The sequence below is a fragment of the Meriones unguiculatus genome, chromosome 3, assembly GCF_030254825.1.
Source record: "Meriones unguiculatus strain TT.TT164.6M chromosome 3, Bangor_MerUng_6.1, whole genome shotgun sequence".
NCBI lineage: Eukaryota > Metazoa > Chordata > Mammalia > Rodentia > Muridae > Meriones > Meriones unguiculatus.
Window position 1 is genome coordinate 182,239,691 of NC_083351.1, and position 144,179 is coordinate 182,383,869.

Consider the following 144,179-nt stretch of genomic DNA (forward strand, 5'->3'; position numbering starts at 1 on the left):
ATCTACTGCCGTCATGCTTACAAGTTCAATCCATCCTTGACCTTAAATCGGGCCACAACCTTCAAATCCTAGGAGGTCTTGATGATCAGAGGATGGCACTTGGAATCCAGTAGCTCTTGGTTCTAATACTCCTGGCCTCACCCTTTCCATCCATAATGGGGAGAATAACACATATGGCAGTTTTGAGGTCCACATGAGCTCATTGTGAAAACTGCTTAGTGTGCTAACTGGAAGCAGACAGCACTCAGAAAGGCTGCGGTTATTCTCATAGCAATCCAATGCACCAGAGATGAGTTATGGGCACTTGCATAACGGTTGAGTCAGACCTTCATCCTGTGGCTTCCCTGCTGGCCCTGTTTCTACGAGTAGCCTTCAGCTCAGTGTATTATCCCTGCGGGTCCTAATTCTTGCCCTGAACCTCAATCAGCTTATCTGAGGACTAGACTTCACCTATCCCTGCTATGGACAGATTCTAGGCTTTTTTCTTCCTCTTCCCTTGTTACCATTCCACCTAAAGTCCTCTCTGCTGAGTGCCTAAGAAGACTCTTCCATGGTGACTTCAGGATGCTGAGGCCTGAAGTCTAAAACTTTTCCAGGGGCTGTTTACTGTGTCGCCCATAGTGGCCTCATTGATTTGATCTCAAGTCTCATATGTTCCAACCACAGTGAGCTTCCTTCGAGCTCATTAGGCTTTAAGGTGAGCCTGAGACCAGGGCCTGGGAGGTGGTCCCAAGATCAGGGTGAGGCAGTGGCTAGAATGAGACAGGGAAGGCAAAAGGGATGGCATGGGTTACACAATCATTTGCTTCCTGTTCTGGGTAGGCTTTACCCCTCCCTCCCCCACTCCCCAGGGTAGGTCGACAACTCCTCTGTATTGTCTTGTTATAGAACAGAGACTTGTGACACCCCTCCATTGTTCCTCCTCTGAACTAAACAAGGGTCCTCATAAGGTTCCCACTTCAGAAATGCCTCTGGCTTAGATCTCAGCAGATTCTCAGGCTCTTGAGAAAGCTCCAAGGCAGAGAACTAGAGGGGCATAGACCCCTGATTGAAGGGAGAGCATGCTCACAGGTGATTCGGGACAAATACAAAAACCATGCCTGCAGATGCTAGCCTGTCAGTGAGCTGTTCCCTACTCCAGCCCTCTTGCAAGAACTGTGCTGTCAATCACACAAGTTTAGACTCAAGTGTCCCAGTTTTAAAGATAGCCCTCTTGACATCCTATCTGATGGAGCCTACCATGGTTCCTCTATCCAATGCCACTTTTTTTTTTCTCTGACCCTTTTCTAGCATCTGGTCAGAGTGGCTAAAATCTACCAGCTCACAGGTCATGGCATAGGTTCAAGCAGTACTGATGTCAGACTTGGCTTGGGTAATTATGTAAAGAGAGAGGTCAGATTCCAGGGTAAGAAGCAGGTGTAATCAGGCATGCTATGGCTCAGATGATTATTAAGTGTGGGGTGGAAGACATCAAGAGGTGAGGGGAGGGAATTCTGCATAGCCAAATATACAAAGCACAGGACCAACTGGAGAGTCAGCGTGGAGCAGGAACAGGAGGCCAAAGACCAGACAGGCCCAGGCTTACATGCACAGGCAGAGGTGGGCTGTCATGGGCCTTTTTAGAACAGCTTGATAGTGTATCTGGGTCCCCTTCTTTAGTGCAGCCATGCACATGATGTCATTGGAGGCTGGGGGAAGTGATTACAACCTTAGGGCCTTAATGTATGTTCCTGTCTGTGTGATTGCAGTCTGGACCCCAAACCTAAACATAATGGGAATTCAGGACCTGAAAAGGGCTTTTTGAGCCTTGGCTCAAAGTAGATTAAGCAGCATCTGTAGACATGTTTATGCAGCCTGGCATTGCTCCTGCTGTTCTGGAGAGTCTGGAATGGAGACTAGCATGAAAATGTCTTCTACCTGCGCTGACTCCCTGGGTTGCAGGCAGATGGCCATGCTTTTGCAGAACGGCCAGCTTTTCTGAATACAGTGTATAGTCTTCCAGGAGCTAAAGATTCAGGTTCCGTTTTACAGTGACCTCATGATCCTTGTCTCAATTCTCCCCTCTGCAGGGGCCCATCTCCACTCTTCAGGGAAGACTACAGAGTGCCGTGCCCACCCTGCAGGCAGAGAAATCATTAAGACATCTTTTTTATTTTTTATTTTTTTGCCTTATGGATTTTTTTCTCCTCCAAGTAGACTTATGACAATAAATAAATAACTTCTTGGTTTGCATTACTGCTGCGTTCAGGTTCTATAGCTCCTTGTAGCATAGGAGATACTAGTAGTTAAAGGAAAGAGACTAGCCCTCTTGTCATTGTACAGGTTGATGCTCTTTCCACCATGAGATGTGTATTAATCACGTTCACAGCCATGGCCACTTCTTGGGTAGTAAGGTTCTAAGTGAGCATATTTCATTTTAATCCTAATTCCATGAAGGAGACCACCACCTCAGTGACACTGACTAACCTGTCTCAGTTTCCAGGTTTGTGGAGGATGGTCATGAAGGTTAAGTTGACATAGAAAGCAGCTATAACAGTAACTGCTGTTAATCAGGCATTGTTTGGTTTTTTAGCACCATCTGTTGTGTCAGGATGGAGAACCTAAGCAAGAAATCCCAAGGAACCTATAAAATATGAGAATATGCACAATTTCATATTTTAAATGTTCTTCTGTCTTTATGGAAGAATTTATAGTGGCTTATAGATATAACAGAGAGCACAATTGTATCATTGGCGTGACAAGGAGAAGAGAGACTGTGGAGGGATCTAGAACCAACGGACCACACTACACACCTGAGCCACAGTGATCGAAATGCACAGGCAGTGACTCTGTTTTTTCTTCCTTGTAGCAAAGGAACCTGGGAACTTGTGGCTGCTTTACAATTGCCATCCTGGGCAGCGCTGAATGTACATCCATCTGCAGGAATATGTTTGTGGAGGGGAGGGGGGAGGGCAGATGCTGTAGGACTCTCTGTGACTCCGGTAAGAACTTTAAGTACGGGTTTTCATTTCAGCTTTGTTATGACAAGCTCTTAGAGGTGGACATCTTATGTGGTTCTCCGGAGGATCTGGGCCTTTGCTTCATGACACTAGAATACCAAATCAGAAGTCATGGTGGAAGTGGAGTGTAGTTTTGGCTGCTTCTCACATTTAGCACAGTTTATTCAGAGTTTTTCTCTCCTGGCTTCATGCTCTTCTGTAAAGCAGCCTCAGAGGCACCGGGCACTTGACCTGCCCTGTCTAGGCTAGCACTTAAATTAACAGAATACATTCACATTAGCTCCACCTATTGACCAACCAGTCAAATGGGTATTGATCACTTTGTGTGAAGGATGGCTGCGGGGAGTAAAGATGAGATGCTGTTTGCAGTTTGCTACAGTGTAACTCTTGGAAGATAGTGCCCGGAATATTGTACATATATTGCTGCATTTATTGTACTCACATGAGATAGTTATTGTTATTTATGATTTATAGAAAAAAACATTTGAGACTCAAAGAAGCTATGTATGATGAACAAATGCATGTGGCTATTTCTGTAGTAGAACAGGATTTGAAACAAGCAAATGGATCCATTCACTCAGGAACACACTGCTACTTTTCTCCTCAGTGATGGCTACCACAAAGACTCTAAGAAATAATTCCTGCTCCCAACATGCTCATGTCTGGCAGGAGAGGCAGTTTCCTAACCCCATAGTCAGGCTCTTATTTTGCCCAAACTCTGGTTTTAGCATTGAAAACATCTGTTATAAGATGCACATTGAGCAACTTAAATTCCACTTGGCTATCCCGTGGATTAGCTGGGGAAAGAAAAAAAATTCTGCAGTGACTTGGGCAGGGAGGAGAGTGGTAAGAGTTTCACAGCAAAGATCTCCTGTACAGGCACAAGGCTCTGATTCCATTCTAAGTTTCTTGCAGCTTCGTAGGTGAGGCTTGGAAAGGCTCATGTAACAGAGACACTGGGCCAAGAGTAATCTCTTGGAGAAGGGATTCCAACCCGGCAGGCAGAGGTGTGCTCCAGTGAGGGATCATGCCTGGGGGTGTCCATTTTTTACTTCCAGTAAATAGCATGTTTGTGGAAACGTGGATTAAATCCAGAAGTGTTAGGGATTTTAGCTTTGTAAGGGTGGCTCCTGCTAATATGGTCCCTGGGGGAAGGGCTCTGTCAGACTTCCTTTGCCCTCAAAAAGAGAACACCTGCCTTTCCAGGTGTCTCTGGTCTTCATGTTTGTCTCTTAGTCCTCTGCACTTGGGGCACAGGCTAGAGTCTGGAAACCTGGAGCAGAAACACCTTCAGCACCTTGTACACAGCTAGCAGGTGAGCTAGAGGCTCATGGAGAGTGTCCAGTGTGGCTGGGGATGAGGGGCATTCCAGTGCCACCTGCTCTGAGTCACCACCAGTACCCAAGGCCCTTGCGGGGGCAGCTGAAGTGCACACTGCTGCTATGAGGATGTTTCTTAGGATGACTTTGGTGCCTCCAAGTCTTCCTCGCTTAATGTAGCTTGTTCTCTTGTGGAATTTGCTACTAGATTCTGTTTCTCTCTGTCACTTAACAAATAAGTCTGCTCCTATGATAGGGGTTGTTTTAAAACAAATATCATATCTCTGCTCATTGTCCCATTGATCTCTTTCTCAAGAGGTAATTTCTAGTCTCCCCAGTCTCCTGGAGGTCTACATATACTTTATTCTAGGATGGTGAATATAAAACTGATTGAATGCAAATCTCTTTTCTATAAGACCTGATATGACCTCTGAATTCCCCCATTCCTCCCAGGTAATGCTATAAATTAATTTCTTAATGAAGACCTTTTAATTGGATGATTGCTACGTCTAACTGTGGATACAGCGTTGATGGTTTGGTACTGGACTGAGGTGCTACAATGGGGAGGGCAATGCTGGAGGTGTGACACTTGAGACCAGACGATGGAAAAGTGCCAGCTCTGGAGATGTGACAGTGATGGGGTGCTGCCGTATGGATCAGAGTGTGGCGAGTGACACATTCCTCAATCTGCTGTCTGCTCAGAGGTCTCATCAGCTACACTGAAGGCTTTGGCACTGACACATCTGTCCACACCCAGATCTCCTGGTCATCTGAAGGGCATCCAGCGGAGGAACACGGTCTTCAGCCTATGTGGAGTTGGCTCTACTCTCTTTCTGACTCCGAAGCTCTTTTCATACACCAACGGCCCCTTCTATCTCTCCTCTACTAGCTACTTATAGAGTGTTAGTGGCAAGCAAATCTATAGAAAGCAAAGATGCCTCCAGGGGCAACCAAGGCCTCCTTTGGTCCTTCTGAGCAGCTCTTGAGAGCATAGCAAAGGCGGATTGGTGATGCTCCCACTGTGCCTGGGAAATTCCCTTCTCTCTCCCCCTATCCTCTTATCTTCCTTTAGCATCAGTTAAAGGTGTGAGAGATCAGTGAATGTGCCTTTTTCCCCCCTCTGGTCCTTGAGAAATGTTGCTTCCCTGCTCTGAAACTGGGAGGGTACTCCTGAGGGACCATGTGGATGGAGAGTCCTGGGAGAGGTCAATTTACTGTGGTTGGGTATGTAATGTACTCTGTCTTATAAAACACAGAAATCCATAGTATTTGCCCCCACCCTTACCCCCAATTTGTTGGTAGATGTGTCCACTGAATGACAATCTAGTTCTCTGTGGGAAAGGCTGTCTCTAGATGCTTTCACAGAGCAATTCTGTGACTATTTCTCTAAATCACACTCTTCTGTTCCTTCTTGTTAAGTTCACGGCATGGGTGAGCATGATCTGAATTCAAATATGTGCTGATTATAGGTGGCGTCAAGATCGATTTCTGTTTGTTTCAGCTGTATAATGATGAACTGGAGATACAGGAAACAGTCAACACTCAACCAGAATAAACAAGTGGGGTTAATAGAACTGCTGAGCTTCTGGGTCTGCTCATGCATTCAGCGACCAAATAAGTAATGTCTAGGAAGGGACAGGACAGCTCTGTACTCACAGCTAGAGACAAGGCAAAGGAAACATGGACAGAGACTGATTTCCAGAGACAATACACATAAATAAGCCAGCAGGTGGAAATACATGCAATGGAAAAAAAGAGAACTGTTTGGATGGTGTGTGTTTGTGTGTGAGAGAGAGAGAGATGAGGGGGGAGGGGAAAGGAGGGGTACTATGGTGGGGGAAAACCTCATTGAGATGGTGACACTAGAATATGCCTCAAAGCTGAAATAAGCCATACCTGTGCCAAAGGAAGAGCATTTTAGGGATAGGAATTTCAAGACACTGTTTCTCTGTGTGGCCCTGGCTGTCCTGGAACTTGTTCTGTAGACCAGGCTGGCCTCAGACCCACAGATATGCCTACCTCCGCTTCCTGAGTTCTGGGATTAAAGGCGTATGACACCACTGAGCATTCTTCATCAAGGCCTTTGAGTAGCTGTGTCTGCTGAGTAGCACAGTGGGAGGCCAGTATGACCAGAGCATCATATGACAGAGAAGTCGGTGTCTTCAAGGTCACTAGTCTGTTGTGATTTTTTGAACCAGCAGACAGGCACCAGAGGGCTTGAACTACAGGGAAGCACAGTGTGACTCCTGGAAGAGAACAGCTTACAGTGATTTCAGGCGGAGACTGGCTCTAGGAAGCAGGTGCTGAGGACTCTGAGCTCTTGATTTCGTGCTGATCACTGCTCACGCTGCTCAAGAAGACGTGTAGGAATCAACCTCTAAACAGGGCTTTACAGGTAGATAGGAAACCACAGCAATAGGCACAGGAGCAATGGGGAAAAGCCAGACCCCTATCTCCCCACACGTTTCTGTGCTACAGCTCAGAGAAAGTGAAGAAGCTCGAAGTCATTAAAAGAGGTCAGAGACAGGCCAGGACAATGGAAAATACCACAGGTTGTCTTTATAACCAACAAGAGGAGACTAGCAAACACGAAACCAGAAATGGGCTTACGGCACAAAGGAGTCAGTTGATCAGCAAAGTTGTAGAGGGTGGTGATCGCTGCCAGGATCCTTGTCAAATCAGAATGAAAACTGGTTACTGGGTCAGAAATACCTCGCTCACCATGCTTCTGTCCCCAACCTAGGATGCACTTGCTGGTACAAAGCAGGTTAGAAATTAGGAATGAAGTGGTGGTCATCCAGACTTCTTACAAATCTCTGGGAAATATTGGAGATGCCTTTGGAGAAGGTTAATGTGAAGGGGAAGAAATTGTTTGCTCAGAGGTGCCTTCAAATCACCAGCTTACTTCCCTTGTCAGAAACCCAACATAGGCGGCAGTCATCTTAGAAGGAACGCCCAGGGTCAGTGCCCTTTTAAGATGGGTGGAGGGTGCCACCTGCTGGTGGCTTTAAGTACTTACCCAACATGCTTGCTTTGTCTTTAAAATTTAGGGAAAGCAGTGGCTGGCTCTTTGAGCACTAAGCATTCTTACCACAGAGGAAGACAATGCAGCCAGTCCTGATGAGTCCTAATAGGCTAGGGTCAGATGGAAGGACAGGCAGACCTCCCCTATCAGGGGACTAGGGAAAGGGCATGGTGGGAGAATAGGGACACGAAAGGAGATGAGGGAGGGAGAGTGGTATTGGGAGGAAACGAGGGAGGTGGCTACAGCTGGGATACAAAGTGAATAAACTGTAATTAATATAAAAATGTATAAAAAAAGGAAATATAGAGAGTTTTCTCCAAGTCTATCACTGTTCATCAGCCCCACTCTCCATTAAGATAGGCATCCTTAATTCATATTTTATAACATTTTCGGAAAAATTAGGTGGGCATTCCAGGATGGCTTGGTATTAGAAAAGCCTGGAATGCAAGCCAGGCCCTCCATGTGACAATCGCCACTTCACAGAGGGCACCATAGCACCAGCTTGAGCTGGGTTTGTAGCCTGTGAACTGAGATGAAGGAATAGGCACATGGCAGGTGTTCTGGGTGTTCAGAACAGTAAAGCGGATAAAGAGATAAGGACGAGCGTGGGCATTCCTTAAGGTCTTTAGGCAGTCACAGATTCCGGCACTTAGCATCTTGGTGAACCTGGGGAAGGTCATTTCACTGCTGAGAGACTCGACGCTCCAACCTGCAGCCCCCAAGCTGGAGCTGCTTAATTTGGAGTCTCCCATCCCACCCTATGTGTTTACAGCAAGTTATTAGGTTTTACTTTCTCGTTCGGGCTCTATTGGGATGAAGTCCAAATGAACCTGACTTGGCTTCCTCGCTAGAGATTAAAGTCATGTGTGAGCTTCCCGGGGAGGTAGGGGACCGACCGGGGAGGTGAGGGAGCCTTCTGCTGGGCTAGACACCAGCTCAAACCCTGGCAACCAGCACCCGCTGGGAGGACCTGCGTGGACGGGACACACAGAAAACAAATGCACTTCTTAGAGAGCAAGGCTAACTGTGCCATGCTTGAGTCCAATATCTTCAGGAGCTCTTAGCGGTAGTCTGTGGACACTAAGTCTTTGAGTCAAGGTCTTACCAGCACCTTCACCTCTGCTCCTCACTGCCTTCACCCTTGTCACCCAGCACAGGCCTCATCTTGACCTCACTCCTGGACTTCGTGCTAATCAGTCATCCAGAGGGAGTTTATTACCTACCCTAGAAGCACAGGTTCTGGCCCTCAGGAACCCACTGCCTCCTTGTTCCCAAGTGAATGAGGCATCTGCTCAGCTTCTCACATTCCTAACTGGGCTGCCCCGATAGAAACTAACAGCTGAGTTCTAAAATATAAATCTCTGGCAATTATTGTAAGTAGCTTGGGATAGGGGTAAAGCATGCAGTAGCTCTCTGCCTGTGGACATCCCTCAGAACCCCCTGAGAGCTGCCTGTGGACACCCCACAGAACTCCCTGCAGCATCTGCACACTCAGCCAGAGCTGTCACTCTTTGCCTGGACTGCTGAAGCAGCCTGCACTCTCTCCTCCATCACACCTCCAGCCCACTTCCAGGCTGCATCAGAACATGGTTTTAGGGTAAAGGGTTTGAGCATAACACCCCTCCTTTGGCAATATATTTTTTTTAATTGAATTCAGAAAAACAGATTTTAAAACTTCTTATTCTGGACCAGCGAGGGCTGTGTGGTGGGTCCTTTCTGCTCAGTGTCTATTGTAAGACCTGGGGTCTCACAGCTCAGGAGTTTAAGATCGCGCCCTTCCCAGAAACTCCCCCAGACCAACACTCGTTGCAAAAGCAAGAGGTTTATTAACCATTGCACAACGGGGTCACCCTTGCCGGTCAGCAAAGAGTGGCACTGGGAGACAAAGGCCTTTAGGTTTTTAAAAGAAAAATTGCTGGAGATTTGAAGTTGCAATTTTGGCAATTTAGGATTGGATGAGGAAGCTATAAAGTAAGATAATTGGTTAGTCTTAGGTGTTCAAGCTTGGCCAGTCCTGGATGCAGCTGCAATTGAAGGTGGGGGTGGTTAGCTCATTCTTGAAGATTAGGGGCTGCGGACTTTTGGCTGCAGGTCAAAAGCTACTCAGAAGAAGTTTGGGTTCGTTGCCAAGAAACGCTATCTCAAAGACAAGGGTCTGGTCCTTCTTTTGCTGAGTGAAGGTCATTGCTTGCTTGCCTGTTTTTTTATATCTGTCCTCACAGATAGGGTCACATTCCTCCATTCTCTGGAAAGGTACTAAGAGGCTTTAGCTTAACCTAGACCTAAAACTCAAAACTATAGGCTTTAGAATACATATAGGTTACAAAGTTAGCCTAACCCTTTCACTATGATGACTAATTTCCATTGTCAACTTGATTGAGTTAAGAAATCCATCAGGGGCCAGGCTTGGTGGCACACTCCTGTAATCCTAGCACCCTGGGAGGCAGAGGCAGGCAGATCTCTGTGAGTTCAAGACCAGCCTGGTCTACAAAGTGAGTGAGTCCGGGACAGACAAGGCTACCCAGAGACACCCTGGGAAGAAAACAAAACCAAACAAAAACAAAAACAAACAAAGAAATCCATCAGGGATTGATGAGATACACCCGTGGGTGTGTCTGTGAGGATGTTTGCAGAGGGTCAACTAAGGGTGTGGGAGGTATCTTGAAAGCATGCAGCCCACCCCCCATGTGCTGGGAGCCTGACCCAATCAAGTAACAACAAGGAGAAAACAAACTGAGCACCGGCCTTCACATCTCTCTGCTCACTTTTGGATGTGCTGCTTTATGGAGACTATTGCTGTCAGTACCACAGCTTCTCTACCCTTGGTGGAGGACCATAATCCCCTTCTGTGAGCCAAAATAATTTTCTTTCCTTAAGTTGCTTCTATGGGGAATTTTGTCACAGACATGCAAAAGTAGCTACTGTTGTGCCTCATCTTGCGCTGGTGCCCCTGACGAACTGTCTGTGCAGCTGGGCAGCCTTGGGTCTGCAGCCATGCTCTGTTCTTACTTCTGCTTTTTTCTTTTGGTAAACTCCTGCTGATTTAGATCTCAGCTGATGTGCTTCTTCCTTGGATGTGTTCACTGCTGAAATAATACTGTAAGACCTGGGGTCTCACAGCTCAGGAGTTTAAGATTGCACCCTTCCCAGAAACTCCCCCAGACCAACACTCGTTGCAAAAGCAAGAGGTTTATTAACCATTGTGCAATGGAGTCACCCCTGCCGATCAGCAAAGAGTGGCACCAGGAGACAAAGGCCTTTAGGTTTTTAGAAGAAAAATTGTGGGAAATTTGAAGCTGCAGTTTTGGCAATTTAGGATTGGATGAGGAAGCTATAAAGTAAAATAATTGGTCAGTCTTGGGTGCTCAAGCTTGGCCAGTCCTGCCAAGTGTGGCTGCAACTGCAATTGAAGGTGGGGGTGGTTAGCTCATCCTTGAAGGCTGGAGGTCAGGAGCTACTCAGAAGAAGGATTGAGGCCATCTGGGTTCGTTGCTAAGAAACACTATCTCAAAGACAAGGGTCTGGTCCTTCTTTTGCTGAGTGAAGGTCATTGCTTGCTTGCCTTTTTTTTATATCTGTCCTCACAGATAGGGTCACATTCCTCCATTCTCTGGAAAGGTACTGAGAGGCTTTAGCTTAACCTGGACCTAAAACTCAAAACTATAGGCTTTAGAAGACATATAGGTTACAAAGTTAGCCTAATCCTTTCAATACCTAAAAGGGACGCTTTAGTGGTGGAAAGACGTAACCAGGCTCACTGCTTTAGAAGTTTCCATTTGTATTATCTTGTTTTCATTGCTGCAACAACACAGCCTGCAAGAAGGGATTCCACAAAAGAAAGGTTTATATTCTTGCTTATAGTTTCGGGGAACACATTCTGTCATGACAGGGAAGGGTTGGCAGCGAGAGGAGGAGGCCATCTGGTCACATTACAACTGTAGTCACTAATCAGAGAGCTAAGAGGAACAGGGATGGATGAGCTATGAAACCACAGGCCTGCCCTCCAGAGAACTGCTTCCTCCAGGGAGAGTTTACTCCCTAGGGTTCCCCAACCTTCTCTAGCAGTGTCACCAACAGTTCAAACTCACAAGCCTATAGAGAACAATTCATATTCAAGCACCTTCCATGGTCTGCCGGTCCATTGTTGCTGGGTCTCTGGTAAGGAAGAACGTCGTGATAGAAGCTCAGAAGAAGAGCGGAATAAGAAGGGGCTAGGGCTAGGATATATCCTCTGAAGGTGTAACCAATGGTTTACTCTCACCTTCCACTGTTGTACTATCTCCTAAAAGTCTGTCCCAAGTCAATGGATCTAATTAGTTATTAGTTAGGACCCTTAGTATCTAGTCTTCTGTAAAATGTCCTCAAAGACTCACTGCCTTATGCCTTATTATTTTTCTGGCTTTTATCAACCCAGTAATGTTTGTCATGGCTGAGTATAGATAGTATGGGGGATTTTTCCTCTTCAGGTCTTCCTGCTCCAGAAGGCAAAGGACAGTGTCTATCTCTAATGGTGATGGTGTCTACCTTCCATATGTGAAAAGTTGTTGGGCCTCCGCTTCAACTCAGCAACTCACCTGGGCATTTGTGGCCCTTCCAGTGGTCACAGACACCCCTCGGGTGACATTGTTGCTTAACGCTATGTGGAAACCGATTTCGGGGCCTTTGTCTTATTAGTCAATAACAAAAGTGCCTCTTTGAGTATCTAAAAATCAGGAGGAGAAGGAGGGTTTTTTTTCTTATAACCTTCATGGTGGGCCCGCTAGAAAGTCTCCTAGATATAAACAGGAATTTGGATGATGGGAATTCGTTAAATGCACAATGGTCACTAGAGAAAAAGAAAAGATATATGAACAAGAATGTACGTGAGAAACTTGGGTTTGGTAGTGGCACCAAGCACCTAGGCAGTCCCAAGCGTAAGCCACCTGTCAGGGTCCCTGAGCAGTCTGAGAAAGTGACTCCTTCCAGAGCTGCCTGCCAGTGGGCAGAACCACAGGGCCAGCAAAGCCCCCGAAGTCTGTGGCTCTTAGCAGCAGCTTTCTAGATCTGAAGGAGTGAGTGTGAGGGTCAACTATCAGAACCTCAGGGAGGGAGAGAGATGTGCAGACAGTCAAGTGGTCATCGCCGAACCAAGGATAGACGCCATGCTACAGGTATGGCACAGAGATGGAGTTGAAAGCTAGGTCTCTCCATCTCCCTTCATTGTGATGCCGGTGCCGCCCACTTATCATACTCTACCACATGCTGGGAGGCATTGGTATTATTTACACTAATAACCTTAGAGTAGGCCGTGGAAGAGGGAGAAAGGAAGAGAATGGATGACATGAGGATCTTAGGGCCCACTGAACACCCTGGAGGTGCTCAGAGGTGATTTTGTTTGCTTCATGTCACTGAGACAAGACCTTGAATGTGGAATGTAGTTTTAAGAGACTTTTTCAGATGGAGGTCATTGAGAGACTGAAGAGCATGTGGAGTTTTGAACATTGTAGCTCGGCCTCTCTGTCACCCAGCCTCCTTTTCAGGCAGCCTCCTTTGCCATCTTCCTAGCGCTGCAAACCTTTAATACAGTTCCTCATGTTGTGGTGACCCCGAACCAAAAAATTATTTTGTAGCTGTAATTTTGCTGCTGTTATGAACCATAATGTAAATATCTGATAGGCAGGATATCTGATAAGCAACCCCAAGGGGCCTGGGACCCACAGCTTGAGAAGTTCTGCTTTAAGGGCATCCCAACTCTCCTCAAGGCGATAATTAAGGATTCTTGTTTGATATGGCCCCTTTACTAATGAGGATTTGATTCTGGCATGGGTTCTAGGAGGCATCTTAGTAGCTAGGCCTATCTACAGTCCTGAAGAGAGATGGGATTTGGGTTTAGGCACTTCCGAGTCAGTGGTCAGTGGAGGGTAAGCCTCCCGATTAAGGCCTGGCTGTTACAGGGAGCCATTTGTTTGTGTTTGTGCAGCCAGGAGCATGTTGCTATGGCTGAGTTGTAGGTTACGGGTCATATGATCTGGAACAGCAAACTGTGTATATAATGTGACAGCATTTGTTTAAGCAAGATAAACTCAGCAGTAGAAGATCTGACTGGAGCCGTGAATTCCTCTCATCCTTGCTTCTGAACCATTACATTCCATTTGAACGAGGCTGCAGCATCCCAAACACTTTCATTAAATAAGTCAGTTTGCTGAGAATCACTAAGACTCTAAGCTAGGGGTTGCCCTGTGTCTGGTTTGAAAGGGAAATGCTGCCCCCCATGACTCGCTGTATTACTGAACAGGCGCAGACCTTCTGGGTTGGGTGGGGAGTACATGGCACAATTGAATGTCTGGGCTGAGTTGTAGCCCTCCTCCTTTTAGGTCCTTTGATGTAGGGGAAGAAGGAGACAATTCAGGCTTATTTTCTAGATTTAAGAATTCAAAAGTGTCTTACACACCAGACTTCAAATTTCCCCAATTCTTTTAATGTGCATCCAGAGCCCCATCACTGCAGCACACCAAGAACCAAAAAGGAGAGGTTCTCGATAGGGGCTAGGGAGGGAGCAAACACATTGAGGTCAAAAGCCCGGGCTCACACAGAGCTCTTTTTACTCACTGGGGAAGTGGCTGCAGCCAAGCCTGTGAGCCGCTCCACAGAAAGTGATAGCTCACACTCCTTGCCTTTGTATATGATGTCAATGCTAGAGTTCCCTCTGGTTGTAGTTTATTTTCCATGAGAATACTACAACTAAGAAGTGGGTGTATCCTTTACAGAATAAGGAAACTGAGGCTCAGAGAAGCCAGGGGACTTGGGAATGGCAGCATTTGGGAAGTCTACCTCTATTATCAATCTTTTTCTTATCACAGAACTTCTAGGCTGCACTGGAAAATGGATACCAAAGAATCTTTAAAATAAAAAAAAATCATCAGGCAAAGGGCTCTAAGCTGAATGTTGGTCGGTGGGACTGGGAGGTGAGGAGGAGGGATGGGGCTATGACCAGGATACAAAGTGAATTAATTAATTAAAAACAAATAATAAAGAAAGAATAAACAATCATCAAAATGACAAGTATGAAGCTGGATCTTAGGGACTAAGTTCTTTCAACCTTGTAAAATTTCTGCTTTATTTCCTTCTCTGCCTATTCTCTCCCATTTCCTCTTCCCTGGACCTGAGCACTGCCCTTCCCCTCTCCCTCCCCTCTCCAACACTCCTCCCTTTGTTCTGATATACTGGTTTTGAGGAAATTCAGACTTGACACTGAAAATCAAAATCACAGACAAACTGAAAAGTACTGTGCTTTTATTAAAAAAAAAAATACAATCAGGTACTGTTCAGACACATTTGTGGAAGGAAGATCTCTTAAAAAGTTCTCAGTTTTCATCATCACCATCACCATTATTATATTAATAATATTAATGTCCTTGGAATTTAAACAGTGTCACTTTTCTGGCTTCAGTTGTATGAAATGTACAAAACAATTGGAGGGGAGCAAGGGGTAACTTCAATGACAAATGTTTTATCTTTGCTACCCCAAACAATAACAATTAATTATACAGCTTTGTGTAAAATATGGCTGGTTCTAAAAATGACTATGTCCATTGTGTAGCCAGCCTACCCCTTTCCCATTCCCAGAACCACCCAAGAGGAGTAAAAATCATTGTGTTGCTGTCACTAGGAGACTTTGCTCAATCAAACAAGAAAGCAGAAACTGGCTGCAGACTGTTGTCTTTGGTGCAAAGGAAGTAACTGCAGAGGGGCCTATGCCAGTGCCTCAGTGATTTGTGGTCTGTTTGGATGCCCACGAATGCCCAGGGATGGCTTCACCACTGGACTGGTTGTGTTGATACTTTGGTAAAAATCCTTTCTTTGCTCTGGGCCCCATTCCTCTCTCACCAAATCGTTTCTGAAATTTATGCCCGTTTACGCCTGCCTTCAAGATTTCGGAAGTTGCTGGGTCTCAGTTTCATCTCTGCAAACTGGATTGAATACTCATGGCCTTTCCAATGGAACCAGTTAACACCCTGCAAAACAAACCAGAGCCCCCTGGGTTAGTTTCCATTTGGAAACATGTTTGTGGATCATCACCATTTAGTTATCAAAACAAAAAGAAGCTCGTTTCAACTTTTAACCACTTGGCATTTCACAAACAGCCACCTCTTTGCTGGACTGTTTTGTGAAAACTTTTAAAAAGACCAGCAGAATCTAAACCGACTCTTTACCCATTTTTTTTGGGTAAAGAGTCATCCAGATTTGTAAAAAGCCTTGGGCAGCCATTTTGAAATAAAATGGTGGCTGACATTAACTTGTTTTTCTAAGGAAAGGGTGTAAGAATTCAGGTAACGATGAGGTTATGGAATGGAGTAGCTAGGTGCAATGTGTGTGTGTGTATGTGTGTTTCTAATTTGTAGCATTCCTCTAGGGGCATCTTATGAGGGTTTTGTATAGAACAGCAAAAATGAATACAGGTGGAACACAAGCTTTTCAAGCTGACATGCAGGTTAGGATTACACGTCAGCATTCCTGTGTGAGGGCTGAGCAGATGGCTCAACAAGTGAAAAAGTTTGGCTCCCAAGCCTGGAGACCTGAGTTATATCCTGAAAAACCACATAAAGGTGAGAGAAGACAGCAGACTCCACAAAGCTGTCTACACATACATCATGCACATTGTACAACATGGACACACACAGGAATATACACCTGAGTGAGAGATGAAGGGTCTTGAACAAGTGATCAGGTCCTGTGGGCTTTAGTTTTACTACATGTAACTTATCTTTTCTCGAGCTTAAAAGTCTGCAATGGTGGGAGTTGTACTTGAGTTATATGGGGTTCAGGGAAAAAGCTAGGCATGCTTCCAAAATCGTTCTTGGACCCTGGGAGGGCATCTGTCACAGTGTGTGGGTACCTTTGTAAAACAAAGGGGATTTGAAGTTCCTACCTTTATCCCAGGTCCTTCCTGGACTACAAAAATGCCTGTGGGACTGAGCCCTGTCATCATCTATATCACTTCTGCTTTCCTTAAATACCACCTATTTTTGTAAGTTTTACAGAGTTTTGGCAGTAATTTTGTCTGCGGGTGGGGAATTCTCAATTTATGACCTATATGGACCTATTTGGGCTCTTCAGGAGTTACTACGCGCTGGTTTTTGTTGTTGTTGTTGTTTGTTTAATCTTAGCTGATCTGCCACGTCACTGATGTTTCTCACTGTGTTGGAAGATAACACGTTTTCTGGTTGGAGCGCCCTTCCCTCGCCCACGGCTGCGTCCCAGCCTTGTCAGACTACTCACCTGGCTGTGGTTATTATCCCCATATCTGCCCATCAGGTTGACACGGTGACAGTTCTTATACCAGAAAGCTCCTTTGTAGGACAGAGCACAGTTGGTGATGGCTGAGTCTGTGTCCTTGTCATAGGTGGAGAAGGATCTGCCATTGTGGTAATTCATGGAGTCACCTGGATGAGAGTAAAAGAGAATAGACAACCCAAAAATCACCGCTAAAGTGTCTCACAAGGTTGTAAAGGGCAGAACCAAAGGTGGCAACTGAAAGATCCTTATATGCTGGCACTGAACCTCAGGCCAAAATGAGGAAGAAAGCGCGGGACATGAATGCCACCCCCATGACTTCTCTTTGACAGAAGCATTGCTTTATGGTAAAGAAAGAAGGCTGCAGGTGGCTCTGGAAGGTTCCATTCAAGTCCCATCTCTTTGACTTTGTAACTGTGACCTGGCACAAACTGAGCCTCCTTTGAACCTTAGTTTTCTCATCTATAAAATGCAGCCATCCCATGGATTCTGCCTCATTCACAGTGCTGTTCTAATACTGGATATGTACTCTTTTTTTTTCTGGACATGGAGAGTAGCACGCAGCCAGGGTTGTTGTTTACGATTTGTCTACATTTCCTTTGCATAAAAGACCTATGAGGATATGGTGATAAATTTGCATTTAATAATAATGTGTGAGTCAGGCCTGGTGGTGACCATCTGTAACCTCAGCATGGGGTGGGAAGGGCTTAGTCGGGAAGTGTACATGTTTGAGGCCAGCATGGGCTACGTAGTGAGACTCTGTGCCAACAAAAGCCTCCAAACTAAGTAGGCATGTCCCTCATATACAAAGATATCCAGTTACAGTCATAATTAAGACCTCCAGTCACTAAATGTTGTCAGATAGCCTGGCTATCACATAATCACTCTTCTATAAGAGTGTTTACCAGGCTGTTGTTGTCTGATTCTTACACATGAGCCTCGATTTTATACAGTGCTACTTGGGAATATTGTCTGGGTCCTCCTTACTTCCAAGCTATAGAGCGATGTACAAGCATTCTAAGACACCAAGGTATCTGATGCTGAGATCAAGCTATCAAAGGACAGCTAATGATGCTACCCAGGACATACTGAGAGCAGGGAGATATTGGTGATGCTTTCCTGTGAGGCACTACCAGCAAGGCATGCAGGAAACTACAACCTGAAAAGGGTAGTCTGAGTGAAAGGAAAGAGCACAGTGTTCTCCTTCATAGAGATATAAAGTGACCACATTCTTGTTGGCTGGTGGATTTTCTTTCCTCCGTTCTTGAAGTGATCTCAACTAAAAAGGTATTTATTGTCGGGTGATAAAGTATCATATTTCTTTGAGGCACATAAGCATTAAAGTAATTTCCACCCCTGGCTATCTCTCTTCCATCATACCAAATTGCCTCTCAAAGGACCTTTGTGTTTCTTTTCCACTGAAGCCTGGCTTTGGCACCCGCTAGCCAAAGGTGAAGACTTTTCCCTTTCTGGAGGAGCTCCCAGAGGAAACACAAATCTTTCTCCTGTTTTCATACGCATAAAACAAGGCCACCCAAAGAGGCCATGGCTTACATAAGGTGGTCTGCATTCCTGACCTGGCCCTTACTTGTTACTGCTGCTCTCTAGACACACACACACACACACACACACACACACACACACACACACACCACTCATGCTACTTCTGTGAGCTGTTGCATCTTGGGCAAATCCCTGAGTTTTCAGGAGCCACTTTTCTCATCTTTTTATCATTTTCCTAAAAGACATTTGTGAGTAATCAATCGGGAGCCCTACAAGGGAGGATGCTACCTCATAGTCTTGATAAGAATGGCTTTCTTATTTGTTGCTCCTCTAATGTAGAGCCAGAAAGGCATACAAAGGCCACTTCAAGTCAAAGACATTTTCAAAACTAGAATTATGCTGTAGGTGAAAGACAAAAAGGTAGCTTGAAAGTCAGTCAAGAGACTAGCTATGCCAGGAATGTGGGCACCACCTGGGAACTTAGAAGAAACACAACAGCTAAACCTCACCCCCTGACATCCCAAAATATCCGAATTCACACAGTAGCAGATTCTCAGAAAGGTCATCTATCTATCTATCACAGAGAAGCACTGAGGAGGCTCTGGTGAAGGTGGAGGCCTTTGAAAGACTATTTTCCTATCACTCAACAACTACTACAAAAGAACAATAAACACATTTTTTTTTTTAATGAGAGCCATCATAACTTAACCCTAGCTGACATGATTCCTGACCTACTCTATATCTCAGAGACCAGATGATAGCTTGTCTGGATTAGCCTCCAGAAGACATTCAGATATCTGGGGATTCAAGTGAGTGGAAGGGTCAGGAGGGAAGAAGTATGGAGTGGGCAATGAAGGACTCTACAGAAGTCTCCTGCGACTCCCGTCTCACAGTGTAGCTCCCCATACCTGCTGTTCCACTGTATCCTTCTACTTTCAGCTTGTAGCGACTCTTGGCATCTCCCACACTGAACCTGTCGTACACCGCATAAGCTGACTCCCCATGGTCTTGTAGGTCCACCCGGAGCTCGTACTGCCCTTGGGCTGTGATTTTGCTCAGGTTATCCAGTCCTGTGGATGACAGGCAAGGGCTGATAAGGAAGCACAGGTGATGGAGGGAACAGAAAAACACTCAACATGGAACATGCCACACAGACTTGGGTTTGAAAACCTGGTATGATGCCAGGCAAACCAAACCTCATGTTTCTGAACCTCGGACAAAAACAATTCCACACCTTTGCTTATCAGCTTCTTATTGTATTGTGAAAAGCAAAGGTGAAAAGCTCAGAGACATGATCTTTACACTCTAAACTTTCTACTCAATGTGAAGCAATGGATAACACTGGGATGGGAAGTCTCAGGCTCAGACATTAGAGCAGAGAACAATGCTCTGTCCATGTAGCTTGCTGGAAAGTGTCTTTGATGGATGATGGCATTGTAAAACTGATGTGGGAAATTTTGAAATACAGTGTATTTGTCCCTTAGCTAGACTACCATAAATAAATCATTCAACCTCCTTGAGGTGCTATTTTCTCATGAGCAAGATGGGAATTCTGTTCTTTCTAGGCATGTTCTGGGTGAGAGATTGTAACCATGAGACCCACCTCAATGTCTGGAGCTAAAGAGGGAACCAGTCAATGACAGCAGTGAAGTTGGTTCCACAGCTAATTTAATGTCTGACTTAATGCAATGTTGATCCATAGACCTGGTTTGATAATACTTTTATCTTTATGACCTGGAGCAATTAATTATCCCAACATTCTGTGTCTCCCACAAAGCTTCTTTCCTTCTAATCCTTTCCTCTCCTCATTGCTCACTACAGTAGGGCAAGTGACCAGGAAGACAGAGCTGCATTACCAAGCCAGAATTCTTCTCTGCGGTCCCCAAACCCAGCGGCATAGGCCTTCCAGTTTCGATAGAAGTCCTCACGTCCATTTTTGCGTCTCAGGAAAACCTACAACAATGTGGATACACTTAGGTGATAGAAGGGAGGAGAAGATGTCTTCCTGGAAGGAAGAAGGACAGCCATTCCGAGCTTTGTTCACTGCTTTTTTGCCTTGTGACTTTGTTCATTGCTTTTTTGCCTTGCACACTTCTTGACTCCCACACCCAGCCCAGTCAAGGTGTTCTGAAAACAGAGACTGGAAATGTGACCCAGTTCTGGTGACAATGATGCATCGCTGCCTCTTAGTCTTCAAGATACATCACACCAAGGTTGACAGTGGAGGAGAGGTTAGAGGGGGAGAAATGACCTATAAACAAAGTTTATTGATAAAATGGCCATGGAATTGAAATAAATGGCCAATATGGCCATGGAATTGAAATAAATCCTGAAGTTCTTAACACAAGCCTGGTAAAGAGTAATTACTCAGCCAGTGCTGCTTAATATAACTAGCAGGTTTGACTGTCATTGTCATTCATATCTGAGTTATTTGAAAGGGACAGAAGAAATAAATTATAAAACTACTATCTCCTATTCTTTTTTTAACCCCCAGGTTGTTTTTCCTCCCTCTCTTCATTCTTCTACCTTCTTTCTCCCTCTTGCTCTGTCAGAATCTCAAATAGCCCAGAATGGCTTCAAACTGATATTTCAGGATGACTTGAACTCCTGATCCTTCTGCCTCTACCTCCCGAGTGCAAGTAGACATTTACCAATCATGCTTGGTTTTCTGCAGTGCTGGGAATTGAACTCAAACCTTGTACATTCCGGGCAAGCGCTCTGCTAACTGAACTACGTCTCCAGCCCTTGCTTTCTATTTGAACAGACAATTATGAAGGGCTTCCATACGACAAGAACTACCTTGCAAAGTCACACTACCTTGCACATGTTTGTCAGAGTGCACAGAGAGGATGACAGTCTCCATTTCCTCTCACCCACGTCCCTGTCCAGGAGCTTTGGCCACTGTGGTACTTACGATCCATCCACCACCATCAGAGGTCATATCACAGTAGACTTCCAGTGCTTGGGTCTTGTCACCATTTATATAGATGGTGTAGAGGCCAGAGGTTGTGTCACCATTCAACATGGCTTGAGAGCAGTCTCTGGGGAATGGGTACAGGAGTCCAACTGCAGGATGAATAGAAAGTGTGCCTCTGAGAGTGAAGGGAGGGCTTAGGTACTTCCATAAGCACAGCTCATCTGTGCAGTGGCAATGTTCCTAGAGGCAAACAGCCCCTGTTTCTCTAAGTCTGTGCACCCTCATGCTGAGGGAGAGGAAGCTTATACTAAACTCAACATATAAGAGCCACACACTGAGCCAGGAATTCAAACATAACACCTCAACTTCTCACATAAGGTTCTTTAGAAGGAGATGTGGATTTTGGCCACATTGTAAAGAAAAAGAAACTAAGGCTCATGGACTATAGATGACTTCTAAGCTGTGTCCAATAAGTGATGGACGTGGGGACTGGATCTAGATGAGCTCCCCTTAGCTCTCCTTCTTTTTCACCAGGATGCCTATAACCCTGTACACACATCCACATTCCTCAGGCTTCCAAGCACTAGTAGGAGACAGGTATTTTTTTTAGTGATTTTTGTTTGAAAAATGTACAATAGAAGTTGAGGGAGAAGCAGATGGGTCAGACATTAAGACTGTGTTCCTTCCTGAATCCCTTACTTGTGGTGAAGATAGTTTGGATCAGCTTGCTCCTCAGGGGCCCACTCAGTGCCTGGATCCTCGCTGTGTAGTGGGTGGATGGGCTCAGGTCTGCCAGGCTGTAGGAGGTGGTGTCCGGCCCCACAATGACTTCCTATGGGCAGGAGAAAGAATGAGTTTAGCTCCAGATAATCTCATGGCAGAGATGCTCTCTTTCACTGGCTCATGCAACCATTTATTCACTTACTCATCAAAAATGCACCCAGTACCTACTGCACGCCACATTCCTTGTATACATCTGGAATGTCTGAGATAGCAAGAATGCTGAATAAGTAAAAGTTCTGGGACCAGAAAAGCAGAGGAAGTTAAAATAACACAGAAGCAATGCTTTGCTTCAACTGTTCTTAATTTCAGATGGGGAGGGGGTAACGGAAATGGCCAACAAGGGATTACAAAACACCTTTAGTGGGATGCTATGCCCTTTGGAGCTGCCAAGAAATTGGGAGGTCTGAGAGGTTTTGGAATAGGCTTAAACTATTGAGGCTTAAGAAGCTTAAGCTGATGGTAAGGTGAATTACACAAGAGGCAAGAGCCATTGAGACTATTTAGGTTAGCAGTTGCTAAAAAGGATTCAGTCTTTATAGTAGCATTTGAAACAGTCTGATAACCTGGTCCTCGGCCCAGACTAACTGAATTATAATGGGGTATGGGGGCAGGAGGGACAGATTTTTGACCCACTGGCACAGGAACTGCCCTTGTGGCTGGTCCCTGGGTTGCTTTCTAAATTGGTGATTGGGCTCAGTTTGTAGAAGATCCATTTTGTCTCACATCCTCGCTAGGTTCCAGTTCTTATTATCAGATGACCTTGGTGATGGAGACTGGAATTCCACCTCCATCCTGGCAGCCGAAACACAACTCTGATCTCTACAACCCATCAGCAAAGTTAATTAGGTTTAGTCAGGATTAAGGCAATGTGGAGGCCACTGGAAGGTTCTCTCACTTTCTAGGAACTGGCGTGTGTCATGCATGTTTTTACAGTGTGGGAACTGGATTTCACAGATGATGAGACACTTGCTATCAATCCATAATTTGTTGATGGCAGAGGATGGTGTCACATCATTGTAGTCTCCTAACACTTTATCCATGATTCATGGGTGTTTACTCAATGCCAGTGACCCAGTGACCTTTGTGTGGCCTTCAGACCTAGTCCCTAGGAAAGGATCAACTCTCTGGAACACAGCAAGGCTTACTGATTTGTCACAGGATAGAGTTTCATTTTGTCCTATGTTGCTGTGTTTATTCATCTAAGTGACAAGGATAACTTGAAATAATTCTTCAATCCAGAGAAGCACAATCCTAGAACTCCAAACCAGGAGAAGACTTTAGGGGTCAGGGAGTGCAATGTACTTATCTTAAAGGTAAGGACATTGACACTATGAAGATAAAGGGCCAGCTTCAGCTCACACTGTAAATTCATTCATTATTTAACAACCCCAGAAAGGCTGTGAGGTAACTAGAAATGTGTCTATGTCTACTTCTGGTTAAACATGGTGAATCAGAAACACCAATATTCCTCTACTTGTATATATATATGCAGGGGTAAGGTTTACTCTAGAGTATCTGAATTAGAGTGGAGGTTCTGGACCCACATTTACTAGGATCAGCTGTGAAGAGGAAGTGTAAATCAAATGAAACCTGTACCCAGTAAGAACCCACATTCTACGGGGTACCCCCACAAACTGCCTTGAACCCCAGCATCAACAAACTGTTGTGTGCAGCTGAACTTCCAATCAGGTTCTTCAGTCTTGGCTCAGGCATTAAAGGATAAGCCAGGACCAAGAGACCCTGGGAAGAAGTTTCTAGCACTAAGAAAGGGGACCAGGCCAAAGCACACCCGATCAGACGACAGCGACAGAAGTATCCGGAAGAAACACAACACAAACTGTGGACTACTATAGCAGTGACACAGTTTTCAGCTAAAGCAAAGCTGACACACAGGACATAAGATGCTGGAGAAAGAGAATAAGTAAGCTGCTTTAGGAATACAGAAAAGTTCACAGGGAAGAGGACTTAGGAATTATTAACAATAGTGTAGCTGGGATTAACAAGTGACATTGCAAGGGTGTGCTGAGACACATTATGTCAGGTGGTGAAACTCCACACAAAAGATGCTTTTGGTGTTTTCTCAACGAAACATTAAATAAGCATGAGCCCAGCTCCTACAATGTCAAGTCTTATAAAACCGCTGCTATTGATCTTGGCTGCCTCTCAGATAACTTGAGTCTGGCTAAAGAGTATGTGACTCACAAGGTCTGGTATTATATCCAGTCTCTACTAGTTTTCCTCTTTTAGGTCCCTAGTTATATTAGAGTGAAGAAACGGCTTCAAGCAATCCTTTCCTACTTTGATGATTATACAGATTTTTGCACAGCAAAATATGATTTTCAGATACCTTGACTGTACCATCCACAGATTCGTAGACCAGGAGGTAACCAGTGACTGATGCCCGGGGAGGTCTCCAGGTGAGGAGGGCAGTTTCTGACTGAACCTCAGTAGCAACCAGTTCTCGTGGGGAATCGAGGTCTGCAGAAGATAGTGTGTAGTGTGTGAGTCAGCAGGTGTAGAGCAAAAATCAAGAAGAGAACTGGGATCAAGTCCTCTCACTAACATAGAACATGACCTTGGACAAGATGAAGATAAGGAAGTTGAGCCAATGGCCAATGATCTCCGAAGTCAAAGTTTATATTTGTCCTATCACCCTGGAAAGACGGCGATGTGAAGATCATTAGTAAGCCATTGTTTTTCACCAAGAGGGCTGAGGAGTGCTAATGTCGACCCTCACCCCAACAGAAGAGGCAATCCTTCCCTTTCCCAAATGGTGACCTTTGTAGAAAGATTTCAATACATGAGACCTCAATGATTGCGTAAGAAGACCAGCCTGAAAAATTCTTAAAAACTATTTCCCTGCCTGGAACATGGGTCATTAAGTGCTGGATTGAGGGCCAGGAGGGAATGTTTTTCCACTTAAAAATATTTCCATTAAATATCCTTTTCTCATCCATTGGGTCATTTCAGTTCAAGAGGAAATGGTGTGCTTCTTTGGGTCTGATGGAGTGGGCACTGGTGAACTCATATGGATGTCATTACATTGCGAGGGCCTGACTTAAAGAGGAAGAGCAGGGGTGGAGATGTGGTTTAAGATGCAGGCTGTGGGTGGGCAGTTTAGAAAGGAGGACTTCCACTCTGGGTGTCTTGATACCTGTGGTAAACTTGGCAGTGATGGCTTTGCTCTTCTGGTGTCCTTTCTCTGCAAAGATCCTCAGGGTGTACTCTGTGGCGGGCTCCAGGTCATGTAGCTCATACTCTACTGTATTCCCAGACACTGTGCGTGTAACTTCTGGCACTAAGCATGAAACACACATGAGTAGCGGTTACTTCTTGGCAAACGGTAGATATACCTCTTTCTAAGACAGCATTTTTTGGCAACCCCACAGCAGAGCAAGTTCAAATTCTGAGATGACACAAACCCCTTTCTCTTTCTTGAGCACTTACATGATAAAAGATGGACCATACAGACACTCAGGCAACAGACTGGAAAGATGGGGAGACGTTTTCCCACAGAGTATGGTATACTGGCTGGAAAAGTGTTGTGCTTAAGACGTGGCATGAGCTACAGGAGAGTTGCAGGTAGCATTTCCAAGCCTTGGGCTACTCAGATTCAAATGATCACTGACTTCCTCAAGGTTGAGAGGTGACAAGAATAGACAGCCAGAGCTTGACAATGGCTTTCAGGTCTATTGAATCCTTCATGTTCAGTGGGGGAGAATTGTATTTTCTTGGCAAAAACATTCATCTTGTAATCATAGGAGACTCTCCCGTTTTGCTATGTTAAGATCATGATTTCCCAGGCATGGGACTTTACACGTTAAAGCTGGGGGAGTCCCTGGCAAACTGCACCATTCTCAGCAAGCTCTGATCTCTTCAGCCAGGTTCTCGATTAGTCCTGATCTGAAATTACCATGATTCCTTCCAACCATATGCTCATGTTTAGAGAAGACGGCACCTTCATCCTTGTCTCAGAAAAACTGCTTCACAGGGAATAACAAAGAGTGGATAAATTGGATTGCCCCCTGTTGTCCCACTTTTGCTGTTCTCATAGAACTTTTTTACAGTGTTGCCAGAGCTAAATCAAGATTTTTCAGAGGCCCCAGGTGTGGGTTATAGTGTCATGTAATATTGTCACTGAAAGCCAAGCAGGCCTGAGCCATAAAATATGAAACGAGGGAAATAAACTAACAGAATCCTTCCTAGAATAGCTCATCATAAATGTATGAGTGGGTTTATCGAAAGGGGCTCTTTTTCCTCTCTGCTATTTGTATTTGATTTACTTTCCGGTGGGTGTGTTTGGCTGATGGTTTCAGCAAGAGTTTAATTTGCGCACTGGGGAAGTTGGTACAGATAGGTTGGAAAGAGAGGGGAAAATCAAATATTTTTTTTCAATCAAATGTGTTTCAGTTAGGCCCTCCAATGGTCTCTGAAGAAGCTAGGCACCCCAGGACCTCTGGTGCCATTTGCTTAAGACATGAGATTCTGGAAACCTTCTTTGTAAAGGAAAAGAACTGCTTCCTTGACAGCCTGCTTCTTACTGATGTACTTTGAATGTGAAATGTTCCCATAGGCTCATGTGAGGTAGCCATTCCATTGGACCTGAGATGGTCATGTGTGTGCAAGTCATGCTGGCTCGCTATTCTTGTTGTTTTCAGCAGACGCCTCCTGTTTTGCTTGGTTAAGCCTCCTGTTTGGCTTGGTTAAGCCTCCTCTTCTGCTTGGTTAAGCCTCCTGTTTGGCTTGGCTATGTTTACTTGGAAAGTCCCTGTGGTTTACCTATATAAGTGCTTTACTCTGTAATAAAGATGGCACCTTGATCAGAGCACTGTCTTGGTGTCACTTCTTTGTGTTCTCTGTCTCTTTTAATTCCCAGACCCTTGTGCAGGCGGTTACTATTGGTGGTCGCAGGCGACTACACTCATGTTGAAAACTTGTTTTCCAGTTGGGAGCCTTGTTTGCAGTACCTTGAGGAGATAGAGCCTGCTGAAGGAAGTGAGACATCTGAGGTAGGCTTAAGGTTTAACTGCCTGCCTCATTTCCTGCTTCCTCACTGAGGACAGTGTGAGCAGCAGGTCCTATTCCTGCTGCCAGGACTTTCTTGCTATGTGGGAATTACCTTCTAGTTAGGAGTCAGAGTAAGTCTTTCCTCCCCTGAGTTACTGTTCTGTCAGAGCTTTGACAAAAGGATCTTAAGAGTCTAGCAGGAGAGGAAGGATGGGTCAGCACAACGTGCAGAAGCAGATGCCCCCGATGTCTTTCTTTGCCCCTGAATGGCACTTCCAACTTTCTTGAGGACGCCATGGAGAGATGCAAGACATCACTGGCTTTCCAGTGTACCACTGAGTTTTGTCGTCCTGCAGCATGTGGAACTGGGAATGGGAGTGTGCAGCGAGGCAAACCCTCACCAGAGTGTAGAGAATATGGGACAGGAGCTTACCTCTCTCCCCTGAGTAGGAGATGACATAACTGTCCACAGTAGCAATGGCTGGCTGCCACAAGGCCAAGGCTTCTGAGTCTGTGATGTTGGCCGTCAGAAGGCCAGATGGACCATCCAGAGCTAGAAATAAATATGGGAGAAGGGTTTATCATGTTGGAAGATAAAATCGAAGGACACTTGCTTGCATGGGTTCAGAGTCAGGCAAGTGGAACAGGATAACCATGACTGGCTAATCATGACTCCTTTCCTTGTTGTATTAGTTTTGGTCTCTATTTCCTTACCTGTAAAATGGATACAATAACACTAGCTTGCTTTTTTCTCAGTGTAATTTTGACTTAGACATGATGTTATGGGTAGGCAGGTACTGAATAGTGTTGAATGTGTAACAAGGGTTATCATCATGATTTATGTCCCTTTTATCCAGGAAAGGAACATAAATAAACATATATAGAGGAGACTAGTACGGTCACTACTGTCTGAGGTTTATCTGGGATCTTATGGGTAATAATCTGGAGGTCTCTGGCCTCATATTCTATTGTGGCTTGTTTGCCTGTGCCTCCACATCCTTGGAGAGGCCGCGTCACTGGTTCCAGTTGCCAGGGATGGCTATTGTAAGTAATGACTGGGAGACGCATGCAAAGCGTGGTAGGGAAGCCCTCGGGATTTCAGTTGTTAATGATAGGCCTGCAACATTTTTATCCTGTAATACCAGTACTTGGGAGGATGAGGCAGGAGGATCATGAGTTGATGGCCAGCCAGGGTTATACGGTAAGAGTGTCTTAAAAAAACTACAGCAAAAGAAGCTATTTGGAAGTTAGGAGTGATTTTTTTTAAGACTTAATTTTTAAATTATGAGTATATCTGTATGGGATGTTTGCATGTGAGTACAGGTGTTCAAGGCTTTGGTTGTGGATTTTAGAAATAAAATTCGAGGCCTATGCAAGGACAGTTTATGATCTCAGAAGATGAACCTCCACTCTGTCCCTTCGGGGTTACTTTCAAATGACCTGTTCCAACAAAGGATATTCTTGAGGTCTTACTCTCTGGCCTCTTGCATGTTTCCTGCTCAGAGTTTCTTCCTTGAAATTTGACCTGAACGTGGCATGTCTCCCTTACTTTTTATACCAATCACCTAATTACTCTCTTAACAGCCTAGGAGATGAAGGCAGCCATCATCACCAGCTCAGCTCACAGACGGTCATCTGAGCCTCAGAGAAATGGTTTAAGAGGCAGGGAGTGTCGGGGAGTCAACACAATCCCCTCCAAAGCATCTCCCTGCATTGTGAAGTGTATACAGACCCTTCTTTAACTGGCGGTGACAAGGAGGCCTTGGGAGGAGACTCAACTGGCTTTTGTGTCATTGCTGTGGAGAATCATGAATGCAAGGTTTCTTAGGGAAAACAGAAGCCTGAGTGGAGAGTAAACAGGACTTTGAGTATGGATGGGATGTTTTAATTGTATACTACCAACTCTTGTATGGAATTAGTATATTTTTGAAATTTTCTGGTATGCCTATTCTTCGGATGGCTGGATGGACTGAATTGGATAATTTGTCACATATCAAAGGATGAATTGTTTACAGATAGAGACTTTTGGAGAGAAAGTTTCCACTTCATCCCCCACAATAAAAGCTACTATTCTTAAATTAGATTTTCATAGGAAAACAACCTCTTTTTAAAAAAAGTAGTGAATAGGGTTGGTCTGAGTGATCTATGCTCAATTCCGTATTCTAATCCTGCTGCTTTGTAATCTCTGCATGACTCAGATGCCTCTTCTATAAACTGGGAATGAAGGCAGCAGTGAGGATGCAATAGAAAGGGTTTGCTAACTGTGCCTTGGATGAAGCCACAGCCAGAGAACAGCTATGTGACAGTTTTCACCATCCTGTATCTGTGGCTGCTCACAGTGCTCACAGGCTCAGAGGGCGAGGAACAAGGTGACAGGTGAAGGAGCTCTCATACTTACTGACCCTTGTAATAATGACGTGGGAACCAGAATTGTACCCATTTTACAGAGAAGTTAATTGGACCTCAGAGAAGTTCACCGACAGCTCATGTGGCTAACACATAGAAGACTTAGAGTTTCAACTCAGCTCAGCATGATACCTACACTTCACCTTTTCCCACATTAGCCGAGGAAATGCAGGCCAGAGGACATTCAGGAAGTCTCAGAGACAACCCAGTTCATCAGAGGCTAAGGGTGAGCCAGAGGGAGGGGCTGGATGCTCTGATTCCAGCTCACTTCTCGCTGGCCCACCGGGAGCAAGCCTTTTGCAAGTCCCAGAGCCAAGCCATCCTGCTGAGGGCAAGGATGAAACCCTGATCACTGCACATACCTGTAGTCAGTGAGCCAGAGACGGGATCACTTTCCTCGAAGCCCTTCATGGCAATAATGCTGACATGGTACTCTACTCCAGGGGTGAGCTTTACCAGCCGTGTCTCAGTATTGGTTCCGTCCACCATCACCATGGAGGGGGCACCTGGAGGTTAGCAGAAGCAAGATCAGGAATGGGGAACCTCTTTCACACTTATTCATCCTGTCCTCCAAAACGGATGCATCCAACGTGGAAATAAAATTATAACTTCATATATTTTTTTTTTAGTTCCTTTCCTTTTTTCCCACATGAAGAAAAAATACCTTACTTTTTGTATAATGCTTTTTCCATTGGTGCATAGGCCAAAAACCCAGTCAGGAAAGGAAAAAATCATGAAGTCACAACATACTAAAAACGGCAAGTTTCCTTTCCGGAAGAGGTTGGCATGTTGCACAAATCTTATTTTCTTTATTTTTTTTTCCCTCAGTGAACTACGTTGGAAGCTCAAATGTAGCACATGTCCGAACTACTTAGTTCATTGGATGCTACAGACCCTCTTACCCAGAGAGATTCTATTCATGAAAAAAAAAAAAAAAGGTCCCTGTTAAATTTGTGCTCTTAAATTTACTAGGAAGCCTGGAATTTATATTTCTTAGAATTTCAGGGCTGGTGAGGAGTTTGCAAACCAGCGGGCCAAAGTCCCAGAGGAGATGATACAGTGCTGCTGTTAAAACCAGCCTGTCTTTGCAAACCTCCAACAAGAGGCAGCTCACTGCCTGCTAGGTTGTGTTTGGACTATACATCCCTGAGGTCTTCATTAAAGTCTGTGTTCCGAGTTCTGACTTTGTTAAGTCTCATTCTCTGTCCTGTAGGGAGACAGATGTGGCCCCCAAGGGCAAAGCCTCACACTATCTCAGACTAGCTTTCCAGACGACTGTGATCAAATGGGAAAGGCACTGTTTATACAAATTCCTCTGTACTAGTGTTCAAACAATGCCAGGGACCCATTTTCTTGAAGATTTTTTTTTTTTTTTTTTTTTTTTTTTACAATTTAAGGCCAGAAAGGGTGTTAATAAAGTTGAATTTACCCAGGAGAGTTTCTTCCAAAATACCTTTATAAAGCATGTCTTTCTAGATAGTCACAGAAAGAGGAAGTTATAGCCGAGATGTTTGGAGGGCGTGTGAGAAGAGCAACCAGGGTCTCATTCACTATTTAACCCTTATCTTGCCTGATATTCCCATCCTCTTTCATCTCCAGGTCCCTTACCTCCTGTCATAGGCACATATGTAATTCGGAAACTCTCCACTTGAGCAGTGGGTGCCTTCCAGCTGACCGTAGCCGCATTTTCAGTGATGTCTGAGAACATGATTTCCTTCGGAGATCCCATGGCTGTCAAGGAGAAAACAAAATAGAAACCCTGAAACATTGCCTGTGCTGTCCATCAGTAGTTACTCCTGGATTCCTTACCCAGGAGCACTTGGTATCTAGAGTTGATGTCGGGACCAAGCCTTGGGAATAGAGGATGTAAACATGGTCACGTTATGACATGAAAGAAAATTCACGGCAGACAGAGTGGCTGTGTAGACCATCGGGGACTGCAGGCTTCATAGTCGTTTGGCTTCAGCTAAGATGGATGTCCGCATGTTGGCTGGAATCCACAGAAGAGACTAGAGGGGATGGGAGAGTATCTTCACAGGTCCAAACAACTTTCTTTGATTTTATTTTTAGTATTTTTTCTGGATTTTTGTTTTTTGTTTCTTTTTAATGCTAAGTCTTAAAGGATATAGTTCTTTTCAAATTATGAGACGCATTCCTCACATAGAAATGCCTGAGATAAAAATTCAGTTGTAGCCCATTATACAGAAGACCAAAGTCTCCTCTAATCAAAATTCTTCTAATGAGAGCTTTCTGGGCCACTGGATTGGGCAGCTGAGCCAAGATTAACCCAACATCCAGACACTAAGCTCACTGGGAAACTAATCTTGACAGCCCAACCCCATATCTTCAAGGAGATCCAAAGCCAAGAAGCAAGGTGAGGTCTTTACTAAACGTACACCTGAGGACATGGGTCCACCTGTGGGAAGCCCATGCCCAGCGGACATTTCTGCTGCCTTCATTTATTCTCCCCTCAACCGGATTCCTTTGGTTTCTCTCTGTGTATTTTTTGGCCTGGGATTATGCCTGCCTCAGCTGACCATGCTAAATCAGGAAACCATTTCCCAGCTCTAGGGAACCTGCTTCCTCATCAATTCCCTGCTTCAGCCCATGCTGATCATTAAGCTTGGAAACACAAAGAGATTTGTGGAGAGAATTTTTCCCCTATCCATTTTTCTCTTATCCAAGACACCTCCTCCTACAGTGTTCTTCTGCGACCTAGAAACTAACCTGAATCTCTGTGGCTCCTCAATCTTTTATTACCCCTGTCCATGGCAAATCTTTTCTTTTTTAAACCACAGAGTCTCAGAAACCTACAAGATCTTAATTGTTCAAATACCAGCGAGAGGCTGGGCAACCTGGGGCAAGTTCCTTCCTTGCTATGAGCTTTAGTTGCTACATCCTTCCAATGGCGAAAGTGGTACCCACAGGAATGTTCTGAGGATTAGTGGATATAATGGATGTAAAACTCTTAGCATAGCCTCTGGCAACAGAGAATTTACTAAATGTAATTGTCTTCTCTATTTTCTTCCTCATGTGACCTTTTCCTGTACAGGCTACCCCAAACCTTAAGATACTCTCAGGAGAGAGCTAGATGAGTCTAGCTGAGAGCAGACCCTGCCGATGTACATGCACTCTGCCTTGGAGGATTTCCCCCTGCTTGCTCAGTTGACTTGTTCTAACCGAAAGCCTTGCTGTCTGATGCAGGTTATGCCACATTTTATGTCATATAGACAAAGCTTTCTTCTCTAGATCCCAGTTTTCTCATTTAGAAAACAGCAAAAATCTATACACTGTCTTGGCTCTGTAAGAATCAGTTGCCTAATCTATTACATACTCTGGGGAATGTGTTTGGTAAAAGAGGCAGTAGAAAGGCACCCAGCATCATCTGCAACAATATCACAACAGTGGTGGAGCTCCAGGAGCAGTTACACTAAAGAACTTCCCAGGTGTCTGTTACTTCAGTGTTTAATTTTCTGCTGGGAATGGGGTCCTCCAGTCCTGGGCTCTATGACAGACAGCTAAGCACAGAACAATGGAGTCACACCTATTACAAGGTTGGTGAGGGGCTGGGGATATGATCTAACAGGTAAAACTATAACTGCAGGGTAAGTTATAAAAGCTGGGTAGACACGGTGACTCACCTATAACCCCAGTTCCCAGGAAGCAGAGGAAAGCGATCTCCTTCCCTTCTATGAGGGTCAGGTGGTTAGATCCACCTCTGGCAAGCTCTGGGCTTTAGAGATCTTGTCTCAGTGGGTAAGGTGGAGGGTGATAGTGGAAGACAGCCCACCTCTGGCTCTATAAGCATGCACACACACACCTGCACCTGCACCTGCACCTCTCAGACATCTATGGTGTCACAAATGTCAACACACATGTAATGCCACACACACACACACATATATGCAAAAAAGTTGGAGAAACCTAGGTAATGTTTTCTTTACTACTAGACCCAACTGAAAGAAAGAACTTTCAGTAGCTAAGTACATGGCTTGATAACATCTCTTAAAGGGCTTCTGCTTGCTCTCCGCATAAAATGCCTGTCAAACTTTGAAATGAAGGCCTTTTGTTACTGCCAATTACAACCATTTTAGCTCCCTTTCTACAAATTTGTATTGATCACTTAACATGCATTAGGTGTAGGCTCAGTTAAGAGAAGAGCTGGTAGGCTTCTGGGCAAGAATTTTGGAGTTGAAATAAGCTTGGTAAGAGTTCCACCTTGGCTTTACCACCTACAAACACCTTAGCACACGGGGACTCAGTATTTATATCTGTGAGACGGTGCTGAACATGGCTCTCCCTTGGTCTGCCACTATGCAGGACGTTTGGTGAAGCACCTGACTGTGGCACGAAACGTGCTTTTCAGTTGGTGGCTTCTGTCTTTATGCTTTTGGAGAAAAGGCTTAGCTCTGAATTGGATGTGTTAAACATGAAGGGCCTGTGTCACAAAGGAGATTTACTGAGCATGTATTTCTACAAATGTGCTGGCCAGAAACAGTGCAATTGCTACTTTGTGTGTGACTTCAAGTCCATCGTGGTTGAAATGTGGCTGAGGAATCTAGAGGGCATTTGACTGGGCAGATTAGAGTAAAGACTTTGTTTTGGAGAATGAGAAAACAGGTGTCAATAACACTTTAGGCCATATGACTGGAAGCGAGCTCCAGGAATGTGTGTGTATTGACAGAGACTGGGACAGACCGAGGAAATACTTTTGGGACCTTACCCTGAGTACCTTTGGTGGGCTGCAAGGGTCTCTGGAAGAGAAAGGCAGTGACGGTTCTCTGTTAATGGTGCTGCTTGCCTATTTTGGAAGAACCTTCAGGGTCATGCACAGGGGCTTGGCAATATTTATCTTTCTAGAAGAGTAAGAAGCTTCTTTCTATGGAGGGCTGACCGCAGAAGGGAAGGGAAGTTACTGAAAGTGTAGCAACAGAAAAACAGTACATATAATAACCTAAGTACATGTCCACAAACAGAACAACTGAGGGATGACTAAGGTATTGTCTCAGGTCAGTTGGTAAGACTTGCACACACAGCCCAAGCCAGCAAGAGTGGATGATATGTTAAAACACAGTGCTCAAAGAATTCGTTATGTGTGGAATTTTGTCTATTTGTATATTTCTAGACAAGTAAGTGGTACTATTTATTGCCTTTTGATAGAGCCAGTACGTACACAGTGGTGTAGACTCCACCTTTGCATTCTTTTTAATGTTTGGCTTTTGTTGCTCGTTGAAAATAAAATTTACAACTCACTAAGCATATAATACCTAGCATTGTTGCAATAGGCAATGGAAGAGTTAAACTCTACTCCTGTCACGTTTAAATATTTTGCTTACCTTTGAGTGAAATTTTGTTTTCCAGAAGAGGGTCTTGAGATTTGCTCAAGGTTACACAGCTGCTAAGTGGGAGAGACATGACCAGGTTCTAAGAGTTTGCCCAGAGGTGACTGGCTAACCACTAGGTTGTACTCTTTCCTGCTGCTCAAGGGTGGGTGGCTGGTAGCCAGAGAGTTTGTACAAGGAGGAATCGTAGCAGACCATTATCAGGAGGGTAAGACAGACAGCCCACCATTGAGGAGGGTTCACAGTGGTTTCAGGAAAGGCAGAGCAGAGGAGAGGGGATAAACACATACAGGGAAGCTTGAAGCTGGGGACTGAAGGTGACGGTAGGCGTTTATTTGCTGTGCTTAGATCACCTCTTCTGGCCTCTCCTGGTCCTGGAGTGTGGCTGTGAAGGCACACGTGCACATACCTGTTACACACGGTACACATACACATATGCTCTCTTCTCTTTGGTTGTGAGTTTAAGACCCGGGAGAGGGGAGCCCAAGAGGGGTCTCCCCAAAAAGTGTGCTCTACCTTTTCTTTTGTTTTAAGAAAGCAAATCAACTCATGATCATTATCATTTTTCCCTTTTTCTTAAGAACTACAGGCCTTCTGGGGGAAAAAATCAGCAAAACAAAATCGGTGATCAGAAGTAAACTTTGAAGAGCAGTGTTTATAAACCAAGATCAGTTTCTGCCTCTGATCTGGAGCCACTGCAGCGGCCACAGGGAAAAGAAGATCAAAGTCGGGGTGGGACACTCTGGAGGGCAGCCATGCAAACCATGGTGCCACCACTTACTGGTTGTAGTTTGTGTGGGTAGATTCTCACAGTTACATCCTGTATTTTGGCACAATACTCATCTGTCTTGGTGCTGAGAAGAAAGTTCATCCTGCAGAATGCTTACTACACAAGGCATGCTGACTAGAGTGCCACACCACACTGATACAAAAACCTGGAGCACGATGTCACACTTGTAATCTGATTATTGGGGGAGGCGGTGCCAGGATCCCAGGCACTTGCTGGCCTGCCAGCCTAGCTGAAGTGGTGAGCCCTGGGTCTCAGCCACAGGTACTGTATGAACAAATAAAGATGAGCTGGGGAGATGGCTCAGCGGGAAGTGTGAGTTCCTGGGTTGAAATGTCCTGCATCTATATAAGAAGCCAGTCACTGTGGCCATGTGTATGTAATTCCAGTGGCATGTGTGTGCATCCGTGCGTGCACGTGTGCATGGTGTGTGTGTGTGTGTGTGTGTATGAAAGCTCTGGAGCTTGCTGGCCGCATTCTCAACTCCAGAGTCAATGAGAGACCTTGTCTCAAGAGAACAAAGTAGAGAGGGAAAAGGACATCCCACTTTCTCCTCTGGCCTCTGTGCATGTGTAGGCATGAGCTCCTGCCTACTCAGACTTTTGTACATACCATACTCCATACACATATTGGACACACACGTAGTATGCCTTTTCTGTCTCTGTCACACACACACACACACACACACACACACACACACAAAGAGAGAGAGAAAGGGTAGATGACTTCTAAAAATGATAACTAAGCTTGACTTATGGCTTTCACATGCAAGTGAACACACACACACACACACACACACACACACCATAAACTATCTCCTACACTCCCATATACCAAACATGCCAACGTGGAAAGGGAGCTGGGACTAATAAGCTCTGCATCTAGCAGACATAACCAGTATCCATATTACTGGTTGCCTGTCATCTTGTTTGCTTATTAAAATAATTACAATAACATGTTCATAATAAGCTCAGTAGAGCAGCATGATCTTAGGCTCTGCACTTCAGCTTTCTGGACCTTATATTCTTGATCCATTAATGGAGGAGGCCGAAGAGTTACTCTGTTTGTGGCTCATCCTTTCTCGGTTTCTACCCTTTCCCTGGGATCTTCTGATTCCTTCCTCTTACTTTGAGAGAGCTGTCTCTGTAGAATACTGTCTTGACTCTCCGCTCAGTTTCCTAAGAATATCACCATACTTTCAGGTCTTTCTTTAGTGTCTAGCTACCTTTCTCTTTTTCCTTGGCATAGCTGACAGGGAAAAGGGTCTCATTTCCCCTCCAGAGGGCTCTTACATGCATTTAAAGTGTCCACTCGCATTTGGGAGCCTCAGGAAGACTGTCCTGCTAGCCTTATCAGTTCATGTTTTAGTTTGCTAACCATGGTATTGATGGCCCATGTGGGTCATTTTATAAACACAGAATCTTGCAGCTCTCAGTGCCGTGTTTTCATTGTCCATTACTGGGTGACACTGGAACATCTGGACAAAGAACAAGGGATTTTGTTCCTGGGTACACACCATGAGCGAGACGGGAGACTTTTTGGAATTTGAAGTGCCCGGTAATTGTCGAGATGATGATTAATACAAGACACTATGACTATCTCTTCCTCATGAAGCCCTTGCTGCATGCCAGGTTCCACGCCATGTGTTTTACATGAATTGGCTCACTGAATCGTCACCAGCCTGCTAGGTAACTGGCATCATGCTCTTTTTTTGGATGAGGACTTGCCCACACACTCTAGGAGAACATGGCGCACAAGTGAAGGAAGCAGAATCTGAACGCCAGCTCGTCTGCATCCAGAGCTCTTGTAATTACGCAGTCCTCTTTCCTCTCCCGTTTGTTTACCGTCCCCTTGTTGCTATGGCACCTGTTTGATCACAGTACCTGTTGTTGCTATGGCACTGAGTGGCTGGGATCGCCTTCCGCCGCTTATTCCATAGAGTTCAATTTCATACTCAGTGGCCTCTCTGAGACCGGTTATGTCCCTGGTGCGTTCAGGGGAAGGGAGGATTAATTCTTGTGGTTCAGATTGCTTTTTGGTATCTCTGATCCTGAGAACAAAAGTATCGAATATCCCTTCATCAGCAGTCCAGGACAGACGGAAACCGTCTGGAGTGGCATCTGAAACTAGAAGGTTGTCAACTTCCGGCTCAGCTTCTACAAGGAGAGAAGAGGATGGAAAAAGGAGGCAACAGAGCATTAATTAGCTTTCCGTGCAAATCTTTTCAGAGGAGTATCAGAATGCAGTGATGCCTCGGTTTTCAGAGACAGTGTCCTGAGATGCCCGGAAAGAAAATCATTCCACATTAACAAGTCTAGCGGGGCGAGGAGAGGGGGAACACGGAGCTGACACATTCAATACAAGCCAGACAGACGCTTGCATCTGTGAGTTCTGTCTAAAAGCAACTGCGCAAATCCACATCTGGACTCAGCGTTGGCCCCTCCCATGCATTATTAAACAAGTTCAAAGCCATAACTTGTTTATATTTGCTCTCTGTCTTCCAGTGGCTGAGCGCCCATCTGCTGTGAGCCCCATTTCTTTTCCTTTTGAAAAGACAAATAAACCAGCTTTAATGATCTGTGGAGCTGTCCATGACAATTCTGATGATTATATTTCCCTTGAGCCTGAGCAGGGTGGCTTAAAACGGTATAGCCCTTTGGCTTTGATCTCAGAAGCTGCTATGCAGAAGGTGGCCCCTGTTCTTTACTTTCTCTACTGCTCAATTTTATTTTCTTCTTAGTTTAGCCATTAGGTAAGTGTCCAGATGGTAGGGTGAGGCTTGGGACCTCTTGAGATATATTTATATACACTTTGTACCCACAGTTTCATTTTGGTAACTAGACAAAACTCAGTGACAAATAAATCTAAAGCTGAGTTTCCCAAAGTGTGCTCAAAGCAAACTATTTCTGTTTTATCCCCTTCCTTTACAAAGCATTCCTTGTCAAGCAAGTTTGGAAAATACTGCCCTCTGCGAGACACACAATAAGAGATTCTGAAAAGCCTGTGTGGTCAAAGTTCCTGTTTCCAAACTTATCTGAACATGAAATGTCATCAAATGAGATCTTTGAACAGTCTATAGAGCTTGTTTTCTCTAAAAATACTTTGGGAAACACAGATTTTTGTGAATGTTAAAATTGTTAATGTGATATTTCTGTAGGAAGTATTAGTCTTGAGAACATTGTGGATTTAGCTTGTGTTGAAGAATCTCTTTGATATTAGCTGTTTATTTTAAAGACTAGTTTAATAAATTTATTTAGTTTCCAATGATAACACCACTGGGTAAGTTGGTTAAGATCACAGATTGAGACTTGGAGATAGTAAAGATTTTAAAACACCTTTTCAAAATACACTCATTGGTGTGTGTAGTGTAAATATATATATATATATATATATATATATATATATATATTTTTTTTTTTTTTTTGAGAAGGCTGAAGTGCAGCTGGAGACCAGCCAGGATGAACACAAATGAAGGTCAGTGTAGTAAGCATATGAGACCTATGGGAAAGACATAAACTAAAAGATTTGGAATAGTGAAGAAAAACATTTCACTCTTCTCCTTTGTAGGATGGGAGGATTTTTGAAATGAGGGAAAACATGGGGAGAACATGAAAGAACAAGCCATATGTGTGGATTAATTGGAGAATACAGACAAAATGTTAAAACCACAGTGATCTTGTACATAAACTACACAGAAAGGTACCAGGAAGAGAAGAGGGTGCTATATTGAACTGAAATACCTGTAATGGTCTCAGCTCTCAAGGGCTTGGTTTGGTACCCTTGGGTGAAGCCAGAGACCAGGACCTCATAGCCAATGCCAGTTATGAGGCCTCTAAGCTCCAGCTTCCTCTGGGTTCCTGAAAGTGTGAATTCCTGGGGGTCCAGCAGCTTCCCAGAATCCACCACCGTTACTAGAAAGCTGTCAAAGGCATTCTCTGATGCCATCCAGGAAACTGTGAACCCATAAGGATTAATGTCGGAAATGGTTAAATTTTCCAGAAGGGGCAAGGCCTCTGAAAGAAGGGAGGAGTGAAAAATGACTCAGGTTAGCAGCTCTGATCTGTCAAGGAGAGCAAGAGACTCTAAGAACATTAATAGTTTCCCAACCAATCAGCCCATGAGTTAAATGCTCATGACTCCAAGAACACTGATAGATTCCCAACCAATCATCCCATGAGTTAAATGCTCAGAAAAGAAACACTTAGAAATCATGTCTTGGGTACCTGATAGTGTTACGTAGAGTAATTTTCCTAAGAAGACTAAGCTGTAACAATCATTCTCACTCATTGGTTAAAAAAATGCTTTAAGAGGGCTGATTTGGCTCAAGTCTTGCCTTATCATGTTATAAAGCAATGTCTTCAGCTGAGCCTAACTCAGGCCATACATGTCTCACTATATAAATATGACACCTTGTGTCAGTTTGGGACCTTTATCTACTTCTTGCTGATGCTTATTTTGAAACCAATCCAATTTTTTATTTTTGTTACAAGCATATATTTTTGGTATATTTCATATCTTACTCTGATTCATATTTTGAATCCAATTGTTTGGGCCAATTAGTGAGTGATGCAGCTTTAAAAGCTGGGATCACAGGAGGATTTGTTGTGTTGTTATTTATCCAAATTAACAGTTTAAGTTTGTAGTCCAGGAAATTCTTGGCAATTCTTACGCTGTTCATTTTTCCGGGTAAAGTTAGAAAGCAAGAACATAGTTTGTGACCCTGTTATTATGCTTTGTCATTCCATTCACCATGTTTGCTTCCTAATTGCCAAAAGGGTCTTTTCACACACTTTGGGCTTCCCAAAGAGTGACCTAAGGTAGCCAAGGTTCTGAGCATCACTCCCAGTTGAGAGGGAGGTTGCCCATCCTCGAAGCACTCTAACACATTGATGCTGTAAAGTAGCTGTTGCTACCTGTCTGTAACATCCAGGACATCAGTGGGCATAGGAAGGCTCTGACTTTTCCAAGGCCTTCTTGTTTCAAGCTCAGAATTCTTTTCATATCACAAGCCAATGCCTAAATTAGTAAACCCCTTCAAATGCTGACATCAGTGTTGACACAGCTCTAACAAAAATCTTAGAGAAGGCTCAGTCATGCTCACTTAGCACTTAGCAATGCTGGATGCATTTACTTTATATCAAAGGGGGAAAGGGTAGAAATTCCCTCCCAAGTCTGCTTTAGCAATATCTAATTTAGAACTCCTCTTCTCCTTCCTTCCTTCCTTCCTTCCTTCCTTCCTTCCTTCCATTCTTTTACTTCCTTTTCTTTCTTTTTTTTGTTGTTGCCGCTGAAAAGTTTCAGAGTGATAAATGACCTTGCACTAAGGCCCATAGTAAACCCCTAGGATGTAAAAAAATGTTTAAAAAGAAGTAATTGATATCTGAACTAACAAGTGGATGGATGCCTTCATCTATAAGCATAAGCATCCATAAGACTTATATTTTCCTGTGCTGATTTTGAAATAGTTGATGTTTGTTTTGAAGGATTTTTTTTCATAAGATTTCCCAGAAACTGCAACTCTATCAAAGCAAAGATGAAATCATATCTACTGCGCAAAGTGTCTTGGTTTGTAAAACAAGGATATCAAATGTTGGTTTTGTTTATGTATAAGGTGCCAGTCTTTGCTAGGTGGCCTCTGTAACTCCACGCCATCAAAGCAGTGAATTCCATTGAAGCAGGCACTTTCAGGCTAATTAGTCAAGCAAGCGCTTGTTCCCCCCTCCCATCCCCACAGTCTCTTCTATTCATTTTCTTCTCTCTCTTTTTTTTTTTTTTGGTATGCCTCTTTCAAAATGTAGAGTCTTTTCACATTATGGATTAGCAGAAACAATGCTGTAACTGGATCTATGTTTCCTTCCTGAGGGTTGCTCTTGCAGCCTCCCCCTCTGTTGTGTGGGAGGTCCTGCAAAAGGTGACAAGTGAGGGCCTGACAGAATCTGTGTGCTTGAGGTAGTAAGGCTCTTTTTCTCACACCTTTTCTTCTTACTGCACTTAAGAAACAGCTTAAACTTACATTTGAGAATTGAAAAGAAAAAATATAACCATTTAATATATTACAGTAAAACATACCCAATGTTCAACAAAGAGGAAGCACAGCATGTTTCTATTCTTTCATCTGGGCTTGTTGGTTCTGTTAACTATTTATGTGTAGGGATGAGTAAAAGACCTTAATCATGCTGGAGAAGTCAATTTACCTCTGATCTACCTCCCAGCCTTGTTGTTTACTTTTATTGAGCCCAGTTTTCTCATACTGTTGGGAAGCAACAGGAAGATATAGCATCTGTAGAAGATCCAGTGGATGCCAGGCAGTTATGTTTCAAGGTGTCTGCTAGATTCTTAACATAGGTGTCAAGGAGCACCTCATGTTAAAGATTAGTCTCTTCTTTAACATAAGGAGATCAGGGTTCAAATACCCTTGCCACTTGCCGAGGCTAATGTAAGTAGAATGGTGTGGGAGAGGTTTAGAAATCAACCAGAGTTGATCTCAACTACCATAAACAGTTAGCTGTACTTATAGCTCGCTTACAATAATTTGTACTCCAGGAGGGACTGGCTTAGTGTAAGAGTCAGATGACTACATCTGTCTCCTGAAAGTTTAGTAGAAGAGAATTTCTAAGCGTTATAGTTTGAGGTTTATCAAGCTAGAAATGTGATTTTCTGAAACTATGGCAACTTTACCATTGACTTAAGGCGAGATCAGGACAGAACATAGGTAGCATTTCTCTATGTGATTCAAAGAAATTTCACAGGTCAAATTTAAGAAATGGGTAAAATTTAGCTCTTATCCGCCTTCCTGGGTTGAACTTGTTAATTTGTTGTGTTTGGCTGTTTTAAAAGTAAGTTTTTTGTTTGTTCAGCTTTGTTTTCGTTTTTTGTCAAGTTGTGGAACTTGGGGGATCTCTAGGACACTAAGCATTTACATCCCATCTTCCTTAATTTATGGACACAATTCTTACCCTACCTTCACTAACTTAGATTTCATTTTATATCCAGACTCTCTGCACTATGGATAAGGCATCCTATAAAATGGGCACAAAGATCCCCAAAGCTCTACACAAGTGTGAAGAGCTTCCAAGATGGTCCTCTCCACAGTAGTGGCATTGCTTTTGGGGGTTAGAAATTCACATCTTGTGTCTCTTCTATTGTAAATAACATTGCATAGCAACTCGTTTCCATCAGTGGATACTTTAGTAAGAAAATGTGATAAATACACATGGGAAAATACTATATAGCCATAAAAGAGGGGAATTCTGTCATTCTTGACTCGACAGGTAAGCCTGGAGGATATTAAGTGAAATAGGCCAGGCAAAAAAAGAGAAAGCACTTGATGATCTCCCTTTTATGTAGAATCTAAACAAACTGAACTTATGGAAGTAGAAAAAAGAATAGTGGTTACCAGAGACTGGGGGTAGGCAATTGCCATTGGTCAAAATGTACAAAGTTCAACTGGAGAGTAAGAATGAGCTTTGGTGAGCTATTGCATGGAACAATGGCCTCAGTTAATAATAACAACTTAGATGTTCCAAACTGCAAAAGATTAGGTTTTAAATATTCTCATCCCAAAAATAGATAACATGATTGATATATTAATTGATTTGATTTAGAGATTCTTCAATATATACATATGTTAAAATACCACCTTGCACCATATACATTGTATATGCATATATCTATATGTATGTATGTATATATGTATATACATAAACACACATATTCACTACCTATAGGTTAAAATAGGTTTAGGATTAGATCTTTCTATAGAATGCCTATCTCCTTTTATTCAGAACCCTAAGCTGACAAAGAGAACCTCTGAATACCTGTAACAACAAAGGCAGTGAGTGGTCTGGTGGGGTCACCAGCCCAGGTGGTCCCTGTCACACTGACATCATAGGCAGTGTTCTCCACCAAGCCCGTGATGTGAGCTTGTTGTGCATCTCCCGGACTGTGAGTTGCTGAGACTTGTGCAGTGAATGAACATCACTCACAATGATAACAATCTTTGCAAAAAGACCAACTTGTGTGGTCCATGACACGTTGAAGCTGTCAGGAGTAATACTGCTAAGTATTAGCATGCCCAACTGTGGTTCTGGCTCTGAATGGAGGGAACATGGGCAGAGACCAAGAGGGAGATGTTATTAGAGGAAGTGGAAGATTTCTTCAGAATTTTTCCATAGAATTTGAATGTCTATATTTATCCAAATACTTGCAGAGAAAAGCTGAAGCTCAGGCAGTATCTATGCCCACAGTTACTATATGACTAAGAAGTTACTGATTTTTTTTCTGCAGGTGTTAATTCATTGTTTTTTTTTTTTTAAGTGTAAGCTTTTACAGTCATTTGTGAAGGAAAGTGAACCAGCCATGAAAAAGTATCTGAAGTACTGTGGCTAAATTTTCCAAAATCTCTGAGGTTAAGATGTCCCAGGCAAATACAGCTTCATGTTGAAACATTCATCATAAACAACCATTTTCTTTACCATAAAGATTCACAGAGCATGCTTCCCTCCAAAGGCTTTTCTGTAAATAAATCTATTCATTCTTGTTCACCTCAGCATCACACAAGCTCATTGATCAATGGATTTCCTATTTTGGGAATGTCTCTAAATGCCTCAAAGAGCTTGTATACCACAAAGCATACTTTAGAAAGCACTTCTTGGGGTTTTCTTAGTGTCTGACCTATATGGATGCACAAATTAAAGGCTAACATTCTTTACATCCACACTTGGGTGGAATTTCTTCAAGTATATTGGAAACTTAAATGATGCATAGTAAGAAAATCCATACCTTACCCTGGAAGACAATTTCTATGAATAAACATCTTGTCGATGCAAAGCTGAAGGAAAACTTTGTTGAGCACTAAATTTCTTGAGTAGGTAATTTATTTAATGGATCCTTTGTAAAAAGAGAATTCTGTTGAGGTAAAACTTCTCTTGTTGCTTAAACAGTCAATAACACGAGCAACCCATTTAACATAATAGGCCTTCACAGCTTGTATCAACTGAGGTGCATACAGGGCCAGACTCAGTCATTTATTAAGTAATACAAATGCCAAGTAAGTCAAACCAGGTTGCATTTTAAAGAGAAACAGTAGTCCTAGAAGACTGACTATTAAAAGGATTTAGGGTTGGAAAAAAGCAGACTATTTTTCCAACCTGGGAGTTATTTTGCTTTGGCTCCAATATTTGGAGATAAGAATGGGCTCATCTGAGCAATTTTTAATGCAAAACTGCATGCTATAAATGCTGTACAGTCTCTAAGGATCAAACCAGTCTGGCTCAGAAACAACATAGAGATATATCAATGGAATGACTTTTCTTTCCTGTCAATATGAGATGCTCATTCAGAAGGACAAACGTGATAGACATCGGAAGCAGAAGAGGACAGGGAACAGGACAGAAGCCTCCCATACATGGCCTCTGAAAGACTCTACTGATCCAGGTATTGAAGCAGAGCCTGACACTCATAGCCAAACTTTGGGTAGAGTGCAGGTAATCTTGTGAAAGAAGGGGGAGATAGAAAGACCTGGAGGGGACATAAGCTCCAAAAGGAGCCATAAAAACTGAGCCCTGGGAACCCTGCAGACACTGATACCCCAATCAAGGACAATGCATGGAGAGGACCTAAAATCCCAGTTCAGATGTAGCATATAGACTCAGTCTCCAAGTGGGGTCCCTAGTAAGGGGAGCAGGAGCTGTCTCTGACATAAACTCAGTGGCGGGATACTTGATCACTTCCCCCTAACGGGGGAGCAGCCTTGCCAGGCCTCAGAGGAAGACAATGCAACCAGTCCTGATGAGACCTGATAGGCTAGGGTCAAATAGAATGGGAGGAGGACCTCTCTTATCAGTGGACTAGAGGAGGGGCATAGGAGAAGGAGAGAAAGGGGGGTGGGATTGGAAGGAGACAACAGAGGGGGCCACAGCTGGGATACAAATTGAATGAATTGTAATAAATGATAATAATAGAAAAAGGGAAAAAAATGAGGTGCTGATGATGCTGTAGTTTCTGCTACCAAATTGGCAGTTTATTTGAACCACACAGTGGGTAAATTCCTCCGGATTGAACTCAGTTTTTCACTATCTTTTGCTGTAGAAGCCATCCCTTGAATTAAAGATGCAGTCTATCATTCTTCTCATGCGACTGTAAGAAGATTGGCAGTGCCAACACATTCATCATGCAGAGGGAGGGAGGCAGGGAGGCCTTTGTTCCTGTGGTTAGTATTACCTTCATTCGACTCCCAGAGGATACAACAACAGTGAAATGTGAGACAGAAGACAAATCCAAGAAAGAAAATACTAGTTAGGGTTTGGTCAGTGTTCCATGCAGGCAAAGGACATTTTTCTCCCACCTCTTCTAATCCTTACAAACACTTCCTTGACATGCTATCTGCTTCCAAGAAAGACAGCCATGCTTAATTATTTAATGCTCTGAATATTCACCACATGCACTGCAGTTTTGACAAGATGATGGATGGGAAGAAAGTTCTGGTGCTTTGGAAGAGACAGCAGCAGGTGGCAGTGCATGCTTGACAGAGTAGATGTCAAAAGAAAGCAGCCTACTTGTCAGGAATCCAGGCAAATGAAAATATCAAGAACAAGATGGCTACTACTGGATCTTTCTCATATTTGTTTGTTTGTTTTCCTGCTCTTTAGGGTCTCTTCTTAACAGTCTAAGGGCACCAATATATAAAATCCTGGCAGATGGAAAGATAATGTAGACCATTTTGACCTAAAACAACATGCAGATATTCCTTTGAATAGGACACAGTCAAACTTTGATTAGAAAGACCACAGGTGGATGAGAATGAGTGCTTTGAGGAAAGATCATTTAAGAGTGCAGAAAATGATGGTTTAGAAATCCAAACAAAGAAAGTCATATTAACTCAACACAAACAGAGCAACTCCAAATGGGAGTAGATATTTAGGGAAGAGCATTTAGACTATGAAGTCCCTTTATTTGGGGTAAAGTATATTTTAAAGCTTTAGATCTCTGATTAGATGATTTTATCAAATTGAGAAGGATCTGGTAGAATTAAGAGGTTGAAAATGTTAAGAGGTTAGAGGTGAGAGTGTAGTTCAGAAAGGACTCAGTGGAGACCAAAGAAGCCCTAATAGGAAGTACTTGTGGTTGCATGGACTGTCCGGATCGGAGCATGCTGCCTGTCTAGTGGCCTGTGCAATTAAGTGCTGTAATTAGAAGAAGCCTTGTTTGAGGCTGGAGATGGCCGAGTTTCAGGGTAACGGAGAATAGAATATACCACTGTTGTTTGGTGATGATCAAAACAACTAACTTCTATAAGAAACCTATTAAGGGCAAGTTCCTGAGATCATATTTGAGGCAGGGATATGGCTAAGAAGAGTGTTGTCTATGGAAGCACTAAGATTACATATGAAATTACATATTAAAACACAGACTGAATCCATAAGGTTTTAGACGCTATCTTTCAGGCAAAAAAATTGTTCTTGCTTGAAAACCAACTCAAGCCAAGTGTAAATGATTGACTAATTTCATCCCCTCTGTTTTATTATACATTAACCTGAATGGGCTGGGAACCAACTACCTCTGGCTCTCTTTTTCTAGAGAGGTCTCTGATAACAGTTAGTAGTTTAAAAAGCAAATGAATAGGGTTCCCATCAAACATTGGTGACCTAAGCAGAAGGCAATTTTGATTATATAATACCAATCCTTTTCTCGGGTTCCCAAGAATATGGGCCCTCTTTTGTGAATTATAAGGAAAAATGTGCATTTCTTCTATAAATTTCTTCTATAAACGTATACTTTTTCTAGTGTGGGGTTTTCTAATTTAGCTATAAAGAGAAAGCATTGCCTTAAATGTGCTGAGAACATCGCATGAGTGGACAAAGCTCTCCTCCTTGAATTCACTTCTCACTGCACAACAGAAGTCATTTGGCACAGAACACATGCCACACATCCAGAGCAAGAACAGTTTGCTCCCTTTGGATCTATGTCCCCTCTCTGCACAGGACTATCCTTTCCTTTTTGATATGTGTTTCTCAACGTTCTAGTTAGGAGACATCTCTTCCCCTAGAGCTGGATGGTATAGCCATCTCCTGCTTATCTGATGAGTTAACTACCTTTGCTCTTTCTTTTCATTTTCCCAGATGAAGAAAAAAAAAACAATACAAAAAAGGGCACACTTGACAATTTCCTTAAATCACTAGGCTACTTGATATAAGGATGTTCAAGACTCCAGGGAAAGAAAGATGCTACGATAACCAAAAATGGAAATTTGATTGGAAGATACATCTTTGCAAGCCCAGGACAATTATCACAATAATTTTGAAGTTACCAAAGTAGAGAGAGAGCTCTTTTCTCCACATTCTTTATGACAACCTGGATAAAACTTGATGTGATACTTATGGTCTGCTTATGACCAATCAGAGACATGGATTCATGTGAATGGACCATTTAGGTGGCTGTTGAAAGAGAGCTTTATTAGACAATACCACAGTAACCTAGAAAAGATGGTATTCCATGGCTTGTATCTCAGGGACCAATGAAATGAAGTGTCTTCATCCTGTTGAGAGAGACTGTGGAGAGATAGTGTCAGAAAATAGAGAACGCTTATGTACCTGTGGTGGCGGTGGTACTGATGGTTTTGGTTCGGATGCTGGGAGCAATTCCAGAGAGGTAGACAATGAACTCAGTATTAGGGGGAAGCCCTGAGATGTGGGCAGTTCTTTCAGCACCAGATATATTATGTTCTGCCATCTGCAGCAACCTATTAGAATCAATAATTTCAATAGTAAACATGTCGAAGATCTTGTCGGTAGCTGTCCAGGAGAGATTGAAGCTCTCAGGAGTTACATTAGAAACACTTAAGTTTCCAATTTCAGGTTCTTTGGCTGAAAAATGAGAGGGAAGGAGAGAGAAAACAAACAAAATTGATTAGTTATTTGGCTGTGTTTGGAGGTGGAGGTGATGATAGTTCAGGGTTACAGAGGGACAAAGAGATGCTACTAGTACCAGTCAGTGCCAATGAAAGAGAAAAAGGTTTTGTTAGGAGAAAAATGAACAAACAAAGGTATGGCTGTTAGATTTTTCTGCTTTGCATTTGTTACTCATGATCCAGCCTGGTAAGACACTTCTGGACAGAAGATGGGCTGGCTGGTTTCAGTGAAAATGTCATCATCTTAGCTGGACCTGCCTCCAAGAGCTTTGCCTCAGGGACCATTGGACATCAGTCAAAAGATATAAGGGCTGACAGCTTCCAGGCTCTTGAACTGAAATCAGGGACCAAGATTACTTGGATTTCTGCTTTAGCTGTCCTTCACTTTGAGAGGGTGCCCATCTATGGAAATGTGTGATAAATAATTCTGACATCATAGCCCTCCCTGGGTGGGACCTTGAGGCTTCTGATTTTGTCACTTGAAAGGATCCACGCCCATCTCTCAGGGTAACTGGGTTATTTTTTCATACTTTAGATAAGGGACAGCCAGCTGTTCTCATCATCTGTTAAAATAGCATGCTCTCTCTTATGTCTATGTGGGCCAAGAAGGCTAGTCCTGCATTGTCAGCCAAGACAGCTGAGCCAAGCAGTTCAGACAATCTTTTTTAGCTAAGAAATGATATTTTGCTTGAGATATACCCTGGCAGTGGTTATGCTTTTCTAAGAAGCAGTGATATAGCATTTAGAGGGTGCACACAGGAGGGTTTGTGAAGCAAGTGCAATCTATGTAGCAAGGAGGAAGAGCCCTAATCCCAGATTCTCAGATGAATTATGGCCTTTTCCCTCCATGAGCCAACTCTTCAGAGACAAGAATGTTGCTACCATAAAAAAAGAATAGAGACGGCATCCAAACCACGAGATCTGCAAGAAAGCTCGGTAGTGCTGGGTGATTGATTGCTCTGCCTTCTGGGAAGGCATAACTTGTAGAAGCCAGACAAGAGCCCTGGGGAAAATTCAGGATAGCCTCAATTGCAGTCTCTGGGCGTTCTGAGGTCACTGTCCACAAAGAGGTTGCCTGCATTTTGTGTATGTATCAGCGACAGTTCCCATAATGAGTGAGGCAAAATTTCAGAGCTGTACTTTTGAATCAACAAAGATGTAATGGTTTGCTGTGAGAGTTTAGTCACAGTGACTGTATAAAAAAGGAGACAGTCCACGTGAAACAACTCATCAGGGCACATCATAAAGATTAGCCATGAAAAAACAGGGTTAGGGAAGGCTGTTCATTTAGGCAGATTCCCGGGGACCATTGAGTGCTTTATAACTGGAGTAGTGTGATAAGTAAACCAGAATGCATCCCTGGTGTGGGGATTGGGAGCTTGCCACTTGAGGACCAATGCTTTAGGGAACAAGTCTTGATTCACAGAGCAAAAGAGGGAATATTAACCCTGTTTCATTTATAGCCTGAGATACTTCTTTCTATGAGGGCCACTGGGTGTCCTGATAAAAAACAAAAAACAAAAAACAAACAAGCAAAAAAAAAAAAAAAACAACAAAAAACAAAAAAAACCACTCTCTTCACTATATGACCCAGTCATAATTGTATGACGTTTCCTCTTGTTGGTAGATTATTTGATAATTTGATGTTCTAACAATGACTCTGCATCTGAGAGAATTGCCTAGTGGAGGGTAATTCAGTTCTCCTGTTCTGCTCACTTCATTTCAAAGAATCGTTGGTTAAGTGTAAGCACTGTAGGCCCCATCTCCATCAGGGATAATTCAGCATCATTTTCAAACAGCAAAAGAGCCTCTAAAATAAATAATTTGTGCTCCATGTAAACTTTCATGTGGGAAAGATGGGGTTTGGGTTCTTCTCCAGGCTTAGAGATGGGAGTTAAAACCAACAAGCTGGTTCTTCCAACAGAGGGCATCGTGCAATGATTTCATTGTAGGACGGGCCAGATAAATCAAGAGAGTGGGTGTTAGAGGCCAAAAGCATCAGTATCTTACATGGCTCATCATTGTTGTGGCCAAGGCACTAGATGATGGAACAGCTCACAGAGAGGGCTCTGAGCATGCAGCGTGCATGGAAAGGATTCAGCCATGGAAGAAAGCTAATTCCCTTGCCATCACAGAGAGAGAGAGAGAGAGAGAGAGAGAGAGAGAGAGAGAGAGAGAGAGAGAGAGAGAGAAGAGGGAGGGAGAGAAGGGAACCGTGAGAAGTGAGCATAGGCATGTGAGGAGAGATACCTGTGGAGGTGTCGGCAGAGAGCATCGGTGTTCTATAGCCCTGTATCACTCCATAGATGGAGACTCTATACGAGGTGGCAACCTTGAGGCCTGGGATGTCTACAGCCCTGAGGGTGCCAGGTACTGTGAGGTTCTGAGCGGCCTCCACATTGTTGACCTCCTGCACCTGAATGACAAAGTTCTCATAGGCCAGATCATCTGTGGTCCAGTTGAGTGTAAGGCTGTCCCAGCTGACCTTAGTCACGGATAAGTCTCCCAGCTGGGGGGGCGCCTCTGAAGAAGGCAGAGGGGTTAGTGTCAGTGCTACAAACCAAGCAAGAAAGCCAAATATCCCCCAACCCTGCTCCAGGAAATCAAAATGAGAGAAAAAGGATCTTTTGTTTCAGTTTGGTAATTCTTGGTCTCTGGGTATTTTTGCATTTGCATTTGCTACTCTGGTTATAGTTTTGTTGAACTGGAAACAGTCAGAAAAGGAAAATTTGCATCATGCCTCTTTGGAAGGCATGGGACTCTGAAAATGCACAGACAGTGGTTAAAGGCAACAGGGAAAAAGTAGATTTGGAGGCGAGGAAGGAAGTACAAGTAGTTAAAAACCCAGGGTTTGGAGGCCTAAAAAACCTGGGTTAGAATTTTCACACAGATGTTGGCAAGTCATATCATCTTGGCCATCTTGCTTTTTCTCTGAGCCTTCAGTTTTAAATAGAAACAGCAGGGCCATATCATTAGGTTCTGGGTTTACTTGATATTTATCAATATCTTCATATCATTCACAGGGCACAGAAAGTGTCTGATAAATGGCAACTTAAAAAATAGAGCCTGTTGATGTGTTCTGGAATATCCCAGTCATGGGGGAAAAGCTGAGCAGTCTCGGTTATCGCTTGAGGTGAAAGATCATCTGTGGCTGGCTACCTGCTCTGTACTTGGGCTTCTGAAGCACGCATGGTCCAAGTTCTGACAGGCGCTCTGGTTTATCTCTGAGCGTCTGTCAACTTTCCAGAACATGAGGTTACACAATAGGTTCTTGGCTTGTCCCGCACTCTCCCACCTTCTTAACCTTGGAATGAAGCATGGCTGGATTACAAAGCCAGCCTGTGTGAAATGAACATGCTGCTTTTCATTAAGAGTGATTCTGTATTGCCTAGTAGTACAAAGCAGGGCCCACTATTCATTTTGTTTTACTATGTAAAAGGATATTTAATGTGGTCAATTATTGTGGATTAAGAAAGTCTGAGTTTGGGGTATAGAAAAATTCACTGTTTTGTATTCAGTACAGTCTCAGCCTCTAATTGTGTGTGTGTGTGTGTGTGTGTGTGTGTGAGAGAGAGAGAGAGAGAGAGAGAGAGAGAGAGAGAGTTTATACCTATGTGGTTATATGTACAGATGTGCAAGAGGCCAGAGGTTTTGGCATTAGCTGTCTTTCTCAAGCACTTCCCACCTTAGTCTTTAACAGGGTCTCACTGACTCTGGAGGACACCAATTCAGTTAGACTGGCTTTCCAGCAAACATCAAAGATGCTCTTATGTTCATTTCCTCAGTTGAGAGTATAGGCACCCTTATGTGGGTGCTGAGGATCAGCCTTTGGTCTTCAGGCTTGAGAGGCAAGCCCTTTACAAACTGAAGTACACCCATATAGCTCCAGCTTCTTAATTAGAATTAATTAGAATTAGAAGTTACAGAGGTCTTAGGTTTTTTTTTTTTTTTTTAGTATATAATTCTTGTTCTCAAGTGTCCCAGGATCTTTTGAGGAAGGTGTTCCACACAGGCCCAGGGCTTTTATGGAAGGTCTGGAGACACAGGTGCACTTGCTCAGAACTGTTACCTGCTGCATCAAGGCTTCAATGGGAAATTCTGTTTACTAAAGAAGCTATGCAGCTGCAGACCACAAATGTAGGGAATCAGCATCCTTAATCCAGATCACACGTCCCAGAGGTCTTTTGTGTTATCTCAACACAGACCGGGAAATAAGGCAAAGTGATAACATGGCCAGCTTAGGTAAATGATCATAATCATTTTTCTATGTACCATAGGTATTTGCTTCATAGCAATGCCAAGTTCACTTGGTATATATAAGCAGGAAAACTGATGATTTGAATACAAGGCATATGGAGAGGAGCAGAGGGTCAAAACATATCACAACAAACTTGACCATTCATTGCAGCCTTCTCAGAAGCTATTTTGGACCTCTTATGAATAGCTCTTAGCTTTCTGTGATGGACAGAATAGTGTATTTCAAGGGACATTTCAAGGATTGAGATGAATTTCATTTTTTCTTCACCTTAAAGAATGTTAATGGAAAACACTGAACTGAAATGTGCTGTCCTCTCTTGGCCATGGTCTTACCCTGCACAGTTTTTACGAAGAGGGGCTTAGGTGGTTTCAGCACAAGACATCCACATCATTTCCCTGATCTGAAGAGATGACTAGGAATATTATGTATTATTTAATGTGTCTGAGGGCAGTAACGAACATATTTCACTAGAAAGTTCTGTTCTCCTGTGCCACAACACTGCTGCCTGTGCTATTTCTTACGATGGCTGTGTTTAAAACTATGGTGGCTATTCTTGCGTGTCACCTTGACTACCTTTGGAATTAATTAAAGCTCGAGCATCTGGGTACACCTGTGGGGGATTTTTTAAATTAAGTCATTTGAAGTGGGAGACTAGTTTTTAATCCAGATCTTTTGAGGTGGGAAGAACCACAGCTATTCAGCTCTTTTGAGGTAAGAAGAACCACTTTTAAACTGGGCCATACCTTCTGCTGGCAGCCTGTGTAAAACACATGGAAGAAGGAAGCTCCCCCTCTGCCTGCCTGTTTTCACTCTTGCTGGCAAGTCCTTCACTGGCATTAGGGCCTACTTCTTCGGGACTGCAGTGTATACTGAAGAACACCTGAGACATTCAGCCCCATGGACTGAAATCAGTGTTGTGGACTGGACAGTTATGGGATTCTTGGATCTTCTGTTGGCAGACAGCCATTCTTGGACTAGCTAGACCACAGCCTCTAAGCTATTATAATAAATCCCATGTACATATATATTCTAATAAATCCTATATATATATAATATATTATACATATATCCCATATGTACCTATGTGCACACATTTATATATGTATGTGAGATTTATTAGAATATAATAAGTTAGACTATATTCCCATAATAAATCTTACATATACTCATATGTGTAAGTATATTCTGTAAGTTCTAAAGGACCCTGAATAATACAGCTATGCCTTCGTTGTTGACTGTCCAACGCTGGTTGGGTGATGATCACTTTGACCAGTGCACTCATTCTTAGTTCACCCATGGCTCATGCCAGGGTTCTAAAGAAGGGATATATTTTTAACTCAAAGATGACAAAAGAAGGCCCAGAGATGCAAAGCAGTACATCCAGAAATAATATTCATCCAGGAATATAGAATTTTAGCCCAGACCTGCTAAGTCAGGTCTGAATGTGCAAATCACATTCAGGTGAGACCTCCGAGATATGCAGAACTTTTCGTGCTCCAGGGACAGGCAGACTGGCATACAGCATGGTCTGGTCTAGCAGGTCACGGGCCTGTGATGGCCTCTACAGCAAGTGCTTAGTGTGGAGGCCCCTGGCTTTGCCACGCAGGGTGACTCTCTCGGGAGCACCAGCCCTGAGGCCTAGGATTTCAGTGGAACACAGGGTACCTAGAGTGGTGAGGTGGTGAGCACACTGCAATTGTTGGCATTAAAGCCAAGTTTTTCTTTCAGCCTTTGGGAATGAAAGGTAGTTTTTGCAGTTACTCAAAATGTCCATTCTTGACATACTAATAGAGCTATGAGAAGTCCTTGAGTATCTTCCACGTAGTTCAGAGTGACTCTCTTTTTCCTTACAAATTGAGCTTTCACATGTCTTAGGTATTATAATTGAAACATACTTTCAAGAGAAGTCACCTCTTACTTTTGTAAAGGAACAGCAGGTGGAATTTTCCATGGAACTGGCTGCTAGGCTAAGAGCAGGCCCTAGCCAAATAAGGGATATGATATTTAGAAAGAAGCAGGAATGATTCACCAGGATTTCCCCAACACGGAAGGGGCTAAGCCCCATTTAGAGAGTGGATTCCTTTTGAGGTAAGACAGGAATTGGAGACAAAAAGCAAATAAGTCTAGAATACCTGTCGAGACTTCAACAGAGAGAGGGGCCGTGCTGAAGTCCTGAGTGACCCCTCGGATGGTGACGTGATAGTGGGTGGCTGCTTTGAGCCCAGGCAGGTCCACTGACCTCAGTCCTCCAGGGACTGTGAGGTTCTGGACAGTCTGGGTCATGTCAGCCTCTAGCACCTGAATGAAAAAATTCTTATAGACTCCTTCTGGAGCAGTCCAGTTGAGCTTGAGGGCATCCCAGCCCACCTTGGCCACCATGACCTCTCCCAAATTGGGAGTTTTCCCTAGAGAAGGACAAAGAATGCATTTAAATTTCATGATAAGATGTAGAGAATCCTGGACACAAGGGAAGTCTCTATAGTTCCAGAAAACATGGCATTTGTTAGATAAACAGAAGAGGGGTGGGTGTAGGAGAATATTTGTTTTCTTAGCTTATCAAGGAATTGTTCTGAATTTCAGAGAATCTAGGAATTAATTATGTGGCTAATTTTCCTTTTGACCAATCACCCCTGAGTGTAGGGTTACCATCCTTGGTTTATGTGGACTGTCCCAGATGATGGATTCCACAGAGCAGCAATGTGTGGTTTATGTGAAATGCTACAGTGGCCTTGGAACTGTGTCACCTGATGGCCTGGCTATCCAGTATCCGACCCCAGGTCACCACAGCTTGTGGCTGAAGAAGGCCATTCTGAAATTAATGGTGTGAGATTTTTCTTGGTCAGTTTCCTATCGGGAAAAACAGAAGCTTTAGATATGAAGATAGAAAGTACCTGTGGAGGTCTCAGCAGAGAGCACTGGTGATCTATGACCCCGGGCTACCCCATAGATGGAGACTGTGTAGTGAGTGGCAGCCTTGAGACCTGGGATGTCTGCTGCCCGGAGGTTACCAGGCACTGTGAGGTTCTGAGCGGCCTCCACCTTGTTGGCTTCCTGCACCTGAATGACAAAGTACTCATAGGCCAGGTCATCTGCAGTCCAGTTGAGCCTGAGGACATCCCAGCTGGCCTCAGTCACGGTGAGATTTTCCAGGGGAGGCACTTCTTCTGAACAATGACAGAAACAAGGTCAGTTACACTGTTCTTCAAATGCTTGCCTTTAAAAAAAGGAAAGCAGGAAATCAATTGGCCAAGGCCAATAGAATCTATACCAACTGCTGTCACTGTATCCCCAGCGGCACTGTCCCCATAAAATGCAATAATTAGGTTAGTACAGCTCTGATCTTGCCTTTGTGCAGTTGAGGTTTTTTTTTTTTTGGAAATATGTTTTCCTGTTGACAAGTGTCCTAGAGAAAACTATAGACATGTGTTAGTGAGGCTCTACAGCTCAGTTTGAGTTGACAAAGTGGTTTTCATTACAAGGAGTTAGCCTCAGCTGGTCTTGGGTCATTTTCTAGCACTCTGCATTTTGCAGCCCCTTAGATCTGCTTAGATTTCTTTTCTCTTTGTCCTGCCTCAACCTCTCCTAGAATGTCTGTTATAGTTCAATTTGGACTTTTCAGTTTCTGGGTTTCAGATCAGGTTTTATGAGCCATTTCAGTGGAGTAGAGATAAACACTATGGGTAAGGCTGAATTGAGGTAGGTGACATGGTTTTGAAATGCCATTCCTGGGGAATTGGAAATACGCCAATTGGGACCTGGGAGAAGCAGTTTATTAAAGCCAAAACACAGAAGTGTGGCACAGTCTCCCTTGTCTGAATCTGCCTTCAGGGGGTCATTTGCCTGGGCTCACTTTAAGTGGACTCTGCATGACCCACAGACAAAGAACCTCTCTGGAAACCTGTCCTAAAAATTGAAGGGTAGGAACTGCTTTGCGCCATTGAAAAAAACAAGTCGTTCTTCCTGTTTTCATGGCTGCTGATTTCAAATGAGCCTTATAGGACCATGAAAACAGCCTTTTAATTTGAAAATGATGGCCTGCAAATCGGTGGAGGTCATTTATTCAGCATGACAAAAACATTGCTTTTATAAAATCTATTTCATTCAAGTTTTTCAAATTACCCCACATGAATAAAGTTACACTGTTTCAATTTTTTAAAAAAAAATGTATTTTGACCCAGAACATGGGTACATAAACTAGGACAAACTAGCATGCCAAGTCTGGCCTGATGCCTAGTTTGAGAGTCAGAAGGCTAATACAATTTTTGCACTTGGAAATCATTGATTAGGATAAAAAAATCAAAAGATGATGCATGGAAGTCAAATAAAGTTCAGATATTTGTGTTAGAAATGGAGTTTTAGTGGAACTGAGGCATACTTTTCCTCTTCTACATGGTTGATGGCTGCTTTTGTGTTGAGACAGCAGGGCTGAATAACTGTCACAGAGACTGCCTGGCCTCCAAAGTCTAGAGGACTTATCATCTGGCCTTGTATAGAAAATATTTATTTATAACAACAGATCATGAACTACAGTCTATGGATTCTTCTTTTAACCCAAATTTCTTCCTTGGAGTACATACCCAAGTTCTTAAGCACCCACCTATTCTCTCTATGAGGAGGGAGACCTCAAACTCAAGGTGACAGGTATGGATTTGGGAAAAATGAAGAGGGTCAGTTACCCTTAAACCTGTGTGTCCTTGTGAGGGCAGAAACAGGAGCTCCAAACATGACTAAATCCTTGGTGTTGAGGTTTAAGACAACTCATCCTTAGCCTGTCTGCCTTTCTCAAGTATCCTAAAATTCCTCATGTGTAAAGAGATGTAAGGCAAGACAAGCAATAACAACAACAAACAAACAAACAAACTACCAAAACAACAACAACAAACCAAAATACAAAAACCAACCAAACAAAACCTTTCATTTTCCTCTTTTCTTTTTTCTTCTCTTGCTGTACAAAAACCACTAATCAGAAGCAACTGGCATTGAGAATTCACACTATGGGGAGAACAAGGTCACTATCTTTTCTCTCCGGGTATTTGTCGTAAGCCTTATCTCTAACTGTGATATAAATCATATTGTTTCCCATGAAGAGGATTTCAGACCTGAGGCTGTGCACCACGAAGGGAGAGTTGCCTAACATGGGGGAGGGGGAGGAGGAGGGGAAAGGGGAGGGGGAGGGGGAGGAGAAGACTATACATCATCAGCGTGAAGCTGTTAGAATGCCCACAGACACAAAGAGGAGGGCAGCGACCCATTAGAGTGAGGCTCTTCCTGCCGAGACCCATCTCATCTCTAGACTTCACTTTTGTCCGACTTCATGGCCCTCACAGTGTGCTTTACCTCTTTCCACAATGCTGCTTCCATCTCTAAACAGCAGTAATTGTGGGGCTTAGCTTCCTCCTAGTTTGGCTATCTATTCTTCCACCTTTCCCCCTTCCTTTTCATAGGTAGATCAAGAAAGATCTGTGGCTTTGTTGCATGAGAGTGGCGTGTGGTCATATTTACAATGGATGCTGTTGGCATTCCACCTTGACCTGACCACCAAACACACACTTAAACAGGTGAAAGGCATTTTCCACTAATGAACTTAGATGAATGACAGAATTATGAGAGTCGTGGGATGAGGGTGGAGGGGTGCTCTGAGGAAAGATGCAGCAGGCAGCTGAAGCATTGACTGGAAAGCTTGCATAAAGTGCTGACTCTTCGTTTCTGGGATGAATGGCATACTTATGGGCTCACTGCACCAACAGCCAAGGGTTCCCATTGTCTACTTGCACCCCAGCCTTCTTGGCACGTCAGTATGAACAAGGTCATTGTCATTGTTGCACAGCTACCCTCTGAGTAACGTCAGTAGGCCTAGGAAATCAGACTTTCCAAATCTCATGTCATCTGTGTACATGGTGGGCCAAGTAGCTGCAGTGAGGAATTTCAGGCCATGTCTTTAGCCCTTCCTACCCCACCATTGTATAGATGGTTACCGCTGGCTGGCAAGATGCAGAGTGTGGAGCTCTGTGTGTGAGAGAGTGATTTTCCCACAGCAAGAGGAAGGTTCAGTACAAGTCCAAAGACCATAATGATGCTGCCAATGGCTCCGAACTCATCTTCTAGAGATAAAACGCTTAAAATACAAAGTCTTGGCTGCCTTGAAGCTTTCTGGTGTTTTTCAGTAGCTACCAAGAATAACGCTAAAGCCCCTGGACATCTGTGCTTTGCAGATGTCCCCATGAGGCCAGAAGCCTTAGAATCTGCTGTTCTTCCACTCAGTCACACAGCAGGACCAAGCTTGTTTCATGACTACAGAGCCCATCCCTTAACTCTGAGCCTCTTAGATGCTGTTCTACCTGCTAGAAGTGACACCACCCTGGCCCCTGCCCTGACCTTTCCCTGCTCTTTTGCTGTGTGGACTGAGCCAAATAGCCCTTCTTCTGAGACTTCTCTGAGCTCTTTGTTCAGTTTGGCAGGCATGTGATGGAGACCTGTCTTTATCCTCCTGCGCCTCCTCTTTACCTCTGTAACAGCAGAACTACATTCTTTGAGTTTTGGTTCCATCTTTGTCTCTGCAGTGCACTGTTTCTAGTATCTCTGTATCCTGAATATTCCCCTATTCTGCTGGACTCATAGCATGTAATCATAGTATATTAACTAAATGTGCATTGAAAGAATAAATATTTGAATAAACTTCACTTTGCTCCATAAAAATTCAAAATGATAAATCAGAGCAAAATATTCTCTAATATCTGAAACTATGGTTAGGAAAAATTATTTTTCTGTCTCTCAAATTCATGTGAGACACTGTTGAGTCCTAGGCTGCTGTGGAAATATGCTTCTTGGTCCTTGGCTTCTGCCTATTGTCCTCCTTTATGTCTCTCACTGCTCACAATGAAGTCATAGCCTTGGCTGTAGGCAGAGTTTGGTTAATGAGAATGTAATAGCAAAAGGAGAAGAGGCAAAACTGAAAGGAGAGAGGAGAGGATGGGAGGGCTGGGAGGAGGGAGAGAGTGAAGAGGATATGACTAAAATACATTGGTTTTCTTCTGTGCTGAGAGGATGTCTTTCTCCCTATTCCACCTCTTTTTTTATCTCTCTCCTCTTCCTTCCTCCTTTCATATTCTCTCTCTCATCATCTATACTAAACTAACTTAAAGAATTCCTAGGGAATGACTACCCTGACCCTAGTCCTGAAGGGTGCCAAACAGCTGCTAAAGCAGAGAAGGACAAAAAGGAGAAAACAAAATGTGGTCATGCCGGCCCCGAGTGGCTGGAGCTCCACAGTTTGTGCTGCTCGCCTTGGTTTTGGATGTGTTCCAGGCACTTCAGGCAGCAGCAGGCAAGGGAGATTGTCCCTACATTCTGCTCATGGGTGGGAGGAGGTCAGGGACAGGGAGGTTGTTCCTGCCCATTCTCAAGGCAGAAAGTATCCAAGGAACATTGGAGCTCCAGCAGCAGGGGTAGGCCAGGGCAGGTTCCTTTCCGAGTATACAGAGGATGCCCTTGTTTTGAATAACACTTGAAATAAATGAGAGAATGCTAAGTGGAAAACAGAGAGGAGGATAACAAAAGGAGCACAGGCCTGATGGTTGAGGCAGCCTCATGGAACATACAGGGTGACTGCCATGTGATATCCAAGGACATAAGTAGTGGAAGGGAGGCCAGAGAGTCCAGACTCTGAACCACCACCCGGCCCATGGAAAGATGCTGTTACGTGAAATTTTGATTTCTTGTGGAGCAAGATAAGTACACAGATGTATGATGGGTGGAAAGATTAACCACACTTTCAAAGTGGTGTCATTTCATGGAAGAATTCTGCACTTGGCCACTACTGTGGCTGGAACTTGGGGGTTCCTTGGAAAAAACTCAGGAGAGCTATTGATTCTTCATTTTCCCACAATGTCTACAGATAAGAACTGTTGTCTTGTAACATCTGCCCTTGACTCTAGAGACACAGGACTGGAATTCCCTCATTTTGGGGGTTGAACTAATTACTTTGGGAAAGGGGAAAGAGGAAAGGAGAAGAAGGGGCAGGAGGAGTGAGGAGAGAGTTTTCTTTCTTCTTATATTTCTTGTTCTCTTTTTATCTGTTGGCACATTATAATAAACTCCTGTAAAGCTGGATTATTGAAGCTGGGCTCTAAGACCTAACTCTTTTTGATTCTATTTCCCTCCCTTTGATTAACTTTCCTTTCCAAGCATCTCTAATAGCACCAGAATCCCAGAGCTCAGTAGGGAGGAGTATGCACTGTTCACAGAATTAACTACAACACTAGTTTCAAAATTGATTAGAGACTGTTCTTTTGTCTCACAAATTTTTCTATTTTCCTTAAAAATAACTGTGATTTACAATGACATGTTCTGGTAGAAGACTACCCTTCTCATGTTACCTAAGAATAGCCAGTGATCTATAGAGAGAAATGATTGGTAAAATCTTTAGAAAGATCCATGGTTTGGAGCTTTGGCTCTACCTTTCATCTTCTGCCTAGAATGCGTATATGATGATGGCATTGCATGTGAGCTTACACGCAAATGCATGTGTGCTCATGCGCACACACACACACACACACACACACACACACACACACACACAGTGACATTGACATGACTTTGAAAATGGGAACCAAACCCTAAGCAGCTTGGATTCTCAACAATTTGAAATTATTATGCTTTCTTTTCTACTATCCAGTGCAGATTCATTAAATGGAAGGGACTGAGATTTGAGAATTCTGTTGTATGTAGTTGTAAGAGATTAATAGGTAACATAGGCCCTGCAAGACATTTCCAAGTTGCCCCATTGTCATTCCCTGAGGCTTAGCTAGGTGACATCTGTGTTATGTGACCAGCACTAGTGGCCATCAAACCTACTGATGTCTTTATTTGATTGTGTTCTCTGATATTCTCAGCCTCGAGTGTTCTCCAAAGACTCTGAGAGTGTGGGAGTCCATAATGATCCTTTGATGGACGTTTCCTCAAATCCCTGCACAGTGTAACATATGCATAGTTGCCTAATACATGCTAATGAAACTAGAAGCTAAGACTATCGCTTAACAGAACTCAAAGAATATTGAAAACTTAATGGCTAAAATTGAATGTGTCATTTCTCTTATTGGAAGAACCATTTTTTAGTCCCCAGATTCTCTCTTCAGCTCAGTCCCTGAAAAAATGTGATAGGAAGGAGGATCAGTGGGTGAGCAGGCTAACAGGACTGTAGGGGGCCCAGGATCAACCAGGGAGAACCAGGAGCCTCTTCATAACTAGGAATAAAAAAGGAAGTACGAAGGGTGCTGAGGTAGGCTTGGAACCAAGTGCAGGAACCACCAAGAGCAGAGCAAGAGACCTGGAATAAAAACATTCCAAGGAAGATGTTCAAACATTGACTCCCAACATCCTGGGACTCCTTAAAACAACAAAAAGGAAAGTTATCATGAAGGAAGAGAAATAAGGAACTTAAAGAACTCCACAAGAGACAAGGCAGACCTATCACAGGTCTTGGTTTACATTCTCCTAGTTAGAAATGCTTAAAAGTCAGCATTTCTCAGTGAAGGACTTTGGTTCAATCAGTTGACAGACAGGAGAAAAAGTCAGTCTTCACAAAAGAAGTTGCCATTTCAGCGTGCCAGAGAGGGCTTCATGAGGAGAGAAAGGAGCATGTTTCTGCTCTGGGCATCACATTTCAATCCAGCCTGGCTGACTCAAAGCTCTATCACTCAGAATTAGCAGAGGGCTTGGGAGAGCTCAGGGTGACCTACCTGTGGGAGCCTTCACACGTGCAGGCTTGCTCTTGTGCCTGCCTTTCTCAGCAGTGAGGAGGACAGTGTACTCCTGCCCTGGCTCCAGGTCTTTCAGGACATGAGAGGTGGCATCCTTCGGCAGCTGGACTTCCATTGACTGGCCTGTGGGGAGGCTGTAGTTGAGGCGATACCGATCAAACTTGGCCAGTGGTGTCTTCCAGAGTAAAGTCAGACTGTCTTGTGTGGTTTCAGACACCTGAAAGTCCTTGGGTGCATCAATTTCTGGAAAGAGAACATAAGGGATCTGCTTTAGGCTCTAAGGCACAGGGGCTGCTGGAGCTGAATGTGCTCTGAGGAGTCATGTACCTGTAGCATAGTCGCCTGACTGACCTCATCTTTGATAGACAGATGCTGTTACAAATTACCTTTTCATAGTTGGGGAATATTAAATATAACATAGTGGTTTATCCAAACTTTAAAATGCTGCTTAACAAAGCACTTCCAGAAGACAGACTGTTGGTCTCCTGGAAGCCACTTTCAAAACATGACATGCCATTTTGCCATGGACTGTAGACTATCCCTTAAAACCAATATATTGAATCTTAATGCCCCAGAGGATGCATCCAGATGTTGGATTATCAGCAGGTCTGTGGTGAGGTTCAGTAGCTCAACAGCAGAGACACCAGTCCTTTCTTTCACCTGAAGACTCAGCAGAGACAGACATCTCAATGGACAAAATAGAGCATCCTCAATAGGCATTGAACTTTCTGGCTCTTTTAATCTCCTTCTCAGCCCTAAGACCATGAGAATAAGATTGGTTTTCTTTACAAAGCCACTGCTCTAAGGCATTTTGTTGCAGCAGCCAAAGTGGACTGATATATCCTATTTATTTAATGTTTGTGAAATGGTAAATTTACAGTGTAATGAAGGATGCTGAGAATGTATGGGCTTATACACAAAGGGCAAGGCCGTTGTAGAATATTCCAGCGTGGGTACTCAGGATGCAATGCAAGCATTCTGAGTCTCTTCTGTTATGCTTTTACAAACTTATATGTGATGATATGCCCAGAAGTAACACACACACACACACACACACACACACACACACACACACACACTATATTCCAACACTACTGAAATCTAAAGCCAAGAGATTGTATCCAGGAGTGGAATTATTCTGTTTATGCAATCTGTTACTTGGAGTGAAACTAAGTGAAGGGGACAGCAGTGCCTCTGAGTGGTGTCTCATTAGCTGCATGTGAATCTGCGCTTATCATAAAGTCACAGTGCATATGTATGAATATTTTATAAATGTACATATATAAAGGTTTTACTTGTATATGCACAGTGCTAGGTTTTGCAGCCTAAGGAGACCCAACTAAGTCTGACCTACATCTTACACACCCCACTCTCTCCTCTCCTCACAATGCCTGATGAGATACAGTGGGCTGGTGGGAGGCAGATGAGAGGTTTTCTTTGTGAAATATCGGTTTAGAAAAATGATTTAGGGAAGAAGCAATGCTCCACAATCCTTTACTGTAGTGATCTTTGCCCAGGGCTGACACTTCAGGATGAGAAGGGAACTATGTGGTTATTTAAATATCTGCCCTATTTTCTTAGGTGCCAAGGAAAAACCTCCATGTGAGTATCAATTAAACTGGCTAATTTTAAAAGAGTAGTAGGTTGACAAAGCAAAAATGTAGGCATGTTATAAGGTCTGGTTTCATTTTTTTTCCTTTATTCTCTTTTTTCTATAGAGAGTTGTGTTAGGATAGTTCCCTTGGGAGTATGCTTGTTTTCTTTTTTTGTTCTTTTAAATGAACATACATGGGCTTCATGGTACTAGAGGCCCATTTCTCCCTGGGCCTCTTACTTTTCATTTGTAAGCAAACTTTTCTCATCAGCTCTGTCTTGCCTGCTCTGTCTGCTTCGGCAGTGCTGGGACCCCCATGCACCTCACCTGTGGCTGCATTGATGGTTGCTGGGTCGCTCTCCTTGTCTCCCTTCACAGCAGAAACACCGACCCCGTATTCAGTCCCCGGCCTCAGACCTGAAAGAGAATGTGCAGGTTGCAATCAGCCTAGAAGAGAGCAGGCTCTCAGAAAACCATGAAAGCGACCCCAGACTGGACCCTGGCCATGTGATTTCTGTATGCCAACACGTGTTACTACCTAACTTGATGCAGTTGCAGTGAGAGGAATGGAGAAAATCCAGCCTTATTTGGTTCTCTCTGGAGGATTGCAAGGCTGGGGCATGTGTCAGCAGTCTCCTGTCCTTTTGGGGGCCCCTAGGACCTAGCACTGCTGGGTCAGTGCTCACCTGTGAGTGTGGTTTTGGTTGTTGCTTGCTGGCTCTTTGGAACATCTATTTCAGCATGGTCACCTCCAGAGATAGGTGCATACTTAATTCTGTAACTGTCGATGTCTGCCTTGACATTCCTCCACTCCAAGGTGATGCTGTTGTCTGTCTGTGAGACACGGCGGAGATTCCTGGGAGCATCCAGGCCTATTTAGGAGGAAAAAGCAAGACCGGCATTAATACTAGGTGTGAAGAGAATAGGAGAATTTGACCTTCCAATCAGAGATTCAAAAGGCACCTGCCAAGAAAACCGAAATGTCAGAATGCCCCCACACCTCCTGTCTTGGTAACTGATGCAGAAGCTTAAACAAGGAGCACAAGTCTGGCTCTTTTCTTAATGACTGATATGTAGCATTTTAATCAGCTGCATTTTTTTTTCATTTGCTGTGTCTGAAAAACATTACAAAGCTCCCAAAATAGGACTGTGGGTGCAAAAACTGCCCTGTCGAATCAATGTATTTTTAGTAACTTGGTGCTGCTTACGTAGTTCTTACTAAGCCTAAGCTCCTGTGGAGTATATGTGGAATAAATAATTGACATTTGTATATCTTTGAAGTGATGCCATTTGAGAAGGTGTCAGACAAATGTCTGTACCTACTGAGCCATTCCATTTTAACCAGAAATTTTGTCTGAGATTATCAAACCTGCCTCTTCCTTCTCTTCTCTCCTGCTCCATCTCATCTCTCCCCTCATAAATATGTACATATTCACACATGTATGTGCACACATACTGGGTATGTTTTAGAAGGTAATTTAAACCCTTCATCTTTGAAAAGGCCAGAAATTACTATTTAAAATAAATACATAGAGACAGAAAGGCCTCCTTGACTGTCTACAGTACCATGTGAGCTTGGGGGACCCATGGATGGAGTGGGGCGGAACTCTTGGTGCTCTGTCTTTTCTGTACCTGTCAGTGGGGCAGGCCTCACCTGTGGTGAAGGTCTCCTTGGCAGGGTTGCTCGCCATGTCCACCCTGCGGGAGATGAGGGACACCTCATACTCTGTGTCAGGCCTCAGGTTCCCGATGGAATACTGGTTTTCCTCGTGTGTGAGGTCGATGGTTGTGCGGTCTCCAGGCACGTCCTTGATGCCGTAAGAAAGCTCGATGCTATCAATATCAGCCAAGGGCTTGAGCCAGGTGATCAGTGCTGTGGTGTCTGTGACGTCTCTCACCTCGATCTGGCTGGGGGCATCCAGGCCTGTGACCAGCAGGGGGAACAGCATTTCAGAGGCCAAGGCCAACAGCAGGGCCTGAGTGCAGCGTGGCTTTGCAGCAGGCGGTAGACAGGTGGCTCATAAGGAATGACCCCTGACTTTTTTTGCCCTTGGGAGCCTCGGTTTCTGTCTGGCAAGCTACAAGGCGGGACTGCGATGTCTTTCTGGAGGACTTTTGTGTTCTTTTTTTCAAGTAGTGAAAAAGAGAAAGCCTGCAAAGCATCTAGAATGGAGCCTGGCACAAGGCGCATGATGAAAGCCCTTCCTTCGCTGGTGTTACCGTGGCCAGCCAGTAATTACTGTTCTTGTGCGCTGAGGAAATGTGTGTGGGTGAGTGTGTGTGTCTGTGTGTCTCTGTGTGTATATATGTGTGTGTCTGGTGTGTGTATGTATGTATTATGTGTCTGTGTGTGTATGAGTGTGTCTGTGTGTGTGTACATATGTGTGTGTCTGATGTGTGTATGTGTGTGTCTGTGTGTGTCACTGTGTGTCTTTGTCTCTGTGTGTGTCTGTGTGTGTCACTGTGTGTCTTTGTCTCTGTGTATGTCTTTGTCTCTGTGTGTGTCTTTGTCTCTGTGTGTGTCTTTGTCTCTGTGTGTCTTTGTCTCTGCGTATGTCTTTGTCTCTGTGTGTCTTTGTCTGTGTGTGTGTCTTTGTCTCTGTGTGTGTCTTTGTCTCTGTGTGTCTTTGTCTCTGCGTGTGTCTTTGTCTCTGTGTGTCTTTGTCTCTGTGTGTGTCTTTGTCTGTGTGTGTGTCTTTGTCTCTGTGTGTGTCTTTGTCTCTGTGTGTGTCTTTATCTCTGCGTGTGTCTTTGTCTCTGTGTGTGTGTCTCTGTGTGTGTCTTTGTCTCTGTGTGTGTCTGTGTGTGTCTTTGTCTGTGTGTGTCTTTGTCTCTGTGTGTCTCTGTGTCTCTGTGTGTGTTTGTCTCTGTGTGTCACTGTGTCTCTGTCTCTGCGTGTGCTGCGTGCACGTGCACAGCCTGCATGTGGAGAAAATAACCTCTGGGGCTTGGTTCTCCCCTTCTCCCATGTGGGACCTGGATATTGAATTCAGGTTTGACGACAAATCCCCTCGCCCCAGCTGAACCATCATGTCAGCCTCTAAGTTGTCTTTGACAAAAAAGAACTAGGGCAAGAGTCATTGCTATTTCAAGCTTTGCTTTTGTCCTCATCCTGGGTGTTCCTGTGTCATCCTGTTAAACTCACTTCCTGCCGCAAACCCCTGGATTTCATGCTTCCTCACCTCCTAGTCTCTCCAAGGCTGTTCCTTTGCTTCAGCTCCTGAGAGGCCCTTCTCATCTAAGCCTTTCCTGTCAATTCTTTCAACTGTCTCTTATATGTCACAGCCTAGCCAGGAGCCTTATTATCCCTGTCATATCGGGGTACACACCTCCTCTTCCTCGTAGCTGCTGCTGCGGCTCTCAGAGAGTTTTGTGACAGAACACTTGTCTCACTATCTTGTCACAGATGTTTTTATAGTTTGGATACATTTAGACTGGGTCATTGATTGATTGATTCATTCATTCATTCAGAAAATGGATGTTTGGCCTTTGTGATCCTCAGGTCATCCTGAGAATTTAGTGTGTTTCTGTCTGTAAGAGACATTTAGTCTGCTCTTTCAGCATTCATCTAATAAGCACCTTTGAATAGAAGCAGGTACAAAATACATCATGAAAATGATCTTATTGCATGGGTAGTGACACTGTCTTGCATTCTTTCAGCTGTCAGTCACAAAGCCACTTAAACTTTTAAGGAGATTGAGGTATGGTTAAGGATACTGATAACCCTACTTTTTGGCTCCTTGAAAAACAAAGAAGACCATCATTCTGTGCTGACCACATCCCATCATGCTGTGCCATCTGTGCCTCGTTTTTAAGACAACCTCATGAGAAGATGTTATGAACCTAGTTTTCTAAACATTTGATGCAAGGCGTAAAGAAGTGGAATATTCCAAAGTGAGAGGCAATGTGGAAGAGGCAACTTAAACTAAGGACCTGCACAGTTTCCCTCTCACAGGATCATGGAACTGGTCAGCATTTATTTACATGTCCAAGCTGATCACAACAAGCCTTGAGGAGGTGCCAGTGAGAGGGGATCAAACTTGTTTTGCACCAAAAGTTAAGGTCGTTTAATTCTGGGAAAATTCTCAGAAACATCCACAAAAGGAGCAGCAAAGAGCGCGTTCATTACTGTTGGTATTTACACGTTTCAGAACTTCAAAGGCTGTGTGTTTGTCTTTTAACAAGCAGAACACCAAGCAGCTGAGCCTCAAATTTGGATTAAGAGCGAAGGGCAGGTAAGATGAATGTCATTTGTCTCTTCGGTGTGCTTTGCCTAAGCATTTCCTTGATCTTTTCTCCGCCTTACTGGTGATCTAATGATTTTTTTCCTGTCAGTACCTGCCTCCTACCTACCACAGAGAGCTGTTGTCAGGGTGATGGAAAACATTTGCTTACAAAGGAGATGGTCCTACGAATTGGCCCAGAGCTATGCAAAATGTGCAAGTGTCTAAGTGCAAGATGTTCCGTCTTGTCACTTGTCAAGAGATTTAACTTTCCCAGCAAGAGTTGACTTCTCAAAAAGCTGGCACATCTGTTCTCTTGAAGAAAATAAGATGTTTTCTTACTGAATGTCAGTGTGGGATTGATTTCCCTGTTCTCCCGTTATCTTAAAAAGTTTTCTGTCAGAACAATTCCAAATTCAGTTATACCCCCTTGAGATCTCTTGTGTTAAATCCTATTCTACCCCAAGAATTTCTAAGGCATTCATGTCAAGTGAAAGCTGTCTGTGCACACATGTGCATGAGTGTGTGTGTGTAAGAATGTGTGTGAGTGTGTATATGTGTGAGTGTGTTTGTAGGCCAGAGGTCAACCTTAGGCATCTTTCTTCAGGAACTGTCTACATTGCTTTTTGAGACAGGGTCTCTAGCTAGCCTTGACCGGATTGGCAAGGATCAGGGACCCTGCTTTGTCTACTCCTCAGCTCTTGGTCACATCGGCATGCCTGCCTTCTGTGGGTGCTGTGCCCTGAACTCAACTCCTTGTGTTTGCACAGCCTGTGCTTTTCTGAGGAAATATCATCAAGCCCTATTGAGACATGAAATCAGCATTCTGCAAAACCCAGAGCATAGTCAAGGTGGAGGAAAGGTCCTAAAGGCAGCTGTGCTTAGAGCCATGACCATGACTGTCTGGACTGCGTGCTGTTAGTGACTCAGCTTCTCTAAGGCTTAGTCACTACCCTTCATACCCAATACCATGTGAACACACACATGCCTTGCCTCTGTCAGGGGAGAGTTGGTATCAGTATTGAATGAGATGATGTGGAAGATGGTTTGTGACAGTTTCATTGATTCCTCTTTCTGCATCTACAGTCTCTGAGAATGTGACTTTCAGGAACTTCAGAGAGGGGATACTTCTGTTTCTCTGTCTCTCACAAGTGGACTGGCCTGAGAATTTTCTCTGGTAGTAGTGACAGAGAAGTCAGTTTTGAATCTAATACGTAGCCATGCAGACAAGCCCAGGCTAACCTAATAATGAGATCCCACAAAACAGAAAACTGCCATCTTGTTAAGCTTTGATTTTTTTTTTTTTTTTTTTTTTTTTTTTTGTGACAGTGTCTCACTCCATAGTGTACATTATGCTGGAACTCACTATGGAGCCCAGGATGACCTTTAACTCATGCCAATACTCCTGTCTCTGCTTCCAGAGATTACAGGGGACTGTCTTGACTGGGACCATTCTAGGCCAGGCAGTCCCACTCCATGGAGATGCAAGAGTGATCCCAGTCAAGGACAAACACCAGAAGCTGAGCCCAAGGCCAAACCACAGGCCTGCAGAATTATCATTGAAGGTTCCCCACATAGACTTTATATTAGTAAGCAAAATCTCAGTGATGTGGATGCTGTGTCAGAGGGTATGCTATGAGCCAGAAGGTGCAGTGACACACAGTCAGCTCTGTCATGGGTCTTGGCCGATACTCACGGGTTGTGGTCACTTTCTTCAGGCCAGGGCCTCGGGTGTTGTTTTTCACAATGTGCAGAGATATTTCATATTCTTGGCCAGGAGCAAGGCCAGTTTGGCGGTAAGAGGTCTCTGGCCTCCTCAAGCTTTTGGTGATTTCTCCCTCATCTTCTTTATTCTGCAAGATGGAAGCACAGAGCTAAGATTCAGAGACAGTGACAGCCTGCATTCCCCTTGCTTCATTCATTTCTGCTTTTTGTTTCAATTGTTCATTGGGTGTCTCCTATGTACCACAGCAGATTGGGAAGTTAGATGCTAAGAACACAGAAATAAGCTGCTTATTGGGTTTATTTCTTCCTCCTGTAGACTCCTACACTTACCCTGTCCCTCTAAAAAAGAAATATGAGAGCCGCAACTCAACCCTTCCTTCTATAACTCGCAGTTGATAAGAGATTTTGGTGGATTGTTCTATGGTCTCTCAGATAATTGGGGGCAGGCCCTGGGTTACAACCAGAAACCTGAGCTACCTGCTTTGGGGGGGGCTAGGGAGTTCTACTCAAATTTGAGACATGTCAGGAGGTACTGTATGGGTCAGATTGATTCTGATTCTGTTCCCTCCAAATAGAGATTTGCAAGTCCGTACCTAAAGATGACTTAACTTGCATTTGTCTGGACTCTCATCCCTAAGTGATATACTTTTTCACTTATTAATAATGGGGGGAAATCAACGTCACTTAAAATATTTATGTGAAAACACAAAGTGGTAATGCCTAGTCTTCCATCCAAAGCTAAGGAAACCGAGTAACATAAAATCTGCAGGAACTTTTGACCACTTTGCAGGCCGTCCGTGTTGCACACTGCTCTTCCATGGAGCCCTCACCATATTCCGGAAGATGATCTCCCACGTTTCAAAAGCAATGTCTAGAGGATCCCACTCGACTTCCACAGATGTCTCCTTGATAGACTTGAATTTTAGGCCTTCAGGTGCAGGCAAGTCTGGAAGGAACAGCACAAGTAGGACATAAGAAAGGGCAAGAGTCTTGGTAGCGGCCTCACGGATACAGATCAACCATGTGATGGACAGCTGTTGCTTTGAGGCTGGTTATCAAATCATCTGCGGTCTACTTAAAGGCTTTTCTGGCGTGCTGTCTACCATGAGAAAATATGAAAATCCCTGCAAGAATAGATCCCATGACTGCCTGTTTGCAATGTCACGTGGTTGAACTGAAAAGCAGGCACAGGATTTAGAATCAGACAGACCTATGCCAACATCTACCTCCACCACTGATAACATTTTGACCTTGGACAAGGTTTACACAGAGCCCTGAGATCATTACTTTTCCTGGGAGAAGGCGGTAATGGTGTCTGCCCTTGGGAATGCACCAAGGACTGAGTGATACATTCCGTGAAGTCTGCTGACCTGGTTCCTGGCATGCACTGCACAGCCAGTAAGGAGAGGCCAATGCGGTTATTACTAAGCAAGTAAGGGCTAGTTTCTAGCCACAGCTTGCTTTTCAGGCATGACTCTTAAAAGAACAACTTGAAACAGTGAATTTGATAGACTAGAACTCCATCCATTGTTGGTAAGACGGTAAAGATCTAATTTCGCAAGACTTCCCAGGTCATAGCCCAGTGCCCGCCTTGTTAGCTGTGTTGAGAGGAGATGGTCCCAGTTTCCTCACCTGTACATGGGGTTAGAAACTGCTTCTGCCTTTCAGGGTTAAATGTGTGAGTATATATTGAGCACTTAGAGCAAAGAGTGCTACGCAGCTGGGCCAAGGACAGGAGGGTCTACACAGAGCCCTCTATGCACTCACAGGTGGCCACCCTGGCACTGACAGGGATGCTCCTCTTGTTCTCCAGGATGGCGAACACACGGATGAAGTACTCCACTCCTGGCTCCAGCTCCTGGATGGTGGTGGATGTCTGGTCCCCAGGCACACGGAACTGCATCTCCAGGCCGTCAGCATGAGTGGGTGTGTATATAATGAGGTACTCGGTGACTCGCATCTCATTATCCCATGCCAGATTTACAGTCTCTTCTGTTACTTCTGTCACAATAAGGTCTTTGGGAGGGGACACTGAGAGGAATGAGAAAGGATCTTGGGGTCAGGAGTATACCTCTAGTACCCTGTAGGTTTAACTCTATTGACAAGTCTCTTCCACCATTTGAAACAGAAACCTGAAGGTGTCTCTTCTTGAAACATGCTGTTCCTAACCTTCTGGACTCAGTCAGAACCCTGCGATGATTTATCTTTTCTTTTTAAGTGGTGTTTGAAGTTAGGGTCTTTTGCACAGTAGGTAAGAGTTCTGTCAGTCAAGGGACTAGAAAGATCAGGCAGTGTTTAAGAGTACTTTTGCTCTTGCAGAGGACCAGGGTTCCATTCCCAGCATCCAAATGGTAGCTCACAACCATCCATAACTCCAGTTCCAGGGGATCTGGTGTCCTCTTTTAACATCTACAAGTACAGGCTCACAGATACCTCCTATGAATACATGCAAGCTAAACACTAGTACACATAAAATATAAAATAAATAAATCTAAAAAATATTTAAAAGTCCTGTTGCTTTCACTATAACCAAATTTCTGCCCCCCCCTTTTTTTACTTTAAAATTATTTTCATCAATTCTCTGCGAATTCCATACAACCTATTTTAATGATCTTGTCTAGCTGCACTCTGTAGCATGGGCAGGCCTTGAATTTGAGATCATCTTGCCTCAGCCTCTCTCCTAGCTGGGCTGACAGGCTTTTGCCACCAGAAGTAGCTTTGAACCCACGAGTCCATTGACCTCACGCTAAAGTCCTGGGTCAATAGTGTTGTTTTTGAAACTGAATGTCACCTGGTCCCTCTTGCTTTTCCCCTTTCTGGGACTTGGCTCAGACTTAGACCAGGGTACAGAAAAGTATTGTTTCCTCATGACTCCCTGTGAGTGAGTCTTCAAGGCTTCCTCTAACCAGACTCTTTTGTTCTGTAAGTGTGAGTAAGGCCAAGAATTTTGCTTGTGGTTGCCTACATCTTGTTTAGAATTCACATCTCTTTGCTAAGCTTGCGCAATTCAACCATACTAAACACTGAAGCTATTTATCTGTCCCTATCTATCTTTGGCTGATGTTCTTCATCATTATAGGTGGACGAGAGAAATCCAGAAAAGACCATCATGGAACACAAGTGTTTTGTTCTTTGCTGCATTTTCATTTAGTCAATATTTCCTGAATACATACTATATCCCTCTACCTGTGATTACTACTGGGAACAGTGTTCCTTGGGGAGATGCTCACAGCCCTTGGATAAAGCTGGCATGAAAAAACAAAACAAAACAAGACAACCCCCCCCAACAACAACAAAAACCTTAGGGAACAAGTCTATTTCCCAGGTAACTAGAAGCTACTTAGCTGACTGCATCAAGTTCACCTTATGTAATTGTAATGTCTATTTAATCCTTCAGTCCAGCAGAATTATCACTTCCATTCAAATAGAAGAGCTTTGTTTGCTGCTGTTTTAAAGTCAGAGCAGAGAAGGAAAGGAAGCCGATAATTAGCAAAAAGCATTTGATAATAGACTCCAGCTTGGAGTCTTTTGAGTCCCAGTTGCCCAGTGGCAAGATGCTCATAGGGTCAGAGCAAGAGTGTGTGTTTAACAGGACACACGGAAAGAATTGGAATACTGATAAATATATGCAAATATCACTCTCTGCTAGGCATCAGGTATCTCCACCATCAGGACACTTGCATGCCAGCTTGCAGAAACTCACCCTCAGAGCAGTCCGTCCCTGTGTAGCCTTCATTGCAGATGCAGCGGCCGGAGACACATTGTCCCTGGTTGCTGCAGTCACTGGGGCAGGAGCGCTGCCCACAGTCCAGGCCCGTGAAGCCTTCGTGACAGATGCACTGGCCATCTTCACAGCGGCCTTGGCCGTGGCAGTCACTGGGGCACCTTTGCTCTTTGCAGTCTTTGCCAGTGAATCCCTCGTGGCAGATGCACTGCCCGTTCACACAGCGGCCGTGGCCGTGGCAGTCACTGGGGCAGGAGAGCTCAGCGCAGTCGGGCCCCGTGAAGCCATCCTCACACAGGCACTGTCCGTCCACGCAGCGGCCGCGCTGGCTGCAGTCCCGGGGACAGCGGCGGTCTCTGCAGTCTTCCCCCGTGTAGTCGTCCTCACAGACGCACATGCCGTTCACACAGCGGCCGCGCTGGTGGCAGTCGTTGGGACAGCTCATCTCACTGCAGTCAAAGCCCTTGAAACCTTGTTCACATATGCACTTGCCCTGTACACAGAGGCCCCGGTTGTGGCAGTCACTGGGGCATCGCCGCTGGCCGCAGTCTTCTCCAGTGTAGCCCTCGTCGCACACACACTGCCCGTTGACACAGCGGCCATGCCCGCTGCAGCCGTTGGGACACTGGAGATCCCCACAGTCGGCCCCTGTGAACCCATCATCACACTCACACCGCCCGTTGAGGCAGCGGCCTCGGTGGTGACAGTCTGCAGGGCACCTCTTTTCACTGCAGTCTGCGCCCGCAAAGCCCTCGTCACACACACACTGCCCCTCCTCGCACTGGCCGTGGCCCTGACAGTCGTTGGGGCAGGTGAGCGTGCCACAGTCTTCGCCTGTGAAGCCTTCCTCACAGAAGCAGGTGCCATTGACGCAGCGGCCGCGGTCGAAGCAGTCACTGGGGCAGATGAGCTCGCTGCAGTCCTCGCCGGTGAAGCCCTCGTCGCACACACACTCATTCTCTACGCACCGCCCACGGTTGTGGCAGTTGTTGAGGCACAGGGGCTCATTGCAGTCATCACCAGCGAAGCCATCCTTGCACACACACCGGCCGTCCACACACACCCCGTGCTCCTCACTGCAGGGTACCGGGCAGACTTCCAGGCCACAGTCCTCCCCAGCATAGCCTTCGAAGCACACACAGACTCCGTTCACACACCTGCCCTGGTCATTGCAGTCACTGGGACAGGCCAGCTGGCTGCAGTCTTCGCCAGTGAAGCCCTCATCGCACACACACTGTCCATCAAGGCACTGGCCTTGGAGGTTGCAGTTCCCAGGACATTCTGGCTCAGAGCAGTTGGGGCCTTTCCAGCCGGGTTCACAAACACAGCCACATCCTTCAGCACTGAAGTTGCCCCGGCCACTGCAAAAGGGCCTGGTGTCCAGACGGCCTGCAATGAAGATAACAGGTACTTAGCTGAGTCCCATCAGGGCAGGTTTGTTTGTTTGTTTTTGAACTCACATGAAAAATCCCTGACCCAGATTCATCTGCATCAACTGGCTCAGAGAGTAAGTTCTTAGTGGAAAAAAATCTGATAGAATTCACATTCACATTCAAGCTACATTAACATTAAGGTGTCTTCTCACCTACATTTTTCCTCAAGAGAGTGGATAGATAGAAAATGGATTGATCTATTAATTTTTTTAAAAATTAAAAACATTTCATTAGAAGCCTACAGTCCCACAGCACCCTTTGCATATGGTGGTTGGGTCCACTCTTGAAATCATTATCAAGGTCCTTTCTGGTAGTATTTTCTAAGTGATGGAAACAGACACTCATTTCTGATTTGAAGCTAAAGCTTCTGTAGTTCTATGGACCTTGGGAAGTGGAGATAATGAACTCCAAAGCAGCAGAATTGCTTGAATGGGTGCGCAAAGGTCCAGGGTATCCCTCAGAGAGCGTGACGACATCAAGTACGTGCAAAGTCTATGTCCTTCTTTATCACTGAGTCATCTTGCAATGTTTGGTCCACTTTAAAAACCTCAATTTTTAGATTTACAGAGGGATGTGAAACCTTATCTTAAAAGGTTGTTGGGAGGGTCATACAAGACACACTGTCTTGTCCACACAGGTATGTAAGACCCTGGCCTGGCCATCTTCCCATAATCACACTGTGTTCCATGGTAGAATACTTCCTTCCTGGTCCCACAGACTCAGCACCACCCAGGCAGAGGCATGGCTTTTTACACAGGACTGTGGAATGCTGTGTTGAGACCCAACTCTGCAGGACGCTGAGAACCTCACTCCCCTCTGGGTCTTTGCTACCCTGTTTGTACAACAAAGTGATGGGTATATAGCAGTCTCTTTGAGAGATTGCCTTTGGGAGAAGGAACATTACATTATTCTTAGATATTTTAGGGTAACTAAGAACTAGATTATAGGGTCAAACAAGTATGGCCAAGATAAAATTAAAGTGGGGACTGGAGAGGTGATGGCTCAGTAGCCAAAGGTGCTTGCTGTGTAATTGTGAGGATCAGAGTTCAGACCCCAGCTCCTGTGAGCTGTGTGTCTCGCATATGCCTGTAACCTTATCTCTCGGTGAGTAGAGACAGGGACATCACTGAGACTTGCTGGGTTCTAGACTAGCTGAGAAAATATGAGCCCCAGGTTCAAGGAGAGATGGTTCCTCAGAGGACTAGACAAGTAGCGATAGAGGATGCCCAACACCTTCTTCTGGCCTTAGTGCACATGTATGAGAGTGCATGGCTGCAGACGGACACACCCATACACAGACATGAACACACAAGAGCAGACAGCAAAATAAATGACTCTTAAAGCATTTAGATTTATTTATTTTATTAAGTTGTGTGTGTACGTTCTTCACCTGAATGTATGTTTATATATATGTTTATATACTTGTGTGGCTGGTTCGTTGTGAGGTTACGAGAGGCTGTTAATCTCCTGGGAGTGGAGTTACAGATGGGAGTGACCGTGTATGTAATGGAAATCGAAGCTGGATCATCTGGGAGAGCAAGTGCCCTTTAACTGCTGAGCCAACTCTCCACACCAGTAAGTCTAAAAGGACACAATTAACTGAAAATGAAGCAGATTTGTCAAATGCCAGAAAATTACCGAGAGAATTATTATTACCACGATACTTCCAAGAACAGAGAGATGGCTGCACTCTCCACATTTACCTGACCTTAATCTCTCTCTCTCTCTCTCTCTCTCTCTCTCTCTCACACACACACACACACACACACACACACACACACACACTTTGACTGTCTAGTTTCCCAGGAAACCAACTTTAGAAACCACTCATGGATTCCTATTTGTGCAGAAACAGGGTCAACCCACCCTTTTGCCTTCTGAGCAACCTACCTTCTGCAGGTTGGAGACAACAGCCTGTACCCATGGTGCACTGCTCCCTTAGAGATGATACCAGCATCTCCAGCTCCTCTAGCCTGCTCAGAAGCTCCTTCACATCTGGAGCCGCAGCACAGCCACACGCCCGGCGAGGGATGTTGATGCGGTGTGTGAACACAATCTGGTTGCCACCATCCACCGTGTGTTCCTGGAAGCTTCCACTGGATTCTGGTGTGGGGGTCAGGTCTTTTTCTCCACTGTCTGACTCCAGATCCACCGAGCACTGAGAGCCGATGGGCAACTTGATGTTATAGACATGGTTGAACACCACTGGCTGATTCTCCTCTGGCAGGGTCATGTTCACCCCACTCTGTCGCTTGTGCCTGATAACCTTCTTGAGGACCCCGCCTTCGGAAGTAAGGGCAAACAAAGCTAGAAAGATGCCTGGCAATATCCAGGTCACGGCCCCCATGGTGGAGGTTGGAGTGTCTAGGTGTCTCTAGATCTGTAGGTTGTCTTAACTCCCAGTAGGCTTAGAAATTTAGATGTACTTAATAGAATCCAGTTGGATGCCCCCAATCTTCTTGGGAGAATGATCTACAAACAAGGGAAACCAATAGTTAGTCGTGTCTACCACTAACGCACGTGTGTAGTAGTTGCAGTTCCAAGTGAACATCAGCTTCTTGTCTCCCGTGTCTGAAACTTTCTTGATATTCCTTTATTATATACTGTTGTGAGGATATAAAATGGTGTCTAGAAAAATCTTGCAGTTTGAAAGACCAATGTTATTCATCATTCAAGTTTTGGAAACTGTCGTAGATAGAAAAACATGGAAAAACCTTTTGGAAAAGGTAGGCATGGGTTTGTATCTCAGCCTCAGATCTGGGTACTTGGATAAGTTACCTAATTCTTCCCCTTATTTCACTTTCACAGTGAAAATCTTGGCCAGTTGTGAGGGGCCAAAAAACAAAACAAAACAAAACAAAACAAAAACAAAAACAAAAACAAAAACAAAACAAAACAAAAAAACTGTTGTAATGAAAAATGTAGAAATCATTCACTGTCCCTCAGTGTTTACTAGACACACCTTCCAAGGGAAGTTTTATGGTGCTGTGAAGGCTGTAGCCCCAGGAGATGTTCAGTGACTCCTGACTGTAATTACTGATTCTTCATGCTGAAGTAAGCTCTGCAGTTTCTCTCTATCAGGGAGACAGAGGGGAAGACAAAGAACGCAGAGAACTGAGATCTTAATTTCTACATTGCTTCTTTCTTATCACCTGGCTCTTACATTATATTTATTCTTTGCATCCCAAATTCCCTTCTCCTTAATTTGTCTACACAGAACATTCCATAGTCAAGCTTTAGAAGAACTTGACAGAGTACTTCTGAATCAGCTGTCTAAATTAAGAGATGTTCATGATCTTCCAGTGTCTTCTCATATTGACCAGTGCTGACAGAATTTATACCAAATATTCTATAGCAACAAAAGTTCTGTGGGTGGTAGAAATAAATACAAGACCAAGTGTGTATTCTGGTGGGACTTAACAACAGAACTAAGGAGAAATGGAATCATCTTTTCAGTATTTAGGGAACAAAGGAAAAACAAGAACAGAGATGATGCATTTTCTGAGTATAGTGTCAACTGCTGTGGCTTTGAAGAACAATGGAATTGTCCAAGGAATGGCAGAGTATGGGCTATTAGAAAAAAAATGCAATTTAGGATGAGACTTAAATAGTGAGAAGGATTAGATGAGACAGACTGTGAAGGAGGCTGTATCTTGAAGGAGTTCTGACTGCTAAACTGCTCTGCTCCTCTGTCATGTAGTCATTCACATGCATAGAGATTCAGGTCAGGGAAGGGAGCTGTCAAAGGTGCTTGAGAAATTACTGAGTGAAAATATGAATGACCCATTAAATTCTGGCTGGTTTTAAGACTTACAAAATAATGACTTGCATACATATGAGAGTAATCAATACTTGATATAGAATCTTCTTTCATTAAGACATATACCTGAGATGATGGTTGAGCCCTGAAGGAAGACTTAAGAATAATGTGGGAAGAGAGAAGCTATTTCATTGTGTAGTTGATATCTACAGATCTTTGAGTGTCATCTTTCTCATCAGCTTATGGTGCTCTGAGGATTGGCGTGCTTCTGTGCTACAGGGAACATCTTCAGTGTTGTGGAAATCACCTCTAAGCACTTTCTGGCTCTGTACGGTAAGTATTTATTCTTTAATCCATGACCTTCACCTGTTTTATAAAGTAGGGCTCAAAACAATTTCAAAGGTAGCTAAGTCACCAAAGTGTTTGTCATGAAGGCACAAGGACTTGAGTTTGTTTCCAGAATCCATGTGGAAGGCACATGCTTGGAGCTCCTGGATCTGCTAGTTTTGGACAAGTGAGAGGCCCAGTCTCAAAACATCACCATCATCAACAACAACAACAACAACACTTCAAAAACAACAACAAAAAACTAAGGTTGATAGCTCCTAAAAAATTGAGGAAAGGCACTTGAGGTTGACTTCTGGCTTTTGTGCATGTGCACATGTACACACACACACACACACACACACACACACACACACACACACCAGAGGGAATTAAGGATTAGAGACATGTACCAGAGCTCCAGTGATTTGCCTGGCTCAGTCAATCAACAGGACATGTTATTTTTTTATACTCTTGGGATCATAACCTAGCAAGAGTCTATGCCAATGTTTTTGTTTGTTTGTTGTTTTTTGCATGAGCCATAATTTGACCTCTTAGTTGAATCCACTCCCAAATTCAGTGGCAACTTGGACTTGGATCAGAGAAGCTGCAGAAACCACTGATGTATGAGAAAGCAAGCCTTGTGAAGGTCAATCTGCTGCATGGAAAAGCATGTGCTCTAGAGAGGGTAGAGCTGGAGAGAAATAATGATCTTAGCAATGCAAAATATTGTTCTTCATGCAGACAACTAGCCAGTTTATGTCTCCTCTGAGGAAAGACTTTGGGGAAATTAGTTGAGATTGCAATGGAGAGATTTAGGTAAGATATGGGAAGTCAAGTTTAGATAACTGTGCTTTTATAATTTCAGAATAAACAGATTAATCTACAAAGAACCCCCAAAACACAGACAGATGATTATCATTGAAAAAAGTACTTTACATGTGCATGTTTGCCTACATGTGATTCTGTATGCCTGTTGCCTGTGGAGGCCAGGAGAGTGCGCCATACCTTTTGGAATTCAAATTATAGATGGTTTTGACCTGCCACGTGGGTGCTGAAAAACATACCTGAGCCTTCTGGAAGTGCAGCAAGAGCTCTTAACTGCAGAGTCATTTCTCCAGTATCCCTTTATGGGAAGTGACCAGGAATGAAGGGTCTAAAGAATATGTTGCAGAAGGCTAAGGATTTTTGCTTCTTCAGTCATAGCTGAGGAAGCCAAAAAGTCTGGCAGGATTATCACATGTCAACCTCAGGGAAGTAGATGTGGGTTGTCTTTGTGTCTTTGTTTATGTTTTGTTTTTGCATGAAAGGTTTGGTCACAAGAATGCATACTGCAACACCTTTACGAAAGAGCATGGGGTAAAGTAAAGTTTGTCATTAGACATCTCTCCTTTCTGAGATAAAGGAGTTGCTCTCCTTGGTCACAGCTGGAGAATAATGCATGATTTCATTTTTCAGTTTTAGACATTTATCAGCCTTTACTGGGTAGCCTTATGTGGATGGAAACACATTCTGACCTGGTTACTTGTGACATGGTGATTAGTAGCTCATGGAACATGTTTATCTTCTTGATTTGGGTACATATGTGGAATATCCTTGATTTGGATAGGTAATGATGATTCAAATTTTTTTTCTAAAAAAATGCAGATGAACCTTGTTTCTACATCATTTTGGCAACTCTAAAGTATTACAACAAAATTTTCTCTGGCTTCCAGTGAAGGAAATTTTATTGTGCTATGTCAGTCAAGCATGAGGCTGCTAACACAGGCTTCTAAAATGGTCTACAAATTCCTCACCCTTTGTCCCTCCCAATATCTATAAATTCCTTCTTGGAATGTGTCAGAAAGAGCCAGGAGCCAGGAAACAGACTTAAGTGTGGATTTGTTTTCCGAGGACATCTGATCCCCTCAGCTGAGTGAGTCCAGCACACTCTGGGGAGAGAGAGAGAGAGAGAGGAGAGAGAGAGAGAGAGAGAGAGAGAGAGAGAGAGAGAGAGAGAGAGAGAGAAAACTTGAACTTACTGGACAAAGACCCTTCTGAGCCCTGAGGGTCTGAATTTCAGCACTGGCAAGTCTTTATCTATTTGAGATAGGATCATGGACCCTTATTTAGTGTTCAGTAACATGTCAATGGGACTACCAATTGTCCCTGAGACTTGTCATTTAATTCCTTTAAAAATGACTTGCTTTTTTTTTTTTTTTTTATAGAGATGAGTTCAATTGTGTGATTATAGGCCTTGGGATAGACTTGGGATAGTAGAAAGTTTCAGAGACCAGTAATGGACAGCTCTGTGTTGGTACTAATGATGTCACAGATCAGTTACGAAGGCAGACATAGAAATGATTTTTACTGGAAGGAATCGTAAATGTTAAGATGGATAAATGTCCTAGAAGAGACTGTGATGTTTGAGAACATCTGCTCTAGAGACAGTCAAATATTGTTATAGATTGACTCTGCTGCTCTTATTAGTTTGAGCTACAGTGAATTGCAAATTGTTTTCAGATTAAAAAAAAAGATAAATGACAGGGTGGTAGCAGTTCCACCTAGTAGCTATAGCAGTGTATACAAAATATCACCTCTCTGGGCCTCTACATTAACATCTGTAAAATGGCAACATCAGTACCAACTGCAAGTGAGAAGAAATGATTTATGCAAAACACTTTCTCAGCTCACACTTAAACTAGTTCTTACATCTAGTAGGCGTGATTTCTTGTGTTATGTTTGAAGAAGGTGGTTAACAGAAGGCCACTGTGACTGAAAATAAAATTTTAAGGTACTGTTGAGAAGTCTTTCCTTCTCCAAAAAACTATTCATTTTTTCCTTATGCCCACTGTTTCGTTTCCCCGCTCTATCTCATTTTTCTTATTTAATTGTGCACATGCCTATGTGTATGCATGTTTGTGTATATAATGGGTAAAGGGTAACTTTGGGAGCCAGTTGTCCTCTTCCACCTTGGAGACGATGTCTCTTGCTTCTCTTTTGCACTGAGCACAGTGTACTAGCCAGTCCATGAGCTTCAAGGCAATTTTGTCTCTGCTTCTCATGCTAGTAAGAAGTGTTTGGATTACATTCTATTGCTATTCCATCTGGCTCTTTACATGGATCCTAGGGCTCTAAACTCAGGCCCTCAGTTTTATTTTATATGCACCTTTACTCTTTTAGTTCCAATTGTGGCTTTCTCTATGGAAGTGTAGAAAGCTTAGTGTTTCAGTTGGTCTAACATCAGGGACATTCTGCAATTCTTAGGAGAATGAAAAGGCCGCGGCTGCAGACCCAGGATTCCCTTAGCCTTGGTCTAATTCAGTAGCAGAACAAGGGAGTGAATGAGTTGGGTGGAGCCCTTTTCTGGGAGGTCAGAACTTTGGCCAAGGTTTCTCTGCGGCCGAGAGCTGCTGCTGCTGCTGGGATGCTTGTCCGTGATATCGGGCCAGCAATTTCTTCAGAACAGACTGTCTGTGGTTTAGTCTTTCAAAACTGTTCTCTTAATGGAAAACACTTGGCCCAGCCACACAGTGCTTTCCATATGCAGTCAGAAATCAGATTATAAAATCAAAATCACACTTGATCAGGGACTTCAGCTAACAGTAGAGGATCACTGAGTCCAGAGGTGGCCAATCAGCGGCACCCACACGGATGGTGCACAGGCAGACGTTTCTAACACATAATGCCGTACTTGTGGGAAAGTTCCACTGGACGATCACGCTGCATATATTACACCCAGGAACCACATACAATCACCATATAGCATATACGTACTTATGAGAACCACTATGGTGAAATGGATTATAATATTACATTGTATATTTGCAATTTGCTAAGACAGTATACTTTTGATGTTTCCACCATATATAGACAAAGCAACTATGCAAGGTGGTAGATATGTTGTTTATTACCTTGAAACTGGTGACCATTTCCATCTAGCTGTTTGTCTACCTATTTGTCTATCTATCTACTTAATATTCATATTATACATCAATGCTTTTTTATTTTATCTTGGTAAAATGGGAAAAAAAATAAGGCCAAGGAAATTTCTCTTTGCAACAGATGGCGGCCACTATAGAAAACCACAACCAGTCAAAATGCTGAGTTATAGAGTTCAGTCCTAATAGATTTATCTATTAAACACATGTAAGCCTCAAGGAACATTTCAGAAGAAAGGGTAGAAAGATAGTAAGAGCCAGAGGATGAAGGAGTTTACTGTGAGACTCTTTCCTAGTAATGTCAGAAGCTATACCCATAAAATGTCACCAACATGACTAACTAGATCAGAGATGCATGAGGATGACACAAATGGACATGAGAAAGTGAACGGGGAAAGTCCATGAGACATCAACCCTACACAGGAAACTATAGGTTACTGAGGAATGTGCTGGGACTGGCAGAGGTGATCCTCCCCAGAGAAGGTTGCATTAATTGGTTGTCCAGTGCCAAAAGGTCAGCTCTGACAACAAACACATAAGTAACATTGTATGGACTGAACAGGTTATGTCTAGGAATATGTATGTATGTACACAGAGAGAGAGAAACATACACACACCCACATACCACATACATATGCATGCAATAACTATTAGTGAAAAAAAAAAAGGCCATGGATTTGAAGGATAGCAGGTAGGGGTATATGGGAAGGTTTAGAGGGAAGAAGGGGGTGGAAGAAATGTTATAATTATATTGTAATCTCAAAATAAAATTAAAATAATAAAAAAGATAGAACATATGAACGTTTCCATTAATGCTTAGCCTTCACCCATTTATGATTTCAAAGGAGAAGTATAAGAGAAAAAAACTGGGACGGCTCCTATGCTAAGAGCTTTCTAAGACTCTAGATTTTGTATATCTTTATACCATCCATCCATCCATCCATCCACCCACCCATCTTTATCAAATACCTACCATGTGCCATGCCATTGTAGTTGAGATGAATGATACAACAGTGGCCAAAACAAATGTGTTCTCTATAATAAGAAGGCTTAAAATTACCTCCTGAACAGTTGCAAGTGTAATTGCTTTTCAACCCATGCTTTGCTGATTTAAATGGTCACGATACTCTAAAGTTCCACTACAATCTGAAAACATGTTGCATGGCCCTGGGGCAACAGAAAGGGCAGAGATGCTGAGACTGTTTCCAGAGAGGATTTCTTTTTACTGTGGGCTTCACAGAGTATAGGGCACTGTGGAAGAGGGGGCGAATAAAAAAGCTGTGCCCTGTTCTCAGAGGTCATTGTGGAAAGTAGGAGAATATGAGGGACTGAGGGTAGCCAGCCTCAATGAAAGAGCTAAGGGAGGGAATGGTTCTCTTGGCTGAGAAGCTCATGGAGTGCTTCCTGGGGGAGGAAAGGCCTAGATGAACCGCATACTGAAGAGGCCTTGGAAAATCAAGGAGAAGTATATCAACAATCATGATGGAAGTACAAAAGATATTAAGTTTTATTTATTGACTGTATTTTTTCCAGAGCTTGTGCTAAGCATTTTAAATACACAATTTCATATTATTTCCACTTTGCAAAACAAATTTTTTATCTTCATTTTGCAGGCAAAGAAACTGAGCTATAAATTTATTATGTCACATGCAAACTGGAATGTCACTAAGAAGGGAGGTTATGAACCCGAGTCCCTCTGAGTCCATCACTGTTCATTGCCTTTGGCACTGGAGGCCAAAGCAAGGAGTCAGTGTTTGAGAGCAGCTGTTGCTCTGTTTCCCTGACCTTCAGTCTGCAGGCTGAAGGGGCCTGCTGAAGGGGCTCTATCAGTCCCCTGCTATCAGAAACTGCTGCTGCTGCTCAGTGAAGCAAGCCAATGAGCGCTGCTGAGACGCCGCATAATCTCACATATTTTTGGAGAGGGTTCCTGATGTCTTGAAGACTTGCAAAAAGCCCACTTGCCCCACTTTTGGATGGACAGACTTAATCTGTCCTTCAAGCAAAACTAAAATAACACACATTATTGGAAGTCAGTTATCCTCCCACCTCTCTTCTGAACTGAGCACTATTTAAAAAAAAAACAAAAAACAATTTCTTTGATGTCTAGAAATGTTTCAGTTCTATTTTATAGTTACGTTAGGTTGATTTAGTTATGCTTTGCCCATATAGTTAGACTCTGTAGAGATTTTGGTTCCATGAAGGCAAGTTATATGAAGCATCCAGCTCTGTATACCCGACACCAAAGACTGCACCAAGAATACAGTGAAGCCCAGTTTTAGAATGTTCTTGGTTGTAATGATCTGTGACCTGGTGTTAATTTGGGTATAGTTCTGTCAAACCAAACTTAGCCTTCCACTTTAGACTCAAACAAAATGGCCAATATTAAATACAAAGGGACCCAAATATTATGTTACTTTTTTTCCTTTCATAAAGTATTTGGATGAATCAATGGTGGTATTTTGTGGCTCATTTTTTTCCAGCCCTTGAACTGAAGTTTCATTACCAACCAAATTAAATCCCAAAAATTTAATCCATAAAATATTTTCATCTAGACACCATAATGAGATTCATATTTGTGGTTTAGTATACCTAAGAGTAGCTCTGGTAAAAAATGACTACTTCTATTGATACATTCAGACCACAAGCTACCTTCCTATGATCTGGTTTCAATTTTTGAAATAAAATTTCTGCAGTGCAATAGTTTTCTCTCTCTCCTGCTTCTTGCCTAGACATAAAAGAAAATAAAAATTGGGTTTGACCAAATGGCAACACTATATATTCCTATAAAATTCTGGAAAATCATTTCAAAAATAAATTTGAATTCATTTCTCCTGGAACAATAGCCTCTTCTATTTTGTATTTCTACCAGAATTTTAAGAAATGCAGTTGGCTCTTTCACAGGGCTCAAATGCTTGAGCCAAGGTTAAAAAAATTAAAGATATCTATTCGGGAGGGACAGGTTATAGATATAGTGCAACAGAGGAGCAGGGCAGTGTGAATACATGTGCTAAATATTTGGCATTCGGGGACTAGAATGTTCAGAAACCTTTGCTGAACTAATTGTGCTGGTATTTGAATGAATGGAATTCTGCTGGGCTGAGGTTTGCGCATAGATGCAGCCAGATAGAAACACTGACAAATGCCAATCCCAGGAGGCATCAAGAGCAACCAGCATTGGTGCACTTTGATAGGAGCCAGCTCCTGAAATAAAAATTGCCCTCTAAAATGGGTAGCAAGAAACCAGATACTATGAAAAACTAAGTCCACTTCAGTCATTAATTAGCGTGGTCCCAGAGAAAGCATGCAGACACACATTGTCTACTTTTCCTCTCTCAAAATGGGATCACGTAAAAGCTACAGTAATAGCCAGCCTTGATTGAAAACGTCTGTACTTTCTGTGCCTTATGGCTTATTTCATTGGATCCTCTCTAAGATCTCTGGCATATTTTCCTTTATTTTTCTCCTTCTCAAGGATGGGGAAACTGAGGTCACATAACTGGGAATGAAGAAGAGAGTTTAATTCTGGTAGACTGACTCACCACTCAGAGGCAGCAAGGCAGCATTCTTCCTTTCCCCCTCCCCCCGGCAATGTAGTGATGAAAAAGGCTGATTTGCATGACAAAATTCAAAGAACTAACTTCAAAAGAACACAGAGTTTGGGCACCTCCAAAAACTTTTGACAGTGGAAAAAGTCTTTAGGAAGCTACACAAGAACTGGAAAAATCGAGATAGATCTAAGCTCAGAAATGGCTCAATTCAGCCGTACAAACACAGGAGGCTGTTTTCTAATGTGTAATCTGCGGCATGTTGAGAGGTATTAATGCTGAGCAAAAAGTATTTCCTAGTTAATCATGTTTGGAAAAGGCTATTTTTAAACCCAATGTTATTTCAAGCCAAACAAATTACACATCTTTCTTTACTTCAGGATTTTCCAGGGTCTTTTATGTGTTTGTGGAACCTCCAAGAAGAAGATCGTTTATAGTGTGTTTCCCAAACTTACGTGATTCTTTTGTGTTTGAAGCACACCATGGGACTGAGTTTGATGGCACATGTGGGAGCGAGCACTGGGGCAGATCAAACCCTAGACGCTCTCTGCTTTCAGTCCCTCATATTTAGTTAGATTTGATGTTATACATGGCCAGGACCTGGCTGTCATAAAAGGTGAAGCCCCAGGATGGGAGATGTTAGGCAACAAACCTAAAGCAAGACAGATCAGATCATTTATTTCGTGCGTGGCCTTTTACAAATGCCTTTTCATCGTGATCCAAGCTTAGGCAATCGGGGAACACTGTTCACATTTTCCTGCTATCAGAAGAACAGCTTGGGACTGTTGAGCAAGTTATTAGGTCAGTAATTCTTGAATTAGAATTAAGGGTCCTATTTCACCAATGCCAAAATTTAGGTTCCCTTTGTTCTACCAAGTGATTTTTTTTTTTTTTTGAAATAAGATTTATTGTCTGGTTTAAGGAATTAACGTTTATGTAATGGATACCAGAGGAACATTCTGTTTCATGGATGTGAATGCAGTTGTTGGAGTCATAGAGGGACACTGAAGCTGGGGTGCACACGGTGGTTTTATTCACCATTTTGGACTTGGGAGGGCACAAAGCCAAGTGAACTAAAATGTCTAAATCTCTGGTAGATCTCGAGAGCTGGTAGAGAACAGCCTGCTCTCCTTCAGCTTGGCCCAGAGAAAAGCTTAATAAAGGAGAGGATGATAAAGAGAGAAGGTGCAGACAGGGGAGCTTAAAAATCAGTAGGTCCTGGAAAATTAGGCATCATACTACGTATAGCCAAGAAATCAGTCAAGGTATGAGAAAATTTCACAAACTCGGCCACTTAAAATTTTCTTGTCTAAAGTATGGAATTTTAAATTGGGTTGTCAACTTGACACAATTCAGAGGTACCTTGAAGAAAGTCTCAATGAGGAATTGTCTAGATGAGGTTGGTTTGTGGGTTTGTTTATAATATTTACTGAGGCATAAATACGTGCTCATCATGGATGGTACCATTCTCTAAACAGGGCATTCTGGATTGTATAAGAGCAGAGAAAGTGAATTGAACACGGACACACATCCCTTAATTCAAGGCTCTCTTCTTTTGACTTTGAGAGTAGTCTAGTTAGCTGCTTCAAGTCTTGCTGTCATAACTTTCTCAAAATGATGGATCCCGAATTGTGACAAAATAAATTCTCTCTGTTTTAAGTTGCTTCTCTCAGAGTATTTTATCACAGTGACAGAAAACAAAAATAGGTACAATTTTATGTCTGAATAACCAAATGTATAAGTAAGAAAATGGAATTAAATTTTTTTCCAGGCAGAATTATTTATTTCAGCATACAGTCAGGAAATCAGAATATTTAACCTGAGGGAGATGGTTTAGGAAAGACCATGGAGAAAAGGAAAGGGAGAGGAAGAAGAAGAATGGGGAGAGGGAAAGGAGGCAAGTAAGAGAGGGAGGGAAGGGAGAAGGGAAAAGAGAGTAAGAGAGTGAGAGAGTGCAAAATGCATTAAGAGGAATGGGTCACATTAGTGTTTATCACTCTTCTAACTTCCCTTCCAGAGTAGAGTTTGGCATTGAGTCACTACCCATGATGGAAAGATTTATCAGACAAACTGTTATTTCTGCCTCAGTCTCATTATATGTATAATAATATACAGCTTAAGGATCCAGGGACTGGGAACTGTGTAGAAATCCGACACCCTGAATGGAAGGGTCAGTCAGCATTTCCTTAAATGACCAGAGAGTGCATGTGCTGTCAGATCACATCTCTCCACTAGGGTTTGAACTGGACTGTCTTCTCTGGTTTACAGTTTGAACACTTGGTCCTTAGCTGAGAGGTTAACTTGAAGGCTGTGGAGCCTTTTGGGATGTAGGACCAGGCCCGTGGAAGGAGGCCAGGAAAAGGGCCAGTGTCGGGTTATAGCCACTTCTCTTTCCAGTCTAATTTCCATTGCTCCTTGTCATCCAGGTAAGCAAGTCAGGAGAGCATGTTCTGACACCTTGGACTGAACTGCCCTCCTCTGCCATCCGGAGTATGACTTTGAAACTTTGAGCCCAAATATACATTTTTTCCCTTATAGGTTGTTTCTGTCAGGTATTTTGGTTGCATAGACACAACAGTAACTAATAGACTTCATAAGTATCTATTTACTGTTATAGAAAATGTTGATATTGAAAATATGCAAATGAACAACGCTGTGTTTTAATACAAAGTAGTTACAAAAACAAGCTGCTGTCACAGTTTGCTGACCCCTGCTGGAATACAGTGATTATTACAGCTGCTGTTATAAAGCCTAATAGAGCTAGAGTGGCAGGAAAAACACATTTTGCTATTTGTGTACTATTAGTGTATTTTGTGAGCCGGTGAAATAGATTAGTGGATAAACGCACCAGCCTTCAGTCTTTATGGCCCGAGTCAGTCCCTGGGACCCACACGGAAGAGAATGCACTCCTCTAAGTTATCTTCTGACTTCCACAGGTGCGTTTGTCGGGTTACGTGCACTTGTGCACAGATACACATATATGTGTGCTTTTGTGCACACACACACACACACACACACACACACACACTTTAAAACAAACTTGTCATGTGCCAAACATTATGCTTAAGGTCTTTCATGGATCTTAGCATTGCTTTAAGAAGCCTGTGAGTTGGATACTACTATGCCTGTTTGGAGTTCAGTTGAGACTCAGGGAAGCTCGAGAGCTAGCCCATGGGACAGGAGCAACTTTTGAAGCCTGCCCCGTGGCTCTCAATTTCAACCACGTTGTGCCACACTGGGATGGTACCTCAAACATCTTTCTTCAGTTCTGAAAAAAGTGCAAATTTAAAATTTGAGCTGCTCAGCAAGGAAAAAGATAAGGAGTGCAAAATGATTCCTTTAGCTTCTGCTTCCCAGACTCCCTGGCTCTGTCCGGTGGTTGTCCACGGGTAAGTCCTGAGGTATTTGACCTCTGCCTTTCTCTTTTGAGTTCTGGCTGGCTCTTCTCCTTTGGATGCTTTTTCTCTGGCGAGCACCAAAGCCAAGGTGCACTGTGCGCAAGTGGTTATTAGCTCCTGGGCACATGCTGGCAAATTCCCTTTGGCCTAGACAGGGTTCCAGAATCTGCCGAGGCCTGGCTGGGCTCACTGGGTACCTTCGCCAGAAACAGTTGCTAATTGGGATGGCACTCTGGCATGTCTCTGCCTTGCAAGCTAGGTTTCCTGCCCTGGGCATGCCTGTTTTGGCTCAAGTGGGTTGTTTGGCTTTTCACTGTCAATTTAGATGTATGAGGGCAAATTTACAGTTCCCTTAGGAATTCTGATTCCTTGTCATTGCCTGAAAATTTCAGTTCCCTATTCCATTCTGATCTCTCCTTTGAAAGTTCTAGGAGCTTCTCTAGCTCCTTTTCATTGCCTTTTTTGTCCTTATGTCATGGTCTGTATATTTGCGGACACTTCCTCCACACATATTGCAATCTAACAATATGTCAATATTGGTCATTGGGCCTTTAGGAAATAACTGGTCTAGAGCATAGGAATCTCCATAATGGGACCGATATTCTCAAAATGATGCCCCAGAAACTTCCTTGTCTCTTCCACCCTGTGTAGGCACAGCTGTAAATCTTAGTCTATAAACCAGGATGTGGGCACTCCCCAGACACGGAATCTAAAGGTGCTTTATTCTTAAGACATCACAGTCTCCAGGCAAGTAGATTTCTGTTCTTTCCATACTACCTAGTACGTAGAATTTTGTCATAAAAGCCCACATGAGACACCTCTGTAATGAACTATAGGATATTGCCTTATCGATTTTGTTATCAGCCTTTGGAACTGCAGATGAAATGACCACATGTGCCCTGAAGTTTTAGGATGTTGTCAAGTGTTTTCCAAACTTACCTGCCACAGAACACCCTTTAGGTGACTGTCATAAGGATCTGTTTCATAGGACACAATTTGAAAACTGCTTAGCAACTGGGGTTTTATCATCAAAAATTGCTTCAAAGCTGGGTGTGGTGGTACATACCTGTAATCTCAGCACTCTGGGAGGCAGAGGCTGGTGGATCTCTGTGAGTTTGAGTCCAGCCTGGTCTATTAAGTGAATCCAGAACAGCCAAACTACACAGAGAAACCCTGTCTTCAAAAACCAAAAACCAAAACCAAACCAAAACAAAAATAACTGGCTCAAAAACAGGTGTCAGCATCAATGACCATAATCATCTATATCACATGCTAGTTTTTCTTTTTTTTTCTTTTGCTAAGCAATGTAATACACAACATCAGTTAATAATCACAATCATATTTTAAAATAGGTGTTGTTATATTGCTTCTTTTATATATATTTATAAAGTGAAACTTATAGCAGTTATTTAGTCAAGCTTGCATAGGAAACAAAACTATTTTAGATCCCGAGCCTTCAGACAGCAAAGCCACACTCTTAATCCTGATCCCTTCCTTCCCTCGGGGTGTGATTTTTCTCTGTGTCCAAAAACAGAGAGGTCTTTGTCTTGGTCTTTTCCCGGAGACCATTCATCCCTCCCACTAGTTGTTGGCTGATCAATCCTGTTACAAAAGCCATCTCTGACTCAGTCTCAAATGCCCTGACAGATGTCCTCTGTCCTTGGTACTGGTCTTTCCCCCAAATCAAGTAATGATGGCAGTTATTTTGGGGATCTGCTTTGAAAGGATAGATAATCCTTAAAGTCTGTGTCCTGACGTGGTTTCCTGCCCCAGCACTGGCATTTCTGCTGGAATAAGCTATGTTATCACCCTGTATAATTATGAGCTCAGAGAATGACACATAAACACCTTCTAACTAGTTTTTTAAAGCACGACTCATGTGAAATGGGACGTTTGAGTCTGGGAAATGAAGAATCTTATCAGGTAGTTAAGGACTAATTTTGAGTCATGCTGAGTTTCAGGTGAACCAGGTATAAATATCCCCCTAAGAACTGCTTTGTTCTTAGGTTGGTCTGTTGGACAATAATTACAGTTTGATGCAGGGGACAGTGCAAAGGGAGACAGGAGAGAAGCATCTACCGCACCTGGACAAGATGGCAGCTGAACTAACAACTGAAGAAAGATGAGTTAGATGAAAAACATAGAAAATGACATTCTATGTAAGAGGAAATGACATTTCAAGAAGAAAATAAGTGTAAAAGATGGGTGTGGGAAGCATGGTGATAGCCCAGGCATTGAGTCAGCTTGGAGGCCAGCAATCTGGATCATGAGAAACCTTGACTGTCAATTAGGTGATGTTAATTTTCTTCATATCAAAGAACTACTTGGAAATATTGGGCATTAATATTCTGATGTCTGTAATCATACATTGTGATAAAGATTAAAATAGAAAGCTGTGATGTGGGGGCCCAGGTAGTAATCTCTTGCATTGGCTAAGAATGGAGTACAGCTAAGATGCTAAGAATGGAGTACAGGAGGTTTCTGGTGGAGGGATGGGGAGGCAGTGAAGGGTTTGACTTGTGTTACTTTTCCACTGATTTGATCAAAATCTCCAACAGAAGCAACTTTATGGAGTAAAGGTTTATTTTGGCTCACTGTTTTACAGAGTTTTCTTGACCAGATTGTTGGAAGCAGCAAGACCCACCTTAAGTCTAGATAGCACCTTCTGGTGCAGCTCACATGAAAGGTTATGGGAGAGGGAAACATGTTTTTTTGCCTGCTTATCTTCAGTCTTCCTGGCATGTTTATCTACCTTGCTGCTGAGACACCCCTTTACCAATAGTATAACCAACTTCTCAACAACCAACTTCCAACGAAGACAGAAGGCTAGTAATTCTCCAGGAATCCCCCAGACCACCAGTACCCGATGGGCTGCTAAGATTTCCAGTCTTAGAGATTCAATAGCTACTGGTTTCTCTGCCTCTCCAGTGTGAGACAGCCACTATTGGACAACTAAGACAACATCCTGTGAACCAATACAATATAAATCTCTTTTTGATATTTAACCAGTTCTGTTGTTTTACAGAACCTTGACTAATACATTCAAAATTACTATCTTATAAAATGCTGCCTTTGGGTGATAATTCAAAATAAATCAAGGATACTCAAATGATCTTTAATGATTACCTTACAGGGGGGTGGAAAAGTTAAGATATAAATCACTTAGTGTTTTCCACAATTATTTGTCACCCATGGAGAGAAGTGCAGATGGGATGAGCCAGGGGATGGTGACATTGGATTGTTAAAGGATGTAGCAGGCTGACTCAAAAATGGCTGTGCAGGTACTGCCTCCCAACATCCCCACACTTGTGAAGTGGCCATTCCTTGATTGTGGTGCTGCCTAATGATTTTCTTTTAGCAGATCCTAGATGTTTCAATAGACAATCATCTCCAATTATAGAAGACTATGTACTCTCTCTCATTGGCTTGGATAAGGTAAATGGCATTTTTGAAATGTCCCATGGAAGAAATAATTAAACCAGCATGGAACTGAAGCCATCAGTCTAGAAGCTCCTAATGAATAAAGCCCAGGTAACAAATACAGCCTGGAAGAGGACCATTCCTCAGTCAAGCCTTCAGCTATGACCCAAACCCAGGCCAATAGTGATGTCATTTGAATGTAGAAAGCTCGGCTCAACTCAGCTCAGATGTGCTTTGATCCTCGACCTTTAGAAGCCATAAGATAATAACCCTGATGTTTGAGATGACTACACTTTGTTGTAAGTAACTAATAGAGTTATTAGCTCACTCCACGTGTGCTTTACTGTTAGAGAATAAGACAGGCCATTTTTATTTTTAAGAGAATGTATTAATTGAAGATTTTTAGATTGTCTCTGGATTCTAAGAGCAGAGTCAGATGACCCAAGATTTTGTCCTGACCCACTGCCAACTGGCATGACATCTTAGGAAAATCTTTCTTCTCTCCATGTCTCTGTTTCACCATCTTTCAAATGAAGATGCTGGAGTAGACTATTGATTTGTACAAACATTTTTCTTCTCTTCCTCTTTCTTCTTCTCTTCCTCTTCTTCATTTTTGTGCTAGAGAAGCCTTTCAGCAAATTATGTCACATGTGGAAGTTCCATTCACAAAATATATAAATGTAGAGAGGCTTTAGTTGAAATGAGGTTGAATGTGGCCCTTGCTTCACCTCTCCATCTCTCCATGTCATCTCCTGAATGATCTCTTGGTCTTTTTGAACCTTATCTGTAAGCTCCTGGCTTTGAGGGTACCCATCAATTAGCTTCCTCAGCTTTGAAATTCTAAGTTCTAGCCAAAGCAAGCTGCCTTCAAGAGCACTCTCCTGTAAGATTTCTGCATCCAGCCACTTCTGTGTGATCCTCAGTGACATAAGGCTATTCATGATGTGATGCCCACTGCTGGAGCTGTCTGGCTTCCTGTCCTCCCCAGCAGCCTCTCTCTGCTGTGCAAAAGCTCCTTCTGTAGTTATCCTCACCAAACTTACACCTCCACAGGTGGCTTTATTATTAGATGCACACACATTTTCATTTTTAAAATATTATCATTTTGTATACCAGTGCTTACACTCAGTGTTTGCAAGAATCTCTGGCTGGCAGATGGTCTGGGCTCTTCCCTTCTGGTCACAGTATGTTGCTTCTGCAGGTGACACGCAATGGTATCATGTTGCAAGGCTGTTCAGGATCCCCTAACACTGTGCTTCCCCAACCTTGTGACTGTAGCCTTAACATTTTGAATAATACTTTCCCCCAGTCTTGAATTGCTTCCATTATTTTAAACTCACCAAGTGTTATCTTAACCCTCTTATATGCTGGGTGATAAAGTTCGACTTTTCCATTGCACAGTATCCACAGACTTGTCTGAAGCTGCTCGGTGATAATTCACTCATCAATCCAAGCCTGGCCTCTTTTACATAACTACTTGTTTAAAATGTAAATATGAGGCTGAGGAGATGGCTTATGCTGCCTATTCATAGGAGCTGAGGTCAGTTCCCAGTATCTAAGTGGAAATGGTCCTAGCTGCCTACAGCTCCAGATCCAGATCCAGGGACCTGACACTCTCTTCTGACCTCCAGGGGAACTTCTCTTGTGCACCTACCCCAACAGAGACACATGTGTATGTAAATAATTAAAAACACAATAAATACTTTAAATATTTATGTAGCAAATAGCCATCACTCTGAGCTGTTTTGCTGTCTAGAAAATTGGATCAATTCTTCAGACTCCTGTAGCACAGCAAGGGAAACAAACTTTGTGGTACTGGGCCTACGAAGAAGCTCTAGATGTTTTTAGTTTCTCTTATGCAGATAACAAAGGCCTCAGTTTACACACCTGAAAAGCCCTATATACATGCTGGGAGTATGCAAGGTGATGTGCATTGGAATATTTTATGAATGTATCAATTCATGAGTATGCCATGTTGTGAAGATCTGTTCTGCACACAGACAAACTTGCTAAGTCATGAAACAGACTCGTGAAAGAGCCGCACACCATATCTTTAGGAGCCAACCCCTGTTGTGTTGAGAACAGAAGTGCTCTCCATATACCTTACATTCTGAGGGCCTGATGCCTGCAGCAGGCAGGTAAACTCTGGGGATAATGAAGTCTCTAAGACAGGGTGAAAGAAGCCTTCTGCTTAGCATGCCTGCATACCCTAATGGTTATTACCACCCTATAAGCCTTGGGCCTAGGTTCTACCATATCAATATCTGCATGATATTGAGGAAGCTAGAAATTAGTTCACCCCAGGTTTCCACCATCTAATAAATGGCAATGACATTGGAAATAATAATCAATGGTAAAGTGGTACAATATTGGTAGAGTACATGGCAAAATTTAGTTTGCTGGTTAGTTTTGATCATCACTTTGGTAGGATTTGAAAATTGGTCTAGAAACAAAGCTCTGAACATATCCATGAGTCATTTTCTAGATGAGGTGGGGAGCCCCACCCTAAGTATGGGTGGCATCATTCCATGGCCTGGGGTTTCCAGACTTCCTACAAAGGAGGTAAGCACCAGTGCTCTGCGTGGCTGCAGTGTGACCCGCCAGCTCCCGCTTCCCTTCCATGCCTGCTCTGCCATGACGGAGCCCACAGAAAACCCTTCCTTCCGAAGTTGCTTCAGGACAGGTATTTTGTCTCTGTGATAATGAATTAAGTAACTAATGCGGTTGGTTTCACAATTATCCCTCCATCAAGAACACTTTGCACACATTCTGAGAGATGTTAGCAGAAACCTTCCTTCCTTTAGGGGAAGAGGTGACCTTTGGCTGATTCTGAAGCAAGCTATCTGTTTGCAGGGCTTATGAAACACCTTTGTCTCTTGGCATTCTGTCTGAGGAAGGCTGAAGGACCAGCCAAAGCTATTTGAGTTATAGTGCCCACATTTCAGGACCTGTGAACTTCAGGAAATTTCAAACATCTGAGATGACTTGGAATGAAATAATCTTTTAAAAATTTCCACTCACAAATAGAGTGAAAATACACATGGAAAGGATTTTCCGTTCACAACCTACTTTGAGTGTGGACATTTTGCTTTTGTTTAATGGTGTACAGCAAAGATAGCAATGAGAGCACTGAACTCTAGGTGGCTCTTAAAGTCTTTTAACATGTGGGTTGTGATTCTTTTGTGGGCTGAAGGACCCTTTCACAGGGGTTGCCTAAAACCACCAAAAGACAGATATTCACATTAAGATTCACAACAGTAGAGACTTCGTTATGATGTTGCAACAAAAATAATGCTATGTTGGGGGTCATCACAACATGAAGAACTGTATTAAAAGGGTCTCAGCATTAGGATGGTTGGGAACCGTTGGTCTAAGTTGGGAACCACTGGCAGAGAAAAAGGAAACAGAGCAAAGACTATTAGATTTGAGGGTATAACTGAACAGAAGTCTGGTCACCAGGGTTAGAATCAGGTAAGTCTGCAGTGGTCTCTCCTCCAAAAAAACAAAAACAAAAACAAAAACAACAAAACAAAACATAGGGTGTGTGCAGATTCTATAGTAGGCAAAGCCGCCAGCATGTTTTGTGTTGGAATGAACCGGAGTTCGCAGGAGGCTAGTCTCACCAGACTTTCAGGGGGCTTTCCTTCTTGGAAAGGGGCCTTTATCTAATGTTGTCCACATGTTGAAGGTGTTCAGACTGGTCTGGGATAGGATTCAAGAGGATCCTCAACTCTCCACAGTGAGAGGTGTTTGAATAATAACCTTCCTCCGGGAAGCTTTGGCAGAATCTGTAACTTGGAGCTTGTAACTGCTCCCTGACTATCTTCAAGGCTAGAGGATAGCTCTATTTTATTTCCCTAGAAGCCCCTTTAAAACCACACATTCAGCTCTTCTACACATTACAAGATGCAGGGATGGCTCTGTTCTCCCATTCGCAGCCCTTACCTCTACAGGCTGGGGAAGCGTGTGCTGAAGTTTCTGTTCTGAAAATCACTAGGAATGACATGACTGCTACCCTCTCCTCTCTCTCCCTTCCTCCTTCCCCCTGTATCTCTGTCTCCCTTTCTTCCTCCCCCTCTGTCTCTCAGCTGAAATTGGAATGTTTCTGTTTCTAGGCAGTGGGTTGCACCACCACCAGCTAACCTTTCTGTGCATCATGAAAAATGATAGCTGCAGGGCTCCTCTGGGAAATCAAGAGGCGCTGATGCCAGCTGGAGTCTTTTGTGCTCTTTTGGCCATTCCCCAAATGATACCATACAGGGTTTTTCACGTGGTTAGCCAAGCCTGACATCAGGAGGCAGTGTGGCACAACAGACAAAACAGTGGGGCTTTACTTAGAAGGTTTGGGTTTGCAGCCAGTTCTGACTCTTTTATGAGAAGACCTGGGTTGAATTACTTAGCTTCCTTGAGCCTCAATGTTTCCGTCTATTAAATGGAGCTGTTAATTCACAATTCACGGTATTAGAAAATAGGTGAGATGCCATAGACAGTCTTCCCCATCACACATGTCATGTTGTTAGCCCTGACTGTTAGCTATTTTGTGTCTGTGTTTGACTGTGTAGAGGGATTGTATATGGAGAGCCAACTAAATATTTGTAGCTCAAGTCCTACTTTTAAAACTGAAATAGCCTCAGTATGGAAAAGCCTTTGTGCTTTGTGCAAGCTGGAGATATTTTTCCATCAGGAACTTTAGTTTGTAAGTTCATGGAAATATGCAAAGAGAGATGAGAAGTGTTTTTAGTTTACTGCGAACATTAGAAAAGGTAGGATTCAGAGGGGCATTTTTTTTTTTTTTACTGTCAGCTTGAATTCCATTTCTAAATCCTATTCTGGTTATATGATCAGGCTATTGCTCTATTTATGGGTGGCCACAGTATGCCTGGAGGGGCATATTTTGTCAGAAAGGAAGTGCTTTGCTTCTGAGGGCTATGCAAGAAGCTGACACACTGAAAACGAACACAGCCTCTGAACAAAGACATGGGCTTAGACTCTGGCCATCACTTAAGTCTTAGGACCCAATATCTCTTCACCATAAGTCTCTGTCCCAGAATACACCAATGCTTCACAGATGTGCTGTGGTCATTCGGTGACAATGCCCAAGGAGGCATCAAGAGCCTAGAGCTTATACATTGGTTAACTATATGCTGCCTATGGCTGTCACTGACATTGACTGAAATAACCAACCTTCCTCAATCCTTGAAAATCACTGTTTCCTCTTTTTTGGGGAGGAACTGTCCTTGCTCCCATAGCTGCTGGAGTTTAGAACATTGATTGTAATAAACACTGCCCAGCTGTGGGAGCTCGAGCTGTGTGTCCTGTTGTTTGCAATCTGGTGAAAATGTTTCAGGGGATGAACAATGGGGTAAGGTTTGGTCCTTTTAACCCCAATGTCAGCCCAAGCAGCCTCATGCTTACTTGCCAGAAACTCGAGTATTGCTTCAAGTTCTATTAATAAATACTTTCATTGTTAAACATGACAAATACTTGTTTAGAACATTAATATTGAAGGTGTTTGGGAACTAATAATCAGGTGTACAGAAATGTCTTTGTCTATTGAACCCTTATGATGGGTCAAGAGCCAGCCACATCTATATCAGGTGAGTGCCACAGAGCCCTGGGAGAGATAACTCCTCACTCTCTTTGTATGAATAACAAAGCTGACGGCTGGAAACTGTCACCTCTTGAGACAGATAAAGAGCATGAAGCTAGGTATTTTGAACAAAGCAGGGGCTGGGTGGCTGACAACAGGCTTTCCAGTTCTCCCTTTTATTCACACCATGTGTGGAATCCAGAGAATATTCACACTCTATTCCCCCTTCTTTCTCCAGATTTGGTCACTTTCTTGGCATGTACAAGGCCAAGACACACTGCCTCTTATGTCCTGTGAAAGGCATGGTTCATATGTCAGGAACACTTTCCATCAGTTTACTTAGACTGAGCAAGCCTCTGCCCAGCCCTGGTTCAGTTTGTTCTGTCTCAGAACAAGGCGATGAGGTTGGGGGGCGACTTTCGTTTCTAAGGTGCATACAGGAAAGTTCTAGGAAAAAAGGTCCACAAACACATTAAGAAGAGGCGTTCATCCTTAAAGAGTCCCCTGTCTAGCTTGTCTTCTGATGCAAAGCATTTCCAAAGAGTCCCCAGTGGCTCAGCACTCCAAAGCCAAGCACTTGAGCCTATAAATGCCTGAGGACATTCTGGAGTCACAACTCCACACATTCATCTAGCCCTAGGCTGCCACCGTTTTCTTCTAATGGTGCCAACATACCCTCTTGCTTGTAAAATGCCTGCCAGACCAGCAGACACTCTCAGATTGGGCAAGATAAAAAGACAGAAACTGTGGGGGAAGGTAAGCAGAACACTCCAGAACTGGGTAAGTAATGCTTTTCACTTCAAGGGTGATGGCAGCTTTGGGCCTGACAGTGATTGCCTAGTTGCTCATTTGAGCTTTTTATTCCTTGTTCACTCCTCATATAAGGCAGCTTGCTGTTGTTCCATTTTAAAGAAGTAGAAACTAAGGTCCACAGAGGTTACATCTATCCCTGGCACACTTTTTTTAAGTTGGCACTAGTGGGAATGCCCAAGTTACTTTAGGGGTCAAAGCCTGACCTCTTAATCCCCCTATAACACAGATGGCATAGGAGAATCTCTGTGCTCTTTCCCAAGTTCTCCAGGCTTCTTATATCTAGAAAATGTGTTACCAGAGGTTTCTGGGATGAAATGTGAATAGTGAACAATGTAGGATTCAGATGGCTCCGAACCTGCGAAACACACAAACGCTCCACCTGAGGTCTGTGGAGGCTAGCACCCTCCTTCAAGAGCCCACAGGCGTGCCCACCAGTGTCATATCTGTGCCTACAACTCATCTCCTCACTCTGGTATCCCAACTTTTATCTTTCCACACAGAGCCAACCCTGTGAGGAACAAATTGGGGGGGGGTACTGAAAACTGTCAAGTGCTGCCACCGTTTAGATGTAGGACTGTGTTCTCCCCACTACAATCCTCTCATTCTACCCCATGGATGTGAGCAAACATCACTTTCAAACACTACTTTTCTAACACTCAAAAGGAGAAAAAATCCACAGGTGTGAATCAACTATTTAAAGGGTTAAGAGAAAAAAAAAAAAAAAACAGTTTTACGTTTCCTCCAAAGAAAGGCAGAGACAAAAACTTTACCAAAAGTTCCTCAGAGTGGTGACTATTGACAGATCCACACCAAATACACGGTTAGAGGAAGGCAAGCCGGGAATAACAGGGCGCATAGGATCACACCCAACAAAACACTCTTTTATCGGGCTTGGAAATAAAACAGAAGTCTTGTAGTTACACAGCCACAACATACTCGGTACCACTAATGCCAAGAGCGTATAAGAAAGCCCCTGCATGATGGGATCAACAGACTTACCTTTTCCTGGTTGGGAAATGTAGGTCGCTGGAAGTACCGGCTCCCTGAAGAAGTACCTGGTCAAAGCCAGAGCGAGTTCTCAGGCACTCAGTCCTAGTGTCTCCCCAGCCACTGTCTTTGTGCCCACCAGAGACCAGAATGTGTGTCTGCGGGGAGAGGCGTGTGACAGTAGGCAGGCTGTGGCCAGAGCAGCCAGCTTTGGCTGGCTTATATAGGGAGCTCCTGCCTCTGTAATGGGACGCCTCGCCTCCAGACATCCTTTCCCATTTTTTTTTTTTCAGTTGGTGAGTTAAAGGCACAGCCCTCCCAGCGGAACAGGGTTAGCTCATGAAAGACGCACTCTCTCCAGGCACTCAGCCAGCTAACGGACCATTTGCATACAATTTATAGTGAAAAAAAAAAGTAGGAATTCCAGCTTCCTCCACCCCCGCAGGGTAGTTGTTAGCAACTTTTGATTTTTGCATTGCTCCACAAATGAGTATTCTAATTGTGAAACAGAAGCCCTGGGAGAAGGAGCAAGAAGGAACGGGATCCTGGCTCTGCTCCTGGACTCCAGCAAGCTGGAAACAAGACCTGGGCTCCCTTGGGCTCTGGGCAGCAGCTGCGGGGTGGCACCTCAGAGAAAGCCCAAGGGCTGAACCCAGTTCCTGGAAAGAGGAGATCGAGAGCTGAGCAAGCCCTGGACAGTTCAGGTTTCACTTGGCCAGCATGGCGATAACCCGATTAATTCCCAGCAGGTGGGGATCATACCAGGAGCTTAGGAGAGTGGGCTTTTCTGATGTGGGAGCCAGCCATACCCAGCTGCCTGGAGAAACCATTATCCAGATCCCAGGGTCCTGCAGGAGCCACTTTTTGACATTGTTTATGCCAAGTGCTAAGTGCCTTCTACTTAGCGGGGTCTCTTGGGGTGTCTCTTGAGCTCCTGGAGCCCCTAAGTGCTGAATTCAGACCTTTTTTTTTTCTTTAAAGAAAAGCGATAATACATTTCAAAAGGTAACAACTTTGAGGTTGAAGATTGACACCAAACTCTGAGTCCTCCCTGGGTTTGGTCCTTGGTGTGTTAGAGCATCTCCAAAGCACATGACAGCATTTGAGGGACAGAGAAGGAACAGGCACCCTGATGGGAGGCACTACGGGGCTTGTAGGAGATAGTACTTGTAGCTTGCAATTTGGAGTAGTTTGATGTCACTGAGGGACTGTGCCTGGGAAGCATTTAGAACTCGTGTCTCTGTGACACATTACTGACAGGAAATAGTGAGTGATGATGCTTCAGTTGAGGACTGTCACACATTAGTACAGACACTGATGCTCTGTTGCACTACGGAAACTTCATCTCTTTGTTCTGTAATTTAGGAGAAACTTCTGATATTTTAACTAACAGTTCGTAATGCAGGTTTCAGCTATCCGCTCACTGGTTGATACCATCCTTCAGCCTTTGTCATAACAGATGGTCTCAATTGCCCCAGCGGATAAAAGCCAAACAAGATCAGACTGTCCTTATGGCAGCACCACCTCCAGTGCGCTTGGGCTTTCTGGGTACATGACCCCAACCGGACAGCAAGAACGCCCATAAATAGTCATATCATAAAATGGCTCATTAGAACTTTTAAACCATTTTCGCTGATTTAGATGTTGGTTGTTTTCAGAAGTTTTTCACTGTGTTTTCAGCCAAAACATATTGCAGAGGCACGAGCCTGTCTTTCCAGCAGAGTAAATGCTTCCGTGCCTGTAGACTTTCCTAAGTGGACCCAGGTTACCTTGTCTCAGAGAGCAGTGTTAGAAGTGTATTTATGTCATGAGTCCCACGAGGTAGGCTTATACACAATATATAATCGATGTATTTGTAACTGCATATATTTGAACAAGGTATTTAAATAAGTTGAGAAAATCTGCTAAATGATCAATAAGGCTTCTTTTAAGAATGATCATTCAGGCCTTTACAGCCATTGAAGCAGGACATTCTCCCCAAGCATGGTTGGATACCATAAAAAGCTAAAATGATACGCTCAGGATGCGAGGCTAAGCACTGCACTCAGGGTCAGCCGCTTTGGACCCAGAGAAGAGCATGTCTGATTGCATGCGGGTTGATGCCCCAGGTCCCGCCTCTGAGAAAAAGGTATCGGACTGATCTGATGCTCTTTGGGTGGATGACACCTAAATGAACATCAGTACAAAGTCCCAATTTATTTCTAATATCAGAGATCAGACCTCTACTCTTGCTTGATGCGTCTAAAACAAAAAGGGGGAACTGTAGAGAGCTGCGGAATGCTATGCCTTAAAGATGGAGCTGGTTTCCACCTTCCACCTTCCCGATGGTGAGTGCTCTCTGTCACGAACAACTCCACATTTGGCTAAGGTCGAGGATCTGGCTTGCTTCCATGTATGTGGACCTATCTGCATTGCCCCTGTGGCACGCCTGGGTTGGCTACCCAGAGGCTATTTAAGCTGTGGGCTGGCTTTCCCCGGGGTCCGAGGATTGTTCAATGTTCCTGAATAAACTGCATTGAAAAAAAAAAAAAGAATGTTCCAGACCCCAGATCCATGGCCCCCAACAATTCTCCGTGTTCCATAATCAATCATGGATTCATGGCTACTGCAAATTGTTTAATGTGTCACTGGAAAGCAGGAAACGGCCAGTGATCCCAACACATGAGAATATAACCATCAGCAGTCAGACGTGTCACATGACACCTCAGAAACTGCTTTGCTGCAGTCTTCTTCCAAAATGAGTGTTCAGATGGGTGTGAAGCCTCACTTCTTAGTAATCTAGACATTTGAGAGGTTCAAGCAAGAGGATCACTGTGAGTCTGAGGCCAGCCTGAGCTACAGAATGAAACCTTCTCTTAAAGACAAACAAACAGAACCAACCATACAAAACCCCCAGCAACAAACAGGAACAAGAAACCCGTTCACCACCAATAGAGTTTTCTCCAAAAATCTGTGAAGCCATAATTCTAGTTATATCTTGGCCTTGCAGTGAGAAAGACTCTGTCCAGAATTAGACCTTGTTCTGTAACCCTGGACTATTCTTATTTTTGTATATAGTAATTATAGTAAGTAATGTGTTGAGTGTGCTATTTCCATGGTGCACATAATGTACTTGATATTCAGTCCTTTAATGCCTTCCTACCCTTGTCCTCCAATATCCATGATAGTCCTCCTTCTACTTATTTTTCTCTCTAATTTACATAGATGAGAGGAATATCTGCTGTTTGTTTTTGTGAGTTTAGCTTATTTCACTTTAGCGCAGTGATCTTCTGTTCCATCCATTTTCCTGAAAATGACATAGATATATCTTCCTTATGGCTGAATAAAGCTCAGCTGGATATACATATTGCTTTTTTATTATCCTCTCATCTGTTTATGACACCTAGACGGATTGTGAATAGTTCCATGATCAACATGGCTATTCCAGTATTCTAGTATTTCTACAGTAGCAGACTCTGATCTCTTGGGCCATATCCCACATGAATTATATGACAGTCCTAGTTTCAATTTATTGAAGATTTCCCACATTGAGTTTCATAGTTCTTGGATGATTGGAAATCACATTCCCGTTAACAGCATGTGACACCCTTGCCAGTATTTGTTGGGTTTGTTTTTTCTGAGGACAGCCATTCTGACTGGTGTAGGATGGAACCTTAGAGCAGTTTGTGTATTTGTTTTCCTGATGGAGAAGGTGGCTAAGCAGTTTCCATGTATTCATTTCTATTTATTTATTCTTCTGGGAACTGTCTGTTCAGCTTCTTTGCCCATATCATGATTGAATTTGTCCTTTTAGTTGTTGTTTATTTTAAAGATTTTTTTTTCTCAACGCAGTTTATTCAGGAACCTTGAACAATCATCAGACCCTGGGGAAAACCAGCCCACAGCTTAAATAGCCTCTGGGTAGCCAACCCCAGCGTGCCACGTGGGCAATGCAGATAGGTCCACATACATGGAAGCAAGCCAGATCCTCAGCCTTAGCCAAATGTGGAGTTGTTTGTGACAGAGAGCACTCACCATCGGGAAGGTGGAAGGCAGAAACCAGCTCCATCTTTAAGGCATAGCATTCCGCAGCTCTCTACAGATCCCCCTTTTTGTTTTAGATGCATCAGGCAAGAGTAGAGGTCTGATCTCTGATATTAGAAATAATTGGGACTTTGTACCGATGTTTATTTAGGTGTCATCCACCCAAAGAGCATCAGACCCGACCAATACCTTTTTCTCAGAGGCGGGACCTGGGGCATCAACCCGCATGCAATCAGACATGCTCTTCTCTGGGTCCAAAGCGGCTGACCCTGAGTGCAGTGCTTAGCCTCGCATCCTGAGCATAACATTTTAGCTTTTTATGAACTGGGAAATAGTAAGAGCTGGAGAGGACAGGGTCTCCACAAGGAGACCAACAGAACAAGAAAATTTGAACACAGGGAACTTCCCAGAGACTTATACTCCAACCAAGGTCTATCCTTGGAGATAACCCAGAACCCCTGCACAGATGTAGCCCAGGGCAGTTCAGAGTCCAATTGGGTTACATAGTAATGTGAAGAGGGACTGCCTCTGACATAATCTGATTGGCCTGCTCTTTGATCACCTCCCCCTGGGGGGCGAGCAGCCTTACCAGGCCATAGTAGAGCACAATGCAGGTTTTAAAGATTTTTATACATGTGGACATTACTTCTTATGAGATGAATAACTGATGAAGATTTTCTCTCTTGCTGCAGGTTGTTTACTCGCTTGGGAAACTAACTCTTCCATTTGCTCTGCAGAAATTCTTCATGGCCATCTAATGGCCATCTAATTCCTTTTGCAGCCTTTGTTCTGTGCAAATAGATCTGGGTAAATCATTTGCTCTCCAAGACATGAGCCTCTCCCTGTGCTGAAATGTACTTAATTCACCCATCTCTATCTCTCACAACCATTGGCCATCTGGTTCTTATGTAACTTCACTTTGAAGTTTCCTACATAGATTTATTTAATTAAAAATGCTTCTAATTAGGGCTGGAGAGATGGCTCAGAGGTTAAGAGCACTGGCAGTTTTTCCAAAGGTCCTGAGTTCAATTCCCGGCAACCACATGGTAGCTAGCAGCATAACCATCTGTAATGAGATCTGGTGCCCCTTTCTGGCATGCAAGCCCACATGCAGGCAGAATACTGTATAATAAATAAATCAATAAATAGATAAATAAATAAATCTTTAAAAAATGCTTCCAATTGGTTTTTCCCTAGTAAGGGGAACAGGGACTATTTCTGACAGGAACTAAATGGCAGGCTGTTTGACCTCCCCAACCCCCAAGGGAGGAGCAGTCCTGCTAGGCCACAGAGGAGCACTTTGCAGCCAGTTTGAAGATAGTTGATAAAGCAGGATCAGATGAAAGGGGAGGAGGTCCTCTCCAATCAGTGGACTGTAAAGAGGCAGGGAGGAGAATAGGGAGGGAGGGTGGGGTTGGGAGGGAATGAGGGAGTGGGATACAGAGTTAATAAAATGTAATCATAAAAATTAAAGTTTAAAATAAAAATGCTTCCAAGCCAAGTGTGGTGTCTCCTCCGTTTAACATCAGCATTTGGGGGCAGAAGCAGGCAGACCTCTGTGAGCACATAATCTACCCAGATCATTCATTTTTTTGGTTAAAAGGCATATCAGAGAGGCATCATCCAGCAACTGATGGGAGGAGATGCAGAGACCCACAGCTAAACACTAGGCAGAGCCAGAGGAACCCAGGAGAAGAGAGGGAGAAAGGATTGTAGGAACCATATGGGTACAGGACACCACAAGAACAGAATCAACTAAGCAGGGTCAATAAGTACTCACAGGGACTGAGGCTACAAACACGGATCCTGCATGGGTCTGAGCAAGGTTCTCTACATATACCTCTGGTTGTATGGCTTGGTGTTCCTGTGGGACTCCCAACAGTGGGTGTGGGGTGTATCTCTGACTTGTTCGCCTGCACTTGGGACCCTTTTCCTCCTTCTGGGTTGCCTTGTAAAGCCTTACTATGTGGTTTTGTGCCAAGTCTTACTATAACTTGCTCGGCCATGTTTGATGGATATCCCTAGGAGGCCTGTTCTTTTATTTGGATCTAGGAGAGAAGGAAGATGGAGGGCTGAGCCTGGGAGGAGTGGATGGAGGGGAAACTGTAGTTAAGACGTAATGTATGAGAGAAGAGAGAGAGAGAAGAGCAGACTGAGCAAGCCATGGGAAGTAATCCAGTAAGCGCTGTTCTTCCATGGTGCGTGCTTCAAGTCTTACCTCCAGGTTCCTAACTTGACTTTCTGCTTTGACTAAATAAGCCCTTTACTCTTTTTAGCCATGGAGTTTTATTACAGCAACTGGGAAGTAACTAAGATAGATAAGGTCTCACTACATGGTCCAAACTGGCCTCTAATTCACAGATATCTGTATGCTTCTGCCTCGTGAGTACTGAGGTCAAAGGGATGAGGAACCACACTTGGCTTGGAAAGCATTTTCAATTAAATAAATCTATGCAGGAAACTTCAAAGTGAAGTTGGAGGAGAACCAGATGGCAAATGGTTGTGAGAGGAGAAAAAGGGTCCCAAGTGCAGGCAAACAAATCAGAGAAAAACCCCACACCCACTGTTGGGAGTCCCACAGGAACACCAAGCCATACAACCAGAGGTATATGTAGAGAACCTTGCTCAGACCCATGCAGGATCCGTGTTTGTAGCCTCAGTCCCTGTGAGTTCTTATTGACCCTGCTTAGTTGATTCTGTTCTTGTGGTGTCCTGTACCCATATGGTTCCTACAATCCTTTTTCCCTCTCTTCTTCTGGGTTCCTCTGGCTCTGCCTAGTGTTTAGCTGTGGGTCTCTGCATCTCCTCCCATCAGTTGCTGGATGATGCCTCTCTGATATGCCTTTTAACAAAAAAAATAGATAAAGTGAGGTGCAGTTACACAGCAGAGATTCCCATCTGTTAAAAGCAATGACATCATGAAATTTGAAGGCAAATTAATGAAACTAGAAAAGATCATCCTGAGTGGGGTAACCCAGACACAGATAAACAAAGATAGTATATAAGTATGTATGCACTTATAAGTAGACATTAGCTGTTAAGTAAAGGACAATCGTGCTGCAATCCACAGGCCCAGGGAGGCTAAGCAATAAGAAGGGCTCAAGCAGGAGACTATGGATCTCCCTGGGAAGGGGAAATAGAATAGATTTTGTAGGTGAACTGGGGATGGGTGGGAATGGGAACTGGAGGGATAAGGCTCAGACATGGGTGGGAGGGATGGAGGGAGAGAGTACTGGGAGAAATGACTGGAACTTGGGGGCATTTGGAAAGTGATGTAAAAACTTGGTTCAGTGGAAACTCATTGTAATCTATGAGAGTAATCCTAGTGAACTGTCCTAGTAATGGGGGATACAGAGCCTGAGGTGATCATTTTCTATAATCAGACAAGGCTAGCAGTAGGACTGGGACATCAACTCAGCCACAAAACCTTCAACTTACAATCTGTCCTTCCTGCAAGATGTGCTGGGGTAATGAACTTCTCGTCATGTCCAACCAATGATTAGTCTAACTTGAGGCCCATTCCACGAGTGGGACCCCACACCCGACACTACCTGATGTCTGGCAATCAGAGTCAGGACAGCCCAGAGAGTCGATTAGAACCAAACATGACTGGCAAAAAAGTCAATGAAATGATTCCTAATGATATTCTGGTTTACTCATAGATCAGTGCCTAGTAACCTGCTTTCTAATAGCCTCCAGTATGTTGGGCCCTTCCACATCAGTCATTAAGAGAATGTCCTAAAAATGAAAAATAATAATAATAAAAAAGAGGAAAAAATAGAATAAAAAAAGAGAATGTCCTAAATATTTGCCTATAGAGCAATCTCATGGAGACATTTTCTCTGTTAACATAACCGCCTCAAAAATATGTCTAAATTTATGTCAAGTTGACAAAAAACAACTACTAACTGTTCTAAAAACAGACAAACTATGAACAACAGAAATGCTTCCATGCACATATCTCAGCTGTTAGCACATTCATCACTTTCACATGGTGAAATTTTACTTGGGTAGCTTTAATCTCCCTCTTAGACCCTAGGCTTCCTATGGGTCTATGATCAGGGTTTTTTTTTTTTGTTTTGTTTTTGTTTTTTTGACCTGTGTCTAGTGAAGAGAGTTGGACATTATAGAAGCTCAGAGAGTAGTTGTTAAATGTCTGATGTAATGGAGGGATGTGAATATTTGACATACTGTTTCATTAGTCTTTTTCTCTTTCTATCCACTGAACATTGGATTATAATATCCAACACATTTATCACACACATGAAGAAAGGTATCCAGAAAGGGGAAATGACTAGCCATAGGCCACCATAGCTGTTTCCCATGGTCATTACAGCCAGAACCAAGCATCCAAAATCTACCATGTATTAAGGCAGAGGACGCTTATAGAAATGAATAGCCACTCATCTTTCTATCTGGCAAGGACATCATACCTTTTGGCATCTGGTTTTGCATGAGTATATCCTTCTCTGTGAGAATCATTTTCCCTAGGAGAGGGCAGAAAGAAGGCTTGTAAACACCACCTCTGCACATCAGTTTCTGCCAAGGACTGGCTTTGTTGTTGCTTGTTTGCTTTTATCATTCATGAGTTGTTAGTGGAGGCTGTGGTTGCAGGCCAAAAAGAATATGGAGGATTGCTTCAGGTGAGATTGTTCTCATTTTCTTAATGGTCTACTACATGTATTACATTTTTCCCCCTAGATGAGCTAGACAGTGAATAGAATATTGGCCTTACTCAAGGAAGTTAAATGATCACTTCCTGTGAGGATGTCTGGCTTCCAATTCTGATGATATTCTCTTCTGCTGCCCCTAGCCTGGTATGCTTGGGATTCATTTAGCACACCAAAATCATCTCAAAGTACCATGTGGCCAGAATTATTCTCAAACTATTGGAAAGAGCATAGATCAAATACAGTGTCAGTCATTCAATTAAGTTCATTGCTTAGAGTCAACTTTCCCCATCTTGTCCACACATCTTCATTGAATACTCTTTTCACCTCTTCTCACTTCCCCATACAACAAAGGACACTACCAATCAATCATCAAAAATGCAAAACCCCCAAACCCTCAAAGGTGTTACTGAATGAAAGACAAGAAAGATGGGCGCTTGCCTGACAGAATATAGTAGATCAGGTACAAAATTAACCAAGAAATAAGTTGTGTGCTTAAACAGTATAAGAACTTTGTTTGGTATTGAGTTCCAGTTCTAGGGGCCGTTTATTTTCTGTATGACTTTGGGAATGTCCTTTACATCCTCTAGTTATTTGTGTCCTGGTATCAAATGTGCTCTTACTAGAGATATTAGAAGCTCAAATATTTTAAGTTGAAATTTAAAGAAATAATTTAGAAGCCTGGACATCTTTGCCCATCAAGTTTGCTAGAAGGAACCATGTTCTACCCTCACGATAAATTGTATTTTAAAGTTATTTTGTGGTGTTTCCTCTGAGAATGTTTCCAGAGCTCTTGCATCCAGATAGGAGGACTCCTCCTTACACTCATTTACACTGTCGTTCCTCCTTTGCATCATTTACACTGCCGTTTCTCATGGTTAGTACATTACACACAGGGTCTCTCCTTTGCCTCTTGCTCTACTAGACCACAGACCTGAAGACAGTCACCGCATCTTGATGTCTGTTTATTGACAGAACTGTTTATAAATGCCACCCGTTTATGGCCAATGCCTGTGCCCTGACATTTGTTAATAATTTTGAGTATCATTATTTTCAGAATAAAACATATATTTTTTGAGATAAACAACCAAACTATTTTTCAAATTATTTTCTAGACACTTACAGCCCCGAATATTGTCACTGATTTCTTTGTCTATTTTCTCAGCCATTCTGTGACAGCTCTTTGAAGGTAGGCAGCATTTTTCCTACTGCACATGATCAGACCACAGAAAGTATGTTCATGCTTCCACAAAAATGACAGGCACATCAATGGACTCACTTCATGATAACAAATGTGGTAAAGACATAGGCTGGCACAGTCGGTCCTGGGTTCCATTCAGCTAGAATATCTAGAAGATAACTCATCTAAGAAAAAATCATGTCCTTTTTCTCAAGCTTATGTAATTATTTTGTTTTTAGCAACTCAAATAAAAACTCAAACCTTGAGTACCTCCCAGAGCTGGTGTGACGATCCTATAAAAGGGTGAGAGAGTAAGATCTCTGCAAACTGTTGCCCTGTGCTGGGTTCTTGATGTTGAATGATGAATTCAACTCCTTCCCTTCCTGTGAAAATTCAAGTTGAAGCACCCTTAGTCATAGCTGTGCTGTTATGAAAGTGTAAGTCCCATCTTCTCTCTGAAGTATTTCTTACCTCTACTTGGGTGAATAATGGGGGAAAGAGGGTTGAAGTCCATGGTACTATCTTGATAACACTTTAGACAGTTTTTTTTTTAAATCTGCAATCTGAAGAGCCAGAGAATAAGACATTCTTTACTAGATCAGTATTGGCCAGAATCAAGCTGGAAGATTGAGAATTCTGCATTCCCCAAAGAGAGGGCTGGGAGGTGGTTTTGGTCATGTTCATTGCTCTGAGCCCAGGTTGTGCTATTCATGCAAGTGAGTCAGTCCACCTTGGGCTACAGGTCACAGGAATGTACAGCTTTGAAATTAACACAGATTGTACTTCTTTGCTTGATTTCCCACAGCTGGATGGGATACATGTGAAGTGTAATTTATTTATGTATTTATTTTTCTGTTTTTCCCCTATATTTGTTTTCTTAGATTTCTCCTGTGGAGAACAAAAGATAATGGTAGGTAGCATTTCTGGAACATGATGCAGGTACTGCTTAGGCTGTTTATATGAGCATTTCTGGAACATGATGCAGGTACTGCTTAGGCTGTTTATATGAACTAAATCTTCCGTTCTTTACTATGAGCCTGTTGGATTGATTATTACCCCACTTATCTCATAGCAGAGTTGTAAGGAATAGAGATGTGAGGAAAATACTATAAATACTATGGTACATGGGTAATAAATGGCAACGAAAGAATTAAAATCCATCAAGATTCTAGCCACCAAATTTCTAACAGTATTAGTGGTGTGTTTATGTATAGTTAATTGACAATCACCCAAAAGTAAAGAAGACACTCTCAGTGTCATGATCCACTCAAGTCAATCATGTTGAGTGATCATGGAGTCTGAGCATGGTTATGTTACGAGGCAAGAAGAATGTGGTTATGTTGCTTTGACTTCTTGAGCAACAGGAAGCAGCAAAATGACTGTGCTAATTCTGAAATCATGTGGCTATCTAGCATGGTCTTAGATCCAATCATAATTAAACCATTATGTGAACAGAAAGGGGGGGCAAACTGAATTATTCATCTTTCCCAGATTCCTTGGTTGTAAAATGTAACACAAATTATCAAGGTTCCTTGACATTATTCTTATAGTTAAAGAATCAACACCTTGTGAAATGCTTATGCTCTTTATTGTTGTGTTCTGAGACATGGGCCATTAGAAACCAGCTACTCAGTCTATCGTGAAGCTTTTCATTTTCCTTTATCTTTATTTTTTTAATCTTTAATTTGTATTTGGAAAAGATAATCTTCGATCTATGTTCTAGAAATGTGCTTATTCAAGTATGGAAGATTCATAAGAAAATAAAGTCTGCATATTTCCCTTTAGGACAGGCTACGGAGATCTCTGATTGGCCAATTTGTAGGGATCACTCTTCTCACAGAGCTTTCACAAATTGCTCCCCTTTATTACTACACATATGCAAAGTAAACACACAAACACTTACACAATATAACAGAGGACAGAACCTATAAAAATAAATTCTTCCTACAAGGATGTTCAATTTTGCTCTGAAAGATTAGTATCTGGAAGAAATAGTATGAATTGCCTTTGAAAAGTAGAACTTCCTTCTTGCCCTCAACAGCAGAGGATGAAGAAGACCGAGGTCACCATTCATTGATTGTTTGCTAATGGTACATTCTGTTTCTCAGATATGACTATTCCTCCATTCAGAATCAGCTGACTTCAGTCAACTCAGAGATAGAAGCTCCCTCAGCCTGACTCCCTCAGCTTGGTGGACTAACCTCATATAGTTTTATGAATCTCTCTTTCCTGTGGGAGAACCATAGGCCGGCCCCTATTCTGACTAAACAGTCTTTACATGTACCTCTTCCACACCTGCAATGGTCTGAACACAGTTTCTTCATTCCTGCCCTCCAACTCATGTTGAAATTTGACTGTATTGTGGCAGCACTGGGAAGTGGGGCCAAAGGAGAGGTGTTTGGGCCCCAGGGTTTAAAGAATTAATAAACTGATTTATGTTCTTCACATGGGCATCGGTGAGCCCCTGGGAGAAATCAGACACTTTCCCCTCACCTATGACCTCTTCAGCTCCTGCCTTCTACCTTGTTGGAGGTATCAAAAAGCTCTCACAAGAAGCAAAAAATGTACCAGATTTTGGTTCTTAATCTTTTCAGCCTGTGGAATCACAAGTCAAAGTAAGTGCCCTTTCTAAGTTACCCAGTCTCACATTTGTTATGTCAATGAAAACAGGTTAAGATGCCATTGCCCAGCCTTCTGCTAGAGGATTTGTGGCATACTTATCCCCTTAGATTTGTATTGGATATCTTTGCCATGGTCTCAGCCTTCACATGGGGAGTCCTCTGTGTTATAAGTGACTTTTTTCTACCTCAGGAAATAAGTCAATTCACTTGGTTAAAGTTGCTTAGTCTGTGGTTTCACAGAGAGTTCTCCACATGCAAATTACTTTTTACTCTTTGAATTACATTGAAGAGACTCACTGTAAGGAATGTAAGAATGTAATTTTATAAATTTTGTGGGTTCAGTGTATATTAACAGTATACTTTCCTGGTTTGCCTGGTTGTCATCTTGAGGGGACTGGTGAGGGGGTTTTCTATGTTGTGTGGGAAGGTTACTCTTTTAGAAAGGATCAACAGGTAAGACAGTGACTGGGGGATAAAGACCTGTCCTGAACGTAGGAGGCATTTCACAGTGGGTTGGTGGGTCTAGATGGGGAAAAAGCAGTAGGAATGCAGCAAGAGTGAATGTGTGTGTGTCTTCTTCTTCTTCTGAGGAAATGTGGGTGTAGTTGCCACCACTCTTCTCTGATATTAGACTATCAGACTCCAACTACTTTGTCCTGTCAACATGGAACACATCACCATCAACTCTCTAGGGAGCTTCCAGGCCTTCAGCACCAGAATTAGATTGTTGAGAAATCCAGGTTTTGGATTGAATAGTCCTTGGATTCTGAGAGTTTCTTTAAAGAAACCCACTTATGTTATGTGAATATGTTTTTGTTTTAATCCCAGGTGTGGGATATGGGGCTGCTTCAATTTATCCACAGCCATTAACTATGATTGTCTCATGTGCTAGCAGGGACATAATCTTTGCCAGCTGTAGATAGTTTGTATTTGGAATTCTGGGAACTTTTGAGAGGGAATAAATGCCAGAGCCCCGAGAGGAATGGGGTGCAAAGAAGGAGGAGGAGGAGGTGGAGGAGGAAGAAAAGAAGAAGGAGAAGAAGGAGAAGAGGAGGAGGAGGAGGAGGAAGAGGAAGAGGAAGAAGAAGAAGAAGAAGAAGAAGAAGAAGAAGAAGAAGAAGAAGAAGAAGAAGAAGAAGGAGAAGAAGAAGAAGAAGAAGAAGAAGAAGAAGAAGAAGAAGAAGAAGAAGAAGAAGGCGGCTACTGCTCTGCCCTCTTCCCTCCTTACTCCTAATTGCTGTTGTTGCAGTTTGACAAGAAGCTGGAGATATCCTTACAACTAAGATTGTACTTGTTTCAAGGAACCTGATGAACCTAATCAGCAGGAAGTAATAAGAATATTTCAATGTCTCCTTTTCCCCTCTAACTTTCTATTTCTTCTACCTAGCATTGAGGAATCGGGAGGGATTTGGGTAAAGAAGGGTGGTAGATAAAATAGTTTTAAAAATACACCAACAGGATTTTCTGTTTCTTCAGTGGGCACTCTAAAATGATTCAACCTGTTGTATAAGCCAATCAAAAAAGAAATCCTGGTTTATAGAATCTACATGAGCTCTATTTGTTCTGTGCTTTTAGCTGGTCATGCACTCACTGTCTGGAGTGAGTCAGACTTAGATTGCTCTTATCTCTGCCTTTTCGCCCTGGGTAGCCCTTTTCAAATCCCCTCACTTTGTTTCTATCTCTGTAAGAACAGAGTGAAAATATTCATTTCACAGGGCTGACAGCATGCTCAAAGGAGAAGAATTAACAATTCTTCCCAATACTCCACTGTATGTCTGTGGGCAGGACACTGATGAGGTGAGAAAGTCGTGCCCTGAATGAATGTTGCATCATTCAATGGACTAATAACCTGAATGGAAGATGGAGGATATCTACATTTTAATCCATGATTCCTGTGAGTATTACTGTATGTGACAAAGGGTATTTTGTAACTAAAGAAGAGTGAAGGATCTTGAGATTGGAAAATTGTCCTGGATGTAACATTGTAATTGCAAGTGTTCCGATTAGAGGAAGTCATGGTGTGTTTGGTGGGTGTTGACTATAAGGGAGATGAATGCAGTATGGCAAGCGTACATGGAATATAGAGCACTGCGGCCACAAGAAGCTGAGAAGAGGCATGAGATATTCTTCGTGGAATCTCTAGATAGACTTTAGTCCTGTTGACATGTGAAATTTCATTACTTAAACTCCCTTCACGCTCTGCAATTCAAAGCTGCAAGAGAATACATTCCCACAGGCTAAGTCACAAGCTTTGGGGGTAATTTGTTAAAACATCAATACAGAAAATCTAAGGACAGAATCACTGAGGTATTATTTCTGTATTTTGCCCAGCAGGACTTTAGAATTGGTCAGTGTTCTGATTGTCTGAGATTATCTGTGAGATATATTAATCTTCTTTGAAATTTAGGATGACATTTCTACATAAATGTGGTTCAATGATATAAATTTACATCTATGTTTTCCTAGATGCTCTTTTATTACACTTTAATTTTTATTACTTTTCTATTATACTCTTTAAGCTAATTTATGGGGTGGGTCAGAAGACAGAGAAGAATAGAAAAATTGCTAGGTTTTACCCTTCACTCTCAGTTTTTGCAGTGGTCTGTTGATGTGGGAGTTTGCAGTGTTTAGTGATTGAAGTCAGAAAGAAGATGAAATCTGGACTGACACATTTCTTCCTTATCATCCTAGTGGCAGCATTTCTCCAGAAAGTGTCAGGCTTTATCTGGATGGCTGCTCATCAATAACACTAAGGATTTGTACACAGCACACTGGGTCAAACTGAAAAGCTAAGAGATGATTATTTTCAAGTCAGAGATAAGAAAGTGAGGCATAGAGCTTTGCCTGCATGTCCCACACTCTGTGAACAGCTGTGGCCTGCATCCGTATCTGCTTTTCCTGGCTCAGCATCCCCAAAACAGAAGGACCTAGTCTAGATCTTTCCAAGAACTGTATGAACTGGGCTCATATATTGCTTCTAAACTCCTTTTCGCACACCTGGATGCCTCTGTGTAGACAGAGAAACATGAAAAGGTGTGAGAGGAGTGAATGGAGCACTGCCAGGCTCCCTGCTCTCATAGTACTTCTGAAAACAGTCCATAGGTCTGATCTTTCTCTTCAGTTTCCCTCCTGTTTCCACTAGATCAGCAACCTTGGCAGATATGGCTGTGGTATCCAGGGACTCGAGATCCTCCCAGAGAGGCACCCAGCGAGCTCTTCGGAAACCATCTTGTAGAGCACCCTCCATGCAGGGAGTTTGAAGACGTTCTGTATCCTCAGGAACACTGTCTAGGCCAGGGTTGGACTTGACTTACAGATGTATGGTGCATGGGAGTGCTCTGAAGTGGGTATAGAAAGATGACTCACTGCTTGAAACAGATGATAGAAGCTTCCCTCCATGAAAATCCTGTATAGGAAATGGCAGTAAAGCCTTGATAATCCCCGTGGAAAGGCAGGGATGGGGCCAGGATGAGTCAGAGACAGCTGCATGGTAAGAACAACCGAAGGGGGCTCGCTTTGAAGTGGATCCCATCAGGGGCTTATCTAAGAGGAAAAGTATCGCCAGGCAAGATCTGCCGAGAGCCTGGTGTAAAGTTCTTGAGTCAGTAGTCAGTGGTTGCTTTTGAAGCAACTGGAGGTACTTTCATTCTTTTGCAAGCTGTGCTCTTATTGACACTCAGTCTCATAAATAAGTCATAGGAAATTGCACTGGAATGGCATATTTGACCCATAAGAACATAGTTAAACATAGTACATTCTGATCTATAGAAGCAAATCTATGACAAAGATATATACCACACCTGGACTTTGACTAAATTTTAAGACTGTTCCCAAGGCCATGCTTGCCATGGTAGTCTTTCTTCTTGAAGGGCAGTGAGCTACCCCAGCTCATACTGTTTTGATAGCCATGGCTAATGTATCCTTTTACTGCATCTGCGTTCTGTGATACCAAAACTTCATGCAGAAAGCAGGAAGAGCAGAGAGGCAACTGCTGAGGTTTAGGTGAGGGCTTCCATGGCCTGTAAGTAAAGGCTTGACTCTCAGGGTTGCAGTGTTAGTAGGTACTATGGATCTTTAAGGTGTGGAAGCTTATATGATTTTCTTAGGTTACTAGGGAATATGCCCTCAAAAGAAGTTCGGAGACTCTAGCCTCTACATATGTTTCCTGGCTAAGATGTGAGCACTCCCTCTGGTACACATTTCTGCCATCTTATTTATCTTGGGCATATGTCCAAATGAATGATATTGTCTAGTCTTGGACTGGAACCTCTAGAAATAAAAGCCAAGACAACCCTCTTTGTGCTTCACTGATAGTCTTTGTCACGCATCTTGTTCTAATGCTACTAGTACTCTACTAATCAAAGAGGTGCCAAGAGGTGGTTTTGAGTATTAAAGGGTAGACATAGGCCCTAGGAAGACAGGGAGATGAATATGGAGCAAGAGGAAGAGGTGTGGTGTCCTTGGACCCACAACTAGGAAATGTGTGAGGATAGTGGCCTTAGAAAGCCACTTTAGCAAGGCAAAGTAATTTTTATTTCTCACTTCTAATACTTAGTTTTCAGTACTTTATGTGTTTATTTTGTTCCTAACTTTTCTTATAAAAACTGATTAATCTTCATAGCAAATTTATGGGTAAATATTTTTATTATTTTTCAATGGAGACCTGAGGAAGAGAAGTTACTTGACTGGTGTCAGGTGTGTGATTAGGACCTAGAACTCTTAATTTTGTGCACGATTCTATTTCTTATGGCTTCCTAGACATTCTATGTTTTCATTTTATTCGTTACACCCTCCTCTCCCTCCCTCCTTGCATTAGAGAGGACATGATAATACATTCTCTGCTTCATTCAGGCATGACAAAGTCCCTTTTCTTGTCAATTTTATATGCAAGGACATTACTTAGCAAGGGGTGAGTTTGTTCCCCAGTGGCATTTAGTGATGCCTATGGATATTTTAGATACCACAATTTTGAGTTACTATTAGCATCAAGTGGACAAAAGCCAGGGACTCTGCTAAAATTTTGTAATGTACAGAATGATATCCCATGGAAAAGAACTATCTGGTTCAACATGTCACTAGTTTCAAATTTGAATGATGCTAATCTAGCAAACAGGTAGAAAGATGAAAATTGTGACAAGTATCAAATAGCTCATATAGGAAAGACCTGAAGTTAATATCATATTGTACCATACACGACAATCGGGAAAAATTTAGCCACAGACTTTTCCTGGAATAGTGTATATGAGAAACTGCAGGTTTTGTGAAATGTAGGACAGGCAGCTTCTTGAAATACAGTGCGCTGACAGGCAAGGAGATTTTATTCTTTCGTCAGCTGTGAAATGTATCCTGAGACTGTGTTATAAGGGGGCTTCCCAAGCTTTGCTGAAATCCTAGCATCAAAGCTGGATATAGAGGAAGCAGAGCTGCTTGATTCTAGACTTAGAGCTCAGGCAATGAGGATTCCTGACATGACCAGACAAGAAGAAAATAACAAATGGTTTCTAAATGTCACGGACCATCTATGACTCTTCGATTCCTGAATAAACCAGTGGGCAAGGGGAACAACCCGCAACACAAGTGAAAGGGAATTCGCTGTGCATCACTTAGGAGAAAACTCAGAAGAAGATGGGGCGATGGAGAGAGACAAAGCAAATAAATTCGTCTTGTCTTTAGTGCTGGAATGAATCTATGACAACACAAAATGCTGAATATTCCTAACTAGAGCTAGGGATATAGAACTGGCCTTAATAATGGCTAGTTTCCCTCTTCCTTCCTGTGGAGAACAATGACAGATGAAACAGTAGCTCTTCCTGTTTTCAGAGATGTTCCTGTTGGTTGGGGAGATGATGCCCACAGGTGTACCAAACTTTAAAGCCCCTAAGCATTCTATTCTGGACTTCATTCACTGACCATTTCCTTTGTGCATCAGTTTCCTTTCTTCAATGGTGTTGAGATTCGTAGAAGAGGAATTTGTTACCAAGATTCTTGAGGGCTTTACATGAACAGTTGCGATTTGATTTTGGTAAATAAGAATACTGCTCTAATATGCCCTTTTAAAATTCGATTTTTTAAAATGTATTTAATGTCTATGGATATCTTGCCTGTAGGCGTTTGTGAACCACACGCATGTGTAGTGCCCTTGGAGGCCAGAAGAGGGCGTCGGTCAGAAGGGGACATTGGATACTGTTGGGCTGGAGTTACAGATGGCTGTGAGCCCTGTCGTGGGCTTGGGAATTGCACATGGACTGTCTGAAAGATTAGCCTCTGTTATTAACGACTGAATCATCCTTACAGCCTTATTAAGTCTCCAAAGACCCAGGAAGCTTTAACTATAACCTTGAACATCGCATGACTCTTAACAACCATGCTGTAGATATTTGTGATATGGAGGAATGATCAAAAGTGACAGCTCTTGACATGCTAGCTGAATATGGAAATATACTTCACAGTTCTTTTTAAAGGCATCCAGTTTAATTTGCTACAGAAATTTTGATTACTCATTTTTTTCAGGGATAACAAAAACAACTCCATTTCTCCCTGTTTGTTCTTGTTTGTCAGATGTACTACTGCTAGAATTGGCCCAAGACAGAATTTATGAGTTGTGAAATATGAGAAGGATAATTTTGTCTGAGTTCTAACTTAGTGGACAGGTTCCCCATAAGGCATCAATGTTTTTTTATTCTACAGACACTTATTGGACACAGACATGTATCACACCCTGAGTACATGTAATGGGATAAAATTATAGAAATTGAAAAGTGAGCCATTTGGCCATGAAGGAGTTTATTACCATAGAAACGGCAATTGCAAAAAACCATGATAGGTTCTGTAGCAAAAATAATTGTAAGAAGTTTAGAGGAGCATAGAGGATAGAGAGCCTATTTTTTTCTTTGCTTAAATGGCTTACTACCTGGAAGCTCACTATACTAGCTGAGAATACATGAAGAGAGTGTGTACAAACACTTTCTTTATATCCACTGAGCATATTTTAGCTGATCCAGGAGCCACAGGAGGACTTCGAACAATAAAAGAGATAGGGTGTCTCATTCATAGAACTTTCAGATTCACAAGTGAAATGACTACAAAACACATATGTACACAAACATGCATGTGGCTTCAGAATGAAGAATGCAATTGGTAGAGTGCTGCTGTTTGAGTATGGAGTATCGCACATAGGCTCATGTGTTTGAACGATTTCTTGGTCCCCAGTTGGTGTGGGCCTGGAGGCAGGGTCTAGCTGGAGGAGGTGCGTCACTGGGAATGGACCCTGACGGCTGTAGCCTGGCTCCGTTTTCTGTGTGCTCTCTGCTTTCTGGCTGCACAAACGATGTGGCCAGCCACATCTTCCTCTTCCTGCCATGCCTTTGCTGCCAGGAGAGGCTACAACCCTGAGGATCATGAACCACAGCACATGCTTTCCGAGGTTGCTCCTTGTCAGGCGTTAGGGCACAGCAGCGAGACAAGTAAGCAAAGACACCGTGGATGACCCTATTAATCCCCAGGATCTGTTTTTAGTTATTTCAATCAACGCTAAAACATGGGGATGTTAACCTGCAGTTTGCTGAGGTGTTAACTGAGGCTCCCAGCGCAAATTATCTTTCCAGAGTTATGCAACGGGGAAAGTGGTAGACCAGGGATTAGAACCCAGGGCTGTCCAAAGCCAAGTCTATACTGTCAATCTCAAGACATATATTCGGAATTTCGTGATACACAGCTCTCCTCCAACTCTCGCGCAGGGGAAGCTAAAATTCCTAGAAACACATATACTAAAACATGTTTTTCTTTTTTTATCCCGTCATATGTGTTGCTCACTCAAGGGTTAATTTTGTGCTATCTTATGTTGATTCATAAATGTAGGTTAATCCTATCTAGATGAGAGCTGAGAAAACCTGTTTTACATATTCAAATCCACCTACTTCAGTTGAAGATGATGTTAAAAGCAAACATTCCTGATAAGTACTTAGGTGGAATCATAAGCTTCGATGTTTTTATAATGTTGGTTACAGGAACCAAAGTAATAAACTAGGAGAACCCAGTGGCCTAGAATTCTGCCGCTTAAATCGTCAAGATCAGGTTTTGTATTTATTTTATTTATCTTATTATTTGTCATGTGTGTGCATGCACACGCACTCACACAGAGGCCACGGGAAAGATATTGGATGGCCTGCTCTATCAACTTTTAAAACCTTATTTTCTTGAATCAGGTTTTCACTGAACCTGGAGCTATCAGCAAGACCATCTTTGCTTCTCACTGCACTGGGGTTACACGTAGTTCTAGCCATGCCTAAGTCTTTATGTGGGTTCCTGGAGATTTGAACTCTGGTATTCATACATGTCCAGCAAACTGTTAGGTCCAAGCTCTGGATCCAAGTCAAAGCTCAGGGTCTTATCAGCTGTATATCTTGGACAAGAAGGTCTACCTCCTGAGCCCCAGTGTCCACGTGCGAAATGGAGATGTGTGTGGTCCCTCCTGCTGAACCCGCAATGTGCTGAAGCGCTCTGTCATGATTCCTTCTGGATTTTCTCTTCATTTAACAAATGCCATTTGACCCACAAATCAAAGTCATCAGGTTAGGTTTCTTGCAGCAGGGTCTTACTATGTCTATTCTCGATTAGCCTGGAATTTGCTATGGAAAGCAGGCTGACCTCAAACACTTGGCAGTCTTCTTGCCTCAGTTTCCCCAGTGCTGAGATTCTAGAAAGTACATTTTCTGGACCCCTGCACAGTTCTTAACTCACATATAAACAATATAAGGAATTGTGGATTCCCTGTACTTTACTGTGTCCTGAGATTTCCTTTGTGAGGTCTTGGTTGTCCTGGACTCACTTTGTAGACCAGGCTGGTCTCAAACTCACAGAGATCTGCCTGCTTCTGCCTCCCTGAGTGCTCGGATTACAGGTTTGTGCCACCATACCTGGCTTCCCTTATTCTTTTAAAAATTTTAAATTTTTAAAGTTTATTTTAATTTTTAATTCTTTTTCACAATGTATTAATATTTACCCTGATTGCAGCCCCTCCCTCAACTCCCCCAAGTCCTACCCTCTCTGTCTCTTCCCTGTCCCTTTCCCGTAGGTCACTGGAAGGGGGAGTTCTCCACCATTGCCATCTGCCTATAGCTTGTAGAGTCTCATCAGAACTCCCTGGATCCTCTTCTTCAGTGGCCTGGCAAGGCTGTAGTACTAGGGGAGAGTGATCAAAGAGCAGGCAACCGAGTTCATGATAGAGGCAGCTCCTTCTCTCCTTATTCAGAGATCCACACAGAGACTGACCTGCCAATAGGCCCCATCTGAGCAGGGGTTCTAGGTCCTCTCTGTGCATCGTCCTCTGTTGGTGCATCAGTCCCTTCAGGACCCCCTGAGTTCAGATCCTTTGGCTTTGTTGGTCTCCTTGTAGGGTTCCTGTCTTCTCTATGTCCCTGTATCCCCACATCCCTTTTTTTATATAAGACTCCCTGTGCTTTGCCCAAAGTTTGGCCATGAGTCTCAGCATCTGCTTCAATCCCTTGTTAGACGGATACAGAAATTGTGGCATATCTACATAATGGAATACTACTCAGCTACTAAAAACAAGGAAATAATGAAATTTGCAGGCAAATTGATGGAACTAGAAAAGATCATTCTAAGGGAGGTAACCCAGAAACAGAAAGATAGGCATGGTATATACTCACTTATAGGCAGATATTAGCCATATAATATAGGAGGATGTTTAACTCTCATTCAGAATGGCAAACAGGATAGACACCAGAAGCGGTGGAAGAGAGGAAACAGGATGGGAGCCTACTATAGAGGATCCTCTGAAAGGCTTCCCTTATTCTTAAGAAGAGAGTTCTGATTTGTTTGTGTTTAAAGTTCTGATTTAAAGGTGTTTTGATATGTTCCACTCTGGGGATTCTTACCTGGTTATAATTTTATCTCCTTTACAAGTGGAATTCAGAATTGACTGAAATGTTTTAAGCTGTAACAAGTAGGAGTGACCATAGGTGCCACTACCAATTAGAACACAGAGATCAGAATTGCTCTTGTCCACCTCTAACGGACAGGACAGTCTCCTTTTCCCAGCTGAAAAAATTCCATAGTGCTACGTATTGCACAACCTTGGCACAACACTTGCAAATACAACATGCATGTGTGGATGCAACCCCACATGAATGACCCACATAGCCACGTGCACACAGGCTCACTTTTAGTTCTCTGCTCCTATGAAAGGAACAGCATACAGAGATTAGACCATGGGCTAGTGCCAGGATGATGTCATGCTGGGGAGACCCACGCTTGCTGTGGCGAGACATTCTCTGTCCAAAGATCTCGCCATTTCCGGCAGACCCTCACCTCACCCCCGCCGCCTCCTCATATCCTGCTCAGGTCCTCCTGGGAGCCCAGAGAAACCTCACAGCAGATGGGGTTTCACTTAGTCACACTCCCTACAGCCAGATCAGATTACATGGCCAACAGCTCTGGTGCTCAAAGAGCAAAGTTACTGGTGTGGTCTGGGTTGGCTCTTTACCTTCCAAGGATATGGACTCACCCAAAGAATGGCAATTGAGAAAGACTTGTTTGTACTTTTCTATCCTAAGTAAGGAGACTGATAAATACACAAAGCCAAAAGGATGTCCTTATCCTGTGTTGAGAGCAGAGGCTGGAGTTACTGTTCATGCTTTTTTGTACTTACTACCAGAGGTAATTAGTATTCAGTAACTTTTTAAAAGAAATATACAAATGACAGTAATCTCCAAGGAGTCATATGACACATGTGTTTTAGTCAATGCTATTTGCTATGAGAGAATGCCGGGGACTGGGTAGCTTTTGCAAAAGAGAGATTTAGTTCTTAAACTTTTGGAGGATACAGAGTTCAAGATCAAAACTGACAGATGCTGTGTCTGCTGAGTACTCTCTTCCTGGTTCACACACAGTAACCTCTTCAGTTGCTTTCACAGTGGCTGAAGAAGTCAACAAGCTCCTTGACGCTTCAATTACAAAGTTCCTGATCTTATTCACATGGGACCTGCCCTCATAATCTAATCACCACTCACATGCCCCACATTTTGATATCACAAAGACGACTATGTCTTCAGATATAAATTTTAGAAGAGGGCAACAAAAATTCAATTTAGTGTGGTTTGTACAGATTAACACTGCATCGTACATTTTGGAGCAGCTATAATTTGCCAATATTGCATTAAGTATGCAGCACACTGTCTCCTGCAAGCCACAAGCAGCAGCAGGAGAGCACCATCACTTCAGAGTTGATATCATGGAGGGCCAGTGAAGTAGGCTTAACTAAAGGGGAGTAGCTCCCAGTGGAAAATCTAGCATTATAGCCTGAGTCTCAGTCCCTTCCAGACCTAGTTCTTTCTACTACATGAGATGGCTCTTATGAGGCAGCTTCCCTCTGTTGTAGTGAGGAAAGAATATGTAGAGTAATAAGCATGAGTAATTCAAGAGTTCCCAGCTGAAGAATGATGCCAGTATCTTTGAGTAAGTCTTCTTGGCATCAAACTTTAGCAAATACAAGTTAGTTTTAAAAGCCTCCCAAGGTACCTTAGCACCTTCTTAAGCCTGTCCCATTGCATAGCTGAGGGTGTCACATCCTATTTCAAGTTCCACATGTTTCCTGTGCTGGTTATAAAGTTAGGCATCAGGGACCTACACCCGCAGTATCTACTCTTCACAATATTATTTAAGCATGTAAAAAAGAACTGGCCTCCAACAGTCCAGAAGAAGATGTGCTAGAGCTTAGGGAGACAGGAGGTAAGTGTCATCCAAGTTGACCCTCAGCTGTGGCAAGGATTAGATGATCTGTTTCTGAGCAAGTTATAAAATACTCAAAGCTAAGCAGTTTAGGAAAGATGCTTTGTTGGGTACCATAGAGTATGTGAAGTCAGGCAGTCCTGGAAGACATTCCAGAGCAGGGGTTCAGAGCTCGTGGGACACATGAGCTTATGAGCACCTACTTCACTGACGGTAGCTTGCATTCATTCATTGCTTTTCTAACCTTCCCCAAATGACAGTGTCAATTGGAACATTTTCAGAGAACACTATTTTATGTAACTGCCCATATTTGATGCTGATGAAAAATTGTTCCTCTTCTGTACTGATTTTGACATCATCAATAACCATGTATTTGCTGGTAGGTGAACTAATTCTCCTAGGGATGTGTCTCTCAGAGCTATACCACATGCAATCTCAGCTACCCATTCTAATCTTCCACAGCTATGATGAATGCCAAATGGTCACTGAAAACTTCTTTGCCCTTCTCCCATTTGCCAAGGACTTGCCAATAAAAATGTCTTTCCTTCTTCTATCCCCAAGGAGAGAGATGGCTGTCTTGACTTTTCAGAGAAGTTTGGATTGTGGTATTGTCATTCCTTGAAGGCTTGGCATCCTCTAACCACCAGTTTTTGTGGAAGAGAGCAATTATGAGGATGCAAAAAGGATACAGTGAGGACTAGAAACGCAGTTGTTCCTCTGTAATCTATTTTTGGGTAGGAAGCAGAGCCACACATGGAAGAGATTTGATAATGTTAACAAATGACATAGTAACAACTAGCAGAGCCGGGAAGCGCTTCTTTCCACACTCCGGTGATGCACTTTAGTAGCTCACAATTCCAGGAAGAATGCTGTCTAGAATGCAACCCCACCTCCTCAGGCTCAACCTGTGTCACCTGCTCATTAAATCATTCCTTAATCTTTAACTCCAAATGCTTTATTTGTAGTTCTATTCCTTGATTACCCCATTTTGCCTAGATCCTATATAATCCTTTCCATATGCATCATCTCATGTGATTATGAAAATGAGGAGAAGAACATTTATTATGAGCTTTTATGTGTCAGGTACAGAGATAATTGTTTTATATCTTGGGTCTCATGGAATCTTCTTAAAAAGACTGAACAGATGGTAATGGCTACACATTAAAAATTTAGTCAATGGCAAGTTGTAGATTTTAAGCAACCTGTGGCCTGGAAAATGTCTTTATCTAGTCTCATGCTCTACCAGCTTTCCAGGTACAAAAGGAATAGGGTAACTTTCACTGAAGTCCTTCACTTCTTTCTTTTTCTGGCTCAAGTAGTACAATATCCATTCGAGTATTATTTTATATTAGAAAAATGCACTAGTAAAATTTAACAATGCTGTATCCTAGGAATAAGATTTAAATATCTAGTGTTCTTGTTCTTGGCATGTACCAGAAGATAAAGGATATGCATTGTTCTGTGTTTCACCATAATAGAATGTTTGCTGATGTCATAGAATATTTCAGGATTAGATTTGCAAACCGTTGCCTCCAAGCAGCTGTGTGTCACGGTGTGGGCACATCATGGGTAAGATGAGCTACTCCATCTCCTGTCTTCAGCCCTTTTCTCTCTTGACTTTTATTGAACACAATGACTGTTTTTCTCCATGACATGGCTCTGTTTGTTTTGCCATAGCGCTTATGGCCTTGATTTACAATTATCATCTCTTCTGAGCCATTGGCACCATGGTTCATCTAAATCCCTCACTTCTGAGCACAATGTTCATCACATAGCAATTAACAGGAGGATACGCAGCCGTTCCATATGTAAATCCCACTCTTCAACTTTTCCCTCCTGTGTGTGTGTGTGTGTGTGTGTGTGTGTGCACATGTGTACATGCACATACATGCTTTGGGGGACAGAGAGCAAAGTGTGAATGGTTTTTATTCTGTAGTCTTGTGTCCACTCTACTGGAAGAATTCCCCTCAAAGCAAACACTATCAAAACTCTTCTTTTGCACAGTTTAGAATGGAACCATTTATTTTGCAAAGGCGGGTATGAAAACTTCAACTTTCAATGCACATCCCATCTGTCTTTCTAAATGAGGATTGATCATCTACTGAGCGCATCTGAAAGACTCTAACTAGCAGTGTTTTCAAAGCAAAGACTCACGACCAAACCTTTGGCAGAGTACAGGGAATCATAAGAAAGAAGGGGAGTTAGTCTGATGGGGAAAGGATAGGAGCTCCACAAGGACCAAATATATCTGGGCACAGGGTCTTTTCTGAGACTGACATTCAACCAAGGACCATGTATGGATATAACCTAGAACCTCCACTCAGATGTAGCCTGTGGTAGCTCAGTAACCAATTGGTTTCCCAAAGTGAGGGAAACAGGGACTATTTCTAACAGGAACTCAATGACTGGCTCTTTGGTCTCCCCACCCCCGAAGGGAGGAGCAGTCCTGTTAGGCCACAGAGGAGGGCTTTGCAGCCAGTCCTGAAGATACCTGATAAAACAGGATCAGATGAATGGGGAGGAGGTCCCCCCTATCAGTGGACTTAGAAAGGGGCACGGTGGAGATGAGGGAGGGAGGGAGGGAGGGACTGGGAGGGAATGAGGGATCAGGACATGGCTGGGATACAGAGTTAATAAAATGTAACTGATAAAAAAAAAAAGAAAACTTCAACTTTCTCTTCTATGGTTAGGATATCTGATTAGATCTTTAAAACTTCCAGGGAGTATTTGTCAGGTCTATTAGTTAGATATATTGATTTTCCTACTGAAAGGAATGTAATCCCACCGATGTGATAAAACCATCTTTATCTCCTTCCAGGGGAGGGAAGCCAGACAGCCCTAGTGAGTTAACGGCAATGTTAAAGTTCACTGAACTTTTATTTTACTAGTCTGTAAACAGATTTTGCATCTTTTAGGAGAGCATATGTCATTCAACAGTGATAATGAGATTTATTTCTTTACTTAATGCGTATCCTCCTGTTAATTGCTATGTGATGAACATTGTGCTCAGAAGTGAGGGATTTAGATGAACCATGGTGCCAATGGCTCAGAAGAGATGATAATTGTAAATCAAGGCCATAAGCGCTATGGCAAAACAAACAGAGCATGTAGAAACCAGTGGTGACTGAAATATGGGAAAATTTGCTAGAGAGACATAAACTTGAACATAATTTAAAGTTGAAGAAAACACAGAGTGTCAGAAGCCAAGAGGTCCCTCAACCCTTAACAAGCATAGAGCTGAGAACATGCTGCCTTGGAGTCATGGCCTTAGATTACAGAGGCGTGTTGGAGCTCTCACTGGTGATACACACCACGCTGGCAGTTCTCCTGCTGGACCCTGGGGCATGGGATGGATCATGAACTCTTTACTAGGAATATGATAAGAAACCATTCTAAGGCATTAACATCACAAACAAAGTTAGCTTCATGCATTAGAAACGTCATTCTGCCTGCAGTGGGTACAATGGAGCAGAGTCAAAAGTATGGAGCAGCTTAGAGTCAGGGACACTAATGGGGTCTGTAGTAACTCAAGTAATCTAGAATGATGGCTTGGGGCAGAGTGGGAGTTTTGAGAATGTTCTTAGTGAGTTTATTATGATGGCAATTCCATTCACTAACATGAATGACAAATAGAAAGGAAAAGTGAAGGCTGCTCCAGTAGTCTCAGCTCAGGAATAGGGATGGCAGTGGCCCAAAGAGGAGTCTTTGAGCCTGAGCCCAGAAAAAGATCATTCTTGCACTCTGTTCATCTCTGTAGGTGACCTGTGGACTCTCATACATAGTCTACCTTTACTTGAGACTAAGACAAGTGTAGCCCAGGTCCATGCCTAGAGGTTGTCCACCTGCTGTTCTGACTTGATTCTTGCAGGTCATACAGGAAGATAGTAATCACACTAGCTACAGAGGGAAAGCACTGTGGTTAAATACTTGCAGTCTGGATGGCTTGAGTTAATCAGTTATTGAACTGTTTTCAGCTATTATCTGAAGTTAAATTAGCTACTCAAGCCATCTCTGATTCAGCATCTACATTTGAAAAATAAGAATTCTAATTCATACTTGATAAATTTCTTGTAAAACAAAAAATTGTCTAGACTTTTATATAAAGGAGCAGGCATCTGATGAATACTGAGTAAAAGTGAATACTTTGTGTTTATTTTGATTCATTCCTTACTCTTTAAAGTATAATATTATTCATGGATGTATTGTACTTTGTGAATTTATAAACCTATTATTCTGAAGAGGTTAATCCATTTGTAGCTAGAGCTGAGCTATATGTTTTTAATCATGTCTTCTGTTTCAAGAAAACCTATAATTATCACCTTAAAATTATTTTCGTATTTTACTTGTTCATTTGTCTCAAAAGATCAAATTACATTCTGAATGCCTGGGCAAAGTTTTTGCTATAGACCAAATGTCTACCTGTGTGTCAGACTTTGAAAATAATTGCCAGTTGGATGGTATTGGGATTTTGGTCCTTTGGGAGTTGACTAGGACATGAGAGCTGAGGTATCATAGACAGAATTAATGCTCTTATAAAAGAGGCCCAAGGGAGCTTCCTCTTTCCTGTGTCCCTTGTGGGGACAAAGCTAAGAGATACAATCTAAGAAATAGAAAATGGACCTTCACTAGACACTGATTCAACAGATGCCTTGTTCTTAGACTTGTCAGCTTCCATATCGCTGAAAAGCCAATTTCTTCTGTGCAAGCCATCCAGCCTCTGGTACTTAGTAATAGCTTCAACAGACCAAGATAGCTTTCAAGATCTTTTGCAATCTATGGTAACCTTGTTTTCTTAGCTGTATCTCCTGCTGCTACTTACTTAGTGCTGAGCCTGTTGTCTTCTTGATCCATGCTGGATATTTTATTCATAAAAAATCTCAAATAATTTCTATATGCTAGAATGTATTCCTGGCTTTCTTACTTCCTAGCAAAGACCCTGTTCAAGTGAACTTATCACCATCCTCTCTTATTGCTAGCATGTTACTGGATTTTCTGGTGGAGCACTTACTTCAGGATATCTTAGTCATTTGTTCATGAGATTGATTTTCAGTTGTTATAACACATAAGCGGAACTCAAATGCAGAGCTTGTATTTCTTGGTGTTGGTAGCTTCTAATCCTAACCTAGAACTTAACATGGAGCCATTGTTCAGAAAAGTGTTGCTGAGCAAATAAACTCATAAGTAAATTCTGTTAAAAACTGGAGTAAGAGTGGCTAGGTAATTTTTTTTTTCCTTTCCCATTTTCTTTTTGTCTTCTACCATCTTTGTCTTCATTGCTATTGAGCAATCTTTTCTGAATGTTTCAGGAAATTATCAAAGAAGAAAAGGATCTCTGAGGAAACTGAGAAGTTCTGCTATATTCCCCAGAAAAGCTGGCATAGGTGTCAGCATGGTATAGTGTGTGTGTGTTTATGTCTATGTGTGTCTTGTGTATGTGTGTGTGTGTGTGTGTGTATGTATGTATTGGTATCAGAATGAGTGCCTTTGTGTGTGTATGTGAACATGCATGCATGTGTGGGGTGGAGGCCAGAGGACAGTTTCAGGTATAATTCTTCAAGAGCACTTTCCATCTTTTTTTTTTTTTTTCAGAAATAGATCTCTCAAAGAATTCTCACCAAGGTGGCTAACCTGGCTTGAGAGATTCTTTATTATTATTATTATTATTATTCATTACAGTTTATTCACTTTGTATCGCCCCGTAACTCCTTCCCTCTTCCCCTCCCAATCCCACCTTCCCTCACTCTTCCACACCTGTGCCCCTTTCCCAGTCTGTTGATAAGGGAGGTCCTCCTCCCCTTCCTTCTGATCCTAGTCTATCAGGTCTCATCAGGAGTGGCTGCATTGTCTTCTTCTGTGGCCAGGTAAGGCGGCTCCCCCCTCAGAGGGAGGTGATCAAAGAGCAGGCCAATCAGTTCCTGTCAGAGACAGTCCCTGTCTCCATTACTATGGACCCTCTTGAACACTGAACTACAATGGGCTACATCTGTACAGGGGTTCTAGGTTATCTCCATGAGTGGTCCTTGGCTGGAGAATCAGTCTCAGAAAAGACCATCATGCCCAGACTTTTAGGATCTGTTGCTGTCTTTGTGGAGCTCCTGTCCTCTCCAGGTCTTACTATTTCCCACTTCTTTTATAAGATTCTCTGCACTCTGCCCAAAGTTTGGCTATGAGTCTCAGCATCTGCCTTGATTCCCTGCAGGGTAGAGCCTTTCAGAGGCCCTCTGTGATAGGCTCCTGTCCTGTTCCCTGTTTTTTCCATTTTCTGATGTCCATCCTCTTTGGTTTTCTAAAGGGGGATTGAGCTTCTTAGCTAGAGTCCTCCTTGCTTAGCTTCCTTAGGTGTACAGATTTTAGTATGTTTATCCTATATTACATGTCTAATATCCAACTTATGAGTGAGTATATAACCTGTGTGTCTTTCTGCTTTTGAGATACCTCACTCAGGATGATCTTTTCCAGTTCCCACCATTTACATTTACCTGAAAATTTCATGATTCCCTTGTTTTTTTTTTGCTAAGTAATATTCCATTGTGTAGATGTACCACAATTTCTGTATCCATTTCTCAACTGAGGGGCAGTCTGGGCTGTTTCCAGCTTCTAGATAGACTTTCAACAAAAATTAATAAAAAGAGATGGGGAAGGACACTTCATACTCATCAAGGGAAAATTCCACCAGGAAGACACCACAATCTTGAACATCTATGCCCCAAATACAAGGGCACCCACATTTATAAAAGAAACATTAATAAAACTTAAACCACACATAGATCCCCACACATTAATAGTGGGAGACTTCAACACTCCACTCTCAACAAAGGATAGGTCAACAAAACAGAAATTAAACAAAGAAACAATAACTCTAACAGAGGTCATTAATAAAATGGATCTAACAGACATCTATAGAACTTTTCATCCAAACACAAAAGAATTTACCTTCTTCTCTGCACCTCATGGTTCCTTCTCCAAAATAGACCATATAGTTGGTCACAAAGCAAGCCTCAACAGATACAAGAAGATTGAAATGATCCCTTGTATCCTATCTGATCACCATAGACTAAGGCTTGACCTCAACCACAACAGAAATAGCAAAAAGCCTACACACACATGGAAAAGGAACAACTCACTATGAAATGACAGCTGTGTCAGGGAAGAAATAAAGAAATTAAAGTCTTCCTAGAATTCAATGAAAATGAAGGCACAACATACCCAAACTTATGGGACACAATGAAAGCAGTGCTAAGAGGAAAGTTCATAGCACTAAGTGCCTTCAAGAAGAAATTCGAAACATCTCATTCAAGCAACTTAATGTCTCACCTAAAAGCCCTAGAAAAAAAAGAAGCAGACACACCAAAGAGGAGTAGATAGCTGGAAATAATCAAACTCAGGGCTGAAATCAATAAATTAGAAACAAATAAAAAAATTCAAGGAATCAATGAAACCAAGAGCTGGTTCTTTGAGAAAATCAACAAGACAGACAAACCCTTAGTCAAACTACCTAAAAGGCAGAGAGACACTATCCAAATTAACAAAATCAGAAATGAAAAAGGGAACATAACAATAGACACTGAGGAAATCCAAACAATCATTAGGACTTACTTCAAAAGCCTATATACCACAAAATTTGAAAATCTAAATGAAATGGACAATTTTCTTGATCGATTCGACTTACCAAAGCTGAATCAAGACCAGGTAAATCAATTAAATAATCCTATATCCCCTAAGGAAATAGAAGCAGTCATCAAAAGTCTCCCATCCAAAAAAAGCCCAAGGTCAGATGGGTTCAGGGCAGAATTCTTCCAGACCTTCAAGAGGGATTCTTAAGCATCACTGTTTTCATCTCTCCACCATGACTTATCATAGTTCATGAAGATTCTGAAGATAAAGCTCAGTCCTTTTGGCTTGCATGACTTATTTGAAAAAATACACAAAAAACATATCAATACATATTTTCCTAACAATTAAAAAGGTAGCTTACTTTTTCCCCTTAAACATGTTTGAATCCCATGTGTCCATAGGGGCTTATCCTAATACAGTACATTTTCATATTTGATGTTTTTTTTCATTGATGGGTTTATTGTATTCCTCTGAAACAAAACATGCTTATAAGTCAATATCAACACATTTGTAATGGTCGTAATTATTAAGTTCAAACAGAAAATAATTTCTTCTAGATTGAGTCATCAATTGCTATTTGTGCCCCTGAGACCAACACAGATCAGGGAGTAACAATTCCCTGGTCTGTACCTTTTCCTGAGACTCGCTCTCAGCTGTGGCCCTAGACCAGTGTGGATCAGGGAGCAGCAGGTAAGAGATTCCACCCCCCCAACTAAATCCTGGCCTGCGACAGTCTACCAGCAACAGTGGCAAGTGCGTGTGCACACACACACACACACACACACACACACAATCTTAAATTTGAGGTTACGAAAATAATAGAGGTGTTAAAAGAAGAAAATAAATACCTTAAAGAACTGCAGGAACATACAACTAAACTGGTGAAGGAACTGACTAAATCCCTTCAAGAAACACAAGAAAATACAACCAAACAGGAGAAGGAAATGAATAAAACTGTCCAGGATCTAAAAATGGAAATAAAAGTAATAAAGGAAACACAATTTGAAGCAACCCTGGAGATAGAAAACGTAGGGAAGAGAACAGGAACTACAGACACAAGTATCAATAACAGAATATAAAAGATGGAAGAGAGGATCTCAGGTATAGAAGATATGATTGAAGAAATTGATACAGCAATCAAAAAAGATGTTAAATCTATAAAGTTTCTGACAAAAATACATCCGAGAAAAATCTGGGACAATACGAAAAGGCCAAGCCTAAGAATAATAGGAATAGAAGAAAAAATTCCTAACTCCAAGGCCCAGAAAACATTTTCAAGAAAATCAAAGAAGAAAAAAAATGCCTATCCCCATTTTTATTCATTATTAGCCAGATAGAACCAAGTAATTGTGGTAATGATACTTGCTTTTTTGCCCAATGCTGGAATGCTAGTGAATTTAGGTATGCCCTAGTTACTCGCATGCCTCGCTGGGTGCCTGTGCCCGTTGATGCCCCTCACGCTATGACTCTCTTCAGACAGAAAAGGGATCTTGGAACTACAGCCACCATTGTTACTGCCATCTCATTGGCTGCTGTTGGAGCTACCACCGCGGCATTAGCCATGAGTCATACTGTGCAGACTGCTCAGACCCTGAATAATCTTTTAGCCAATGTAGCTCATGCCTTAGATGTACAAAAAGGAATTAATGCTCAACTAAAAGGAGGCTTGATGGTGTTCAATCAGAGGATTGACCTCGTGCAGGAGCAAATTGATACCCTATGGCAAATCGCTCAACTTGGCTGTCAATGGAAGTATGCTGGACTTTGTGTCACTAGCATACAATATGAGAATTTTTCCCGTGCTGCAAATCTGTCTAAACAATTGTCTAGCTATATTTTAGGTAATTGGACTGGAGAATTCGATACTACGATGGAGCAGCTGTGAGTGGCCATTGTCACGGTAAATTCTACCAGAGTGGACGCAGGACTAGCCACAGGATTATCATCATGGATTGCTGCAGCCATGAATCATCTGAAGGAATGGGCGGGCATGGGAGCGTTAGCAGGCCTTCTGGTGTTGGCCTCCTTGGTTTGCCTGTGGTAAAAATGCAAGATTAGAGTCTCACAACAGAGTAATGCAGCCATGACCATTCAGGCCTTTACAGCCATTGAAGCAGGACAGTCTCCCCAAGCATGGTTGGCTACCATAAAAAGCTAAAATGTTACGCTCAGGATGCGAGGCTAAGCACTGCACTCAGGGTCAGCCACTTTGGACCCAGAGAAGAGCATGTCTGATTGCATGCGGGTTGATGCCCCAGGTCCCGCCTCTGAGAAAAAGGTATCGGACAGGTCTGATGCTCTTTGGGTGGATGACACCTAAATGAACATCAGTACAAAGTCCCAATTTATTTTTAATATCAGAGATCAGACCTCTACTCTTGCCTGATGCGTCTAAAACAAAAAGGGGGAACTGTAGAGAGCTGTGGAATGCTGCGCCTTAAAGATGGAGCTGGTTTCCGCCTTCCACCTTCCCGATGGTGAGTGCTCTCTGTCACGAACAATTCCACATTTGGCTAAGGCCGAAGATCTGGCTTGCTTCCATGTATGTGGACCTATCTGCATTGCCCACATGGCACGCTGGGGTTGGCTACCCAGAGGCTATTTAAGCTGTGGGCTGGCTTTCCCCAGGGTCAGATGATTGTTCAAGGTTCCTGAATAAACTGCATTGAAAAAAAAAAGTACTCATAAGCCCTCAATTTATGCTCAAATTTTGAAAAAAAAAATGTTTAAAAGTATTCATAGGCGGGACCTGGGGCATCAACCCGCATGCAATCAGACATGCTCTTCTCTGGGTCCAAAGCGGCTGACCCTGAGTGCAGTGCTTAGCCTCGCATCCTGAGCGTATCATTTTAGCTTTTTATGGTATCCAACCATGCCGGACGGGTCTGATGCTCTTTGGGTGGATGACACCTAAATGAACATCTGTACAAAGTCCCAATTTATTTCTAATATCAGAGATCAGACCTCTACTCTTGCCTGATGCGTCTAAAACAAAAAGGGGGAACTGTAGAGAGCTGCGGAATGCTATGCCTTAAAGATGGAGCTGGTTTCCGCCTTCCACCTTCCCGATGGTGAGTGCTCTCTGTCACGAACAACTCCACATTTGGCTAAGGCCGAGGATCTGGCTTGCTTCCATGTATGTGGACCTATCTGCATTGCCCCCGTGGCACGCCTGGGTTGGCTACCCAGAGGCTATTTAAGCTGTGGGCTGGCTTTCCCCGAGGATCCGAGGATTCTTCAATGTTCCTGAATAAACAGCATTGAAAAAAAAAAGTATTCATAGAAGGATTTTAAAAATCAGGCTAATAGTAAATTTTAGGCTTTAGATTATAGACACATGATGTCCACATCATAGCTGAATATTCGCAATGTCAAATACTTTCAACATTGCATCGATACTTTTATAAAATTGTGTAAATAATTGTAAATGACTATTGCAAACATACTTTCATGGCATACTAGAGCTAAAGATGTTTCAGGATGTCAAATGTCTTGATACAGAATTTATGTGTATTGATTATATTATTGTCCACATAATTCCATTAATTATAGACTGAATTTTATCACTTCCCCACCACCAGTAAGTTGAACGGTGAATGTCCTGTACCTCAAAATGTGACTATATCTGGATATTCTCTGTGTGTGTGTGTGTGTGTGTGACAGAGATAGACTGTTAATAATATTTATTGTCAAGTTGGTTGGGTTTGGAATCACCTAAAAAAATGTATCTAGGCATGTCTATGAGAATGTTTACAAAAGTATTTGAATGATAAGGAAAGACAAACCCTGAATCTTCAGGAATTGAGTACCAGAATAAAATAAAAGGCATAAAAATAAAAGAAAAAAAAAAGAAATGCCTAAAACATAGAAGAAGCCTACAAAACACCTAATAGATTGGACCAGAAAAGAAAATCCTCCTGTCCCAAAACACCAAATGTACAGAAAAAGGAAAGAATACTAAAAGCAGCAAGGGAAAAAGGCCAAGTCACATATAAAGGCAAACCTATAAGAAATACCTGAGTTCTCAACAGGGACTATGAAAGCCAGAAGGGCCTGGTTAGTTGTCAGGCAGACACTAAGAGAACACAGATGTCAACCCAGACTACTATATGCAGCAGAACTTTCAATCAACAAATGTTGCTGGTCTAACTGGATGTCTGCATGTAGAAAAATGCCAATAGACCCATACGTATCTCCCTGCACAAAACTCAAGTACACGTATTTCAAAACCTTGATGTAAAATCAGAGACTCTAAACCTCTTAGAAGACAAAGTGGGGAAAAGTCTGGAAGTCATTGACATATGAGACCACTTCCTGAACAGAACACCACCAGCAGACTCTGAGATCAACAGTCAATTAATAGGATCTCATAAAACTGAGAAGCTTCTGTAAGTCAAATGACACTGCCAATAGAACAAAATGACAACTGACAGATTGGGAAAAAATCTTCACCAACCTTATATCAGACAGAGGGCTGATATCTAAAATATACAAAGAACTTAAGAAATTAAATACCAACAAATCAAATAATGAGACCTAAACCAAAAATTCACAACAGAAGAATGTCAAATGGCTGAGAAGCACTTAAAGAAATACTCAATGTCCGTGGCTATCAGAGAAACGCAAATCAAAATGACTCTAAGATTCCATATTACACCAGACAGAATGGCTAAGATCAAACGCTCAAGTGACAACACATGCTGGAGAGAATGTTGAGAAAGAGGAACCCTCCTCCATTGCTGATGGTAATGCAAACTTGTACAACCTCTCTGGAAATCAATCTGATGCTTTCTTAGAATATTGAGACTAACTCTACTTCAAGATCTAGCTATATTACTCCTGGGTATATACTCAAAAGATGCTCTACCATACAACAAGGGCATTTGCTCAACTATGTTCATAGAGGTTTTATTTACAAGAGCCAGAAATTGGAAACAACCTAGATGTCCCTCAACCAAAGAATGGATACAGAAATTGTGGTACATTTACACAATGGAATATTACTCAGCTATAAAAACAAAGAAATCATGATCTTTGCAGGCAAATGAATGGAACTAGAAAAAATTATCCTAAGTGAGGTAACACAGAACCAGAAAAAATGTGCATGGTATTTACTCCCTTATAAGTGATATTGCACCTATAATACAGTATAAGCATACTATCCACAGACCCAAAGAAGCTAAATAACAATGATGGCCCAAGAGAGGGTGCCAGAATGTCACTCAGAAGCAGAAATAGAATAGATAGCAGAAGTGGATGAAGAGAGAGAACTGGGCAGGAGATGGAATGGGAAATAAAGGTGGGAATCAGATGTGGAGAGAACAGAGGTGATAGGTGAGAAGGTGGGAAGAAGAAAGGAAACTGGGGAGGGACATCTCTTGGAAAAGCTGGAGGCCTGCTACAGGGTAAGCTCCTGGGAGGATATGGGTGTGATTCTAGCTGAGAGAAGACTGAAGTGACCACCTGCTAGCCAGGCAGGACTACTGAAAGGAGCAGATCAACAACCCACCAACAAAAACCTGTCAAACAAAAATTACCCTGTCTACAAGAAGTGCAGGGATAATGGGGAACAAAGACCGAGGGAAAGTCCAAACAATAGTTGGCTCAACCTGAGACCCACCCACGGTAGAAAGCCAGCCCCTGGCAATAATAATGATACTCTGCTATGCTTTCAGACAAGAGCCTAACTTGACTGTTGTCTGGGAGGCCCCAGCCAAAAGCAGATGGAGATAGATGCTGAGACTTGCAGCTAAGCATGCGGCAGAACTCTGGGGTCCTGTGAAAATGTTGGTGGAAAGATGGAAGGATCTGGAGGGCTCAGGAACCTCACGGGTAGACCGATAGAGACAACTAGCCCAGTCCCATGGGGACTTTCAGAGACTGAGACATCAACTGGCGAGCATGCATGATCTGGACCTGGCCCCTGCACACCTGTGACCGACCAGTGGTTTGGTCTTCATGTGGGTGCCTGGCGAGTGGAGCAGGTGGTTTTCTATGGACTCTATTGCCTGTTTTTGGATCGCTTCCCCCTGGCAGGGCTGCCTTTCCTGACCTCAGGGGATGAAGGTAAGAACGGTCCTGATGTGACTTGATGCTGGGGGAGGTTGATGCAGGAGGAGGCTCCCCTTTACTGGGGGGAGGGGAGAAGGGAAGGGGAGTAGGAGGGAAAGTGTGGGGGACTGGGAGGAAAGGAGGAAGGGGGCACCCTTGGGATGTAAAGTAAATAAACTAATATAAAATTAAAAAATAAAAATAAATTAAAAAATCTGATTTTAAGTCAAGAAGAAGAAGAACAACAAAAGGTTTGCTATTTGTACCCAATTGGCTACTCTACTGTGAATTTATTAAACTTTTGGTAAATATAATATGAAATATAAATTTCTTTTGATAGTGCTTCTCTGAATAAAATATTTTTTAAGCATAGACAATACATTAGAATTGGAATATAATTACTGCTGCTGTGCCATGGCATTTGAATTATATTCCTACTTTTCAGTTTTTGTTTGGAAGCACTGAGAAACAAAATCTATCTACAAAAATAAGTCAGTGGAAAAAAAGAGTCTTTGTTGAAACAAGGTTATCACTTGTTTGTCATGTGATGAAAATCAGAAGGGATCGATTATTATAAAAAGTATTTTCTGCCTATTTAAAAATTAGGTGAGATGTTATATTTTCTGATTTGATTTCCAAGTAAAAAATGTTTTATATAAATTTCCACCCCAATAGGTTTTTAACTGGCATAGATGAAAACACATTGATGCGGTCCAGGATGAAAACTTGTTACATGGAAACTTTAGCTAATTACATTATGGTGATGGGTATTTCCATCTCAAATATTTATCACTTCTATGGGTTGAGAACCTTCAGATACTCAGTGGGTACGAGAAAGCAGGTAGATAGGAAGGTTGTATAGCACAGCAGTCTAGCTAGACTCTACCACAAGTTTTATATTTTACCAAGCTTCTCAGTGCGTTCTCCGCTGATATTTTAATTAATTTTCAGCTTATTTTGGTGGTAACAAAGGTCTGGCAGTCATCTGACTTGCAAAATAATGTATTCCCAGGTCAGACATCATTTACTCCCTTTCTCAAAGTTTCAATAGAAATTTAATTCTATCTTTGATTTCTTTTTCACTCCAAAGCAAATCAAGATGAATGAGGGTCTTTGCTTTATTTTGTCAGGGGCAAAAAGCATTTATGAAAATGTGTTGTAGCCTAAGAGAGTATAAATGGAACACGGAGAAAGTTCCCTTAAAATTCTTCTAGCTGACTGGGTCCCTTAGAAAATCCTTGTCCATCTCTGAGGGTATTCAGTACAGAACCATTCTTTGAAAATTTCTATGATTAAATTACATCTCCAAGATAGACAGTATATACATAGATGTGTGAGTATCTAGAAGCCACATTCAATGTAGACCAGTTTATAAAACTCAGAAACAAGATGACATACTCTGTATTTCAATGATCTAGATGGTCATTTATAAATAAGGTAAAATTCAGCTGAATTCTTCTGAAAACCAAGAAACCGAATCCAAAGTCAGGAATGAACTTCAGATCTCACCTAATCTGGAAAATGAAGTTAGGGGTTGTTTTTTATGTCAACTTGAATTGTTAGTGACTGCTTAGAATTTTGTGTCAAAAAGGATTTAGAGGACTCATCTGAGATCTGTAGGAAGTTCTGTGGTCAATTAGTTATGCCTGTTATGGGAAGCTGAAGGGAATGGGTCTCAGTGCTCTGCATTTGTTATCCCTAAGCTCACTGAAGGACATGTAGTCCTTATCATCTGGACTGCATGGGAAGCATCTGCAGTGTGAGCTGAAAGCTTGACCACATTCTGCAGCTAACTAGTGGCAGGGTGGGTAGAATTACTTTTCTTTTTGTTCTTCAACATTTGGTATTCATTGTGAACTTGCTGGTAACATTTGCAAATGGAAAATTTGGGCATGTTTTAGAGTTAGGAAGAAGCAAATGTTTCTTGTGAAAATATGAACTGTTATTTCTTTCAGGGTCTAACAGCTTTCTTTGCATTTGTTCTCCGTGTTATTTGATGAAATGAGAAGTTAGGTCATCCATTTTATAAAAAGTGACAAACATTGAACATGGTATTAGTTGCCCATTAAGTGAAGGCCAGGAAAAATCCACAAGACATATAAGCAACTTTGTACACATCTATCTATTGCTTCAACCTCATCCTAGTTCAGCAACACAAATCTACAGAGCAGAGCAAATCTACAGGGACTTGCAGGCTCCATCCTTTTGTTTATGTGTTGCATTCATTCAGTCCTAGAATCTTGCATATCCATGGGGACCATTGTCATACTCTTGTCATTCAAGTATCAGCGCATCTTGGGATTGGCGTGGGAACACACAGGTAGAAGCAGAGAACAGTAGTGCATATATACAAGAAGAGGGACACACTTTTTCTGTATAAGTGGATTTTCCTATGCATAAGAAATAACATTGTTTTTCACTTTCTGTTTTTTTTGTCTTCTCTATTTTTCTTTTTGTCTTTTTATATACATCTGCATGTACTTCAAATATTAGTCTACAACAAGTATAATATTCAGCCATTCTAGACCTATACTATCATAAACAACACTGTAATAAACATCTTTCTGCCTTTTAATCTTTGTGTATTTCTGAGAATTTTTCTGGAGGATAAATTCCTAGAAGTGGGCTAGTTACAACAAAAGAACTATGCACATTCAGTTTCCATAGATTCTGCCAAGTGGATCTCTGAAGAGGTCATACCAATTTACACTCCCAACTGTGATGTATGGGAATGCCTGCTTTCCCACATCTGGCCAACAATGGGTACTTTCAGATATGAATGGACCAAGAGTTTGGATAGTTATAGCTTTGAATTGGACTTATCCTTGAAGCCTCCTTCTAAGTTATATCTATATGGGTCTCCCCAAAGCATGATAGCTGGGGAATAGCTAGCATCACAGACCTCATTCAAGGCTGAAAGCCTTACTACAGTGGGAACAAGGGTGTTTCTTTAGTCTGTGCCCTACTTGGCATTTGTTCCTGACAGACACAGCCACTGTAGGGAGCCAGCCTCTCTGACCATAAGAAAAGTAGATTGGAAGCAAATTAATCTTTTCACAGCTGGCCATTCTCCTCTCTCCCTCATCTTGGACCAAGCTCAAAACAAGGTCACCAAAGTGGTTCTGCAACAAAGAGTACATTGTTGAGGACTACTTTCTTTGGAGGAGAAATCTTATTCCCCAAGAATTACTTCTGTAGTTATAACTGTGACAAACCTGGGGACAACATAGTTATCCTTTTCCAACGATCTCCAAAGCGACATCCAGTTCTGTCCGTCCTGTTTGATAAACATGTACTATTGTATTACTATCCACAACTCTGTTTAAAGTTTGTCAGATTACCCAATTTAACAGAGTATAACTACTTCTCCATCTTTACTGGAGACCCATGCTTAGGGGGTGGGAGAGCTGGAGGCTCCAAAAGGAGGAAACTGTGTAAACCCAAAGGAAAAGAATCTTGTGCAACTGTCTAACGTTACCATGCTTAATCACTGTTCATCCTACCACTCAATTAATTTTCTTTACAAGACATTTCATCAGAGCGAGTTCTGTTTGCTTATAGAGGAATTGCTTGCCTCCTCTAGTAGACAAAGGTTCCACAAGGTAGTGATATTTTTTTAATTCATGATTTATCACTTCTTTAGACCATCTCATGGTACATTGAATGGGCTTGATGTGCATTGTAGAATGAATGAAATTAATGAGCACTTCCTGGTTTGGGCGATTTCAAGCATGTGATGCCATTTGATACATGATCTGCAAGAAAGAAATCTTATATTTATTTATGTCTAAGGATGTTGAGTGTCAAAGAGCAAGCATTGCGTCTAGACCCACTCAGCCAGTTTTTCATTTTGGCTTGGTGGATTCCAAGTCTACCTCCTAGAGGCCCAGGATTCTGGACTTTTCAAAATCTAAAATATTGGAGTTTTTGTAAGCGTGAGGACTGATCATTGACATGTCTAGGTGAGCTTGTTGTAACCAACAGATTTATACATTCTTCCTGTCCCCAACCAAAATAAACAAGCCTCCAAATGACTAGCATTATAGCTTTTTACTCATATGGTTGAAGGCAGTATAACTAACATTTATAAATTTGCACACATTTGGGGCTCTTTGAACTAAGTAATAAGGAAAAGCTAAAAGAATTTTAATTTGATATAGAGGGAAAGCAACCCTGGAGACTAAAACTTAACAATGCTATGGTTGTGTCTACAGATTATTTTACATGTATATTTTGCTAGGTTCTCATGACAGCAGTTTTTATTTTATTTTATTTTTTTATAGTTAAAGTAAGAATTTTGGAGCTTATCCTGGTTAATATATACATAGTTGTTGGAACAGTGTTTGAATCTATATCAATATTGCTGAAGAATTTCTTCTCTTTTTCCTATCATGATACATATGTTGGTAAGAACTGTGGTCTCAGTGACCTCATACCATCAGAGACACAGAGTGTATGGTACTATGGCTGAGTGACAGGCCCCTGACAGCCTAGACCTTAGTCAGTGACCTCAAGAGATTCTTAGGTTTTGGCATTGTGACTGGTATGAGCCTATCTTTTAGCAGTTTCTTTCTATTGTTGGTCACCCTCAACCCCCTAGGAAGGTTTGTCTCTCCTTTGCAGCCCAGCTGGATTAAGAAGTTACCACAAGGATTCTGGAAGCCCACACTCCATGCTGAGGGGTTTTTTTATTCCTGAGAACTGGCTGCATGGCAATATTCTGAGTCATTCCTTCCAGCTCGCAACTCAAAGATTCGGAAACACTGGTTCTCCTGGGCATTGAACAGCTGGTTATGATGAAATATTAGTACAGGAGCTTTCTTTTTCTATTTTAGGTTTCTAATCAAGACAGTATGGTAACAGGATGATTTATGTACTTTGAGAACTTAAAAATGTTTCATTTATGTTCCTTCCCTACATATTTCTCTTATCATGTGGGCTCATTTTGATGCTTCTCTGACAACTGTCTTTCCCTGCTCATTTGTGGAACAACAAACACATGTCATAATTCTAAAATTAAAAACCTGAAAATCTTAGAGCAATTGATTATAGAAAGATCCCAACAGACTGTCATTTGGGCACAATAAGCCCCAAGAGGTGGCACTTACAGTATTGGGGGATGAAAATATCCCTCTGTAATTGCAGCTACCCCCTCCAGCCCTGATTTCAAATATTTGAAAAGGAACGAAAGCAAGGGAAGGGGTTTCCCCAAAGGAATTCCCGTTTATTGGCTGATTATTATGCATGTCCTCAGTGGACAGATGTTTGCTAAGTCTGTTCTCTGTGGTGGACAAGGTACTGGCTGGTCATAAAAATATAGCCATTCTCAAGTAGCTCGTGGTTCTTTGCATTGGTTGGCTGAGGCATGTGTCTTGCAGTGCTCTTTGTCAGTCTGTCTTGTCTGCCTGTTTGTTGAGTGTGCCTCCCTCTTGGGCGCCATCATTGGCAGTTCTTTCTTCCTGTTACCACTGCTTGCCTCACTCTGTGATCTCAGCAACTCCTACCTGGGTATTCTCCTGTGTTTAACTGTGT

The 144,179-nt window shown here is 42.8% G+C and overlaps 1 protein-coding gene across 8 annotated transcripts; it reads right to left on the reverse strand.

Moving 5' to 3' along the window:
- Nucleotides 1-14,598: 14,598 nt before the first annotated feature.
- Tnc (tenascin C) lies at nt 14,599-101,023 on the reverse strand. Of its 8 annotated transcripts, none has more exons than XM_021660580.2 (27): nt 100,753-101,023; nt 76,874-77,455; nt 73,530-74,939; nt 71,594-71,857; nt 70,657-70,772; nt 69,798-69,954; nt 65,533-65,802; nt 64,565-64,750; nt 64,206-64,295; nt 62,264-62,527; nt 55,418-55,687; nt 54,659-54,931; nt 50,519-50,791; nt 47,952-48,224; nt 39,102-39,374; nt 37,245-37,517; nt 30,841-30,963; nt 29,595-29,738; nt 27,260-27,379; nt 24,974-25,117; nt 24,167-24,297; nt 21,736-21,868; nt 21,034-21,185; nt 19,976-20,072; nt 19,028-19,189; nt 16,602-16,765; nt 14,599-15,337 (listed from the first exon to the last, which is right to left on the reverse strand). In XM_021660580.2, exons 2-27 carry the CDS (start codon nt 77,328-77,330, stop codon nt 15,227-15,229), a joined length of 6,330 nt encoding a protein of 2,109 aa, XP_021516255.2. In that variant the 5' UTR covers nt 77,331-77,455; nt 100,753-101,023; the 3' UTR covers nt 14,599-15,226. The 8 variants fall into 8 exon arrangements, with proteins under 8 accessions (XP_021516255.2, XP_021516254.2, XP_021516260.2 ...); XM_021660579.2 differs by having other exon boundaries at nt 55,418-55,690; nt 100,753-101,021; XM_021660585.2 differs by lacking the exon at nt 54,659-54,931 and having other exon boundaries at nt 55,418-55,690; nt 100,753-101,020.
- Between the last annotated feature and the right edge of the window lie 43,156 nt (nt 101,024-144,179).

Coding starts and splice junctions, on each gene's coding strand:
- Tnc (XM_021660579.2), bottom strand. CDS start 77,330: ATGGGGGCCGTGACCTGGATATTGCCAGGCATCTTTCTAGCTTTGTTT. Junction 64,751..65,532: donor CAAGGAGACCTTCACCACAG/GTGAGGCCTGCC, acceptor CCTCCTAAATAG/GCCTGGATGCTCCCAGGAAT. Junction 48,225..50,518: donor CTCTGCCGACACCTCCACAG/GTATCTCTCCTC, acceptor CTCATTTTTCAG/CCAAAGAACCTGAAATTGGA.